The sequence below is a fragment of the Lutra lutra genome, chromosome 13 (genome assembly GCF_902655055.1).
Source record: "Lutra lutra chromosome 13, mLutLut1.2, whole genome shotgun sequence".
NCBI classification, from domain to species: domain Eukaryota; kingdom Metazoa; phylum Chordata; class Mammalia; order Carnivora; family Mustelidae; genus Lutra; species Lutra lutra.
Genome location: NC_062290.1, coordinates 88,644,223 through 88,782,229, shown reverse-complemented (window position 1 = coordinate 88,782,229; position 138,007 = coordinate 88,644,223). Strand labels below are relative to the sequence as shown.

Genomic DNA, 138,007 nt, shown 5'->3' with positions numbered 1-138,007 from the left:
CACATCAGCGTCACTGCTGACACTGGCTGCCAAATCCAGTGGCCTCCCCTGCCGGGAGGAGCCAACCTCACCTGACCCAAGGCCGCCCTTTGATGCTCTCTCCCGTGGTCTCCAGCAAGGTGATTGGGCACTGCAGTAACTTTAAAGAGGAGAACATGGACACATCCAGATAGAGGCCTCCGCCCCCACGGCCGCCACTGCTCTGGACCACAAGGCCAGGAGGAAGCTCTCAAGCAGCCCAGCGGGCGGACCGCCTCCGGGTAGCCTCCTGCTGGATGAAGGGACATGGGGACTTTTGCACAACCGATGCTTTTCCTTAACATTAGTGAGATATATATATATTATATATATATATATATATATATATTATTTTTTTTGGTTAGGAAGTGTGAAGTTTTGTGTGTATGATTTCTGTACAAAAACAAAAGAACACTCCTTGAGTCCCCGCAGCTTCCTCGGCCGCTCTCAAGCCCCAACTCCAAGCCTTCATCGCTGCCACTCACTCCCACCCCCTAAGACTCAATGCCTCAAACGTCGTGAGAGTCTGGTCCTTTCCCAGTGACCTCAGACCCTGGCCTCGCTTCCCATTAGGAGAGGCAGCAGCTTCTGAAAGCCCACTCCCGCACCCTAACGCAGCCGCCAAAGCCTGAGAACCCCATCTGGGCTCCTGGGTGTAGCTGATGGAGTTTGGGAGGAAAACTAGCCCCATTGGGTCTCCCGAATGCCTTGGTGCTCCCAGCCGTCGGCCATCCGGGGCAAGGAAGTGAGTGCTCAGGCGGCCCCAGCCCCCGGGGACCCTCAGGAGCGGGGCTCCTGTTGGCCCCCTGCCAGTTCTCTGGCCAGACCTGCCTGGGGCCACGCTGCTATAGAGGCTGCCTGCTGGTCTCCCACCGGGTCCCAGGCTACTGAAGGCCCCAGCCCAGGGCTGGTCAGAACTCAGGCAGATTCCACTGCCCCTTCTGCCAAACATATTCAGTCCCTGCCCCAGCCCTGGGAGCCAGCACCACTGGAGCCTGGGGCTTGCTCCTCACTCCCCAGCCCTTCCCCTGCCCACAGCACCCATGGTGCCCAGGCACCCCACCAGCAGAACTGAGCCGGCCTCTTTTACCCCTGACCACACACACACACACACACCTGCCCCGCTGCCCGGAGGACCCCACATGCCTCTCGGTGAGGCAGGAGGTCCCCACTCCAGCCGGACCCGCAGCCAACAGGTAGCTGCTTCCAGACCAGCACTGGGCACAGCCTGCAGTGGCCCCACGTGGCCCTTCTGAGCCCCTCCTCCCTGCCCCCAGGCTTTACCTTGGGAACCTCTGTGCTGTGTTTCAGAGAAGTGTGAGCTGCAAATGTATCTTGAAATATCTTGTGGTCCTCCCTTGATGTAACTCTGCATTGCTCTCTGGAGACAGGCGGCGGCGAGGAGGCCTTTCCAGAACAAGGCTCTGGGGGAGCAGGGCCAACTCTGCAGGCATCCCCCAGGGGATGACCTTTTTTCCTTCCTCCTTCCCTGGGCCTGTTTTTGGATTCTCCTAGCATTTCTGCCTCGAGGCAGAACAGGCTGGATGAGCAGCCCAGGGGAGAGGCACCAGGCCTTCTCCCCCCAGAGTCTGTCCCTGCCAGCCCCGGGAAGGGGGTGGCTGCCCTGCGCTTCCTGAATGTGGCGGACAAGCCACACCTGCCCCTCCCTTCCCTGCCCAGACCCCGGGCAGAGTTCACATCGCGTTGCTTTACCACCTGGGGCCTGGGTAAATGTCTGTACTTTGGGATGTCACAGAAATACATTTTTGTGCAAAGTGGAAAGAATAAGGTGTCTTTTTTTGCAGAAGGGATGGGGTCAGGAGAGGGGCTGGAAGCAGTTTGGGCACTGGGCCTTGAATGAGGGGACCTGCAGCAGGGAGGGTCCCTCGGGCCAATTTGTGTGCCCAGCCTGGAGGGCCAGTGAACTGCAGCCTGGACACAGGTGGCGGATTGGCCTGAAGTCTGTGCCGCCTCCCATTCTCTCCACACCCCATGCCCGGACACAGCTGGCAGCAGGCCCTCTGCCCAGGGTGGTCCAGTCTGATGGTAGAGACGATGTTCTGTGTGAGATTACGACCCCGTGTGCAGCGAGCAGGGAGCACAGAGAGGGCGCCTCCCGTGCGCTGGCAGGAGTGGGAGGGAGGGCCCCGGGGAGACAGGTTAGCTGGGCAGCCACGCTTCATCGAGGAAAAGAGCACCTTCAGCGTGGAGGTAAGAGACAACATGGTGTCCGCAAGCAGGCACAGAGGCTTCTTACGAGAGGAGACGTGTGAGCTGAATCCAGCCAAAGACAAGGTTGCCGCGGGGTGCCTGGGGGGCTCAGTCAGTTAAGTGTCCGACTCTTGATTTCAGCTCCGGTTATGATCTCAAGAGTCGTGGGATCGACTTGATCGACGTGATCGCCATCAAGTGGGATCCCCCCACTTGATGGGGATTCTCTCTCTCCCCCTCTCCCTCTGCCCCTCCCTCCTCTAAAATAAATGAATAAATCTTTTAAAAAGGGAGGGGGCCTGCCCGGCCTGGCTGTGACAGTCACAGAAAGAGCACCGCAGACAGAGGGGCCTGATACAGGGGCCTTACAGGGAGAGCCACGAAGCCGGCCCTGAAAGCCACAGCAGAGCGAAGGAACAAGGGCACAAGCAGGAGGACCTGGAGAAGCAGCTGGGCATCCGGCTTTGACCTGGCGGAACTGCTGACAGTGCCCTCCGTGCTCCTGAGGCACCAGCAAGGTTGCACCCAATTGAGGAGAGCTGTTCCCCAAAGAACAGTCTAGATGCTGGTGGCCAATTGAAGGGGATCATCCCCCCCACCCCCACCCCACATGCCAGGCACGTGTGTGGCCAGTGCCCAGAGACAAAGACCCGTTCCTTGACCAAACTCTAGTCAGGCTCCCCTGAGCCCTGTTCTCAACTATACCTCAACCTGGGCCTCGAAGAGCCCTGCTACGGGCTCTCACCACAAGTGATTTTGTCCTTCTCCCTCCCCTCCCTTAAAACACTAAACCACTAAGGTAGTTTCTCACAGCTCAAGGCCGCAGCCCTAGAATGACCCAGATGCCCTTAAAGGGCCTGCCTCCAAGCTGCCCAAACAACCTACTGTTTGTTTTAGCCACTGCCTGACCCAGGCCCCCACGATCACCACCACCACCACACACCACCCTGTCTTCGAGGATTTGCTAAAAAGGGCTTACAGTTGGGAATCCTTCCTCTCTCCCTTTGAAATGTATTTGCGTCTTCTACAACTCAGGAGACCTGAAAGCTATTCCTTCAAAGAGCAGTGCTCAGGGAGGATCAGGCCTCCATCTCCTAGTCCCTGTGGGAGGACAGGCACCCTTTAGCTATTGCCCGCTCACATACACAGCTGACCTCCTCAGCATTTACACTGACCAACCCTTTATAATTTTTCACTTCCCTGCGTCTGTACAAGCCACCGCTGTTCTCGCTTTCCACTCCCTCCTGGTTCCTTTAAAACACCCAGTCACCTCTGTGCAAATGAGAGTTGCATTCAATTTACACTGCAGTAGCATGTTACTGATGAAAATCTGTCCTTACCGCTTTAACTAGTGTTTGACTTTGTCTATCTTTCACACCAGCACAGGGCATGACTCATGGAAGCTTTGGCGTGATCTGTTTCCATTCAGCACACTAAGCCACCCATTGCAGTAACCAAGATTGAGTTGCAAGTGACAGTCACTCAACTCAAATACCCACCCAGGCTGGTCAAAGGTGGGAGGAAATTCATTAAGGGAACCTAGAGATTAATATCAGCTCTAGGAATACCTGGATCTAGGGGCCGAGACAACATTGCTAAGACTCTCTCACTCCCTCTTTCAGTGCTGCTTATCTCTGTGACTCTATAAGTTGGCTTCATACTCTCCTGGCACAGTCTCCCTCCTTGTAGTGTAAAGACAGCTGCCAGTTGCTCCTACATCCTAGTCCTTATGCTTGAGATCCGAGGGAACGCCCCTTTCTCTCTCAGCATTTATAGGGTACTCTTATAGACTGTTCTGATTGGCTCTGCTGAGTCACATGTCCAGCACCTAGGACCAATCACCGGAGACATTGATATAGAGACCCAGGTTTGGCCCTGTAGAGTCACATGACCACATCTTGTCTCCTGCCACCTGGTAGAGTGAGGGACAGAGTTCCTCCAGAGCCACACGGGATGGGGAAGAGTCAGTTCCCCAACAGAAAAGGGGATGCTGAGCTGACAAAACAACAGATGCCAGAAGAGTGTCCTGGAAGAGCCGATAGGGCCAATCTGTTGGAGAAAGAAGGTGGATGTTGGTATCAGTGGCAAGTGTGGGTGGAAAGGCAGAGCTGAATGGGGAGTGCCCTGGGGACACAGTTAAAGGAGTGTGAACAGTGAATGATGATGAGGTTTCATTTTAGAATATCCCGAAGCCTCGGGTTGGGCAAGTCCTTCGGGCAAGGTGAGGTATTGGCTTACAGCGGGGGAGATGACAGTCCCGTACTAGACACTGTCCTTGCATTATTTAATCCTCCCAACCACCCTGTCAGGGGGATGGTATCGTCGGTCTTCACTATATAGACAGAAAACAGAGCTCAGAGTGGTTCAGTAACTTGCCCGAGCTCACACAGATAGGAAGGGGCAGTGCTGGTATTTCCCACTCTGACTTCACTTGAGCCCCTCGTACCCAGGATCTGCACCCGGGACGACCACTTTGCTCTCATCCTGTTCGCAGTATCTAAAAATGAATAGCGAGGAGGTAAGGGTGTCACCACGGAGCATCCGAGGGCGAGTCCTGCCCCCCTAGAGACCTCAGGCATCACACCCTAGAAACCAGTACATGTCCACAACCTGGAGTCACACCGAACACCTTGAACATGGAAGCGCCCGGAGAACTGTACGCATGCGCGAGGTCGTGGGGTTGGGGAGGGCTGGGTGGGAGCCCAAGGGGGCGGGGTCGAGACTCGCGCCTGCTCCTCGGCTTTCGAAAGTTACCTGGCTGGTGGGGCTGGGGCTGGGGGAGTTACCAGCTGCGCGCGCGCCGGCCCTGCCCTCAGCCTCTTCAGGCACCTGTTGGCTCGAGGGCCTACGCGGCCGCAGCTGCTATCCAATAGACAGCCTCCCCGGCCCAATAAGGCCCCGCCTATCTCCAAGATCCACCAATCCCCGGGTGGCCGCGGGGGCCCTCGAAGGCCCGCCCCTCCGGGCGCTTCTTCCGGGTGGGGCCCCGGGCAGAGGAGATGGCGCCGTGGGCGCTCCTCAGCCCAGGGGTCCTGGTGCGGACCGGGCACACTGTGCTGACCTGGGGGATCACGCTGGTGCTCTTCCTGCACGATACCGGTGAGCCGGACCCCGCGCGACCCCGGACCCACCCAATCCCGCGTGGTTCCCCAGACGTTTGGGTCTCACTGGGTCTCCTGCTGAAGCCCCAGAAATCCTGGGATTCACCCCATTTCCGCTAGCTCCTGAGCCTCTTCCCCATCTATCATTCCAAGAGCCACCTGCCTTCTGCCTAATACCCAGTTGATCCCTAATTAATCCCAGCATCTTCCTGATCCCTGCCAGATGCCCTGTGCATCCCAGGACCCATCCGGTCCCCTCCAGATCTGACGTCCGACCTGAGCCCCCATCTCCCCTGATCCCGGGACCCACCCGGTCCTTCCCAGGAACTGACTCCCAACCGTCCCTCCGTAAGATTCCGAGGATCAAGTAGATCAAGGACTGGCACCCCACCCATTTCCGTGGCCACTAGCTGCCCAGGTCCGGGCTCCCCACGCTCTGGGGCAAGAAGACACCGAGGGGGGTGGCCCGCCCCTCACTTCGCCGCCCTCACTTCTTGCCCTGTGGTCCCTAAGCCGGCTAACATCCTTCCCCTCTACCTGCCAGGCTGCTTCCAACCCAAGTTCTCACCCTCCCTCCCTGCCAGCTAGGGTAGCCCCACTCCCCCTTCCTTGCTCCAGCCTCAGCCCCTGGACTGGGGCTGTTGTCACTTTCCTCCCAAGACTTTCTCAAGCCTCCTCCACGGTCCTCACCCTTAAGCCTAAAAACGTGCTCCGTCTCCCCATCAAAAAGGAGCCCCCCAACCCATCTTTCCTTCTCTGCTCCTTTTCACAACCAAGGGACCCCTGAGCTGTCCATACACTGTCACCTAACTGTCCCATGCGCCTCACTCCTCACCCCTGCTCCCCAAAAAATCCTCATTCACCCCCATGAATTGGATCGTCCCTGGCCAGCCCCTCCTCTGTCTTTATCTCATGGGCATATCAGACCTGCCTGGTCTCCCATAATGGAGCCAAAGGCAGGGACCCCTCCTCCCTCTCCCACACATCTAGTCAAGTCTGGCCCCTTCACCCCCTTCCCCCTTATCTGTCCATCCCCGTCTGCACTCTTCCTGCCAGTGCCCTTGTCTGGCTACCCTCCTCTCCCTCCTGGATAAGATCTCTGCCCCCAGGCTTCCTCCTGCTCCCCCATCCATCTTTTCTCCAGCAGGAGGGTTTTCAGAAACAGTTCTGACCCTATAAGCCTCCATGGCTCCCTACTACCTACCCTTCACCTTCCAGATAAAAGGCAGATGAACTGCCTTCCCGCCCCCGCTCCCGGGCCCAAACTTCTCCCTCCTGTACCCTATGCAGTGGCAACACTTGCAGACTTGACCGCTCATTAAACCCCATCTCCAGGCTTTTGTTCAGCCAGGGACAGACTCCCCACCTTCAACTACACCCCCCAACACACAGCCTTCTCCTGTTCAGCTCAGGCCTCAGCCTCACTCTCCTCCTCTGGCCTCTTCAGCTCTGCGGCAGTGGGAAGAGCAGGGGGAGCTGCTCCTGCCCCTTACCTTCCTGCTCCTCGTGCTGGGTTCCCTGCTGCTCTACCTGGCTGTGTCGCTCATGGACCCGGGATATGTGAATGTCCAGCCCCAGCCCCAGGTAACCCAGGGGCCCCTGGGGGCCTGAACCCTCTCTCCCCACAACAGGACACGCGAGGCCTCCGTAACGGTCTCATGCCAGGATCTGTGCAGAGCGCTCTGCTGGGGGTGCCTCAGTGAATCCTCTTAGCAGCCTAGAACCCCATCCTACAAAGAGGAAATCGCCAAGGCCCAGCGAGGGAAAACAACTGGTAGAGGTCACGCAGCTTCGCTTCACTCAGACCAGAGCATTCTGCCCCTTCAAACCCCCTCCAAGACACAGGGGATGGGCCCCCAACTGCGCAGACCCGGAGCTAAGCTAGTCCCCAAGGGAAATGTCCACTGGTACCATCTGCCTCCCAAGGGGACCCGCTCTTATACCCCTCTCCCACTTTCAGGAGGAGGTGAAGGAGGAGCAGACGGCCATGGTTCCTCAAGCCATCCCCCTTCGGCGCTGCAGATACTGCCTGGTGCTGGTGGGTGACCGGGACCTCCACGGGAGGGCGTGGGGGCAAGGTAGAGACTCCCTGACCTCCTGCCCCCTGTGCCTTGGCCTCCCCACTCCAGGAAGGCCTCCCTGATGGAGGCCCCAGCCTCCTGACCTCATCACTCCCCTCCGTCTTGGGCCCAGAGGGGAACTGGCCTTGAGCCTGCCTCCCTCCCTGCCCACAGCAGCCCCTGCGGGCCCGGCACTGCCGCGAGTGCCGGCGCTGCGTGCGCCGCTATGACCACCACTGCCCCTGGATGGAGAACTGCGTGGGGGAGCGCAACCACCCGCTCTTCGTGGCCTACTTGGCGCTGCAGCTGGTGGTGCTTCTGTGGAGCCTCTACCTGGCCTGGTGGGTTCCACTACTGCCCTGGCTACGGGGGGAGGGCCGCAGCATCCGTCCGCAAGGTGGGGGGAGAGCTGGACTCCCTCTCCGTGCCCTCGGACCTCCTCCCAAGCAGCCTGCCCACCGGGGCTCCCTGGGGTACCCCTGCCCTCCCCCAGCCTTACTCCCCATCTGTCTCCTGCCGTGCAGGTCTGGCCTCCATTTCTTCCAGCCTTGGGGGCTATGGCTGCACTCCAGCGGGCTGCTGTTTGCCACCTTCCTCCTGCTCTCCCTCTTCTCCTTGGTGGCCAGCCTGCTTCTCGCCTCGCACCTCTACCTGGTGGCCAGCAACACCACCACCTGGGAGTTCATCTCCTCGCACCGCATTGCCTATCTCCGCCAGCGCCCCAGCAACCCCTTCGACCGTGGCCTGACCCGCAACCTGGCCCACTTCTTCTGCGGATGGCCCTCAGGGTCCTGGGAGACCCTCTGGGCCGAGGGAGAGGATGAGGAGGGGGAAGGCAGAAGCCAGGCTGTTTAGGGTCACTGGAGGCAAGGCCACCATCTTGTGCCTAAAAACCAGAGGAGATGCAGCCTGCTGGGGTCGGCCCTCAGAGGGCCCTGAGGTCCTTTGCTCCTGCCCGCTCCTCCAAGGCCTCAGAGCAGAGCTGAACGACAGAACCCTGTGTCAGTGGGCAGTAAAGGAAGAATGGGAGGCAGAGGACAGGTGGGGGAGCTCAGGTACCAGAGACCTGGGCTTTGGAGACCTCCACCCCGCCCCCCCACGCCAGGATGCCTCCAGTGCACAGTTTTATAAGTTTAATAATCTATAAAGCAAGTCAAGTATTAAAAAAACCAACTGCTCTTTGCTGTGCTGCCCTTTCTGGTCCAGGTCTCCTGGGCAGAGGGAGGTGGTGGCGGCGGAGAGCCCCCCCACAACTGCCACTTCAAGGCCCAAGACCCACAAATAACCCAGGGAGGCCCAGGCCTCCAGGGCAGGGCACGCAGCTGGGGAGACAGGGCGGACGCACCCGAGAGGCCCTCAGGGCCCCAGGAATCTCTCAGACACAAAGTCGAAGTCTCGGAAGGCGGCCTGCTGGCGGGCGGTCAGGGGGCAGTGGGGGTCAGGCGGGGTCAGGGCTGGCGGCAGCCCCGTGAACTCGCCCTCGAAGTAGCGCAGGTCTGTAGGGCCACAGAGTGTGGGCAGGAACGGGGGTCGGACGGAGCGGGCGAGTAGGGCCTGCCAGTCGGTGGTCTGGGGGGCAAGGGGAGAGTTGCCTGAGACGATGAACATCGGCCCACGCGGCCACGCCATGCCTCCCCCTGGGCCAGGCACCCGGCACCTGGCACCACTCACCCTGAAGAAGGGCTGGGTTTTGATCTCCTCCGCATCCTGCTCACCTGCCCCCAGGCGCTGCTCCGGGCACTTCTGCAGGAGCTGGGCCAGAAGACAGGGGCTCACAGAGGCCACTTGGCCCCAGGCACTGCCCACCTGCCCACATTCCCCAAGTGAGCTGGGCCGCGGGGCCCCCAAGAGAATGGGTGGTGACGGGGCAGCCATGAGCCATGGCCACTGTCCAGCCCAGCCCTGCCCAGTCCCCTGTGGTGATCACCTTCTGAATGAGCTCGAGACCTTGCACTGACAGAAAGCGGGGATATGGGGCATCCGCATTGACAATGCAGTCAAACACCTCCTCTTCCGTGTCTCCGGGGAATGGGCACTAGGGGGAAAGGGGGGGTCACCAGGGTGCCTAAGCACACCCCCGCCCCCACCTAGCAGCCCCGGCAGCCCAGGTCCAGTGCTCACCTCACCCACCAGCATCTCATAGAGCAGCACACCCAACCCCCACCAGTCCACAGCCCGTGTGTAGGCCTCCTGGGTCAGCACCTCCGGGGCCAGGAACTCTGGGGTGCCACAGAACGTGCTCGTCCGGTCCCCAAAGCCGATCCCTGCAAACCAGCATCTGCACTGGTGCCAGCCCAGCATGTCTCATCCACACAGCCTCAGTGGGGGCGAGAATCAACAGCCAACCCTCGTGACCCCAGGTACCGAGACCCATGCCAAGCCCTGCCCCATACCCTAGAAGGGGGAGCAGTTTTTACGCCATCTGACAGGAGAAAGCAGAGCCTCAGTCAAGTTCATATGCCAAGGTCACGAAGGAAAAGGAGAACCTGGTGCCCTCTCCCTCTGGCTGAGGGCAGGCTGGGGCTCTTCAAGAGCCTCTCAGGCTGGGAAGCAAAAAGCGATGTGTCCAGCTGGTCCCTGGAATGAGGGCTGGGGTGGGGATGGGGGGCTACAACCATGCTGGCCTGGGCTGGGGAGCAGCGCTGGAGGACAGGGAATCCTGGGCAGCAGGGACCCACCTTCCTTACACAGCCCGAAGTCTGCGATCTTCAGGAAACCCTGGGCATCCAGCAGAAGGTTATCCAACTTCAGGTCCCTGAGGGTAAGGGGGCAGATCAGAGGGGCCCTGGAGCATCGCAGGAGGAGGGCAGTGGCTGCTCCTTCAGCCCCGCTCCCAGCACCCCTGAGGCAAGTTACCTGTGAATGATCTTCTTCTCATGTAACAACTGCAGCCCGAGGACCGCACAGGCCAGGTAGAACCTGTGAGCGGCATGGGGCGGGGGCGCGGGTGGCGGAGGGAGTTCAGGCCCAGGACTGTGGTGGGCAGGGCAGGGAGACACCAGGATGGCCCCAACCCGGGCAGCCCTGAATGTCCCAGCCAGAGTCAGATGCCAGGGGGAGGGGGCGGGGAGAGTGGGTGCTTCTCCAGACAGTGGCCCCAACGTTGCTGCCCGCTGACAGCCTACCCTTCCTGGGCTTTGACACTGTGCCAGGAATGATGCCACGTGTCTTCACGCCTTACTCTCCCACATCCTCCCAGCCATGCACCGCTGACACTCATCGCATCTGTTTTTCAAAGGAGGATCTGAGACTCAGATCACGGATGCCCCTGGGGTCACATAGCTAGTGGCAGACCCAAACTCCAGAACCAGCACTCTGCTTCTCAAGAAATAACTCCAGGGGCGCCTGGGTGGCTCAGTCGGTTAAGCGTCTGCCTTCAGCTCAGGTCATGATCTCGGGGTGTCCTGGGATCGAGCCCCACATCGGGCTCCCTGCTCAGCAGGGAGCCTGCCTCTCCCTCTCCCTCTGCCTGCTGCTTCCCCTACTTGTGCGCTCTCTCTCTCACTCTGACAAATAAATAAAATCTTTAAGAAAAAAAGAAAACAGAAATAACTCCAGTTGCCATTCCCTTACTAGTCACAGGTTCCAGTGCTCCACACTTTATAAACATTGGGTTCATCTACCCAATAAGCCCATGACCTAGTTCTCATGCGCCCCATTCACAGCTCCATAAACTGAGGCCCAAGGTCAGAGGTGCTGTGAGAGCTGACGAGAGCGACAACCAGGGTTTGAACCAAGGCTTCCCTGACTCCACACTGTTTTGCTGCTGGGCACCCTGGGGGAAGCAGGGTGAAGGGAGCGGGGCAGAGGGGACCGGGAAAGGCTTGCTGGGAGAGGCAGATAAGAGGGGTGGGCACCCACCTGGCCTGGGGCTCAGGGAAGACATCCTCGTGGATCTGCATCATGAGGTCGCCACCAGCTGCAAACTCGGTCACGAAGCAGGCATGGCTGGAGGTCTGGAAGCAGGCAAGGAGGGAGAGCAGGAAGGGGTGCCCCGTGCGGCCCACGGCCTCCAGGATGCGTTTCTCGCAATACAGGCTGTGATGGGGGGAGGGGGTGTTTGGAGGGAAGGAAGACCCCTGCTGACTGAGCCCTGGCCCTCTGGCACTTCCAAGTGTCAGGTGGTAGAATGATGGTTTCTACATATCAGGCCAAGAGAAAGCAGGACCTGCCCAAGGGCACCCACTTAACTGCTGTGGGTGCTAGAAAGAGAAGCCAGTGCCTTCTGGTGCCCCTGGCCCAGGCCGGCCATCCAGGATCCCCTCCAGGGCCAGACGCCCACGGGCCGGACTACACACCTCTCCGTCTCATCCCGGCTCAGCACCTCCTGCTTCTTGAGTGCTTTGATGGCGTAGTATTTCCCCGTGCCTTTGAACTGGACCAGGAGGACCTGGGGACCAGAGAGAGCTCAGGCTCCAGGTGGACAGCACAGGGCAGCCTTTGCTTCCCTCACCCACGGCCCCATGGATCACAGTGTCCTCTCAGCTCAGGTGCTGGGGCCTGCTCACCTCCTCCCACGGTCCCCTCCTCGGCCCACTACCTTCCCAAAGTGTCCCCGGCCCAGCACGGCCAAGCAGCGGAAGTCCTGAAGCCGGGGGGCTCTCCTGCAAGACAGAGGGCACAGGACAAGAGCTGGGACTCCATGAAGAGCTGCTCCAAACCCTCCATGTCCAGTCCTGGGCTGTCCCCACCAATGACACTGGACAGCTGGGGGTGGGGGTAGGGGGTTCCAGGCACAGCAGTCTCCTAGAGTCTGGAATGCAGCTGGAGCTCAGTAATACGGCTTTAGTGAGTAAGAACCTGACAGCAAGGAGCATCAGATGGTGTCTGAATGGACACCCCAAGTGAGTAGGTAAATGTCTGAAATATAAAAGTGAGCCCGATGTGGGTACCTGGTGACTGAGGCAGGAGGAGGCGGCCCAAGACGTGTCCTAGGCTCCATGTGGGGACGTTTGGTGCGCTGTGAGGGCAGAGGGGCTCAAACAGAGCCGGGCTTCCCACCCTCTTTCCCTCCAGCCCCGCCACCCCTAACCCAGCAGCCCCCTGGGGCCATCAGCAACCCCTCACCGGGATCTCCTCGGGGGTCGGCTCCCGGGGCAGGTAGAGGCGTGGGGGCTTGGGCGGGGGCCTTGTCTCTTCTCCCAAGGGGCTCTTCTTGGGTGGGAAATGACTACATGGAGAGAGCAGACAATGGCGGGGCACAGGCCGATGGAAGAGCAGTGGGGACAGATGCACAGCAAATGCCAGAGACAGACAGATGGAGGGTCGGAGGGGGAGTGACGGGAACAGAAAGACAGCAGTTGCACCTGGAGAGAGGTGGATGCGGCAGAGAAGCAGGCCCCCAAGGTAGGGCGGCTCCTCACCTGGGCGAGGCAGGGTCAGCCCGGGGTGTGGATGGGGTCTCGGGGCACGATTTGGGGGGGCTGATTGTGCTTGGGGAGCTGCAGGGAGGCAGCAGGCTCATGACCAAGCGTCCCCAGGCCGCCATGCTGAGGTTCATCTGCGAAGCCCTCAGGAAGTCCTGACCTGGGACAAAAGGGGGGCTCAGCCCGGGGCCCCCAACGGCCCCTGCCCTGCCCCTAAATGCACACCCCTCTCCCTGTCCACACCTCGGCGTTTGGAGAAAATGCGTTTCTGCCTCTGCAGCCGGGGCCTCCTCTCAATGACAGGGTCACAGAAAGTCACCTGCAGGGGCAGAGGGCAGGGCTGGAGACCAGTCTTCTCCCACCCCACCTGCCACCAGGGTACCTCCCTGATCTCTAGGATCCCAGCCTGAGCCCCCAACATCAATGATGCAAGAGCCAGAGGGGCCCAGAGAGAGGGATTCACTATCTGCATTGGTACCCGTGGGGAAACTGAGGTCCAGAGAAGAGAGGCACTTGTCCAGGGTCGCATGTGAGGCTAGGCAGTCAGGACCAAGATGCAGGCCTCTAGACTCCCCTGCAGTCCTCAGACAGGGGCTGGGAATCCTTAGTTCCTGGAGACCACCTCCCTCGGGGCCCCAATTTCCACTCTGATGGGTCACCTCATCTTGAAGGCCCTTCTAGTCAGGTCAGAGGGCAGGGTAGGGGGCACCTGGGCAAAGAGCAGGCCCTGGGGCACCAGACTGAGGGAGAGCTCGTGACAGGCATTGTCCAGGAAGTCCTCCAGCCGCAGGAAGGCCACGCCACACAGCTGCCGCCAGTCCCGCCAGCGCACCCCGATCTCCAGCTCCCGGGCCTACATCGGGGAGGCCAGGTTGAGGGGTGGGGCATGGCATGTGTCCCTACTTGGCTGGCCTTCTGCCCCATGGCCTGAGGTCACACCTGCCTGCCCCATGGCTCACCCGCTCCAGGGGGACAATAAAGGTCTGGTCCCAGGACTGCTTGGCCACCGGCCCCCAGCCAGTCTGGCCCACGACACGATTGTCCACCTTCAGCACGGCCAGCACCTCACCTGCAGGGCCAGACAGGGAGCTCAGGGCAGGCAAGGAGTGGAGGTTGTCTGCTGTCCCCAGCTCCCTGTGGCCCCCTACTCACTGGCCAGATCTCCTCCACCACGCTGCGGCTTGGCCCTGCCCCGGAGCCAGCCCTGGGAGGGGCTCCCAGCCACCGAGGCCGCTGGGGACCGTCCAGGCACAGCTGTCAGCAGCTGCACACAGCCCAGGAGGCGGACCTCCAGCGTCCCTGTGGGGAGAGTGCGGGGAACACCGTGAAGTGTCATTCTCCCTCTGCCACACCCAGGTCTCCCCAGGATGGCTGAACCCAGATCTTGCCCACCTTAAGCGGGGGGTGGAGGGGGACTAGACAGGAGACAGTATATAAGGTGGCCCCAAGCACCCAGATGAATTCTAGGCCTTTTAACAAGCCATGCCCTGCCCTGCCTTGCCCTCTTGTCTACTTGGCCAATTCCCAGAAGTCCTTCAAGGCTAAGTGTAGATATCACCTCCTCCAGGAAGCATTCCTTGAATTCCCAAAGCCAGATGAGGGAGCCTATGCAGCCCCTGTACTTCCCCTTCTCAGCTCTGTTCACAATGGGATGTGGCCTATCTAACCCTGAACCAGCTCTGAGCAGGGAAGGTACTGGGCTCTCTGGCTGGCCCTGTGTCCTGGGTAGGAAGTTCAGGGTTTCCAAAGTCAGCATGCTTAGATTATTTGTTGATTAGAATTCAACTACAATTCAGACAAATCCAGCTCAGGGATAAAAAACAACTTTCTAGTAGTCCAAACTGCCCAGGACTGGGTACCACTGCCGCCAGAGCTGTGAGCTCCCCAAACATGGGTGCTTTAACCACTGTCATGGTTACTCACGTAAATAACGGCTTCGCCAATTGTGTGCGGACAATGCCAACAGTGTGCCTAGCACTTCCCACGCCACAACTCGCTGACTTTCACAGCAACCCCATGAAGTAGGAGCTGTCATCCCCATTTGACAGGGAAGAATAAACTGAGGGTCCAGGGGCACCTGGGTGGCTCAGTGGATTAAAGCCTCTGCCTTCGGCTCAGGTCATGGTCTCAGGGTCTTGGGATCGAGCCCCACATCAGGCTCTCTGCTGAGCGGGGAGCCTGTTTCTCTCTCTCTGCCTGCCTCTCTGCCTACTTGTGATCTCTCTCTCTCTGTCAAATAAATAAATAAATAAATAAAATCTTAAAAAAAAAAAAACAAAAACAAAACCTAAGGGTCCAGAGAGCAGAAGTCCGTTGCCCAAGCTCACGCAGCTAGTGGCTGGTGGGGGACCTGGATTAAAACTCTTTCTCCAGAGTTCTACCCCTTCTGTGTTTCAGGGCCCTCGCTGGAAGAAAAGGGGAGCCCTGATGTGGGAGGAACTCCTGGCTACCTGTCACAGCGGTGGGCTTCACAAGCACTCCCGAGGGCTGGGGCTTCCCAGACACAGCGGTCCGCAGCTCCCGCGTCACTCGGCCACGCAGAGGATGAGCGGGAGGAAGTCCCTCCAGCAGCTGTTCCAAGGCCAGCCGCAGGAGGTCCAGCTTCTGGGAGGACTCCTGGAGCTGGGCCTGAGCCTGCGGAGCAGAAACAGGAAGGGCGGACAGGCCCATGAACGCGGCGGCCAGGGCCAGGGGCTCAGGCCACCTGCCTGCAACGAAAGCCAGGCAGTGTGTCCGGTTTCCTCACTGCTGCCCCGCACAGCCCGACCACGGGGCAGAGGGTGGCGTGGGGACAAGCAGACACTCAGAGAGGAGCGGTCATGAAGGGAGGGCACCGCGGTCTGACCTCGGCCAGCGCCTTCCGGTCGTGCGTTCGCCGGCCACCCAGCAGCTTCACCACATTCTTGGCTCCCTCAGCCACAGCGGCCTCAACGCGTAGCCGGTGTCTCAGCTCCTCTGCCAGCAGCTCGGGACCTGGGAGGAGGGGGTCAGCCCTCAGGCCCACGCCCCGCTCGGCCCTGCCCAGCCGCGTCTCTCCAAGCCTCACCTGGTTCCGGGGCCCCACTGGCCTCCAGGCTGCTGATCTTCATCCTCAGCAGGGCCACCTTCAGCTGGCTGTCCCGCAGCATCTGCTGGGCCGCTGCCAAGAGTTTCCTCTCCTGTAGGGTCATGACATATGGCCCCACTGATCCAAGGCCAGCCCGGGGCCTCCCCTGTCGGACCAAAGCTGAAGCCAAGCCTCCCTTGTTAGCCTCAGTCTGGGGCAGAGCCTCCTCCATCAGACAAGAGCTAGGCTCAAGCTTCCCCCATCACATCAGGACCGGGCTCCCCACTAGGAGTCGGGGCCAGGACTGAGCCTTCCCTCCTACACCGGGAACATGGCCTGGGGTTTCCCCATTAGACCGAGTTGGGCCCCCTCTGTTAGATTAGGACGTCAAGCTGCGCCTGCCCCACCGAGCTGAGATTTAAGGGCTATGCCTCCCCCATCAGACTAATGGCTAAGACTGTGTCTCCCTTAGAGGGTCACTGGCCCGGCTCCATTCCCTCTCAGAATAGGGGCTGGGGCAGCCCCTCCCCTAACAATCTGAGAGCCACAACTCTTCCCTCAGACCCCAGAAGCCTTACCTTGGGTGTGCCGGTGGCATACGTGCGGGTCATGTTCTCCGCCCCCTGCTTCACCTTCAGCTCCACCTGCAGCTGCCTCTGGAGAGCCTCTAGGTGCCGAGCCCTGGGCTGCTCCACGGGGGGCGGCGGGCCTGGGGCCACAGGCTCTGTGCACCAGCGCAGGGCCATTAAACCCTGACCCAGGCCCTGACCCAGACCCAGAGCCCCCTGCCCTGGGGCCTCACTCTCTCCACCCCTCACCACTCCTCCTAGCCAGAGCGACCCCTGAGGAGGCTCTGAGAGGGGTCAGGGCCGAGGTCAAGGAGCTGGGCGGGCGCAGCACCTCCCGCCCCCGAGGGTCCGACTTCCCACTCACCGGCCAGGCCCGGCCCGGGGTCCGGCAGCACGATGCGCGCGTGCAGCGCCCTCAGCTCTCCGTGTAGCTGCTCCAGGCGGCGGTTGGAGGAACGCGGGAGCTGCTGCACGTGGCCCAGGTGGCGGCGGTCCGTGGCTACCCTCCGCAGGTTCTCTACCCCCTCCTTGATTTTCAGCTCCTTCTGGATGGCCCGGCGGATCACCTCTTTCTCAGCCTCAGGGGGCCGCTGGTCGGCTCCAGGCTGTGGAATGGCAGAGCAGTAACGCCCCCTCCCATCCCAGCCACCAGGGCCGCGGGTCCCCCCAAACGGAGGTGTGCCTGGTGCCATCCGGCAGGCAGGATGGAGCCCCTGATCTTGGGAGGCATCTCCGACCTTCCAGATAGTATCCCCGGGCCAGATGCGAACCCCAAAGCTGTGTCCCCTACCCGTGCTCCCACCCTCTGCTACGAGAGAGGAGGGAAAGGGAAAAATTCGTCCTGCCTACCGTCAACTCTTGAACGACACAGGTTTGAACCGCATGGGTCCACTTACAAGCAAATTGTTTTCGATACATACAGCCCAGAGCTGTAAATGTATTTTCCCTTCCTTACGATTTTCTTAATAACATTTCCTCTTTTTCTAGCTTCCTTTATTGTAAGAATACCGTGCAGGGTACACGTGATGCACGTTACAGGTGTTAGTCAACTGTTGATGTTATGGGTAAGGCTTCCGGTCACCAGTAGGGCTATTAGGAGTTAAGTTCTGGGGGAGTCAAAAGATATACGTGCATTTTCAACTGCCCGGGGAGCGGGGGGCCGGTCAGTGCCCCGGACCCCTGGGTTGTTCAAGGGACAACAGTACATGGTGTCGGGGTCTGTTCCGAGATTTGCAGACATTAATTTGCGAATCCTCACAACAACCCCATGAGGTAGGTTTAGTTGTTATCCCCATTTTACAGATGGGGAAACTGAGACACAGAGGGGCTGAGTAACTTGCCCGAGGTCACACCACCAAGAAGGGGAGGCCACCCTCTGCCCACCAACCCGTTGGGCTGCCCTAAGGCTACAATTCCCGCTGAGATCTGGGGCCAGAAAGGAGGCTGGGGAACCGCCCAATGTCACACTCAGAGGGCAGCCGGAGGTCTGAGTAGGAATGTTCCAGCAGGTAGCAAAGCAGAGGCACAGAGAGGGGCAGAGGAGAGCTCCGGAGTCCATTCCCAGCTCAGCTACTAGGAGGAAGTAGAAGCTTTCTCACACTTCACCCCAGGTGGGAGCAAGGAAGAGGAAAGGCTCCTTCTCAGAAGCCAACATTTTGAACCAACCAGTGCCAAAGCTGACCTCAGCCCAGGGTGACCCACGATGCCCCCCACTCCCCATGGACTCCTTTGGGGCCTCCACCTTACCTCTTGGGTCTCCATCTCTTGCGCCCAGTGCTAGGGGTGCCAACCCAGCCTCAGGGACACCCCCATCCGACCCCAGGCCTGCACTGGCCTGCTGGCCTGGCTGTCAGAGGGCAGGGGCGGGACTCAGGAAATCCTTTGAGGGCCCTAGGCCAGAGGGCCAGAGCCAAAGGCCTGAGCAAACAAAGATCCCATGGAGCGGGGGGCCCGGCCACCAGGGTCCTGAGTCACCCAGCTGCCGCTGTTGGGCGGAGGTTCACAGGAAATAGGAAAATGTGTACAAGCCACGGCTGAAACAGGCTGAGGGACCTCCGGAGGAAGGGGGTGGGAGGGGGCAGAGGGAGTGCTTAAGGCTGCCTAAGACACTGGGTGGGGGTTCTCCAGGAGTCTTATGGGGGACACTTTACACTTTACCCTTGGCATTCCCCACGGTCCTAACTGCTCTGGCATCCTGCCAAGGACACAGGCCGCCTCTCAGCTCTATAGCTGGGACCCCACCCCATTTGCTCTGGGTGGACCTCCCCCCTCCCCGCCCACTGACAGACAAACACACAGCTTTGGCTGCTGTGTCCACCAGCCCCCACTAAGGGCGCCCCCACCCTGGGCTCCCCCCTCGCCACTTGGACTAGAACCCTCTGTGGACCCAAGGTTCCCTCCCAGGTGTTGGGCCAGAACCCCCCATTCTCGTGTCCAATCCCCACATGCCTTTGTGATCTGGGGAGGACCCCCACAAGTGCGCAGAGATTGGCCCCCTCCCCGGGCCTCTTCCCCCTGCGTGCACACACATTCCTCTCCCCCCAGGACTGGCCCAGTGTGCCCCCACGACCCCCCTTTGCTTTCCAGACAGATTCCCATGGTCTTACGGTCCCACGGGGAAGAACCGATTGTAGGAAACTTTGGGGCCCATCCCGGTGGCCCTGACTGCGGATTCGGACGTGCTCATGCGCTGGCCTGACTGGAGGCTCTGAGTCACTTGGGGGTGATTTAGGGACGTTCTCAGGGGACCTGAACGACTCACCCCCATGCTCAGCTCTGCCCTGCGAGGTGTAGCGAAGCTCGGGGCCGGGGCTGAGAATGGACCGGGCAGGGGCTGGGGGTCGGGTCTCGGGGCCGCGGCCGGAGCTCGGGGCGCCCGCGGCGTGCATGAGACTTCCCGAGCCCCTCGGCCCGCGCCCGCAGCCCGGCCTCTCCCGGCGCCGTTCACCTGCCGCGGCGCCCCCTCCTCCATGGCGCCGCTCCGGCCGCACCGCCCCTCCTCTCGACCACTGCCGTTCCGGAAGCCCCGGCCCCTCCGCCAGGACTTTCAAACTTGAAACTTCCCGGGAAGCGGAGCCGGAGCCGCGGGATCGGGCGCCCCCTCCCGAAGTCCGCTGGCCCTCGCGGGACCTGGGATCAGCGCCGCCTCTCGGCGCGAGAGGTCAGCGCCCGGGACCCTACTCCCCAACCCGCGGCCCCCGCGCCTCCCCGGCTCCCACGGTCCGCGGACTTTGGGGCCCAGTGTCCCTTTCCTGAGGCCGCGGTTCCCGCTCGGTGTGACGCGGACCCCGGCCCGGGACAGAAGGGCAGGAAGGGACATTTCCCGGGCCGGGTTCTCTAGCGCCCTGAGGGGGGTGGCCGGGCGGCGATAGCGCCGCCTGTCGGCCACGGGACCCTGCTGTGCGGCCCGCCCGGTCCCCGCAGGCTGCCCCGCCACCACCGACTTCCCGCCCCGAAAATTTCTCATCTCATCGTCTTAGGTCCCTGTGTCAAATGGGCTAATCCTAAACCTGTCGCCCCACGAAGTCTTGGCTCTGTGTAGAGTCACTACTCTAAGAATGTATGCGTCTCGAAAAAGTAAAGCTTCACCCAAATCACGCCAAATTACAAATGACAGGTGAAGATACCAAGCATGTCGTGGCACCCGGGTGGGTGGCTCAGATGGTTAAGCATTTGCCTTTGGCTCCCGTCATGACCGCAGGGCTCTGGGATCCAGCCCCACGCTGGGCTCCCTGCTCAGAGGGGAGTCTGCTTCTGCCTCTCCCCCTGCTTGTGCTCTCTCTCTCTCTCTCTGAAGAATTAAATAAAATCTTAAAAAATAAGTAAATAAAACCAAACATCTCTCAGGCCCCTGCCACTCAACCAAAGTGGAGCTTTCTGGGTCAACCAGAGCCACCATTCTTTCCTTGCCCTAAAGAACCCATCCAAACAGAAGACACATTTACATCTTAGGAAATACCCCCAATTTCAGGAAAGCCAACCGGTGGGCACGGACCAATCTGGCAGTGGCTTGCCTGTGTGGGAATTCTAGGATCCTGTGCTAACCAGCGCTATGACTAGGACTTCACTGGAAGGAACCTGGTCCAAGGGGCTGGGAGTAGGGGTCAAATATTGAATGGCTGATTTGCTGACTTGGAATAGGCGCCCTCCAGTGCTTTTACTGAAGAAAATGTGAGTTCCTCTTCATTCTCTCCACTTCCCCAAGAGTGGAGGAGATACTGACAAGCCATGGACAATCCTGGGTTGTCCTGCAATGGGAAATTAACCAAGGACACCAACATATGCAAAGGCAACTCGCTTTAGTGGGGGGGGGGGGGGGTGGCATGCCCACACTTCATAGAGGCAAGTCAGGACACTTTTACACATGGGCACATCAGTTACCGAGGGCTTAGACGACAGCACATAGTAGGCTCTTTTAAATGGGTTATTATTAAGTTGCACCAAGCTGAATGTTGATTAAGGATAATTTAGAACCAAAAAAAGACTATCAGTTCCTAACTGTATAGGGAAAACTAAGCTCCTCTTTTCTTTTTTTTCTAAGATTTTATCTGACAGAGAGAGAGAGGGAACACAAACAGGGGGAGCGGGAGAGGGAGAAGCAGGCTTCCCCTTGAGCAGAGAGCTCGATGCAGGGCTCAATCCCAGGAACCTGGGATCACCACCTGAGCGGAAGGCAGACGCCTAACAACTGAGCCACCCAGGCGCCCCAATCTCCTCTTTTCAGCGGGTATCTCTCTCCCATCATTTATCTTTTACAGCCAAGAAAGCTGAATTATGTGAACTCAAAATGATTTTCCAACGTTGCCGTGTGTTTCACTAACTGGTCAATAAAGGAAAGGCAGTCAGAAGTAGCAGCATCCATGAATCTCAGGCTGTCAAACCCACAAGGAAACCAAATCCTAGGCTGATGGAGGAGTCAGATCAGACAGCTTCATTCTGTCTGATGGCACTTCATGAAACTAATTCTTGAGAAAATTGAAGTTCACTTCACATTCAATATCCAGTGGATATTGAACTCTCTAGCTAATTGGCTATTAAAACTATATAAACATCAACCCAAAATACATGTAAAACTTCCTAGCAGGGTACTTTAAAAATGTTTTCCTTTCTATACTTTTTCATCCCTGGTATTGGAAACGTCAATCCATCTATGTTTAGATTTCCCTCCCTTGGGTAGTAGGAGTACGCAAAGTCACCAACTAATCAAGTTGTCAACACCCTCCACTCCTTATTCTTGCTCTAATCACACTTGTAGGTCTTCATGAACACAGATACATGTTCGAAAAGGAATGGTCACTGCTGGGGTTGGAGGGAGGTGTATTTTTCCAAGGGGTAAGATGTCCTCTTTAAACAACTGGAATGGCTATCCATTTATCTCCTAAAGAACTTGTCTTGATCTTCAGAAACCCCGAGAGTTTTCACCCTTTGCAACAGAATTCCATTCTTGAAATGGGCAGAGACGTCATACCAAAACCTAACAGAAAAGTCAGAAAAACTAAACCTATGTTTCTAGAACCAAGTGAAACCCTGAAACCAGTTGTTATAAAGCAATGATAAAAATTAACAAATTAGTTCAGAAACACAATTGGCTAGGAATCCTCTGAAGCCCAAAATGCCCCCCAAATCCGTCAAGTCAAAAATCTAACTTTTGGCAGCCTGGCAGCTAACACAAGTGAAACAGGCCAGATGTAAAACCAATGGCAACCTAAAGAGACAGGATTCTGCGGACATTTACGACTCTACATCCTAGAGCCAGAGCTGGGTCAAACTGCAGGGCCTGTCACAGAGGTCAGGGAACAGTTCAGTCTTTCGGAAATCAGAACATCCTTGGAGAAACCCCCTCAATTGCACGGATGGTCTAAAATAACATATTCCTTCAGGTTTGAAATGAAACCTAAGGATACATTATCAGATAGATACATTATCCTCTGTGTCCCAGTTCACAGAGTTTAGCAAAGTCTGGCACAACTTTGGAAGATGTCCTCTTCCCAAAGAAAGTACCTCAACAGCCAACACTTGCCCTTTTTTTGAAATGTCCTTGTACCAAAGGAGTTTTAAGCCATTCATTTGGCACTTTCCAATACACACCTAAGTGCCAGCCCGGGGAACCCCTCTTGCAATGGGGCACAAAGCACCCTTGCTACTGTGTAGCACTTTCTAGTACACTAACATTGCCACCTGCCTGCCTCACAGCCTAGGATCCTTCACAGATTTGCAGGGATGGGGCAGTCTCAAAGGTGGTCTCAATAGTTGGGAGGAAATTATCTTTTTTAAAAAAAGATTTTATTTATTTGACAGAGAAAGAGATCACAAGTAGGCAGAGAGGGGAAAGCAGGCTCTCTGCTGAGCAGAGAACCTTATGTGGGGCTCGATCCCAGGACCCTGAGATCGTGACCTGAGCCGAAGGCAAAGGTTTAACCCACTGAGCCACCCAAGTGCCCCAAGAGAGGAAATTATCTTTTAAGGGCTATTTTCTTAAATCACCTGCTCAAAAGTAAAGGAATATTTTAAGATTATATGTGACCTATAACCTGACAGCACTCTGAACTCACCATCTGTCAGTTTTAGTAAGCTCTAACTTTGAGAAACAAATATTACAGGCCTACTTAATGAGTAATTCAAGTGACTTGTTTTTTTTGGCTAGCCAAGAGTCCTTTAAATGTTGAGGCTTCAATAGGAAAATACTCAATCCCTTCAGGAACTAACTACATTCCAAAGAAGTTTCTTTTCCATGAACTTTGTATCTATCCTTTCGTACAGATGCTCTCTCTGCTATACTGTACAATTTGAAGAGCGGTTCCCCCCTTCCCGTCCCTATGAATGCAAGTCACACGGAAAAACTTCCTTATTATCTCAATCCAAGAGCAAGTTAACATGTCTCTACAAAACAAGGAGAATGACCCCAGTCAAAAAAAATCTTTATGTTCCTTTATTGGAGCAAGATTCCTGACCGGTATACAGTAATGTATTACTAAACATGACCTGTGCAGAAATTACATACTATCCATCTAGACAGGTTTTCATTACACTTTGCCTATCGATGGAATAGTTCCATTTATAAAGTTTTATACATCAAAAAGCTTTGAATTTGACCAGGCTGTCCATTAATTCATCTCTGAAAAAGTTAAGTGGCATTTAATTTTAGCTACTATAATTTACAGCATTAAAAAGCTTATGCATTAGGTAGCTTCCCAAAATGGTATCCTATGCACAACGGCATTTAGCAGAGCAGGGCCTGTCATCTCACCCGGATTCACACAGACAGGCCTCGCTTGAGAGCTATATGCTAAATAGCTAGTACTTTGAGACAAAAGTACTCCTGAGTTTCTTACCACCAATACGGACTTCTTACTCTGAGAGTCTGTCTTCTCGGCCACACTTCATAGTACCAACGAAGACGCGCCAGTAACTGCCCTGTGTGTAACTTGGCATTAGAGCACCAGGTCTGTCTGATGGTGGTGGCAGGCACTATTATTATATCCAGGTAAATAAAGGCCCATTTTTAAAAATGCCAATTTGAGACACAAATCAAGGGCACAACATAATCAGAATTGAGTTCTGAGCAATCTGGTATCCCGATTGATGTGGAAGATTTCAGAAACTGACGGCAAACTGTACCCACGATGGCTCCTGGCTTTGGAGACATTAATACATTGATTCAGATCCCTTTCCAGTCCACACAGCCCTGAGGTCACCCTGCAAAGTGTGTATCAAAAAATACGGAGTCAGGGTGACAAAGTTTGACAATACGTTATACAAGTCAAACTTGGAAAATCATATTAAATACACCTGTTCTGAGAGAAAAGCATCAAATCCTTTGTGTACACATTTAGTTTTATTGTAACAAAGCAACTTGTACACTTTTAACGTTTAAAACTGAGCATCATCTTTCCTTTCCAGTGAAACAAAAAGAAAATTTAAAAATAAACAGGAACAAAATTACAAGAGAGAATGTCAATTCCAAATAAGATCCTACAAGTTCTGCTGATTCTCCCATCGAGTGGCAGGGCTCGAGTCATCATTAGGAGAGAGTTTTATTTTAAAAGTGTCATCTTAAACTGCAAGGATGTCCGTTAAACATCACAATTAAACATGCCAAAGGAGAAGCCATGTTGTCAAAATGCCCACTTAACCCACCCAAACATCTCAAACCCACCCTTTGCTGACCTTCTATAACCCCATTTTTTTAAGTTTTTTTTTTTTTTTTAAACAAGAGAAAGTAGACAGGTACATGTTGGTAAATGCTAACTGTCCATATTCACATAGAGACACAGTGTAATCTCTGAGCCCAATATACAGAGAAAGGAGGAAAAAAGCTAGAATTCTATGCACTACTACACAGGGGCCTAGCACCCTCCAGCTTCCAGCAGAGCTAAGGGAGCAGAAGGTTTTTCTTTTTTCCCACAGAGCACGGTGGTGTTGATTCCATAAAGTTTTTGTTTTTGTTGAGACAGGAAGGGACAAAAATGAATTTGGAACAAAAAGGGGTAGAGATTCTTTTCCCACTGTATTCTGCTCAAGGTATTTCCCCCCAAAATAAGCTGAGAACCATGGTATAAAGGGAGAGAAAAAGGAGACTTCAAAAAACAGGGCGAATGAGCACGAGAGGAGAAAAGAAAAAGAAAAAGGAAAAAAAAAAAAAAGACGGCAACTTGCTCCCAGGGACTGAAGAAAATTAAAAAAGGAAGGTTGGAATCCATCAGTGTTCCATTAGTCATCTTCTCCTTCATCCTCCTATAAGAAAAAAAGTGGGCAGTCAACCTTCAGGGTTAATTCTAAAGTCATTCCTCAACATTCACACAAAACTTACGGACTTCCACAGAACCTACTGCCACATTACGGGTACTCATAATTTTACGAACCTACGAATTAGTCTTTATCAAATCTCAACTGAAAAACACAGTGATGTTGTTTCAGATAAATTAGTTAACTTTTCAGCACTCACTAAAATCACTCACCTCTTTCACACCAAATAATACAAACAAAAACCAATCTACTTAATTGCACTTTGAGAATTTTAATGTTTGCCCAAAACATGTGAATCTGTTACTTAGATTTCTCAGAATTTGACCAGCTGCACTATCCGTATCACCTTCATTAAGTACTGGCCAGGGAAGGACAGGATGGAGTACTAACCACAAAGGCAGAACTAGTTATAGTTATGTCACGAATACAAGGACCTTATTAAAATCTCCTTCCATCTCAGACAACAAAATAGCTTATCTCACCTACAAATCCTCCCACGATCAGTTGGCCAGTTCTATTATACAATACATTTAAACCCACAAAGTAACAAGGTAAATTCTCTGATGATCGTTTTTTGGACTTAACCAAACTTTCTTTTACCTCTCCTTCCTCCCCCTCATCATCATCTTCATCTTCTTCACCTTCATCCTCATCTCCTTCTTCATCAATATCTTCCAATCCTTCTTCTTCTTCATCATCATCATCATCCTCTTCTCCTTCCCCTTCTTCATCATCCATATCGGGAACCTTAAAAAAAACAAGAGTTACCTGAGGAACTAATTTTCAAACAAAGGAGACAAATACAACTTTGAAAAAAAGCGCATTCTCAACTCACCAAGTAGTACTGTAATGGATTTGGCCAAATATCATCTTTGATGACCTCTCCTAACTCATCTGCACCTGCATCAGAATGGTCAGTAAACCAGGTGAAGAAGCTCTCTGGTTCCTCATGCTGTCTCTTCCTGCTGGCTTTATTCTGTGTTTGACTTGAACGTTTCGTCAAATCCTAAATAAATGAAGATAGAAGAACTTTTGAGTCAGGTTCTCCACAACACCTAAATTCCCTATAAATTAAGATTTTAACCCAAAAGCGGGTTGGGGGTGCGGGTAATACTTGTATGTTATCTATACTTGTTATCTAAAACAAATCATAAAACATATAGCAGGTAAATAAAAGAAATCCTAGAATTCTAGGTCTGCAAAGACTTATTAAGTTTACATAAGCTTTTCCTGAAAAGGTACCATATACATTTGGCTTTTTAACAAAATTAGGTCCAGTTTGACAACCACTACCATAACACAGTACAATAACTTAACATGGGAGGGGGAGGCACACCTGGGAGGCTCAGCATCCTGGGACTGAACCCCGAATAGGGCTCTCAGCTCAGCAAGGAGTCTGCTTCTCCCTTTCCCCACTCTCCCTCTCTGATATAAACAAAATCTCTAAAAAATTTTTAAAATGGGTTCACCACTTAGATGCAGACATAAATGCAGCTTGGGAAGTAGCAAGCCATTTGAAAAAGCTCAACCACCAATATGAAAATCAAAACAATGTTTCTTTAAAGACTTGCACTAGAATTTGTAACAACAGCTCCAAGCCACAGTATTTGGCTTTAACATACTAGAGGTTTTTTCTTTCTTCCTTTTTTTTATATTAAGGATTTGTATCACACACATTACCAAAGCAGCAGTATTGGCTAAGTGGTTTAACTAAACCAAAATACATGAATTGATACCTTCACCCAACAATTCCTCAAATACCTTTCCAGATTTCCATTTGATTTCAGTGGACTTTGAAGATGGATCACCACTCTCATTCAGATGAAATTCTTTGGAGAGAACTTTATTTTCGAAGTAAGGGTTTTCATCAAAATACTATAATAAAAGATGGGAGAACTGGAAATCAATACAAACAAGTCTTCAAACCAAAGCTCCAATTCATTTCCACACTGGCAAATAAGAAGAGTCACTGATACTTACAAAATCTATTCTGTAACCTGATTTAATATCTTCAAATTCTGTCACTTCAACTCTTGTCAAATAATGCAGCGCCTCTTCATCCTCCTCCCCAAGCAGTGCAGACACTAAGTGACCAAATTATAGGTCAAATGAATATTAAACAAAAATTAACAATTCAAGTGATGCCTTTAAAAATTTTCCAAAGGAGAATCTTTGATTTCATAAATCCATTAAATGCAAACCAGACAGATCAGTGTCAGAGCCGTCACTATCTTTTACCAAGTAATTAAAGAGAATCTCAAATCAGCACACAGTCTCTTCTAAAATAGAGAAAGCATTAAAAGGAAGCCTCCCCTCTCAAGTGTTTTAATCTCTTTGTAAAACCAACATGTTCAACTAAGTTCTCCAGCCAAGTTCCTCCACTCTAACAAGCACAGGCATCCCATACCCTAGAATAAATGTTCTGATAACAACATACCTTGTGGATGGTTGACAAATGTTGTTACCCAAAAATTGGGGATTTTGGCGATCAATTCCGACCTCTTCTGAAAAAATGGTTGGCGGAGTTTGTTATATTTCTGTTCTACTTTCAAAATCTCCTCACTGGCTTGTTCATTAAGTCTGAAGCAAATGAAAAAACCATGTTGACAATGATGGTTACTGACAAACACAAAAGTGCTGAAACTCCAGAATATTTACTTATTAGCTTTAGAAGAATACAAAGTACTTATTTATAATAACTGAAACACCTATATTTTTGTAGTTAGAGTCACAAGTCAAAACTAAGATGGCCATTTGATGGGCTTCACCAACACACATTATCAGTAATTAAGAGTTCGCAAAGTGCCCAAACTGAGCATTTTGGTAACATTGTATATTTACATCACCAATTCTATCACCAAGCTAACTTCAACTGTTTCAACCTCAGGCAGACTGTTTACAAAAAAAAAAAAGTTGCCAGTGAAGTAACAAAGTTATAACCCAAGTGGGAGCACCACAGATGCCATAATGCTGAACTATCAGAAGTCCAGGCACTGCATTTCAGACAACTTGTAGCCTTTGAAAGCAAACCCAGGCTTTAGGAGGTCAATGTACTTTCTTCAAAAACTTTCTGGTCCAGGGGCACCTGGGTGGCTCAGTGGGTTAAAGCCTCTGCCTTCGGCTCAGGTCATGATCCCAGGGTCCTGGGATCGAGCCCCGCATCGGGCTCTCTGCTCAGCAGGGAGCCCGCTTCCTCCTCTCTCTCTCTCTGCCTGCCTCTCTGCCTACTTGTGATCTGTCAAATAAAAAAATAAAATCTTAAAAAAAAAAAAAAAAAAACTTTCTGGTCCACATACAAGTATTTCACAGGAAATTAACACTGAACTTTCAAAATATTTCCAAGTTATAACCATCTCCACTTAGGCAGTGGATACAGATTTATTTGACCATAGTTTCAATGATTACCAGACTGTAAGTGGCATATCTCAGAAAACTTCTGCGAAGTAAACTACAAAAAACTTTACCTGTCTATTTCATTTTGTACTTCATCAATATGTTCAATTGCTTCTTGCTGTTCTTTTTCTGCAAAAAAAAAGATATACAGGACTCAATACCAGTTAAAATATAAAATTAGTTTTCCTGAGGTCAACAGAGTCTGTGATGTGACGCATCAATAAAGCAGTTTTGCAAAAACAAACTGCCTACTACACGGCATGCTCTCCACGTGTTCATGCCTGTAGTTGACAAATTGCTTTTTAATTAAAAGACTATTCACAAATGCAATCTGCTAGGCTACTCAAAATATCTGCAGCACTTTTTCAAGACTTCCCTTCCAAGAACGAGACCAGTTACCCAAGTTTCTATTATGAAAGATAAGGAATAAGCCTTATTCAAAAATTCTTACTGTTACTTATCACATCATATACTAGCTAACAGAAATGATGCCAGCTGTTAACGCCAATACGGAAACTAACCCAAGACCATAACGAAAATGGGGACACCACCTATCTTACTGGTAGAATCACTTCTTACAGAAAGTTGAAAATACCGCTCCGCATCGATTACAATTATCAGACACGCCTGACAGGTAAGGCCCTTCAATCTACCCGACCATCATAAACACTGGACTTTACCTTCTTAGATTAGGAACCTTGGGATTCCACCCTGACCTTTCTCTCCCCTCCCCAACCCAATTTCAGGCGGGCTTATCTCAGATGCGGCCCCACACGATTCTGGAGCACACTCAGAGGGAGCAAGCATGAAGGCTGAGAACTATGAGCCACAGAAGGCAGAGGAGGAAAAGGGGTGTGCTATGGAAGAGGTGCCCTTTTGTCCGGCGAAGACTGCAGAACCTACAAAGCTAAGTGGGCGTGAAGGGGCCCGATCGCGCGGTTCATTTCCGGTAACCATCCCGGGTTTTGCAGCCCCCCTGCCGAGAAAGCCTTTACGGCCAAGGCTGGGAGGTTTGCTGAGAGCCATTGTAAAGCCCCTCCGACACGCAGGCCGCCGGGCCAGGTTTCACAGCGCTCTGCCGCGACGGGGTGGCTGCCCCACGTGGGAAGTGTGCCCGGGGCCGGCGAGAGCATCCTCCCCGGCGGACCAGGCCCAGTGCGCGGCCGGCCGCGTGCTCCCCCGCGCCCCCACCCCGCCCCAGCTCCAGGCGGAGGGCCGCGCCGGGGCCGGCCTCCGGGTGCGGGTGCGGGGGCGCCGCCCGCAGGCCGGGCGCGAAGGGGGAGCCGCGCGGAGGCCCGGCCGCGGGGCCGCGTCCGGCCGCACCATGTGGCGGCGGCGGCGGCTGATGGGAGCGAGGCATCATGGCGGAGCACAATAAAGAGAGGCTTCTCGGGAGGGAGGGAGGGGGAGGAGAGCGAGGGAGGGGGGAGAGGAAGGGGGGGGTCTCCTCCGCCCGCGCCGAGCAGGCCGCAGCGCCCCCGCCTCGCAGCGCCGTCCGCCGCCGCGGCGCCACCCTGGCCCCGGCCCCGCGCGCACAAAAAAGGGCGCCGAGGCGCGCGCCGGCCCGTCCGCCCAGCGCCCCCCGCGCGCCCCGGGCCCCGCCGGCGGCCTCCGGGCCGGGCGGGCGGCGAAGATGGCGGCGCGGGCCGGCCCCCGCCTCGCCTGCTCCTCACCTGAGGTCTCGTCGGCCCCGTCGTGGTTGGAGTTGAGCTCCTTTTTACTGACTTTGGCCGCCGGCGCCGACATGGTGCTGCTCCGCGGTCGGGGGGGGAGCGGGGAGGGGGAGAGAAGGGAAGGCGAAGGGGGCGGGCAGCGGCTTCCCCTCACGCCACACGCGCGGGCGCTCGCTCGGTCCGGCCGCCTCCTCCCGGCGCTCGCTCGCTCTCCCTCCCCCTGGCTCGCGCGCGCTGCCCTCGCGGCCTGACGGCGAGGGAGGGGCTGGGGCGGCGTGCCGGGCCCCGGCCCGGGCTCCTGCTTACGGAGGGGAGGCGGCGGCGGGCGGGCAGGCGGCTCGGCTCCCTCACTCACGCTCCGCGGTCCAGCTCGCTGCTCGCTCTCCCCGAGCCGCCTCCTCCACCACCTCCTCCTCACGGCGAGGGGCGGGCGGCAGGACGCAGGCGCGCCAGGCCCCGCGCGCACGCCCCGCCCCCGGCCGGAGAGGCTCGCGCCGCCCCGCCATTGGCTGGAGCTCCGGGACGAGGGGGCGGAGCCGCGGCGAGGAGACACAGGGCCCGGCCGAGAGGCGGGAGGAAGGAACGCCGCGACGTACGGGGCTGGCCCCCCGCGCCGCGCTCCCCTCCCCCGCTTTCCCCTTCTCCAGCCAGACCCGGGACATTTGCGCGCTACGGGCGCGCGGCGGCCCGAGAGGCGGGGCCTCGCCGGGCTGCGCGCAGGCCCCCCGGCGGGCGTATCACGTGGTGGCGGAGCGGCTTCCCTTCTCCGCCGGGTGGCGCGGAGCGCGGGGGAGTGGGGTGTTACAGCCCCCCAGAAGTGTAGGCCTTGTTGTAGCCTAGCTTCACACCGGGGCCCAGAAATACACGCACCCCGGGCTCGGCGCCCTGGGACACTGCTGGGGCATCACTCTTGGTGGGTGAAGGAAGACGGCATCTCCATCCTATTTTCCAGATGGGGAAGCTGCCCTTGGGATTCACTCAAGCTTGTCTGCAAACCCCGAAGCTGTCCAGTCCACTTACAAGGCCTTTTCCTGGCTTCTAGTCCAAGCTCTGCCCCGACGGCTGTGTGCACTTGGGCAGGTCACCTTCCCTCTCTGTGCCTATTTCTGTTGTGAAATTATGTAATTCAAAAAAAAAAAAAAAAAAAAAAGGCTGCCAAGGGGGAACGTTGTGTGATTGGTGCCAAACTGGAAGTTCTCTGAAGGCAGGGAGATACCACACTTATCCGCGCCTTTTCTGCCCAACTCCTTGCCTAACGCTTAGGAGAAACAGTACCGAAGGCTAGGAGACAGCAATAGGAGTGGATCTCATTGAGGCGCACAACTGTCCGACGGCGTAGACGGTGTTAAATTCATTTCACCACGTCAGAGATGGGACCTACAAGACCTGCTTCAGCCGCCAAGACTTGAACCATTAAGTAAGGCCAAGACATGTCTGTTTAAATAATGTTTTTCAGGGCGCCTGAGTGGCTCAGTGGGAACAGCGTCTGCCTTTGGCTCAGGTTATGATTTCGAAGTTCTGGGATGGAGTCCTGCACCTGGCTCCCAGCTCCTCCCATCAGTCTGCTTCTCCCTCTAACCTTTTCCCCTCTCTTGCTTTCTCTCGCTCTCATAAATAATGTTTTTCAGATAATGCAAATACACCACTGTTCTACTCCCTCTTCCATAGCCCCAAGAGGTGGACCACAAAAAGCCTGAACTCGCTCCCTGGGACTGAGCCCACCTCAATCCCGCACCTGTCACAGTTGGATGGGTGTCTTAAAGGAAGAATTATTAGTACCAGTGATAAGTTGGTCAATGTTTAACAACCGTTTCCCAGAAGGGAAAAAACACATACACACACCAAAACCCCTGATTTGTAGCATTTGCTGATTTCCGTGGTGTATCAGTACTCTCCTAGCCAATTTCCTGCCACCACTGTGATGTCACTGAACAATGCTGAGTTAAAACATAAGGCTCTAGTGCACTGTTGAAGAATGCACCGTGGGCCACAGGCTGTGATAAACTATAGGTGTTTTCTCATTTAATCCTCATAAAATACAAAGCAAGTATTAATATCCTCATCTCGCAGCTAAATCCAACTTTTTCTGATGTGAGTGGCAGACCAGCAGATAATAAGGCCCCTGCCCAAAGATCGTTTTTCCATTTTTTGACATGACATTTGACATCAGGACTCAGTAGACACCTAGACACAAAATAATACCCTTACTAAGTGTGATGTGCCTCTTAATTTTCTACTCTATTTTATTTTCTTTAAATGCAGGTTGCACTCCACTAAATTGATTTTGTGACCCATTAATGAGATGAAATGGTCTGAAAAACACTGTGCTGAGGGCTGCTGTTTTCAGACAAAGCCTGCTCACAGGTTGTGAGTACCAGTGACCCAGAGCATCTCCTAAGTGCCTGATCTACCTGAATACCCCACACATCCGCCAGGGCTCCAAGTCTCTTCTCCAACCATCCCAGCCCTTAGAAGCATTCCGCTCCTCTTCCTGACCTTTCCCACAACATTTCTCAAGATGAATGCAGGGAGCCCACACTAGGAAGTGGAAGAGAAAGAGAAAGCAAAAGGGCAAGATTTTCAGTAAACAAGGGAGTGGCATGGACACTCCAAGAGATAATTCACCCATGCTGAATTAGTCACTGTGGTCTCCCCGAATCTAACACCATGAGCTCTGCTTTCTCTCCTTGACCTCTCTCCTCTCCTCCGCAGCTTTCTTTGAGGGAGGAGAGCCCCGCAACTTAAAGATTGGAAGAAAGATGTGGGAATTCTCTACAACACCGCAGTGTCTCAAGATGACCAGGAAATGTTAGCAAGGATGGCCTTCAAAACCTATCCCATCTACCTCTCTGAGTCTCCTTTTCCTGATCTGTCAAATGGGATTATTCACAACTTCTGTTTTGAGAGCTGATGTGCCTGCCTGATGGGTGCCCTGGGAGGGGCATGAGCTGTCATCTGGATTTAGATGAACCACCCTGGAGGAGCTATGGTTGTATCTTCTAATCCATCCCGGTCCTGTCGATTCTCCCAAGGAGCTAAACAGAAGGTGACCAGGAGGTCTCATCCATATTTTACTGCTCACAAGTGGGAAGAAATTTACAAGCTATCAAGAGCACTGATTATGAGCCGTTTGATGTCTTGAGTGTTTCACATCTATTTAAGCCATGCAGCAAGCCTAACAGAGGGATCCTGTTGAGCCCATCTTACAGAAGAAGGAAGCACAAGTTATGTCACTTGCCCAACAAGATCACACAGTCAGCCAGAGCCAGGTTTAGAACCCTGGCTGTCCAGCTTTACCACAGGGAGGCATCAGCTGGGCACGTCTTTCACATCTCATTTGGAAGGGGGTGGACTGGGACCCATTCAAGTCAAACTTGCCAGGTCACCCAGCAGACCCACGGGAGCACCAAGATGTGGACTCTTCATCCAGTGCTCCTTCCACAAGCACGACTGGATCTTAGCCATGTCAGCAAATTAGGAAGATTTATGGGCTCCGAGCTGCTCCCCTCTGCACTTAGGCAGCCTGCTGTCACAATTTCCTAGGGCAACGCTTTCCTGTCTTCCGCGTATCGGGACCCAGCTCCCTCAAAGGCCCCACATATCCCCACTCTATTGGGAGAGGCCTAATCTCACAAACAGACCACGTTGTGACTGGCTCCAAGCAGTGTGTCTGGAAAACACAGACCTTACCTCCAAGTTAACAGTTAATGTGGGGAAAGGGGCAGACGTGAAACAGGCAATTACAATGTAATGAGGTAAGGGGGAGGCTGGGGGGACTCTGGGTGCTTCGCTACAAGGGCAGAAGGGGGCTCCTAACACCCAGCAGCTGTGGCTCAAAGAACACCTGCAAGTGACTTATGAGCAGAAAGGGCAGGAGAGGAGCACAGGTACGGAGACAAGAGTGATCCAGGCAGAGGAAAAGTGGGCTTCCGGCCCCTGAGGTGAGAGAGAGAGAGAAGAGCAGTGAAAGGTGCCAGAAGGAGAAGGAACCTGGAGAGGTGGGCAGGGGCCAGATGTACAAGGGAAGTCTCTTAGTCGGCTCCTTGAGGGCGATGGGGAGGTGAGGGTTTTTAACCAGGGAGTCACGTGATTGGCTTTGCTGGGGCTGGATGGGTGGGTGGGGGGCGGGAGGAGGAGGAAGCTGGAAGCCAGAGGAGTGGCAGTAATCCGGCCAGAGCTGTGGCCAGGCAGCAGCCGCAGGAAGGAAGTGGACGGATCTGAGAGGTATTCAGGAGGTAGAACCACCGGGACTGGGGGATTTGTCTGGATGTGGGGGGGGGGGGTGAAAGAGAGGAAAGGGTCATGCATCACCCAGCCTCAGGCTGGCTGGGGGTGCCCCTTACCAAGACCCGGAACCCAAGAGGAGTGAGTTTGGGGGCTGGGAGACAGGCCAGCTTAAGTGTTGGGTTGGGGGCAGGGATGAAGTACCACGTGCTCCAGGTCTCTCAGTTTTGCCTTCTAGTTTTTTCTTCACATCACCCTAAGCCACTCACCCACCCTGTGCTGAAAGCCTTCAAGGTGTTTGGGGTCATATCTCAACAGGCATTGGGAAGGTAAAAAAAAAATCCTGTAAGTCTTCCATAAAGCGTAGTGTAGGAACTTACCTCCCTTATGCAAGTGCTGAGATGTTGACGTCTGCCCTGACTTGGGGGCAGGAGGCAGTCTCGGTTTCTTCGTTTGAGGCGGGAGCGAAGACTGGCGTTTGGGGGCCATGCTGCAAGGAAACTCCAGGAAACCGGGAGAGAGGCACGTCTGGAAGCTCTGATTGCTGGAGCTGCCCCAGGTGGCGAGGTTTAAATCTACCGGAGCCGCCGCCAGCAGGAAGGGATATTTACATGACAGTGGGACACCCACCCCATCCCCTCCCCCAGTCTCATCCCTTCTCTCCCACCCTCCAATCAAGATCAACTTCTTTTAGTTGCTCTCTGCAATTCCCTATGGGGCATTCTCGGCCCTCGGTGGGCGGGAGGAGGTATTTCCTGTGGGAGAAGTTCTGTGCTGTCTTAGACCCTCTCCGTAGTGAGCATTTCCTACATCTTCTAGATAGGCAGACCTGCCCCCATTGAGAACTTGTCCTCTTCTTCTTTATTTATTTCTTTTGGCTTCTAGATTTAAACATACCCTTGCTTCACCTCAGCCTGGATCATTCCTCAGAGCCATAACCTTCACTCCCATCCATGTCTGGCTAACTCCCACCCAAACTCCAGGTCTCAGCTTGGAGACAGAAATGAACACTGAGGGTGCCTGGGTGGCTCAGTGGGTTAAAGCCTCTGCCTTCAGCTCGGATCATGATCTCAGGGTCCTGGGATCGAGCCCCCCATAGGGCTCTCTGCTCAGCAGGGAGTCTGCTCCCCCCCCCCACCTGCCTCTGCCTACTTGTGATCTCTGTCTGTCAAATAAACAAATAAAATCTTAAAAAAAGAAAGAAATGAACACTGAAATACAGGATTCCCAGTCAAGAATTACAAAGGAAGAGGGAAAAGAAGGTGCTCTTGAGAAGACTTGGAGCATCTCATACTATGCTCACTTTGAAAAAAGAAGGTTGAGTTTGAAGAATCTTTAGAAGGCATCTTGTCTGGGGAGTTGGGGGGGTGGTCACAAACTTCAGAGCTAGTAGCCTGTCAGATAATAACTATGAATAAGCATAAAACTTAAAAAAAAAAAGGGGGGGGTGCCGCCTGGGTGGCTCAGTGGGTTAAAGCCTCTGCCTTCTGCTCAGGTCATGATCCCACAGCCCTAGGATTGAGCCCCATATCGGGCTCTCTGCTCAGCAGGGAACCTGCTTTCCCCTCTTTCTCTGCCTGCCTCTCTGCCTACTTGTGATCTCTGTCTATCAAATAAATAAATAAAACTTTAAAAAATAATAACTATGAATAAGCAAGCAACTGGATTTCACCAGAGCCAGTGGAAGGTGGAGTGGTACAACCACTCTGGAAAACGGCTAACTCCATCAAAACTGAACTCATGTTCAGCATTTCTGCTCCTGGTTATGTTCCCAACAGAAATGCTTACCGGTGTATTCTAATATGTGTGGTAGACATGTACAAGAATGTTCATACCAAGATTCACAATAGTAAAAAAAAATTTTTTTTTAAGATTTTATTTATTGATTTGACAGACACAGCGAGAGAGAGAATACAAGCAGGGGGAGTGGGGAGAGGGAGAAGCAGGCAGCCCAATGTGGGGCTCCATCCCTGAGCCCTGGGATCATGACCTGAGCTGTAAGGCAGATGCTTAATGACTGAGCCACTCAGGGGCCCCAGTAGTAAAAATCTGAAAATGAAACGATCAATACTTGAATGCATACACTGTGAAATATTCACACAATGGAATATGATAAAGCAATGAAAATAACCGAACCACAACTACATGCCATCATGTGTCTGTAGCCTACAATGTGTAGTGTTGAACGAAAGACACAAGCCACAAAATAGGATAAGCTGTGTGATTTCATTTATATAAAGTACAGAAACAGGCAAAACTGGTCAATGCTTAGGAGAAGTCTGGAGAGTAGCTAAACTAGCCTTGAGGAGAGATGTCATCGAAAGAGGGCACCAGGGGCCTCTGGAGTCCTCCGGGTGCCTGTTTCTCGATCTCGGACTTGCTACATCACTGTGTCTGATTCGTGAAATCTCTGTTGCCAGGTTTCTGGTCTTTCTAAAGAGAAGCCAGGGGTACATTTCTTTTTTTTTTTTAATGTGAACTCTCTGGATTTTTGAAAATTTGCAACGAATTAAATATTTTATTTATTTTTAAATCAGAGGGAGAGTGAGCTCAACAGGGGGAGTGACAGGCAGAGGGAGAAGCATGATGTGGGACTGGATCCCAGGACCCTAGGATCATGACCTGACCCAAAAGAAGCTGCTTAACTGGCTGAGCCACAACTTAATTAGTTTATTTATTTATTTTTATTATTATTTTTAAAGATTTTATTCATTTATTTGACAGACAGAGATCACTAGTAGGCAGAGAGAGAGGCAGAGAAAGAGGGGGAAGCAGGCTCCCTGCTGAGCAGAGACCCCGATGTGCGGCTCCATCCCAGGACCCTGAGATCATGACCCGAGCCGAAGGCAGAGGCTTTAACCCACTGAGCCACCCAGGTGCCCCACAACTTAAATATTTTAAAACATACTTTGTGGACCATACCAAACATGTTGGCCAGGCTACTTTCATTCTATAAACCATGATTTGTAACCTGTGAGATGGTGCAATGATTTTCCTTTTTTTTTTTTTTTAAAAAAAAGGTTGTTTTTCCCCTATCAATTAATCTCTTAACAAAATAAATCTTAGGCATAAGTCTATGATGTTAATATCGATAAAAAGCTTAGCTCTTTCTGGAAGAAGACTCTCCTCCCCACTACCACCTCTCATTCTCCTCCATCCCTCCATACTTTGTTAGTTTCTGAGGGACCTTGGGCTCCTTCTAAAACATTTTGAAAACCACAAGTATGTTGATTTACAGATAAGCAAGCTAAGACCTGAAAGATGTGATTTGCCTAAGGTCTTGAGGAGAATAACTAAGTTATAGCTAGAACCAGGGTCTTGGGTCACTTGATCACAGGGATGCATCTTTTAACCAACCTCAGTCTTGCTGTTTACACCTGTAAACTGGGTGATATTAATGCTGGCCTCTTGATTTTGGATCTTTAAAAATTTTTTTTTAATTTTTTAAAGATTTATTTATTTGACAGAGAGAGAAATCACAAGTAGGGAGAGAGGCAGGCAGAGAGACTGGGGGGGGAGGGGAGCAGGCTCCCTGCTGAGCAGAGAGCCCTCTGCAGGGCTGGATCCCAGAACCCTGAGACCATGACCTGGGCTGAAGGCAGAGGCTTAACCCACTGAGCCACCCAGGAGCCCTGGATTTTTTAAAAAATATTTATTTGTCAGAAAGAGAGAAAAAGCGAAGAGAGGGACCACAAGCAAAGGGAGTGGGAGAAGGAGAAGGAGAAGCAGCCTTCCCACTTGATCCCAGGACCCTGGGATCATGACCTGAGCGGAAGGCAGACACTTAACGACTGAACCACCCAGATGCCCCTGATTTTAGAATTTTCAATTTGTGGACAAAGAGTCATCTTTTCACTGTTTTGTTTTTTTTTTTTTTTTAACCTCTGAAACTGTCCAAAAACTGTATGGGAAAACACATGAAAACTCTCTTTTGATGAAACTGGGAGTCTGCTAAACCCCAAACCGCAGAATGGGTGACTGGCTGGCCAAAGCAGTGGAAAAGAAACAGGTTGTGTGCAGGAAGAAAGGACAAGGCGCCTTGGCTACATGTTTCTGGGAGTATCAGTAAGGGACACCTCTGGGAGCTGAGGGGCAAACTCAAAATTCCTTTACTTACAGCCACACAATGGGGTGTGCTGACAGGATGGAGCACTGGATGGGTCCCTAGAACAAAGGAGAGGCTAAATGAAGAGTAGCCCAGAGGTGTCTTATAAGACAAACTGGAATTTCCTTGAGGTTTTTTTTTTTTTTAAACTTACCAACCTGAGATCCGGAAGTTGGAAACACCTGGGAGAGGGTGTGAAGAGAGGTGCTCTCCTTATTAGCAGCAGCTTAAAGAGAGAAAACTCCTTTGGAGGGCAGTTTAGCCATCAGGATATCTATGATCGTGCAAAAGTACCTACCCTTGACCCAGAGTTTCTCCTTCCAGGAATTTGTCCTACAGAGTCATGGTATTGCAGGGAGATGCCACCTGTATGAAACAATTCGTTTGCAACATTGTTTATTTATTTATTTTTAGAGAGAGAGTTGGGGAGGTGCGAGAGCCTCACTCACCTTTGCTAGCAGGGGGCATCCGAGGGGGGCACGGACGGACGGAGAGAGAGAGAAAGATGCTGAAGCACAGATTCGGAATGGATCTCAAGACCCTGAGATCCTGGCCTGACCCTAAATCATGAGTCCCTGCTTCACGGAGGGCTCCAGAGCCACCCAGACGCCCCTCGTTTGCAACATTGTAAAAGCAGAATATTGGAAACAACCCAACAGCTTCTTTAGGCTCCTGGGGACCAAATGGTATATCCAAACCATGGAATGCCTTACAACCATCAAACCAAATAGGGAAGCAGAGCCATGGCTAAGTGGAATGAGCAAAATCCTATACCAAGTGGTTAGTATGTTACCATTTGTGTTAAGAAAAAAATACAGGGGGACGCCTGGGTGGCTCAGTGGGTTAAAGCCTCTGCCTCTGCTCAGGTCATGATCCAAGGGTCCTGGGATCGAGCCCCTATCGGGGGGGGGGGGTCTCTGCTCAGCAGGGAGCCTGCTTCCCATCCTTCTCTCTCTGCCTACTTGTGATTTCTGTCAAATAAATAAATAAAATCTTTAAAAAAAAATACATATTCACTGAGCACCTGGGTGGCTCAGTGGGTTAAGCCTCTGCCTTCAGCTCAGGTCATGATCTCAGGGTCCTGGGATCGAGCCCCACATCAGGCTCTCTGCTCAACGGGGAGCCGGCTCCCCCCACCCCCGGCCTGCCTCTCTGCCTACTTGTGATCTCCGTTTGTCAAATAAATAAATAAAATCTTTTTTAAAAAATTAAAAATATACATATTCACTTGTTTGCCTGTATGCCTATAATACAGCTCTTGAAGGACTCCCATGAAGGCCATAACCCACCAGCCTTGAGGAGGGGACTGGGTGGTGACAAAAGAGAAGACAGAAATAAAAGGGAAATGCTTCACTTTGTTTTTTGTGGTAAGCAGCTGACTTCAGCTTGGGTCATGATCTCAGGGTCCTGGGATCAAGTCCTGAGTTAAGCTCCAAGCTCAGCAGGAGTCTGCTTGGCTCTCTCCCACTCTGTTCCTCCCCGCACCCCCCGCCACCGCCATTTGTGTGCATCCTCTCTCTCTCAAATAAATAAAACTAAAACAGAACAAAACAAAACAAAACAGGGGTGCCTGACTAGCTAGTTCGGTGGAGCAGGTGACTCTCGATCTTGGGGTCTTGAGTTCAAGCCCCATGTTCAATGTAGAGATTAGTTAAAAGATAAATTGTTTTAAATTACAATAATAGGAACCAAGGATTACCTGAGCTCCAATACTTAGAGTCATTCAGATCACCTAAATACAGCACCCACTTGGTACGTGTCAGCTTACATTCAAACATGCCCGACCCCACCTTTCCTTTCCTCTGTGGCTTCCAAAATTTTAATTTCCTGGATTTCCAGAGGTGTTACTAGGCAACCGTGCAACTCTGCTTCGTTCCAGGACAGCTGCAGGCAAGGTGGGGGACAGGCAAATGGCCTCCCTCCAACCCAACCAAAGGTTGACAGGCTCATGATGTTCTGTAACCCTGAGGCGAGGCTCCTTCTGGGAACCAGGGGTTTCCAAAATATCCAGAACTCCCTATTGTTTAGTTATCTGTGTGCACCAGAGGGTAGCTATAAATAGCTACTGTTTATTGAGCATTAGAGGTATGAGAGGTATTCACTAAGCATTATCCTTTTGAACCCTCCATCATCCTTGCCAGGACAGTATCATGTCATTTTGCAGATGGGAGAATCCAACCAAAATGAAGAGTCAATAATCAAAGAATCAGGTCCCAGAATGAAAGGGATAGAAGAGTCAGGATTCAAACCTCTGCCTTCCTGACTTGGTGTATGACTTTGGCATTAGTGTGATGCAAACAAATGGCTACCCAGAGCCTCATTGCTGGGTAAGCCCAGAACACACCAAAACTTGTCTCTGAGACTCCTAGAACCTCAGGAGATCATCTCTGGCCATCTCCTGGTAGATTTTCCTTCATACTTCTCAGCACAGAGGGGGCACTTGTATTAAGACAATCTTTTTTCTTAACTGGGTGCCAGGGCCTGAAAGTCACTTGGTTCCTCTTTCATTGCCCCCCAGGCTGTGCTTTGGCTCCTTAATACTCATTAAAAAGTTATCGTAATAGTATTTTTTTAAAGATTTTATTTCTTTATTTGACAGACAGAGATCACAAGTAAGCAGAGAGGCAGGTAGAGAGACGGAGGACGCAGGCTCCCCGCTTGGTAGAGAGCCCGATGTGGAGCTCCATTCTAGGACCCTGAGATCATGACCCGAGCTGAAGGCAGAGGCTTAACCCAACGACCCAGCCAGGTGCCCCTAAATATGCTAAGATTTATTTAAATGTCAGCAATGGAAATTTAAGCTGTGTTTACTCTCTTTTTTTTTAATTTTTAAAGATTTTACTTATTTATTTGACACACAGAGGGAGACAGCAAGAGAGGGAATACAAGCAGGGGAGTGGGAGAGGGAGAAGCAGACTCCCCGCTGAGCAGGGAGCCCGAGCTGGGGCTCTATGCCAGGATCCTGGGATCATGACCCTAGCCAAAGGCAGATGCTTGACCGACTGAGCTACCCAGGCACTTCTCTTATGCTTTTCTGATGACATTTCTCCTCCTCCTCCTCCTTCTTCTTCTTTTTAAGATTTTATTTATTTATTTGACAGATGAGATCACAAGTAGGAAGAGAGGCAGGGAGGGAGAGAGAGGAGGAAGCAGGCTCCCCGCTGAGCAGAGAGCCCAATGTGGGGCTCGATCCCAGGACCCTGGGATCATGACCTGAGCCGAAGGCTGAGGCTTTAACCCACTGGGCACCCAGGCGCCCCTTTTTCTTCTTCTTTAAAGATTTTATTTATTTATTTGACAGAGAGGGAGAGACCACAAGTAAGCAGAGAGGCAGGCAGAGAGAAAGAGGAAGCAGGCTCCCCGCTGAACAGAGAACCTGATGTGGGGCTCGAACTCAGGACTGTGAGATCATGACCTGATCAAAGGCAGAGGCTTAACCCACTGAGCTACCCAGATGCCTCGATATTTCTTCTTTTGTAAATAGTCTGTTCATATAAATTTTCCCCATTTCTTATTGGGATGTTTCTTTGTTAATTTATAAGTGTATTTTATGTATTAAGCATATAAACCTTCTCTCTTATATATAGCAAAATATTTTTCCCTAGGTTATTTGCTACTCACTGTATTTTTAGTGACCTTTTAATTCTGGGGAAGACTCAGTAAAGTATTATGTGTTTATGTAATCAAGGCTCTCAAATTTTTCTTTCCTTCTTGTCCTTCTCTCTTTTCCCTCCTCTTCCTCCTTCCCCTCTGCTTCTCCCTCCTCCCCTCCCCCTCCCCATCCCCTTATCCCTCCTTCTCCTTCCTCTCCTTCCTCCTCCTCCTTCTCCTTCTCTTCCCCAGTGCCCTTCTTCTTCATCATCTTCTTTTTCTTCTTGTTTCAATGGTTTCTGCCTTTGGAGACACTGAGAGAGACTCCTCCATCCCAGGCTATTGCAAATAATCACCTGTGTTTTCTTCTTGTATTGGTATATCTTCCTTTTTAATGCTATAAGTTATAACCTATCTGAATTCATTCTGAAATATGATGTGAAGCAAAGATATAATTAGGCTTTCCCCCCCAAATTGATCAAATTGATCAGTTGATCCAACACATTTTTCTTTCTATTTAATACATATCAAGTATCTATTTTTTATGAGAAATCTCTGGTTAAAAGCAATGGCGCAGGGGCCCCTGGCTGGCTCAGTCCATAGAGCACACAACTCTTGATCTTGGGATTATAAATTTAAGCCCCGGTTGGGCATACAGCATTCTTAATTTTTTTTTTTTTAAATTTTTAAAAAGTGATGGCAAACATTAAGATGGATATAACACATACCATCCCTCCCCAAATAACTTTGAGGTTCATAGAGTTTAACTTTACTCAAGTAACTGTTTACATGACACATTTCTTTCAATAGAATTTGTGCTACAGGGGCGCCTGGGTGGCTCAGTGGGTTAAGCCTCTGCCTTCGGCCCGGGTTATGATCTCAGAGTCCTGGGATGGAGCCCCGCATCAGGTTCTCTGTTCTCTGCATCGGGCTTTCTGCTCAGTGGGGAGCCTGCTTCCCCCCGCCCCGCCTGCCTCTCTGCCTACTTGTGATATCTCTCTCTCTGTGTCAAGTGAATGAATAAAATCTTAAAAAAAAAAAAAAGAATTTGTGCTACACATCATAATGTTGACAAACGAAATGCTGGAATTACCATATTAGAAGAAAATTTGCTTATATGGAATCACACTTATCCATGCACTCGGTCAATATTTGTTGTCTAATACATGCCAGGTAGCAATGACTACAAGTTCTATGAACAAAATACAAATAATAAGGTAAGACCTTCTTGGGGCGCCTGAGTGGCTCAGTCAGTTAAGCATCTGACTTTGGCTCAAGTCATGATCTCAGGGTCCTAGGACTGAGCCCCACATTGAACTCCCTATTCAGCGAGGGGTCTGCTTGTCCATCTCCCCCTATTTCAAATAAATAAATAAAATCTTTTCTTTTTAAGATTTTATTTATTTGATGGAGAGAGAGATGGAGCACAAGCAGGCACAGTGGCAGGCAGAAGCAGAGGGAGAAGCAGGCTCCCCACTGAGCAGGGAGAATCTCAGGTTGGCTTGGTGCTAAATGCAGAACCCAACACAGGGCTTGATCCTTTCCCCCTGAGATCATGACCTGAGCTGAAATCAAGAGTGGGAGGCTTAACTGACTGAGCCACCCTGGTGTACCAAAGTTGTTAGAGTTTTTAAAAAAATGAGTTCAAGGGGTGACTGGGTGGCTCAGTTGGTTAAACAACTGCCTTCGGCTCAGGTCATGATCTCAGGGTCCTGGGATCAAGCCCCATTTTGTGCTCCCTGTTCAGCTGGGGTGGGTAGTTGGGGGGATATCTGCTTTTCTTTCCCCCTCTGCCCCTCCCCCAGCTCATGCTCTCTCTCTCGTTCTTTCTTTCAAATAAATATTTTTTTTAAATGAGAATTCTTGTTCTGAGCCTTTGAAAATTGCAAGGAATTGACAACTCAGCCTTTTACAGAATGGATGTTTTATTTTTTAAAGATTTTATTTATTTATTTGTCAAAGAGGGAGAGAGTGTGGGAGAGCACAAGCAGGGGGAGAGGTAGGCAGAGGGAGAAGCAGGATCCTGACTGAGCAAGGAGCTCAACTTGGGGCTCCTTCCCAGGACCCTGGGATCATGACCTGAGCTGAAGGCAGACTCTTCACTGACTGAGCCACCCAGGGGTCCCTAGAATGGATATTACATGTTTCTAGTACTGAGCTAGACCTTAGGTTTGCAAAGATTAAAACAATGTAGCCCATCATTCACATCTCGTAGATGAGTGGAGTGTGTGAGCTTGCAGTGTTAGGAAGGTAACATCATTTACTGAACAATGTAAGTATTGCCTCTGACATGCATTAAATGTATTTTTACCCATAGCTGGTTCTGGGCTTGCTATTCCATTGAACAGATATCTGTGATTCCAATTCAATTCCATGTTCTTTATATTATTTTTCTTGGACTATTCCTCTCTCTGACTTAATAGCTTTATTTAAGTATAATTTACATGCCACATGTTTCATTCATTTTAACCATACAATTCAGTGATTGTTAGTAAGTTTACAAAACTGTAGAACCATCACCACAATCTGATTTTAGAATATTTCCATTACCCCTAAAAGAAACCTCATGCCCATCCCCACCCCCAGCCCCAGGCAACCACTAAAACTACTTTCTGTCTCTATAAATTTGCCTTTCCTGGACATTTCACATAAATTAAATCTTACAATATGTTGTCTTTTACATCTGGCTTTATTTTTGTCTACTTCTTACTGTGTAGTAGGGCCTGGCTTCTTTCATTATTCTATAATTTTAGCTAATTTATTGGGCATTCTTATGGGTTTATTCTTCCCAATGAACTAGAACAGAAGTCATGTTCACAATCCATTTTATAGATCAAAAGAGATCACTTTGCTGGGTCCCATATAATCATTCATTTTGTCTCTGGCTAAATCCTGACTCTAAAAATCAGGTCCATCTTTGTGGCCCCTGGCTGGTTCCTTTGGTAGAGCCTGTGACTCTTGATCTTGGGGTTGTGAGTTTGAGCCCCACATTGGGTGTAGAGATTGCTTAAAAAATAAAATCTTTTTTTTTTTTAAAGATTATTTATTTACTTATTTGACAGAGAGAGAGAGATCACAAGTAGGCAGAGAGGCAGGCAGAGAGAGAGGAAGGGAAGCAGGCTCTCCACTGAGCAGAGAGCCCGATGCGGGGCTTGATCCCAGGACCCTGAGATCATGACCCGAGCCGAAGGCAGTGGCTTAACCCACTGAGCCACCCAGGCGCCCCTAAAAAATAAAATCTTATAGAAAAATCAAATCTATCTTCAAAGGATAGAGGATAGTTTGATTTTTTTTTAAAGATTGATTGATTGATTGGTTGATTTTAAGAAGAGCAAGTATGAGCCAGAGGAAGGGCAGAGCGAGAGGGAGAGAGAATCCTCAAGCAAACTCTGCTGAGCACAGAGTCTGATATGGAGCCCGACATGGTACCTGTCGTGGAGCTCAATCCCAGGACCCCAGGATCATGAGCTGAAATCAAGAGTTGCATGCTTAACCCACTGAGCCACCAAGGAACCCCAAGTATAGTTTGATTTTTATGGGCTACGACACTGAAAAGATAGTTTCCAAAATTATCATATGGAGTTAAACTGTGGCCCAGAATAAATACATCATGAATTTTACAAGGTAACCAATGGAAGGTCACTTTGTGTTTGAGTTCTGGTTTGCTTCCTAAAAAACAAAACAAATCCGTATCCTCAGCTGTGTGGCCAATCACTCCTTCTTTCTGAACATCAGCTGTTGGCTTGTTTGTAATCTGTATAACGGGGACTGTACCACATACATCTTATTTTTTTTTTTAAGATTTTATTTATTTATTTGAGAGAGAGCATGAGCGAGGAGAAGGTCAGAGAGAGAAGCAGACTCCCCGTGGAGCCGGGAGTCCGATGCGGGACTCGATCCTGGGACTCCAGGATCATGACCTGAGCCGAAGGCAGTTGTCCAACCAACTGAGCCACCCAGGTGTCCCTACCACATACATCTTAGAACCGTGAATACCCACTTGCTTTACTGTCACTCTATCTTGACCTGAGGCTAGGTCAAAGTGGCCTTCCATTTCAAATGGCACCTCCTCCAGGAGGCCATCCTTGTCTGCTCTGGATAAAGTGTTCATTCCCAGATGTACCCCTGTCCTTCTTTAAGTCCCTTCCCCTGCTTTATTCCACGCCCGGCACTTGGCTCATTGTAGGCATCCAATTAACTTTTGTCGAATAAAACCATTATTTGTGGGCACCTGGGTGGCTCAGTTGGTTAAGCAACTGCCTTCAGCTCAGGTTATGAACCTGGAGTTCTGAGATCAAGCCCTGCATCGGGCTCCCTGCTCAGCAGGGTGTCTGCTTCTCCCTCTGACCCTCCCTCTCTTGTGCTCTCTCCCTCAAAAATAAATAAAATCTAAAACAAAAACAGTTATTTGTGTTCTTCCATGTGAGAGGAATGGGGTGTGGCTTTTTCTCACCACTTTCTTTCCCCCCCTACTCTCCATCTCACTAGTGGCCACCACCTCCTCACCATAATGACCTGGTGCCTCTTGCAAGCACTTTTTTTTTTTTTTTTAAGATTTTATTTATTCATTTGATAGAGATCACAAGTAGGCAGAGAGGCAGGCAGAGAGAGGGAGAAGCAAGCTCCCCGCTGAGCAGAGAGCCTGGCTGCGGGGCTTGATCCCAGGACCCTGAGATCATGACCTGAGCCAAAGGCAGTGGCTTAACCCACTGAGCCACCCAGATGCCCCTTGCAAGCACTTTTTACCCTCATGTGTACGTTGTCAATGCACAAAGTGTAAATTCCAAGAAAACAGGACTCTTTGGTGATGTTTCGTGCTTTCAAGCACAGTGTTCAATGCACAGGAGGTGCTGGACAATCATTTGCTAAGTGAGTGAACGAATGAAGGGATGAATGCCTGGGAAGGCCTGAGCTGGGAAGCCTGCTGGCCAGGACTTTGCAGTAATGCCCACTGGGCTTTTTCCTCTTCTGAGCAGCCCATGGGCTTTTTCCTCTTCTGAGCAGCCCCTACCTCACTGATTCCACCTTTACTCTGAATGGTTCTGGAATTCCTCTTGAATAATTAGGTCTTAAACTTCAGAGCACTTGGAGAATGACCAAGGGAAATCCCAGAACCCACCTTAAAGATAATGAATTAGTGGGGCCGTCCTGGGCTAATGGAATGTAGGTGTTCACAATCTGTTCTGCATTCTGCAGCCAGACTTCTTCTTAAAATATGTAAATCCAATTAAGTCACGCTCTTCCTGAAACCCATCAGTGGTTTTCTGGTGTTCAAACTCCTTGTACCTGTAATATCCGGGTGATCCAGCCTGGGTCCACCTGCCACATCAAGGCCCCAAGTTCTCTCTTGCCTTGGGGACTTCCTTCGAAAAATGATTCCTTCTACCTGGAAAACTCTCTCCCTGCTCCCACTCCTATTTTCACCTTCAAGTTGTTCTTCCCTGGATGACTTCTTTTTCTTTAGAGCTCAGCCTAGAAGCCCTCTCCTTGCAGAAGCCCTTCCTGATCCCCTATTCCATGAGGCTCCTTTGCTGGTTACACATTCCTGGCCATCACCAGAGTTGACTCACAGAGTATCGACACTGTCTGTCTTATACAACTGTAAACTTGTTGAAGGCAGAAACATGGTCCCCAGAACCTAGGGCAGTGCCTGGCACATAATTGGCGGCAACTTGGGGAAGACGACCCTTATTTGGAAGGCCAACCCAAATGTGTGTGTGCACACATATGCTGAGAACCTATCCGGTGCCCAGTGTTACTCAGGACTAATCTTGCCCATCTTTTAAGACACAGCCTCCCTTTGTGTGGCCTCCCTGATCTCATACGGCTTGGTGGTAATAATAATGTTAGTCATTAAGGGGCTCCTGGGTGGCTCAGTCTGTTGAGTGTCAGACTCTTGGTTTTGGCTCAGGTCATGATCTTGGGGTCATGAGATGGAGCTCCTTGTGGGGCTTCATGCTCAGCATAGAATCTGCTGAGGATTTTCTCTCTCTCTCTCCCCTTTACCATTCCCCCCTGCTCCTGCTCTCTCTCTCTCTCTCTAAAATAAATACATGAAATCTTAAAAAAGATAATGTTAAGGGGCCCCTGGGTGGCTTAGTCGGTTAAGCATCTGCCTTCGGCTCGGGTCATGATCCCAGGGTCCTGGGATCGAGCCCCACATCAGTCTCCCTGCTCAGGGGGGGAGCCTGCTTCTCCCTCTCCCTTGGCCCCTCTCAGCTCATTCTCTCTTTCTCAAATGAGTAAATAAAAGTCTTTACAAAAATAATAATGCTAATAGTTAAGAAGTAGTGCCGTGCCTGGCTGGCTCAGTGAGAGGAGCATGTGGCTCTTGACTTTGGGATCGTGAGTTGGAGCCTCATATTGGGTGTAGAGATCACTTAAATAAATACACTTTAAAAATAATCAAGAAGTATTGGGGAACCTGGGTGGCTCAGTTGGTTAAGTGACTGCCTTTAGCTCAGGTCATGATCCCAGAGTCCTGGGATCGATCAAGTCCCACATGGGGCTCCCAGCTCCATGGGAAGTCTGCTTCTCCCTCTGACCTCTCCTCTCATGCTGTCTCACTGTATCTCTCTCTCTCTCTCAAATAAAAAAATAAAATCTTTTAAAAATAATCTAGAAGTATTAAGAACTGATAACATCCTAGGCACTGCTTTGTGTGCTAGCTCTCCAAGTGTTAACTCATTCAATCTTATTTCAACTCCAAAGAGACAGACCCTAGTGCCTCAGTTTTAGGGACAAGATAGTTGAGACACAGAGTGATTTATTTATTTATAAAGATTTACTGGGGCGTCTGTGTGTGGCTCAGTTGTTAAGCATCTGCCTTCGGCTCAGGACATGACCCCAGGGTCCTGGGATTGAGACCTGCATCTGGCCCCCTGCTCAGCAGGAAGCCTGCTTTTCCCTGCTTTCTCTCCCCTGGCTTGTGTAAATAAAATCTTAAAAAACAAAAAACAAAACTTAAAAAAAAAGACAATAATTGAATTTTTAAAAAATTATTTTTTAAAAAGATTTTATTTATTTATTTGACAGAAAGATCACAAGTAGGCAGAGGGGCAGGCAGAGAAAGAGGGGGAAGCAGGCTCCCCGCCAAGCAGAGAGCCCTATGCAGGGCTTGATCCCAGGACCCTGGGATCATAACCTGAGCCGAAGACAGAAGCTTTAACCCACTGAGCCACCCAGGTGCCCCAAGATTTATTTATTTTTGAAGATTTATTTATTGGAGAGAGAAAGAGAGCACAAATGGGAGGGGCAAAGGGAGAGGGAGAGAATCTCAAGCAGACTGCACACTGAGCATGGCGTCTGATATGGGGCTTGATCTTACAACAGTGAGAAGTGAGAACAGTGAGAAGACAACCTGAGATGAAACCAAGAGTTGGATGCTTAACTGACTGTGCCACCTAGGTGCCCCTATTTATTTATATTAGAGAGAGAGAGAAAGAGAGAGAGAGAGACAGAGAGAGCACCAGGCAGGGGCGAAGGACAGGGGAAGAGAGAATTTCAAGCAGACTCTCCACCAAACAGAGTCTGATATGGGGCTCGATCTCATGACCCTGAGATTATGACCAGAACTGAAATCAAGAGTCAGATGCTTAACTCACTGAGCTCCCTCTCCCTCTGCCCATCTGAGATTTAAGAGGGGCTCCATCCTCCTATAAGGCTGAAACTGTACTTACCAATAGTGAGGCATTCAATTAGTCTTTGCTGTATTCCAGGCACAGGGCTGGGCTCTGGGGACACCTGTGGTTCCTGTGTTGGTGAAAATGATCCACTGGGGCAAAGAAAGGCATTAGTACCTTGTTACCTAATTACAAGTTGGAGGGGTGCTCCAGAGGAGAGAAATTCAGTCCCTTGATAGACAATAACAGGGTTTTGGGACCTGGTCCCTTTAGCAAGTAACACTTCATGGGAGGCCTGAAGGTTAATAGAGCAGGGAGGAGCATTCCAAAGGCTGAGCAGAAGAGTTTGAATTGCTGTCAGGGGAACAGAGGATGCCCCAGAGTGCCTGCTGCTTCAGGATGAGGCCTGGAGAAGCACCACAGGCCACTGGCTGCCCAACTGTTCTTGTCCTTGTCCCCTCCACTCCTCATCCAGTGCTCTCCCTTCCAGATTCCTCCTTCTTGGCACATGTCCCTGCTCAAGACTCTCCCACCCTGGATACATTACCCCAACAGCCCTGCTTGTCCAAGGTATAATACTTAATACTCTCTCCAGCATAACTAAGCATATTCTGATCATTCATTCATTCGTTCATGGCTTTTTTTTTTTTTAACAAATAAGCCACATAAAACTTGAATGCCACAAAGAGGCAACTGCTATCAGTATGTGGATCTATCTTCCTAGGTTTTGTCAGAAATATGTATTATAATGATATATATTATAATGATACATAATATCATAAAAGAGGATACACTGTGCATAAATTGAGTCATAAAAACTTTAATATGCTGCACATTTGCCACAGTAAATATCTCTATAACAACACTGTTAATGGCCACCTGAGATTCTATACCATGTATCAGAAATACTCAATTAAAAGCCTACTATACAGGGCGCCTGGGTGGCTCAGTGGATTAAGCCGCTGCCTTCAGCTCAGGTCATGATCTCAGAGTCCCGCATCGGGCTCTCTGCTCAGCAGGGAGCCTGCTTCCTCCTGTCTCTCTGCCTGTCTCTCTGCCTGCCTCTCTGCCTGCTTGTGATCTCTCTCTGTCAAATTAAAAAAAAAAAAAAAGCCTACTATACATTCTTTCTTAAATATTTATTTATTTTTAAATATTTTATTTATTTATTTGACAGAGATCACAAGTAGGCAGAGAGGCAGACAGAGAGAGGGAGGGGGAAGCAGTCTCCCTGCGGAACAGAGCGCCAGATGTGGGGCTTGATCCCAGGACCCTGAGATCATGACCTGAGCCAAAAGCAGAGGCTTAACCCACTGAGCCACCCAGGCGCCCCTATTTATTTATATTTGAGATTTTATTTATTTATTTGAGAGAGAGTGAGTGAAAGAGAAAATGAGCAGGGGGAGCAGGAGAGCAAAGGGAAAAGAAGGCTCCCCACTGAGTAGGGAGCCCAATGTGAGGCTCGATCCCAGGACCCCAGGATCATGAACTGAGCTGATGGCAGATGCTTAACCCACTGAGCTACCCAGGCACCCTTTTTTCTCAAATATTCAGTGAGCACCTGTTGTGTGGCACGACTTTGCTTAGAAATTTAGGTTGACTGCAAGATCCTACTATTACCATAGTAAAGTTAGTATAAACGAGGCGCTAGTGAATTTCCTTGGGGCTCAACATCTGGGCATGTCTGTAATTGCTGACACAGGAAAAATTCCCAGAAGTAGGATTTCTAGATTCAAGAGGAGACTTTAAGGTCAAATTACCCTCCAATTAGGTTTTCCCAATTTACACTCACACCCACTTCCTGTCTTTAACTGCTTTGATAACTTTCTCTACTTCCTTCTTTTATTCTGAAACTCTTTTCAGGCTGAGTTTTGTTTCTCCTACTCCACTGAAATTATTCTCACTGAGGTCATCAGATATCATCGAGTGTCAGTTTCAGTGATTCATCTGTTTTCGGTCCTTATCTTCATTGACCTGTTTGGGCCATTTAATACCTCTGGCCACTCTTCTCTTCCTGAAATATTTACCATCCTTGGTCAGGTAAAGCAGATCCAATCTTACTAGCTTCATTTGACACCTAGGAAACCAAGGCCTGAAGAGGTCTCCATTTTATCAAGGAGGACATAGCATTGTGCAGGGTTCAAATCTAGACCTCTTGACTCCCATGGTCTTGAGCTTCTTTTTGAGCTCGATTTTTGGAATCTTTGGTGATGTTTGCACATTGTTAAAGAGGGCCTCACTAGGACAATTTTATCTGATTCTTCTTTGTTTCGTAAGAAATTTCTTTTGGATTTCATTTCCCCCCCCTCCCAGTGCTGTTAATCTAATCAGTCTTCAAGGCCTTGGCTGCACCAGGGTCCTAATGAGGACTCATTTGTGCTGTGGTGCAGAGGGGCCCCTAACTGGGCAGGTTTTCATCCCTGAGAGTTCAGGGATAGAATGAAAGCAGCCCAGAGGACCTGCGGGGAGGATACCTGCCAAGAAGCCGGGAACCGACCTTTGGGGCTAAGCAGCAATCTGCAGGGCCTTGGGCAAATTTCTTATGGGCTTTTCTGGGTGACCTGGGCAGTTACTTCTCAGACCAGGTACCCTCATGTGACATTGAGCAATTGCTTCTTCCTAGAGTTGTTTTGAGGATTTAGTAAGTTCTACATACATAACATCTCTGAGCTCTGCCTGACACAAGATAGACAATAAGTGGTAGTTATTTGAGCCTTTCATTTCGATTTAACAAGCATTTTTCTATATTCGACCTCATTTGGCCTTTCAGTTATCCAATCAAACTCTACCTCCGCAGATGCATATTTTAAATAATCATTTTATCGCGGTAGAGACTTGAGGATCAGAGGGCAAGCACTTGGATTCGAGGTGGCCGCCAAGTGGAGCCCGCTCCCCTGGGGAGCACCCAACTTCTCAGTGGGCCCTGCAACCCCCAAGCCCCACAACTCGTCAGCCCGCCGCTGTCGCAGCCTCGCGTCCTCACAGCCTCCCGTCCTCGCTTCTGCATCTGGCCATTCAGCGCCATCTTTGAGCCTGGCACGGAGCCGTACTTCCGCACTTTCCTTCCCAAACCAGGGGTAGCCACTCATGCCCAAGTGTGCCCCTACTGGGATGAAGTATCCATAGCTGGCCAGGCTTGTCTCATGCTGGCCCCAAATAATAATTTATCGCGTACTCCCAGGTCTTGGAGGATGCGGTCTGACCAATTCAAAAATGGTGGGGATACCCTCACCTTCCCTGTCTTCCGCTTTAGACGCGCATGGGCGAGGTCACGTCGGAGTGCGCAGGCGCGACAGGGCGGGGCTATTTCCATGGCAACCCGCGCGCAGCTCGGGCAGCTCGGCCCCGCGGGAAGTGCGGGAGCTGAGGCACTGGCGACAGGCGGGGCTCTGAGCGCCGAGGGGCCCGGGCTCCCGGCGCCCCTGCAGGACGAGACCCTGGGCGTGGCGTCTGTGCCCTCGCAGTGGAGGGGCGTCCAGGGCATCCGCCGGGAGACGGTGAGAGCGCCGGCCCGGCTCCGGGCGACGGGGGCCGGAGGGCGAGGGTCCGCGCCCGGTCTCCGGGCCGAGTTCTGGCGTGCCGCCGGTTTGTTTTGTATTTTCACTCACAGACGCTAACCCTGGCGGGATTCTCGAGCGTTTCCTCAGACTCTCTGTGCAACCACAGAAGGGGTTTTTCCTTAAGACTCTTGAAGACCCCGTGTTTTGCAGGATTTTGTGTGAAGCGCCGTTTCGGGGCATTTCAAACTAACTTTTCTTAGAAAAAAAAAAAGAGCGAGCACATTGCATTTCAAGGTCGAGATACGCCAGTTTTTCTAGGAGCGTCATCAAAAGCGCACACAGCGAGGTTTTGTGAGGAGTGAGGGGCAGGGCTCCTGGGCGTCGGGTCTTCTCCTCAGGGAACTTTGCGCAGACTTTGAGGGCCTGCTGCGTGCCCAGCAGAGCTCTTCCCTCCTGGAGCCGACGTGGGGTCGTTTGCAGGGCACGGGCAATAAGTAAATTCTGCGGTGTGTTGTTAGGAGGTGAGGAGTGCCACGGACGAACGCAAAAGAAGGGTGAGGGCTTGGAGGGTCTGGGTTGGAGAGGGAGGGGGTGGGCGGGCCTCACTGAGAAGGTGACATCAGAGGAGTGGTAGAGCAGCCCCGCAGGGCAGACTGCCAGTGCAAAGGCCCAGTGGTTGGAGCAGATCTTGCGTGTTTGAGGAGGCAGCCCGGCTGGCGTGGAATGAGAGAAGGGGAAATGGTCCCAATTGAAGTCAGAGTGGGTAAGCAGAGGCAGGTCAGGTAGGGTCTTGCAGATCATTTTAAGGACTTTGGCTTTTCCTTGGTGAAAATGGAGGTAAGGTGCTATGCATTTACCAGAAAAGAAAACTTAGTTTGCCACCAGAGTGGCCAGACCTGCAGAGCTTAGCTCCTCACCAACACCGATGAGCTTTCCATGAAGTCTTACTCTGGAAGATAGGTTGCAGGTCTCAAGCCAGGATTTGATGTGGCTTCAAAGCTCTCCCCACTTACATCCTGCCTAGAAATGGTTCTGGTACAAAGCCAAGTGGATGTTTTAGTTAAATCTGCCCATTCTTATCACAGGTAAAAGTGTACTTCACAGTTCCTGGCTTTGAAATAGCTCTTGTTTGCCAAAGGCCCGGATTCTAGAAGACTTTAGATTTGGAAACCACTGATTCAGTCTAACTTTTTTTCTTCTTACAGAGAATGAAATGGAGGCAGGTTCATTTTCTTGTGACTATAGTTTTTACCTGTAGGATTCTAAGAACAAATTCCAAGTAAACAGCTTTCATCTGTGAGGGTGGTTTCCCTGGACTAGCATCTCCTGTCTTATTGAAGGAGATGTTTGATTAAGTTATAAGAATGTTGCAGGGGTTGGAAGAAGGAGGTAAATTGCCTTTTCTTTTTTTAAATATAATTTTTAAAAAAATTTTATTTATTTATTTGACAGAGAGAGATCACAAGTAGGCAGAGAGGCAGGCAGAGAGAGGGGAGGAAGCAGGCTCCCCACTGAGCAGAGAGCCCAATGTGGGGCTCGATCCCAGACCCCGGGATCATGACCTGAGCCGAAGGCAGAGGCCTAACCCACTGAGCCACCCAGGTGCCCCTAAAAAAAATTTTTTTTAAAGACTGTTTATTCTAGAGAGAGTGCATTGGGGAGGGAGGGGTAGAGGGAGAGAGAATCCCCAGCAGATTCCCCACTGAGTGCAGGGCCTGACCCCACAACCCGGAGATCATGACCTGAGTGGAAACCAAGAGTCAGGCACCGAACCAACTAAGCCACCCAAAGTCCCCTTTTTAATATATTTTTTTAAGATTTTACTCTTTAAGTAATCTCTACACTAGCGTGGGGCTCGAACTCATGAGCCAGGTGCCCCTTTTCTGTTTTAATACTAATGGTCTTTGGCCTTCCTTGAGTTTTCCTGTCATATTCCAATATGTTCACAGAGGGATAGTGTCCCGAGCTTTGGTTCGAGACCGGAGTGCACACACTCTTTACAGCTTTGGGCCAGTCACATGATCTCTTCTTCTTCAAAGTGGGTCCTTATGAGAATACTTCCTGAGGGGTTAAATGAGACTTTGAGTAAGAAAGCAGTTTGAAAGCCTGGAGCTGCTCCGGTGAATGGTCTGGAGGTGTCAGGCGCCTGGGCAGCTGCCTGAGATGACGGAGGGTGCGTAATTATCCCTCCTTTCTCATCCGCTGTTTCTCAAACTTGGCTGACACTGGAATGTCCTGGGACCCTTGAAAAATATGGATGTCTGGGTCCTACCTTCAGCGATTCTGGCTTAATTGGTAAGTGTTGTGATGTGGGAATCTCCTTTTATTAAAGCTTCCCAGGTCATTCTAATAGGTAGCAAAATTTGAGACCATCCATCGAATGCATCCTACTTTCCAGCAGCATTACCCCTCTGAAGCCCAATTCTGATCCTAGGAAAATGTGGGGTGTGTTTTTTTTTCCTTTTTTGAAAAATTGTGGAGGGGCGCCTGTCTGGGTCAGCGTAGAGCATGTGACTCCTGATCTCAAGGGTCTTGAGTTCGAGCTCCGTGTTGGGCATAGAGATTACTTAAAAATAAATAAAATTGTGGCAAGAGACACATAATAGAAATTTTACTGTTTTTAAGTGTGCAGTTGAGCGGCGTCAAGTTCATTCACATGGTGCCACCACTCACCACTATCTAGTTTCAGAACTTTCTCATCTGTGGGATGCATTTTGGACATTCAGGTCTGTCTTGCTTGGACTGTGGGCTCCCGGAGGACAGGGGGGTTAGTCTTATGTACTTCTGCACCCCCTGAAGGCAACCAGGAGATACTGGATTGAATAATTTTCCCGTGTGCTGTCATCCCACACAGGGTACATCTCTCCTCTCCTGCTTTGAATTAAATTCGCTGCCTTCCTGCGGGCTCTTCCTCCTTTCCTGACGGGCTGCTGCTTCGTGGCCTTGGTGGCTTCTGTAGCGTATGTCACCCCCTGCTGGAAGGTGTTTGTTTTTAACTGGGGTCTGGCCTCTTACGGATTTTCGAGGAGAATTCAGTCTGTGGTTCTCTGCCTTTGAGTTTGCTAGACAGTGTTGATACTAGATTTATTCATTTTTTTTTTTAAAGAGCACGAGAAGAGATCGAGAGGCTAAAATGACACCAAAATGGTCTGCAGTAACTGCAGCTCAAAGGGGTCTAGCACCTCGGCGGCTCCCAGCTTCTGTGGAAATGTCTGCTGTTGTCCTCCGCACGTGGCCGAGCCCCGGCTCCACGTTGTCGTTTGAAAAGCTGTTTGTTGCCCTGATAGACTCAAGAGGCAAGTTCACCTGAACAGGAGGTTGTGCCTTGACACAGGTTCCTGGTGCAGTTACTCCGCCCTTGCAGAGGCCGCTTGGGACGGTTGTCCATGCTGCATCGTGAAACCCACTCAGCATCACACCCAAGACATTCCCGCCCCACTTTGTCTGCTCATTGCCGGATTGTGCCTCGCATCGGGGTCAGATCGAGGCGAGGCTGCTGCATGGGCTTTGCAGCATGTGTACAGGGAGCTGCTGACCTAGGCGGGGGTCCTCTCTGCTGTCATCACACCTGTCTTCTCCTCAGGTGTGTGGGCCCCGATGAGGAGGAAGAAAGGAGGCCTTTGGGGTGACGGCAGCCTGAGGAAAAGGTAGCTCTGGGGAGGACAAGTGGAAGCGGGCCTGCTGGAAGTGGCGAGGTGATAGTGACAAGCCACTCCCCCCCACAGGTGCACAGCAGCGCCCCTCAGGTGGGCTTAGCAGCATTCCTCTGCCTCTGGGGATGAGCCATGACCCCAGGTGAAGCCCAGGACACGGAGTAGTGGAGATAGAAAGGGGGGGGAATGTGAGCATGGTGTGTACGGGGTAGGGGGAGGTGATGGGCCTTGGGCTGTGGCCCTCGGAAGCATACAAAGGGGTGAGGCCCACATGTGGGGTCTCAGTTACCGCCCCCACCCCCAGCATCCACATCACCTGGGGGCTTGTTAGCACAGCACACTCAGCCCTGACCCAGGAGGTCGCAGCTTGTGTTTTCGCAAGCTTCCAGGTGATTCTGGGGCCTGCCCATTGAGAATGCAGGTCTAGAATGGTCTTTGAGGTTCTTTTCCACTCTGGAGTCAGATGTGCTGGCTCAGGCTGACTGGGAGAATGAAGCGAGAAGTGGTATGCTTCTGGTATTAGCTGGTGGTGATTACTACCCAGGGGAGTAATGGGGGCTCGTCTCTCATGGCATTTCCCCAGACCTTCAAAGACACATTCTTTCTATGGTGATGTATTTCCTCGATTAGAGGACACACGCCCACCCCCAGCCTTTGTAACAGATCTTAAAATTCGGTGTGTCTCACAAATGACCTGTGTATGTAATATAGTTTCCCCTGAAGAACTATTAAATAATTGGAATGTTTTATAATCAATACATCCTAGAGTCAAGGAGATGTATATATTTTATTTGTCTCTTTTTTTCTTGAGAGGGAGAGAGGAGGGGGAGGGGTAGAGGGAGCGAGAGAATCTGAAGCAGCCTCCATGTCTGGGATGGAGCTAGATGGGGGGGCTTGATTTCACGGCCCTGAGATCATGACCTGAACTGAAATCAAGAGTCAGATGCTTCGCCGACTGAGCCACTCAGGTGCCCCTATCTATCTATCTCTACACCCAATGGGGGGCTTGAACTCATGACCCTGAGATCAAGAGTCACATGCTCTACTGACTGAGGCAGCCAGGTGCCCCTAGAATGTATGTTTTGTTTTGTTTTTTTTTAAAGATTTTATTTATTTATTTGACAGAGAGATCACAAGCAGGCAGAGAGAGAGAGGAGGAAGCAGGCTCCCTGCTGAGCAGAGAGCCCAATGCGGGGCTCGATCCCAGGACTCCGAGACCATGACCTGAGCCGAAGGCAGCGGCTTAACCCACTGAGCCACCCAGGCGCCCCTAGAATGTATGGTTTTTTTTTTTTTTTTTTTTTTTAAATATTTTATTTATTTGTCAGAGAGAGAGGAGAGCGAGCGAGCACAGGCAGACAGAATGGCAGGCAGAGGGAGAAGCAGGCTCCCCGCCAAACAAGGAGCCCGATGTGGGACTCGATCCCAGGACGCTGGGATCATGACCTGAGCCGAAGGCAGCTGCTTAACCAACTGAGCCACCCAGGCGTCCCTAGAATGTATGTTTTTAATAAGAAAATGACTATTCTACTTATGACTTTGAAGTTGGCCTGCCCCATATTGATATCCCCTGGATGGATTTCTCTAGCTGGCCAGTTTCTGAATGACTGAGTCACACATCGGCGCAGTTACACTGGCACTGGTCAGTCTTTGACCCTGAAGGCAGGGCAAAGCCCAGTATTCTGTCAACACACCTCTCGGAGCCTGGGGTGGGGGCCGGTCACCAGACCTAGTGGGGCCAGTTCCTCTGTCATGGGGAGTGTTCCTGAAATTGATCGATCCATCCTAAATGCCAGCCAGAGACCCATTCTTTCAGAAATGAGGCCTTGAGGGGTGGTGGTCTGGGGGTCAGGGAGCCTTCCTAGGGGTTAGTGGGATAGCAAGTGACAGAAACTGGCCCAGACCAGGCACTTCTGTTCAGGATGCAGGGGTCTCCTGGGTCCCTCATGGAGGTACGGCTGGTCCCGAGGAATCCAGGAGGCTTTGGGGGCTCTGCTGTTGCCATGCATTCCCTGAGGCCTGTCTCTACTTGGCTCCTGGTCACATGGTGGCACTGGCTGAGTGTCAGGGCCCAGAGTTTCCAGGTTTCAGTTCCGGGCCTGTGCTGTCTAACTTGTGAAATCTTTGTCTCTGTCATGAGTTTCCCTGAGAGAGCTCAGGTGGCCCAGCAGAGTAGTGTTCACTTCCCATCTAGTCGGAAGCTGCAGTCCTGGTGTTGGGGGCACATTTTGTGGCTTGGGTAGGAGTCCTGGCCTTCTGGATGTCTGCGGGCTCTCTTGGGGCAGGATTGTTAGGCACTCATCCTAGGCTCTGCTCCCTGAGTCTCATTGCCTTCTTCTCTGCTGGAGGTTGCCGGGGCTTCGGACTCCAGAGCACGGAGCCTGGTAGTCTTGATTTGGGAATTGTTTCCCTGGTCCATACCTCCTAGTGCGATTAAAGTTTGGCCCCAGCTTCCCCCACCTCCGCATTTCCCCTGCAACACCTGTGCCTCCGAGGTGTGGGAGGCAGGTGTGGGAGGCAGGCTGCAGCCCAGCATCCTGAACACTCTCCTTCCGGGCCTTGCTGGGGCCTAAGAAGCAAGGACCCCACTGGGCCCTGACCTCTTCCCTGACATCTCAGACGGGAGCCTCCGCACAGCCACACACTGCCTGGCACGGGAGGCACCAGTATATACTGGGTAGCCTTGAGCGAGCCCTTCCTTTCTGGAGGTTTGGGGCTCCAACCCCAGATGATCTGGGTCTGGTCAGGATCAGACCAGATACTTGGATCATGAACTATGGAAACCTACGTTGGAGTCCCCGAGGGAAAAGAGAGTCATGGTGGTTTCCTGCCAGTTCTCAGGAAAAAAAAAAAAATTGCAGGTGCATTATCATTGGTTTTTTAAGTTTTTTTTTTCTCCCTAAATTTTCCCTAGTGTTTTTTTGACATTGGTCGTTTGCCTGAATAAGCGCAGCAAGGAAATATTAATAGAGATAGCTGGAAAGGTGACTGCTATGTGTCTCTTGTGGCCATTTTTGTCTTATGTTAGGACACTGGGGTAATATTCTTTTAGAAGCATTTTTCTGCATTCATCTGATGTGATCAGTGGCCAGGACGCTGGACTGTTTGGGAGAGAACACCATGGTTGAGACAGGCTGGTGTCACAGGTCAGACTACCTGGATTCAAGTTCCACTGCACTCACCTCTGTGCTGTGTGACCTTGGGTGAGTTACTTCTCTGTGCCTCGGCGCCAACAGCAGTAATGCAGAAATAGGATTTTCTCTATAGGGTGGTTGCGAGCGTGGATAAGATGTGGCTAGAGCTTTGGGGAGACTGCGTGAGTGAGCACTTAGTCACCGACACTCTTACCATCATTGTGGCTTCTGGAACTTTGATTTTCTCCCACCGTCTTAGAATTTGGCTCAGTCTGTATTCTTTCTGGTCCCCGAGCCCATCCACGAATTCCTCAGTGTGCACACTCCACTGGCACTGGGGCAGCCCTCCAGTGCTATGGTTTCAGGTCAAGTCTCTGCTGGATGCTCTCCGAGCTTCCTGCCTTGTGGCCGCTTCCATGCAGACGGCAGGGAGGCATCTCAGTCTAGAGGGGGCCCCACAGAACCGCTTCTGCGCTCTCTTCTCCCAGAACCTGCCATCGCATTCACTGGTTGTCACACCTGCTCTCTGCTCCTCACATCTCCCTGAGATGCCAGAGAGGCATGGCCCTGCTTACGGCCACCCTGGGGCTCACATCTAGAGGGAAAGTCCTACTTGTCCTGGCTCTCAGACACCTCTGGGCCTTGCCCTTGCTCGCGTGCCGCCACGCTCCCCAGTTTCTGAATGTGGGGCCTCCTCTACCAGCGGGTTTTGGTCTCGCCTCCCGGCTGGTCCCCATCCCTGTTCCAGGCCCCTCTCCTGCTGCTCTCCGCCTGTCCTTCACACCTCAGTGCAAGTGCTATGTGCCCAGAGGCCTCCCCAGCTGTTCCCTTCTCTCCCACACCTCTGCTGCACTTAGCGTCATTGGTAGTTGATGGCTTTTCTTGTTTGTGTAGCCCCGACCCCCGTAGAACCTCCTTAGGCACAGGAATCTTGCACATTTTGTTTGCTGCTGTATCAGTAGTACCCGGACAGTGCCTGGCAAGTGGATGCTCAGTAAATAGTGTGTGTGTAGCAAAATGGAGATACATATAAATAACATGTAATATATGTTACATATGGTATATATGTATATATGTATATGTAATACAGTGTTATGGGTGTGTGTGTGTATATACATGTAGTATATAGCATAAACGGGCTTATGCCGTGTGCCAAATACCATGCAAAGAGCCAGGGATATAAAGAGACATCAGAAGGGTTCTGAAGCTGGAGGCACTTACAGTTTAATTGGTGGTAGAAAAAGAGAATTTTGTGGAATGTGAAAGGGAATGTGGGGATGGGTATTTCATGTTCTAGCAAGGGCTGCCCCTAGGTAGGGCCAGCTCCCTTCCTTCGGGCTTGCTAGTGCTAGCCTGCTGCCCAGCTCTGTCCCCCAGGCCTGAGTGCGGGGCACAGGGGTCTGGGCCTCATCATTGCCCTTTGTGTTCAGGTGCTTGGTGAGGGGCCGCGTGAACAGAGCCTCTTGCGAGACCACGACGTATGATAGATGGCCCCTCACTTGGTAAATGATGGGTCATGTCCATGTAAGAAAGAGGCTGATCTGCTGTCTGTCCCTGTGCCCAGCTAAACAGGGGATGAGGGATTGGAGGCAGATGGCGGGGTGGGGAAAAGGGGCAGCTGGGGAGAAGCCTGCCTTCCACCAACTAGCTCATCACAGACACACTCACTTTCTTTGATGACGGGGGGCATCTTGGACAGTGCCTGCTAAGGGAGGGAGAAGCTTTGGGCCATTCTGCTGGTGGCCAGGTTTGACATGCTTCCATGTGCTGGCTTAGGCGACCACTGCTGGCTCTAATATGACATGACTACTGTCAGGTTCTTCAAAAGGGCACTCCTAAAAAAAAAAAAAAAAAAAAAAGATATTCCTGCATCTGCTCCAAATAGTGTCATAATGTCACCAGAGGTTCTGGGTCAGGCTCTTACTGGGTCATGTTGGCTGCCCCTGGACCTCTCAGTGTGACCCAGGGCACATAGGAAGGTTGAAGGGTCATCTCTATCCTTGGCACACAGATTGGGCTCATCCTTTGGAAGATGGGCCAAGAGGAAAGGGACATGCTGGGGCGGACAGGGTGACCAGAGGCCCGAGGGTCAGCAGCAGCATGGGAGGGGAGTGTGTGGGCCGGTGAGGCTGTGTGTTGACTGCTGGGTTGTGATCTTCTGCAGAAAAGTTGCCAGACAACGAGCATTGCCACCGCCGAGAAGGCGGCCCAGACCCGGAAGCATGTGGATGCCGAGGTGCAGACGGAGGCCCCCGTGCCAGTCAGCGCGCCGTCCGTGTCCCCGCATGATGACCCCCGGCTCGCAGCCTTTCTTCGGAGGGTGGAGGCCATGGTTATTCGGGAGCTGAACAAGAACTGGCAGAGCCATGCTTTTGATGGCTTCGAGGTGAACTGGACTGAACAGCAGCCAACGGTAGGGAACGGGCTGGCGCGGCCTGGGATGCGCCCCTCCTCTGCTCCAGCTCGCGCCTTGGCTCTGTTTTCAGTCCTTTTACGCCACCCAGATACTGATAATAGTAGTAATACTAACAGTTCACTGGGCTCTAACATTCTGCCAGGTGGATAATTTTATAAGAGTAAGTCCTCAGGGGCCCCTGGGTGGCTCAGTCGGTTAAGTGCCTGCCTTTGGCTCAGGTCATGATCTTGGGGTCCTGGGACTGAGCCCTGCATCAGGCTCCCGGCTCAGCGGGGAGCCTACTTCTCCCTCTTCCTCTGCCCCTCCCCCCTACTTGTGGGTGCTCTTTCTCTCTCTTACACTCTCTCAATAAACAAAGTATTAAAAAAAAAAAAAAAAAAGAGAGGGACCTGTGTGTTGTTTAGTCGGTTTAGCATCTGCCTTCAGCTCCAGTCATGATGCCAGAGTCCTGGGATCGAGTCCCACGTCAGGCTCCTTTCTCAGTGAGGAGCTTGCTTCTCCCTCTGCCTGCCATTCCCCCTGCTGCGCGCGCTCTCTCTCTCTCTCTGACAGATAATTAAAATCTTAAAAAAAAAAAAAAAAAAAAAAAAGGGACTTCCCTGCTGTCAAGAAGTAGGTGTGGTTGGGGCGCCTGGGTGGCTCAGTGGGTTAGGGCCTCTGCCTTCGGCTCAGGTCATGATCCCAGGGTCCTGGGGTTGAGCCCCGCATCGGGCTCTCTGCTCCGCAGGGAGTCTGCTTCCTCCTGCCTCTCTGCCTAGTTGTGATTTCTCTCTGTCAAATAAATAAAATATTTAAAAGAAAAAAAGAAGAAGAAGTAGGTGTGGTTATCTCCATTTACAGCTGGGAGGTACTGAGAGGTACAGGTGGGACACTTCGAGCTGAAGTGACTTTTCCAGGGTCAAACGGAGCTAGTTAGCAATAGAGGGAGGGTTTGAACCCGGGGAGTCGGACTCTGGACTGAATTCTCCCCACTGCTTGGCTGTGTCTCCCCAGGCAGCACACACTGAGGGCTCTCTGTGCCATCTCATTCAGCATGACTGCATGAGGCAGTGCTAGGATGATCGCCATTTTATACAGGGGGCCCAGAGAGGCTAAGTGACTTGTCTGTGGTCACACAGCTTCACGGGCTAAGCTGGGATATGAGCCTGGTCTGGTTTCACTACCGTGCTCTAGTGACTTCCGTGTCTCCAGGGCTCAGTTCAGAGCTGTCACCCTGTATACTCAGGTGGCCAACCGACAGACAGCCCAGCCTTTGAGATGAGGAAGACTCTGAATGAATGGGAGGGGCTCTTGGCTTTGGCTCCGTGCTGGGCCTCAGCCTACCCTGTGGACAGGGCAACTTTGCTCGGTGCTGCATGCCCTCGACGGACCGGCTGCAGAGCCTTGGAGCGCCGAGCCAAACTTTTTATACAATACTTTCTTCCTTGGGAAACAGAGATGAGTAACTATGTATTCAGAGGTCATAAGCCCTGCTCTAGCCGCTTCTCCTCCTCTGCCCACTTACCCCCAAGTCAGTGGAAGGCAAGGGAGAGTCGGTTTGTTCCAGGGAAATCCTCAAAATCCCTCTGAAGAGCAGGTGTGGAGGCCATACCCAAGTGGGCGGTCCCTGAGGCTCAGGAAAGCTGCTTGATGGAAGGGCCTGGTGATCATTCAGAGCCCAGCCCACTCTTCTCCTGCCGATGCCCATGCGCGCACCACCCCCCAACTTTACAGTTGCATTTAGAGAGGTTAAACTTTTTTTTATTATTAGAGGTGCTTTTACTCATTTCTATGAATTAATTTGGTCCCAGTGTATATTGCTCTCTCCCCTTTACAAAATATCTGTTTTCTGACTGCAGAAACAATATGTGTTCATTGTAACAAATCCGGGCAGTACAGAAACAACAAGCGTGTACCATGTGGACAGCCGTAGGGAACTCCTGTTCCTGGGCCTTTAACTCCTCCCTGTGCTACAATAACACACACCATTGTTACTAGTGTCATTAAGAACTTTTTTTTTTTAAGGATTTTATTTATTATTTGACAGAGCACAAGCAGGGGGAATGGCAGAGGGAGAGGGAGAAGCAGGCTCCCCGCCGAGCAGGGAGCCGGACTCGTGGCTCGATCCCAGGACCCCGGGATCATGACCTGAGCTGAAGGCAGAGGCTTAATGACTGAGCCACCCAGGCGCCCATCCCTAGGACATTTTAAACAAAAAATGGAAAGCACTGTACATTTTCTTTATGACTTTTCTCAGTTGCCAGGGCTCTCCACGTCAGTTCCTATAAAGGTGCCCCAGGGTGCATCCCACTGCATAGAGGTGCCATCCTTTATCGGACGCTCCTGTGGGACTCGGTCTCTTCCGGAAACGTGTGGACAGGCGGGAGATCGGTCCCCTCTCAGTGGCAGTGGGGCACGTTGCCCCGATGGCCTCGTGTCTTAGCGGTTCCCGGAATGCCGGGCAGAGAACTCTCCAAGTTTGCTGTTAGATTAACAACGTCAGCAAATCTCTCTCTCTCACTTCTTCTTTTGTATTAGCTTTTTGTTGATTTCCTCATAGTGGAATTATGATTTTGGCTGATATGGGGTTTTTCTGTCTTCTGCTGTCAAGGTGTTGGCCTTGACATTTCATCGCTCTCCTTGGCACTGTTGCAGCCACTCCGGAAAGGCTGGGATGCCGTGCTCAGAGAGAAACCCTGATTTCCAATTTCCAAAAACAATCTGACGACCTTGGGGAATGCTTAGAAATCAGAGATAAGAGACAGGGGCTCCCACGGGACTTCTGATCTCCTGGCTCTGTTGTTTCCTTCCTCTGGCTTTGCACATGTGTGTGGACAGCTGTGCGTCACTGTGACCGATCTCGGGGTCTTTTCTGGTCGGGAGCAAAGCCTGTTTTGTGTTGTCAGGTGGCTACAGAGACTTCATGCTTGTCCTTTTAAAACCTCTGAATGTTTTGTCTGCACACTGTATTTTTTTGTGCCAGGTTTCTTTCTTTCTTTTTTTTAAAAGATTTTATTTATTTATTTGACAGAGATCACAAGTAGGCAGAGAGGGAGAGGGAACCAGGCTCCCTGCTGAGCAGAGAGCCCGATGTGGGGCTCGATCCCAGGACCCTGGGATCATGACCGGAGCCAAAGGCAGATGCTTTAACCCACTGAGCCACCCAGGCGCCCCTGTGCCAGGTTTCCTAAGGTGTGTTCTCCACACATGTCTGTTTACCCTTTGTGCTGTTCTGTGTCCATCACGGTGACAGTGTGGGGTGGTCCCATCGTCTCCAGTTTCTCCCACTTTGTAGTCTCATCTTCAGATCTCAGTTGTACTGGTTGTTACAGTTATAAGTAGTGTCATGACAAATAATATATATGGTTTATTTCTAATGTAAACTTTGGTTGAACATGACATAAAAAGGCACACATCTTGCCACTTCAGGCCTGTGGCTTTTCAAAGTGAAAACCCTTGTGGAACCAGAACCCAGATCAGGAAACTGAATGCAGTGCGACCCTGGAGGTTTTCTTGAGTTCCCTCCACCTCCTACCCCACCACACAGCTTTTCTTTTTCTCTTCCTTCTTTCTTTTTTTTTTTTTTAGTTTATTTATTTTTAAGTAATCTCTACCCCAGATGTGGGGCTCAAACTCATAAGCATGAAACCAAGAGTTGCATGCTCTGCTGTCTGAGCCAGCCAGGCACCCCTATATGGCTTGGTTTTAAATAACAGATTTATTGAAATACCATTCACATCCCATATAATTCACCCATTTAAAGTGTACAGTTCAAGGGCACCTGGGTGGCTCAGATGGTTAAACCTCTGCCTTCAGCTCAGGTCATGATCTCCAGGTCCTGGGATGAGCTCCACACTGGGCTCCCTGGTCAGTGGGGAGTCCCCCCTCCCTCTCCCTCTCTACCTACCCCTTGATTGTGTGCATGCTCTTTCTCTCTCAAATATAAATACAACAATCTTTAAAAAAAAAAAAAAAAAGTGAAGTGTAGGGGCACCCGGGCAGCTCAGTCAGTTAAGCGTCTGCCTTTTAGCTCAGGTCATGATCCCAGGGTCCTGGGATCGAGTCCTGCATCAGACTCCCTGCTCAGTGGGGAGCCAGCTTCGCTCTCTGCCTCTGCTGCTCCCCCTGCTCGTACTCTCTCACTCTGTCATATAAATAAATAAAATCTTAAAAAAACATAGCGTACAGTTCAGTAAGATTTTATGTTCCTAGAGTTGTACAACACTGGCACAACTTTATTTTTATTTTTTAAAGATTTTACTTATTTGTTTGAGATAGAGGGAGAGAGAGAGATAGTGAAAGAGAGCACAAGCAGGGAGAGCAGCAGCAGGCGGAGAAGCAGGCTTCCTGCTGAGCAGGGAGCCCGGGATCATGACCTGAGCCAAAGAAGCCCACCAGGCGCCCCACTGGCACAATTTTAGAACACTTTCATTGCCGTCAAGAAGAAAGTCCATACCCACTCGCAGTCACTCCCCATTTCCCCCCAAATCCCTGGCAGCTACTCGTCTTCCTGTCTGTGCGGTGTCTGTGGCAGACATTTCCCGAGGATGGGATCCTGCGCGAAGCCGTCTCGGTGACTGGCTCCTTCCACGTGTGGAATGTCGGCGAGCCTGGCTGTGGCGTGTGCCAGCAGCCCTCTCCTCCCCGTGGCTCGGTGCTCCTTCCTGCGTGGGGGGGTGCGCCCCATCTGTCGGCTGGTGGGCATCTCGGTTGTGACACCTGCGTACAAGTTTTTGGATAAACGTGTTTTCAGTCCTCTGGGTGTGGACCTCGGAGCACAATTGCTGGGTCATAGGGTGCCTCTCTGACCATTTGAAGGTCCGCCACGCTGTTTCCCGCGGCGGCCGCGCCGTTCTGCACTCGTGCCCGTGGCGCGTGAGGGCTCCCGCCGTACAGCTTTTTACACGTATTAAGTTCTTTCCGTTGGATAGTTTCCTTCTGTGGAGTCACGAGGTCGGGAGTGTGCAGCTTTTCACAGAAGTTTGGTCTGTGCTGTAGGTCCCATCCCAGAAACCTTGGGCTGATGGCTCATGGTGGCCCGCATGGCCGGCCTTCTCATTTGCTGTGCCAGCCTGCCCTGGGCTGAGAAAGAACATGCCAGGCCTTTACATGTAAAGCCCTGTGGCACTGAGTGTAGTCACACTGTGCAGCTGTCACCACCATCCAGTTCCAGAAGCCAAAGCTCGCTTTCTTGCTTTCTTTTTTTTTTTAGGGGCTGGAGGGGCAGAGGGAGAGGGAGAATCTTTTTTTTTTTTTTTTAAGATTTTATTTATTTATTTGACAGACAGAGATCACAAGTAGGCAGAGAGGCAGGCAGAGAGAGAGGAGGAAGCAGGCTCCCCCTGAGCAGAGAGCCTGATGTGGGGCTCGATCCCAGGACCCTGGGATCATGACCCAAGCCAAAGGCAGAGGCTTTAACCCACTGAGCCACCCAGGCGCCCCTCGGGAGGGAGAATCTTAAACAGGCTGCACTCAGCACTGAGCCTGACATGGGGCTCAGGCTCACAACCCTCAGGCTCACAGCCTGAGCCGAAACCAACAGTAGGACACTTAACTGACTGCACCATTCAGGCACCCCAGAAGCCAAACCTGTTGAAATGGTGTGTAGAACAGGGTCTGACTCTGATCCAGAACCTGGCATTTGTCTCGGTTTGGAAGATCCTTTCTTCTGGGTTTTTGGAAGTATCCTTTGAGGGGTATGTTTGGGTGAAGCCTCCAGATTTCCCTCCAGGACTGGGCAGTGGACCTGGGTGGCTTGGGTGGTCCAAGCCTGTGTATAGTTTTTTTTTAGGTGGCTATGAGACCACCTGTTGGGTGGCTCTGGGCTCAGGGTTGGGGATGGTCTGTCTCTTGCAGGTGACCTGTTTACATACCCTGGGCTACCCCCCAGCCCAAGGGGAGGGTCTGCACGTGACCAGTGTCTCCTGGAATACCACTGGGTCTGTGGTGGCCTGTGCCTATGGCCGGTGAGTGGCTGCCGTGGTGGCTGCATCGGGCACTGGGAGGCCCTCAGACCCTGGTCTAAGAGGTCTAAGACCTCTTTTTTCCTGTCCGTGTGGTGAAGGGTTGGCCAGAGCCTGGCCATTCTGGGAGTATTTTTATTCTCAAGGCTGCCTGGGCACCAGGTTGTCTGGTAAGAGCAGAGGAGGGAAGGGCTTCAGGTGCAGGAGTCCTGGTGCCCACCTGTCAGCACAGGGCAGTGAGCCTGGGCCTGCCGCCTCTGCTCCATGAGCTGTCTCCTGATGGGCCATGGTTCCCCGACCCTGCCACTGGGTGCACCCATCCTTGGTTTCCGGGAACCCTTTTCTAGAGGTTGTGCCCTTGGGGTGCCATGGAGATGCCTGTGCCACTTCAGTACCCAGTACAGTCTGCGCGTGATGGGGGAAACTGCGGCTCATCTGTTTGGGTTTGGTTGGGGAGGACGGGGGCTCAGGTGATAGGAACAAGGTGGGGAGGAGGCCCCGGCCTTGAGGCAGAGCCAGCTCAGGCTTGTCCCTGCGCAGGTTGGATGACGGGGACTGGAGCACACTCAAGTCCTTCGTGTGTGCCTGGAACCTGGACAGGCGAGGCTTAAACCCCCGGCAGCCGTCGGCGGTGGTGGAGGTGCCCAGCGCTGTCATGTGCCTGGCTTTCCACCCAACACAGCCATCCCACATCGCAGGTAAGCCTTCAGCCTGCTTCGCTTCTGCCCCCGTGGAGGGTGGCCGGCGGTGAGCTCTCCACTGGGCTGTCAGCCCCTGGGCATGGCCAAGGTAGGTCTGCTGAGGGGGCGAGGAGAGACTGGGGGGCTCTGATCCCTGAGCTCAGGTGAGGATGCCGAGGATGGCTGGTGTGGAGCTGGGAGGCGGAGGAGGCAGGTCATTGCGGAGTCTGGCGGGCCATGGGGTGTGGGCCGTGGGATGTGGGCCATGGAAGGGCACAGTCAGGTCAGGCCAGAGGCGGGGCGACATGAGCACCCTTGGGGAGCTGTCAGCGATGATAGGAGCCTCATGTGTTGGGAAAGGGGGTTGTGCTGGAGGGAATGGCAGGATGCTGGGGCGGGGAGGTCAGCCTGGCAGCGGGAGAAGCATCCTGGGTGTGTGGGGGGTGTGCGGAGGACCAGGACTTTCCCTCCTCGAGGTGGTTTTGGGGAAGTGGCTCCACGTCCTGGCTCCGTGGCTGTGAAGGGCTGGTACTTGGCCAGGAAGCCGGAGGGGGCTGGGTGTGGGTCACTTCCTGCCTGGGCCTGCTTGGTCCCACAGGTGGGCTGTACAGCGGTGAGGTGCTGGTATGGGACATGAGCCATCCCGAGGACCCGCTGCTCTGGAGAACGGGCCTGACAGATGACACACACACAGACCCCGTGTACCAGGTCAGAGCAGTGGGCTGCTGTGGGGGTCCGGGAGGCACCATCCCCTGCTTGGCTAGGCTGGGCTGGGCTGTCACAGGCCTGCTCCTGGAGGCCAGGCAGGAGAGAGGGTGTCCGCTCGGCACAGGCATGGCAGAAGGTCACTGGGGAATTGGCAGTTGGACAGCTGCCTTCAGCATTCTCAGAGCTCCCAGGGCATGAGTCACATCCCGCCCCCGGCAGGAGCCACCCCCAGGGCCCTGGGCCATTCCCAGCTGCACCCCCCGACCCCACCCCCCAAGCTGCCACTAGAGGTTCCCAGCTGTCCCGGCCTGCCTGGGCTCAGCGACAGAGCTCAGAACCCTCGGGACTGCCCCCTGGTGTGTGAGGTGGCTCCTGGCCTCCCCCAGAATTCTCCTTATTTTCCTAGAAGGGGTGGGTGGGAATGGGGGATGACCGTTGGTCTGGCTGGGAGGTAGGGGCAGGCTGGGGAGCAAGCAGCGCTTTCCTGACCTCGGTCCTGCATCCCGTGGCCCCAGGTGGTTTGGCTGCCTGAGCCCCGGCACAGCCACCGCTTCCAGGTGCTGAGCGTGGCCACGGACGGGAAGGTGCTGCTCTGGCAGGGGGTCGGGGCGGGCCGGCTGCAGCTTACGGAGGGCTTCGCCCTGGTTGTGCAGCAGCTCCCGAGGAACACCAAGCTAAAGAAGGTACTTGGGGCCCAGTTGCCCCTGGACCCTGCAGGGCCTCCGTGAGGAGCCCTGGGTGGGAGGGGGCAGGTGACACGGGCTCCTGCACTACCAGTGGAGGACCTGCCGGTTGACCTCCTTGGGCCCTGGTGCCCACTCGAGGGACTGGGCTCTTGTGGGACACTGTGGGATTCTCTTGACTCTGCCCTGGCATTCATTTCTCCACAGCCTCCCCGGGGAGAGACTGAGATCGGTGCCACGGCGGTGGCCTTCTCCAGCTTTGACCCTAGCCTTTTTGTCCTGGGCACGGAAGGCGGCTTCCCACTCCAGTGTTCACTGGCAGCGGAAGAGGCCGCCCTCACCCGGATGCCTAGTTCTGTGCCCCTGCGGGCCCCCGCACAGCTGACCTTCTCTCCCCACGGTGGTCCCATCTACTCCGTGAGCTGTAGCCCCTTCCACAGGTAGAGAAGGCCCCAGTGTCCCCGGCATAGGGAGGGCGAGGGGGTCCCGCAGAACTGTGGGAAGGGCCTGTAGTCTGTTCCCAGCCCAGGTCTTCCCCATGGGAGCTCTCATGCCCAGAGTGCTGGTGGTTGGCTCCAGGGCATCAGCCCCTTGCTCCCTAAGGGGATCCCTGGTTTGGGGAGGTCCAGGGAGGCCCAGTGGACCAGGACATTCAGCACTCCTCCCCTGCTTCCTGTCTAGGAATCTCTTCCTGAGCGCGGGGACCGATGGCCATATCCACCTGTACTCCATGTTGCGGGCTCAGCCCCTGGCCTCCCTGCAGCTGTCCCACAAGTATCTGTTTGCCGTGCGCTGGTCGCCGGTGCGCCCCCTGGTGTTTGCAGCTGCTTCTGGGGAAGGTAGGAAGGACACCAGACTCCGATCCACAAAAGCCGCAGGGGCCCGGCCCAGATCTGGAATTCTGAGCTGGGGAGAGACAGCACGTGGGGGGGTTGCCATACCAGCCGGTAGCTTTATTTCGTGCTTCGGCCTGTCGAGTTTCTCTTAACTGGGTACGCAGGGGACTTGGAGGAGGGGCAGACGCTTGCCCCCACGCCTCTCTCTCTGCGCAGGTGACGTGCAGCTATTTGATCTCCAGAAAAGCTCCCAGAAACCCACGGTTTCAATCAAGCAAACCCAGGATGAAAGCCCGGTCTACTGTCTGGAATTTAATCGCCAGCAGACTCAGCTCCTGGCCGCAGGCGACGCCAAGGGCATGGTAAAGGTGTGGCAGCTGAGCACCGAGTTCACAGAACAAGGGCCCCGGGAGACCGAGGACTTGGAGCAGCTGGCAGCCGAGGTGGCCACCTGAGGACAGCGAAAGGACAGCAGGGCCCCGCAGGTGGGGGCAGGTCTGGTGAGGCCACACCTGTGCCGCGCTGTGGGGAGCTCTCATGGAAGCTGAATGAAGACCTCACAAATCTCTGGGGAGAGTCATTTATTTGTCTTTTACATGAAAACAAAATGAAGGGGGAGAACAAGAAGGGAGCGAGCCAGCTGCGTAGACTGCTCGAGTCGGAATGGGCAGCTGGCTTCCTGGCGGGAGTCTGGGTCCCCATGGCAAAGGGCGAGTGCCTCTGGACCAGAAGCGGCTTAGTGAAGCACCCGTTCTAAGTCTTAGCCCCAAGCTAAGCGGACGTGAGCTTACAGTGGAGAGTGACACTGGAAATACTTGAGCACAGAGAGGAGGTGACATGCAGCGAGGCAACGGCAGGGCAAGCAGCGCGGGCCAGGCAGGGTGGGGGGCGGGATCAGTTCACGAAGAGCGAGCGGGTAAACTCCACGTAGTCGAAGGCGGTGGGGAGTTCGCGGCCCTTGCCGTCCACGTAGGGCTTCATGTGGGAGACGCAGTAGTCGGCTTGTTCCCGAGTCAGGTTCTGGAGGGAGGAGGCTACCCGTCAGCACAGCCCTGCTGCCCCCCGGGGGGGTTGGGGCATGGGGGACAGCAGGAACCCCGGGCCCCAGTGTCAGGGAGAGCCGTGCTCAGAGGCCACAGCGCGTTTGTGGATGCGATGGGCTGGGCTGGGGGCTCAGCGGTGAAGAGGGATGAAAGGCCTGTGCTCCACAGGGAGGTCTGTTAATTTAGATGGTTCTGGCCTGGGGGCAACCTTGGGCTTTACTCTCAGAGGAAACCTCCACCCCCGGGGCAGGGAAGCAGAGCCCCAGACCTGGTACAGCTCCTCCTTGGTCACATAGGGCTTCCCCTCGGAGCTCAGGGCCCGGAAGGCGCTCTCGATCTCCTCGCTGGATTTGACATTCTCGGTTTCACGGCTGATCATGAAGGCCATGTACTCTTGCAGGGAGACGTGGCCGTCCCTGGAGAGGGGCAAATGCAGTGAGCCAGGAAGAGCCACAGGCACAGCCACCTCTGCTACCTTCCCTCCAGCTCACCTGTTTGGATCCACGGTGTCTAGGATTGCCTCGAACTCGGGGTCAGGCTCCCCTTCCTCCACCATGGGCAGGTCATAACCCAGGGAGCGCAGGCAGGACTTGAACTCCTGGTGGTTCAGCCTGCCCGACTTGTCCTTGTCGAAGTGTCTGCCGGACAGAGGGCTGCTCAGCATGGGCCCCAGGGCCGAGCCTGCCACCCCACCCCCAGGGAGGCCATACTCACTTAAACATCATGCTGAATTCTTTGAGGGCCTCCTCGGTCACTCCGGTTGTGTTCCTAGAAGAACAGGACGGAGTGAGCAGGTGGCAAAGTCTGTTGGATCCCAGCGGAGTGAGTGCTGGACGCTGGGGGTGGGTGGGCCTGGGGGCGCGTACCTGGCCTGGATCTGCTGCTCCAGGTTGTGCTGCATGCGCATGCCCAGCTGGTCAAGTTGGTCCCACTGCTGGGCCAGGCCCACGGTGCTGTGCTCCGTGTACTTGTTGTCCAGGATCAGGGCCTCCTCCATGGCTGCCCCGAGGTCCTCAATCTTCTTGAGCTGACTCCTCATGGCTCGAATCTCCTGGTGCTTGCGCTACGGGCAGGGGAGGGAGGGTGTAGGTGACAGGGGCTCTCACCTCAGTCACCGGGCTTAAGAGCCTATTCAAGAGTGCTTCCAGCCCAAGGTCTGCGGGGCTGCATGGGGTGGTGTGGGGCGGTACAAGAGGAAATTCAGCAGCCGTGGTCCACGGAGGGACAAGCAGGGGCAGACTGCAGAGGAAACTACACTAAGAACCAAACGGCCCTCTTTCTTTTCGGGTAAAACACCACGTGGCAACTGTCAGAAGCAAAGGACTTTCTCTAAACGATGGGGTTCTGCGCTGCTTTATGCAAAGAGAGAAAGCGCACCCACCTAGCCTCCTTCCTGCCGGACTTTAAACAAAGGGGGTACTTACTTTGGTAGCTTCGAGCTGGGATTCCAGAGTCCCAGATTCTTCCACCATGCAGGACCTGAACACAGAAGCACAGTGAGGCGGGAGGGCCGGATTGTGAGTTCAAACCTAACTATCCCCAGGTTACAGTGCCTGCTGTTTTGGAACTTTTTTTTTTTAAATCTTTTTCAAGGAAATGAAACCTATCTGCTATTGGTCATCCTTTCCTAAGTGGCCCTGGGAGCCGGGGAGGGGAGGCAGTCTTTCTCCTGCTTCAGAGACATGATGCTGCCACCCCAGGTGGGGTGCCACCTGCCCCAGGCCAACTGGGGGGCCAGGGGCGAGCCCCACCCAGCCTGCTCCCAGGCTAGGACCCTTTCTCGTGTGGCTCCTCCGGCCCAATCAGGCTAGGACCTGGTCCCTCACTCAAACTAGGCCCTCAGCCCTCAAGGGGGTACCTGAGGAACCGAGCTGAAGTTGCTCTGTGGGACGTCAGAGGGCCCACGGGCCTGACAGCATGCCCCCGCCGCAGCCACTGGGGAGAAGGCTGCTCTGTACACCCCTGGGGAGACCTTAGCAGGGAGGGGCTGACAAATAGAGCGCCGCCCCCCCAGAAATCCCTGGAAGTCTCCTGCAGGTTCCTGAGGAGGGGAGCCACATTCTGGGGCGTGACAGCCATGGAAGAGATGCAGTCAGGTGCCCCCTCAGACACGAAGCTGGGATGCTGAGAGATCATGACCAGATTTGGGTTTTGAAAGCGATTCTTATTCTGCCCAAAGGAGGGAGGTGGCTGTGATTAAGCCCCAGATTCAGGCTCCATGAGACTGTCTGGGCCAGAGGCTCCCAGGGCCAAGTTTCAAGAACAGGGTGCCCCAGGGAGCTTCCATCTTCCCGACGCTATACAGTGTGAGGTCACAGAAGGCCACCAGCGAACGAAGACAACAAACGAGTTGGGGTTACGTGCAGGGATGAGTCACACTGTGCGGGTCCGTGGTGGGATTTTAGCCCAGCCTCCCCTGCACCCACGTGTGCCCCAACCTACCCTTTCAACACCCAGCGAGCCCGGGTTAGCTCTGAAATTTCCCCAAGTTCAAAGTGCTCGAGCAAGGCAAGGCACCAGGCTTCCTCCTACCCCAGCAGTTCAGACTCACAGTCACGCCATGTCCCCCAGGGAAAAGCAACACCCCCCGGCCCCGGGGGCAGGAGGCTGGGTGCCGGTGCAGTGGGAGGAGGACAGATCCCTCCTTCCCAAGCGGCCGAGGGCGGTGGGTTAGTCAGAAAGCGGAGCCGCCTGGGGAAGTCAAGAGTGCATTGGTAAAACCACAGTGAGGGAAGAAGAGAAATAAGAGGAGAAAAACCTTCCAGACAGATCATCCCCAACTTCATACTGATAGACACGAATGACCCGACGATACGCTATGCTAGTCAAAGAAAAGAAACCAAATGAATACACCGAAGGCACGGGCAGGCAAGAGCAGACCGAGACAGACACGCGCCACAAGGCCCAAGCTGGCAGTGCACAGGCGGGGCAACCTGGCGCCCAGGCAGGGACCTGGTGGGGCTGGGCCACCGGCCGCAGGGAGGACAGGCGGCCTTGGGGCAGCTCACACTGGGACCAAGCAAGACGGGACAGGGCTAGGGAGGAGCCACATGGGAAGGGGAGCATGGCACCCACGGAGACAGGACCAGCTTGGCAGACACAGCCACAGGGCTGGGGAGGGGAGTGGAGGCCAGGGGGCTAATGAACTCAAGCTAGAAACTGTGACCCCTAAATCCCACCCCCCCTTCAGCACAGGTGGTAGCGTCAACGTGCACCTCTTTCTCCTGGTGCCCTGCTGAGCTGCCCCAGCTACCCAGCTGCTGAGGTCCGCCCCCCAACCCCTGGCCCCCGCGCTACCCTGGCTTTACGTGGGCCTGGCAGAGGCCAAAGTCTAGAGGAGAGGCCACTCCCAGGACTGGACTGGGCAGGGCCGCCCTGCTCCTCCCGGGGGGGCTCCTCCCGAGCCTCATCTCTCCATCGCACGAAACCCCGGGCACTTTTGCCTTCTATTAGGGGCAACAATGCTCTTCCCCTTCCCCTGGGAACACTGGGGGGTGGGGCCCTGGGGGAGGGGTCAGTACACAGCTGGGGACTCACTGCACCCGCTGAATCTCCTCCTCCATGCATGACCATGACCTCCTAGGAAGCTAAGTATGTTCCCACCGGACACACGGGGAGAAGCAGAAGAGAAGGCCAGTGAAATCCCAATGGTTAAACAAGCATGGGGTTTCTCAGAGGCTTTGGACTCCAGCTCTGGCCCTCTGGCTTGGTCACGTTCCCTGAGAACCCCTGGAATCTGAACAGGAAGGTGCGAGTGGCTCCCCTCCCCAGACCGCAGGCCGTCAGGACAGTGTGGGGCAAGGCACAAACTCCTTGTAGGGTGACGGGGACGGGGGTGGGGCAAGGGTGGGATGGGGGAAGTGCAGCCCTCCTGGGGCAGAAAGGCCCATCCTGGGATCCTCTGCAAGCCAGGCCATGGGGGGACAGAGGGCAGGGGGACAAGCACACGAGACACCACCACACCACGAGCCCGGAGAAACAAGAAGACAATATTAACCCATCGAGGAGATACGTTCTGTGCAGATGGGATCCAAGCAGCCGCAAGACAAAGTGGCGTCCGGACAGCAGCGGTCGGGAGGTGGGGGACAGAGAGAGACACAGCAAAGAAAAGAAAAACAAAACCGAGAACATCAGTACCCACGTTGCATTCGATTCTGTTCTGTGTATCACCGCGGTGCTGCCTAGGACTGACCACTGGCCACGCAGGGTTCCACCCAATCCAGGACACCTAGCAACCTGACCTTCAGAAAAAGTACCTTCGAGACTCTGCCCGCCCCTCCGGTTCGAGCCAGACCAGGGTGCGCCCCTAACTGTCCTTCCTTACTGCGAGCCGCCTTCCGGTTTCCCAGAGCTCCCCTCCCACTAGAGCCGGGGGCCCAGGAGCAGAGCGCTGGGGGCCTGTGCACCGGGGGTGGGGGGGGCACCTGGTCTCCTGGATCCACTGGTGGAACGCGTTGGCGTGCTGGGCGAACTCCTGGCGCAGCTTGTCATTCTCCTCCTGCCGGCGCTGCTCCTTCTGCAGTTCCAGCTCCCGTTCCTAGGGCCCAGAGGGAGGAGAGGCCGTGTCACCAGAGCCTGTCCTTCCTGCTGGTCTGCCCTCGGGGTGGACGAGTGGCCTAATGATTTCAGTTTCTGGACGCTGAACGTGACCAGAAATCACGGTTTTGTGGGGCAGGGAGAACCAGATGTTGACATCAACCCAAAGGAGGAGCCTGGGAGACACTTGGGGAACGCTGAGCCCTCCATTCCCCGCCGCTCACAACTGGCCCCCCAAGAACTCTGGCAAGAGGTAAGGGGAAGTGGCTGATTGACAGCCTGGCGGCGGGGGCTGCTGGCTGGTGGCCCCGGGCGGGGGCGGTGGGCACCTTGATGATCTTCTGCAGGTTCCTCCACGTCTCCTCTAGGGCCTCCATGGTGAACCAGGTGTAGGGGTTGGAGGCCACACGGAAGCTCTTGATCTGGCGGTCCAGCTCGGCCAGCTGGCTGAAGTCGGCCTGGGCAGAGCTGAGGGACGAGCGGAAGGCGTCGTGGGCCTCGCGCAAAGCTCTGATCTCCTCCAGGGAGTTGCAACGCACGGGATCGGTCAGATCCTCTTCGGCATTTTCAAACCAGCTGTTGAAGGCAGAGGCCTTTTTGGCGAACGTCAGGAAGAGGTCTTCCACCTGGAAGCGGAGCAGCTCGCGTCAGGACCCCCGGGGCCGCACGCGCCAGGAGGCAGGATAGGAAGGCAGTGGTTGTTCTGGGGGCGGCCAGGGCAAGCCGGGGTGCCCCACTTCCATGTCTCAAAAGGCCTCTGACTTTTCCCTCGCTACCCTTTCCCCTCAGTCTGTCTCGGGTACTTCGGAGGCAAAGGGCCCTCTGCTGGGTTCTGGCGGACTCCCCGCCGGGGGCAGATGTCCCCACTGCCCGGCTGGGAGAGCTCTGCAGGGGCCCACTCCTACCTTGCGGAAGTGACTCTGTGCCTCCAGCAACTTCTTCTTCCGGGTGGCCGAGTTGGCCAGAAGCTGGCTCCATCGCTTCATGAGGGCAGCGTGCCGGGCCTCGATGGCCTTTGACTGAATGTGTTTGGCAGCCAGCAGCTGGTCTTTGAGCGCGGTGATGTTGGCGATACCCTCCTGCTGGAAGGCCTGCAGGCCAGCGTCAAACGTTTCCTGGAACAAAGAGCGGTGGGCCCGATCTGCAGGGTCGCCTGGGATGCTAGAAGCCACCCTTCCGCAGTGGCTCAGCTCGATGGCACCAGTCTGCTCAGCCAGCCGCCCAGGCCACATGGTCAGCCCCGAGTCCCCACCTTGTCCTGAGATCCTCCTGCCCCCTGGGCAGACTGAGGTTCAGGGTCCCCTAAGTGTGCCATGCTCTCCCCACAGTCTCTCCCCAGAATGAACTGCTGCCTCCCCCCGACAGCTGTGGTCTGCCCTTCGTGAGCGAGCTGAGACGCCTCTCCTCGGGCAAGACCTTCCCCATCAACCCTGGCTCGCGGCAAAGCGAGTCAGACCGTTCTGGGGGTTAAGTCCCCAGCACATCCCACCGCTCTGCACCCCGGGAGTGCCGTGCGGCTCTAGCACCGAAGCCTTGTCCGAAAGCTCCCCGAGAACCAGAATGATCTTGCTCCCCGCCGGGTCCTTAGGGCCTTTCTCAATGGAAGACGCCGACCACCACTCATGCACCAGGAAGCGCTAACCGCAAACATCCCAGTCTTGTCGACAGGGACTACGACTGACCTGTTTGGTGAGGAGAGTCTGAACGGAAGACAGGTCTCGGCCATAATCATCTGTCTTCAGGCTGTTCTCCTTTTCACCTAGGAAACCAAGCATGGGAAACAGGCCAGCCTTCTTGGTACAGTGAATTACAAAGGGAGAAAAGCAAACCAAGGCACACCTATCACCCTGTTGATGGTTAAATTCCAGGATTCCTAACCCCACGCTGGCTGCCCCTTCCTCCTCGCAGCCCGGGCCCCACTGGCCAGCTGTAGGGAGAGATCCTTCCAGCTCATCCTGGATGTGTTTCCACTGCCACTTATGTGACAGCAATCCCTAGGGTCACAGGGGTCCTGAAATCCGAGCCTAGCTGCCCCGCGCTCAGGACCGGACTGTGCCCGGACAGCGAGGGGACAGAGGAGCTGGGGACCCATTGCTGCGCCATCTTGCTTAGCTGTGACGCTTACTGCTTCTCCCAGGGTTTAAAGATTCTTGTTTTGTTAACCCTGGTGCTGGCCCAGTGCCGGGCACCACGGGGTCCCCCACTCTCGGCCGTCGGACATGACTGAAATGCCCGCATTAGATCATTTCTTCTCTGGAGAAGACCAGCTGCTTAGATAATAAATGAGCTACAGCTCTGGAACAATCTTCCTGGCCGGGCGTGGAGAAGAGACTGGGAGTGGGCCGGGCGGGACAGTGCTCACCGATCCAGGACTCTACCACGTCTGCCTTCCAGTTGAACTGAAGGAAGGCCGAGTTCTCCTCAAGCTTGGCCTTCCTCTGGGCGGCAGCTTTCTCCAAGTCTGACACCTTCCCATTCAAGCCCTTCATCTTTGAAGAGATGTTCTCCTCGTGGTGATTGTTCTAGGCCATAAAGAGAAGGCACACTCTGGTCAGCCTCACGCCCTGCCTTGGCTGGGTGATCCACGGCCTCCCTGCCATGGCAGGTCCTCCAGGGCTGCAAGGCGGGCCCTGCACCTCCGGCCCAGCACCAGCCGCCAGGGGAGAACAGGTTAAAGCTTTTCTAAAGGCAACATGAGTAAAAGCCTTGAGAGGATGACTGCTGGCAATTTCACCGATAAGAACGAGTCCTGAAGAAACGAGGACTGAGCTGAAACATCACAGTGACGTACTCATTAGTGTGTCTGGTAACAAAAATTAGTAAAAGAGCAAATACTTAGACATAAAATGGGAGACATCCAAACAGCGGCTCCTAACACAAGCAACAAACACAATGGCTCAGAGGAAGCAGACACTGGAAATTCTTAGCCCCCAAACACTCAGATTTGGTTTTGGAATAACTGAGTCTGAGAACACACACAAGTCAGCATAAAATTTAGAGAGAAACTCGAGGAGGAAACAGACTGCTGTGGACAGCACCGGGCTCCTTTGCTGGCCGCAGACAGTCACAGGCTGGTCCCCGCACAGGCGGAAAGAGCAGAGACGGAGACGCAGGGCTGAGTGTGGGTGACGGTCGGACACAGACCTCCTCCCTCTGTACACGGTCTGGACCGGACATGAGCTTCATGGTAGCTCATTTGCCCATAAGGGTAAAGAAAAAAAAAGCTCAAATCCAAACATGGATTTGAACATGCTGTTACCTATGAACCGAATCTCCATGCTGACCGCAGCAAATGCCGGGACGAGAAATCTTCTCTACTAGTTACATTTGCAACAGGAGATTATAGTTGTGAAAAGTTCTTGTCTTCCGGTACCAAACACCTGTCACCGCACCTAAGTGATCGGTGGTGACTAACTGGGGACCTGGAATTCCAATGCGCCACGGACCGGACTTCAGCGCCGGGGAGAAAGCCCCAGGACCCCTCCCATCTGCTCTCTCGCTTGGGGGCTGTTTGAGTGACACCCAAGTCTTGTGACTTAAACACACTCATTTCTAAGCCAGCGTGGACAGCAGCCAGGCTTTGTAGAGCAACGAACGTCGAGGAACGGGCTCTGTCCTGGGTAGGCTCTCGTGATGCTTCCTGCATCTCCAACCAGTTCTGTCGAGAGCCTGTGCTACCAGAGAAGCGAACTAAGGGAAGAGCCCTGTGGGGGGCCCGGGCGGCTGAAGGGAGGCTTCTTTGCTTAGTTCGTCGCGCACAGAACGTACGTGCCCCACAGTAACGTCACTGACTGGCTTCGGAAAGGGGGAAAACGTCCACCCAATCGCAGACTTTCTTTTGTGATGAAATACGGCAGTGGGATTGCTCCCGGTCTCCATGCAAACCTTTCCGGGGTGGATATTCCGGGCAGATGGGCGTTGTGGGGCCCCGGCCCCGGCATGGGGGTGTCGGGTGTGGGAAGTGAGCGTCTCCCCAGCTCACCTTCTTGATGAGGTCCTGTCCGTTGCTGCAGACGTCATTCACACGGTCCTTGTGCACCGTGAAGTCTGTCTCAAAAGCTTCGTGTTTCTTCAACAAGCCCTGCAGTGGAAGCAGAAAGGCCGGTGGCTGAGAGCTGGGCACGGGCTGGTGGGCGGGCCCGGCTGCGGGTCAGAGGGAACCAGAGCTGGAAGGCGCCTGCCCTCTGGGGCAGCCCAGTCCAGCTGGGGACTGACGTCAGTGGGTAATCACAAGGGTGGCAAAACCCGGAGGCAGCAAGGGTAACTGGCGGTGAGCTCAGCTGGAGCAGGGACATCCAGGAAGGCCCTTCCGAAGGGGTTAAGCTCTTGCTGAGCAACCACTACAGTGTCCCTCTGTCCCCTCTGGAAGGCCACATAGGAAACAACCCCGTGGAGCTTAAGACAGAACCCAACAGACGTCTTCCCTGAATACAGCTTCTAAGGGACCTTCCAAGTGTCCCCGTCCTCGGTAGGCCTGAAAAACTGGAGACGATGGCTCTATGCGGGCTTCCTGGGGACAGGAAATCCCTCCCTCTAAGCCACCGGAAGCACCCGGACCAGCCAACCAGGACAGCCACTCTGAGAATGCGGCTCAGGGACCACCCAGACTCTAGGGAAGGCAACTTCTGCCTCCACGGCCGGTGGCCCACATCTGGGAACATCTGACCATAAAGTGGGGCTTTATGGGGTGGGGGTCCCCCCAGCAAGAGAGGAGGCCGTTCAACTAGCCCATTGCTCTGGGCTGCTTACGACCAGTCGGACCAACGGAACATAGCACGGCTAAGGTCATGTAACATCTGAAGCTAAAACTGGAAGCTTCGGTCTCTGCCATTCTGAGAGCTACCCATGGACACAGGGCAGGGCCGCTGGAGGAAGGGAGGTGTGGGGGGTCAGGGGACACAGAGTCGTGCCAGCCGTTGGTGACATAATGGCGGCTCTCTCGGCCTGCTGCCGCACCTTGGTGCTGGTGAGGGACCCCCCTCAGGGAACAAGCCACTGCAACCTGTCGGGCTGTCACACAGCGTACTGAAGGCAGAGGCGGAGATGCTTCCCCCAGAAAGAACGATGTCCTGACCCCTGGCACCTAGGGATGTGGAAGACGCAGACAAAACCAACTGAAGACTCTCAGAAGCCACTGGGGCAGGGCCCAGTCCGGGATGAACTGGGTTCTTCTGAGCGGGAATTCCGGACGCAGTGGCCCGGAGGGAGAGCCACGGGCAGATAGATGCGGAGGGGAGAGCCGTGAAGGGCAGAGGCTGTGGTTACGTGGCCACAAGACAAAGCGCGCCGGTGAGAAGCTGGAAGACCGGAACGGGCCTCCCCTAGAAGTTTTGGGGAGCAAGGCCCTGTCTACACCTTGGTCTCAGACCTCCAGCCTCCAGGACAACGCCTGCTGTACGGCCCCCCAGCCAAGGGCATGCCGGGGTGGCAGCTGCTGGACCCCCATGGACATCAGGAGCCTGTGGGCTCCGGGCCGTCGGCTGTGGTGCATTTGGACAGAGGAGCAGCATCTCTAGCGTGAGGTCTGGAGGGCCGTGACCAAGCGGGGAGGCTGAGGCTGCCGGCCGGGGGCTCTCCCGGCACCAACGCAGCCACTGGACAAAGCGAGGGGCGGCGCGCCAGCTTCTCTGACCTGGATAGCAGCAAGCGTGTCTCCGTAGTCCTCGCTGGCTACCAGGGTCATCTTCTCGTTGATCCACGCTTCTTCCTCTTCCACGTTGGCCACAAACTGCTGATACTCCAAGGACTCCTCCAGCCGCTGGCCCCTGATGACAGGACATACCACAGGACAGGAGCCACTGATGTCATCCGACTTTAACCCTCACAGCTAATGTGTGTTTAAAAACATTCCTGGGGCTCCTGGTGGCTCAGTTAAGTGTCTGCCTTCGGCTCAGGTCATGATCCCAGCGGCCTGGGATCGAGCCACACACTGGACTCCCTGCTTGGCGGGAAGCCTGCTCCTCCCTCTCCCGCGCCCTCTGCTCGTGTTCCCTTTCTTGCAATGTCTGTCAAATAAATTAAAAAAGGTCAAAAAAACCTCTACAAAAAAAGTTGTTTGTTTTTTTTTTCTTCAAACATGGGCTGTGACTGGTTCCATCAACCCTTCTGTGTCACACGAAGCAGACACAGGGCTGTTCGCATGTGAAGCTCCGGAACCGTATGCGGGTTCAGATCCACGCAAGGGAACCCGCTCAGCAGGGCCAGTCCAGGCAGCTCCGAAACAGGACACGCCCGGGACAAGGGTCCGGGAGGTGGCAGAGGCCCGGCAGCCCGAGCCTGGCCTCCCACGCGCAGCGCCCGCGCCCCTTCCCTGGCGCTCACCGCGCAGCCGCCAGCTGCTTCAGCTCGTTCCAGTGCTCCACGAACTGGCTCAGACGCTGCTGGATCTCCTCCTTGCCAATGGTGTTGTCATCAGACAGCTTCTTCCCAGTGTCCAGGACACCCTGACAGGCGAGAAATGACAATAACAGCTATCACCTGCCCCTAGGTGTGTCCACAAAAGGCCTCAGCATCGGACCCAGGAGTCCTCTCTTCCGGGTGCGGAACGCGGGCTCGCAGACACCGCAGACGGCAGAATGCGCGAGGGCAAGGGTCCCCTGCCCGTCGCCCGCCCCTCACCTGAATCGCGGGCTCGTGGGCCGCCAGTTCTGCCTCCAGCCGCTTGTGCTTCTTCCTCAGGTTCTGCACGCCCGTTAGGTCTCGGCCGTAGTCCTCAGAGCTCACCAGCAGCTTCTTCTCCCTGCACAACACGGGCAGGCACTCTGCACCCCGAGTTCTCAACTGGACAGGTTTGGTCAAGAGCTGGGACGTCTCCGGACCCCATGTCCTTCACCTACACCTGCCGATCTCGCCACAAAAACCCTTGCCAGTCTTCGGGAAAATAAAAGCCTCTATTTCCCAAACAAAGGGCACCGGCGCGGGCATGTAGGAGCCCCACCAGGGTCAGGGTGCACAGGAGAACAAGGAGGCGCCAGCGGGGTCGCCTCACCAGCCCCACTTTTCCAAACATGCAGATACCACACGTGGAAATATAGAAAAAAACCTGGACAACATTCTCTAAGGAAGAGAGGAAGAGGAGACAGGATTTTTGTCCTTAAAATATGGCGTGTTTACAAAATGCTAATCCCCTCTGACTGCAACGGGAAAGGAATTAAAAACAACTCTCCCTCCTTCGGGGACTGACCCCGCCCAGGATATTGGGCTGTCTTTTCTAGAACGAAAAAGACTGGCTCATCTCCCTGGGGACCCCCGGGCAGGGTCTACACAAAGTCTGGTTCCATCATCACATACTGTTCCCACCTGAGGCCATCGACGGCCCTGTCACTGCACAGCTGGGCAACAGAAGCCGCCAAGGTGTCCCCGTGGGCCAGGTGCTGCTACACTCTGGGAGAGAGCCAGACCTCACGGCCAGGCGGCCCAGAGCTCCAGACCCCCCTGGTACAGTGGCTCCCAGCACCTGCCAGCAGAGGCTCAACAGACATCCCAGAGGACCTGACTGCGAAGGCCCGAGGACACGTACTTGATCCAGGACTCCTCGTCATCCATGTCCCGGAAGAACTGGTGCAGGCGATGTGACTCATTCAGCTTGGCTCGCCGCGAGGCTGCCATGCTCTTGATCTTCTGGAAACGACCGTTAATGGTGTCCCGCTTGTCCTTCACTTGGGAGGTGTCAAAGGCACTGCTGGTCATCAGGCTGTCTGCTTGGCTGTTCAGGTCCTTCAGGCGATCCTGGGGCGAGGGACACAACGGGAGGGGTGAGGAACCCGGCTCTCCCATGACTGTCTGCTTGAAAAGCAGAAGTCTCGAACTCTTCACCGACAGCCTGGCTTTGTGGCATGCTGGATGTTCTCTCGACGTGGCCTATGTGGATCCCTGGGGTTCTAACACGTCAAAATTATTTTCTTAATGACACAAAGACCCCATCTGGCTTCCTCACTGAATGGACGCTCGCATGTGGTACGACAGCCGTGCGGTACGAGAGCCGTGCTGGGGGTGCCGATGCCTCCAGACTCCGAGCCGTGGGAGAAACCCCTCACTTGAGGGCATCCCTATGAAGGCAGAAGCTGTGGATTTTATCAAATCTCCATCTCAGGGTACGTGTCGGTGTCAGTGTCCTGCGTGACACCATGGGAAGCGCACACAAGCAACTCAGCAGCACACTCAAGTTCAAGGACGGTCCTGAGGAGAAGCCCGTGTCCTGAGCTGAGCTGGCCGCTTGTTCACGGGCTGTCCTCACAGACAGAATGATGACCAGACTACGGCCATCCAGACTTTAACGTCTGACAGAGCCTTCTTCAGAAAGATGGAAGTGAACTTGTCACTTTCAGGAAGGCAGAGTCTGCTGCTTCTGATAAAACCTGAACTTTCAGGTGAAAGTGGGAATTCTGGAAGAAGTGCACTGGCCTCCATGAGGGGGACCAGCCACTCAACCAGTGAAGGTTGTCCTATTGAGACTGGCTGTGAAGTCAGCGACTGTGGCGTGGGAGCTCATGGAACAAGAGGTGATTCTGCTTCAGTCAGAAGGTTTTCCAAATGATTCTGTGACATCATGCACTTAGACGTGCAATGAGAAAAACAGTCCATGTCCATGATAGACCAGTGGCTTTTTAATATTAAATGGTACGAAACACTGATGGATAGGGTTTCAGAGTCCACTTTGCAACTAACAGTTAAGCACCTACCATGTACTGACTTTGGTGTCAGAGGACCCACAATCATGTGACTGAAAACACCGCTCCCTTCTCGAACCCCCTGTGCGAGGCTGGGTTTCCATCGGCTCTGACCGACCCCACACACTGAATTTGGAAGCAGCTACGAGAATCTGGCTGTGTTCTACTAAACCGGACTGAAGAGATTTGAGAAACACCGCCAATGCCAGTCTTCTTACTGTATCTTGTTTTGGTTTTGGACATGGTTATCGTTCATAAAAAGTGCTACTCTTTTTCTCAGACTTACTCTTGATTTTTCATCTTGAGATAATTACGGACTCACAAGAAGCTGCAAAACCAGGATAGCTTCAAAAACAAAAGACCAGGACCGCGCCTGTGTGCCCTTCCCCCAAGCCCTCCCCACAGCAGTTGCTTCTGCGGTGCCCCAGCAAGACCAGGCCACGGACCCCGGTGCAATCCATGGTGCAAAACCACAGATTTCACCAACTGTACGTGCATCCACCCATGTCCGTGAGGGTGTCCGTGAGGGTGTGCGTCCATAGTGCCACATGACTCCCCCACGCCTAGAGTCCTGTAACCCAAACCAAGCTACGTTGTTCTGTGAGCACAAGGGAAACCCCTGTCCCTTCCTTGCTGTACCGCACCTGTGTCTAACTCCCGGGGACCACTGCTCCGCTTTCCAGCTCTCATTTTGTCATTCTCAGAATGACAAAAATCCCTTAAGACTGTCTTTTTAAAATTTAACTTTTAAAATTAATTTTTTAATATAAACGGCGACTACCGACAGACAAACCCACATAAACAAACTCTGGCTGGGGCCTTCGGTAACAGCACAGGGTATAAAACAGCCTCAAGGCCACACTGGGAACGTGGCTCGAGGTGCCGGCCGTTACGTTCCTCCCCCACACGCGCTGGGTCTCCCTGGGTCAGGCCCCGCTGCGCCCCAGACGGGCCCAGCCCCCCTCTGATCACCTCATGGGCAGATATATCCGCCTCCAGCAGCTGGTGTTTCTTCAGCAAGTTGTTCACGGAAGCCAGGTCTTTGCCGTAATCCTCAGATGCCAGCAGGGCCTCCACCTGGCAGGGAAACAGGAAAGGGGAGATGTGACCGTGTGGTGCCCCGTGTGTATGAGGCACAGCGGGTGTTCTGGAAAATCCAGGGTGCCCCGTTGTCTGGCTAGGTCTTTGGCCAGCTGTAAACTTGTCAACCCCAAGTTATGTTGTCACAGTGACTCAGCCTATATCAGCCCCTGCGGCCTGAGTCCTTCTCCCTTCCTGTCAATCAAATTCAGACTTGAGAGCCTAGAACTTGTGATATCACAGCTCAAGGCAGGGTCCCGGTGCCCTTGCGGAGGTTCAGGGGCAAACTGCGGGGTGATCGCACTTCAGGGGGCCCCCGCCAAGGAACAGAATCAGCAGCAGCAGCTGAGATTAACGCATAAGGCTGTCCGTGCAGACGTCCCACCGGAATGCTGCGAACACGTCAACGTCCACCAACATGGGAATGGTTCAGTTATGGCAGGACTAGGATGGACCCAACGCAGCTCCTCAAATGCTTAGGAAGAATTTTCTTTTTTTTTTTTTTTAAGATTGTATTTGTATATTTGACAGGCAGAGATCACAAGTAGGCAGAGAGGGAGGCAGACAGGCAGGCCGAGAGAGAGGGGGAAGCAGGCTCCCTGCTGAGCAGAGAGCCCAATGCGGGGCTCGATCCCAGGACCCTGAGATCATGACCTGAGCTGAAGGCAGAGGCTTAACCCACTGAGCCACCCAGGTGCCCCCTTAGGAAGAATTCTTAATGACTCAGGATAATACTCCCAAAACACACTCATGAAAAATTATATTCTGAGATCAACTCCGTATACAAACAGAACTACGCTACTGTTGATGGAAATATGCATAGACTGGAGAGAAATATTCACGGTAGGCTCCAAAAATTTCTTTTCCCAAATTTTTTCTACTAACTCTGCCTTCCTGACTTAGCTGCTACTTTGGTTTCCACCCAGGCAGAGTCTCTAGAGCTGCGGCCGCCCAGACTCTACCCCGGCTCCCCGTTCGCAGTCCCATGGAGACAAGCGAGCCACTGCCTAATTCCTATCTATCAGCGCTCTCTTCTCGAAACGTTCGTTCCCTCTGACCCCTTAGAGCACAAGACTCTGTGATGATAAGGAAGATTCTGTGGAAAGGGGTGCCCTTTTTCATGGTTTGGAGCTTACTGACTGTCCTGTTATCCCAAATGACCAGAAACCGCCTGCTGGTGGGAGGGGAACCTGCCATTACCTCAGAGAGCCAGAAGTCGAAGTCCTTGATGCCGGTGTTGAAGTTCTGCTGTTTGTTGGCTTCTTTCAGCTTCTGGCTCTTCTCTGCTGACTTCTGCACCAGGAACTGCCACTGGTCAGCTAAGGCAGCCAGTCGGGCCTGGGGAAGAGAAGGGGCCATCGGAGATGGGGAAGTCCAGAAAGAGCCCCTTCTCCTAAAGCTGAGCGATTCGTGGGGAGAACAGACAGCCTCACGGGAGCCTTTCTTACCAACACTCCCCATCGGTCATGTAGGCAAAAATCTTCAATCTGCTTTTGTAATTTTTTTTTTTTTTAGGATTTTATTTAATTATTTAACAGAAAGAGCGAGCGAGTGCACAAGCAGGAGGAAGGGCAGAGAGAGAGGGAGAAGCAGGCTCCTCACTCAGCAGGGAGCCCAATGTGGGGCTCGATCCCAGGACCCCGGGATCATGACCTGAGCCAAAGGCAGACGCTTAACGACTGAGCCACCCAGGCACCCCCATCTGCTTAGTTCTTAAAGCCACATTTCAAAGTTGTCACCACGCGGCCCATACCTTGACAGCATCCTCACTGCCCGCACAGGCCCCGCGCTCGATGAGGGAGTTGCCCGTGTCGATGACCCCGCGGATGCGGTCGGCGTTGGCATGTAGTTCTGCTTCGAAGGCCTGGTGCTTCTGGTGCTTGCTCTAAAATTCCAGAAAGATGACCTTTCAAAACCAGGTCCTGTGAGGTTACCTCCGTTTAGGGAAGAGGGAGTCTCAGAAACTTAAAACAACTGGGGGCAAGTGTCAACATTTCTTATAGAAGGCAGTCATGGCATTTGTCAAACAGTGTGGGGTTCAACCTTCTGGGAGCTGGGCAGAAGGACCCGGCTGGGAGAAAGGATATGGACCAGCTCAGGAGCAGGGGAATGGAGTCAATTCTTCAATCAGCTGGGAGGGAAGTCCGAGAATTGGGTACTTTCTACCATTCTGCAGAAAACACCAGCAGCCAAAGGCAGTGTTTAAACTACTCGGACATCAGTTTCCATCCACAACCTTCTCCGTGGACAGACGATCTAACAGGTGACACACACCTGGCTCGCCTGTCATACTCATGAGGCCGTGATCACTTCGGCTGGCAGGCGGAGCAACTACGGCTGCTCCAGACCTTGACTTTGCTGCCTTTTGTAGCTGTCATTAACCAAAACTCCTGAACACTGTTAAAATCCAAGTTCGACTGGAAGTAGGAAATGATTTTTGCTAAGAAAAGAGAGGGCTGGGAGAATGCCAGGCTCCTGATGCTAGGTCTCAAGGGGATTTTCAGAGTCTGCAAAGCAACAGAAGGCACGGGAAACACTACAAGACAACGCAAGGACACAGCTGTGACACAATTCTGGGTGAGAAAGGCAGGGTCTCAGGGGATGTTATTTGGGGGAAAAGAACTTAAAGAAAATTAAAAAAGTACGGTCGGGGAAGGATTCTGCATCAAATGTTTCATTTCAGGGGCAGCAACTGTCGAAGGACGGAGCAGCCCGGCTGGCGGAGCGCAGTGCTCACATCAGGCGGCCTCCTTCTGCGTTCCGCTGCCCGAGTCCGAGCAGGGTCTCAAATACCCACAAACCCTGACCCGAGTCCAGTTCCCACTTCTCTTTCTTGCTCTGATCACTCTTTGGTTCGAACCCCACCTATCTCGTTTCTTCATTTCTTCGATCCGTTTAAAGCACCATCTGGACTACATTTTCACCGAAAAGTCCCCTATGCTGCCCCCCTGCATAACAACGACCCTCTTTTTCCTTAATCTCTCACCCCTGGCTCCGGTGAGCTTTGGAAGCAGATCATCTGCTTCCCTGAGGCAACTTAACTGTCTGTCTCCAGGGACCAGCACCTCTGACGGCAGCCTGGCTGTGTCATCAGACTCGCACCATGCCAGACGCCTTGTCCTCGGCCACCGAGAACCGGGAGCACAACTCCATACAGAAAAAACTGATTACTCCTTTTTTTTTTTTTTTTTAAAAGAAGCGCCTCTGAAAAGACAGCAGTTAACTACTGCCCCCAAATCAAACATCGTACAGAACTTGCCTAAGTAACACATGGGTACAAGGGAGGGGGTGCAGGGGTGCAGGCTAATTACGACAGAGAAAGCCACATCCCACAGGGACACTTGAATGGAGTGTGATGGGTCATTAGAAATGAGAAGCACGCGTGAGGAGACGCCAGCCGACCACGCGAGGCCACGACAAGGATCTACGCAGAGGGACACAAACACTGGAGCGCATTTAACTAAAAAACTCTTGAAGATTAGAAACTTACCAGCAGCTTGGAAAGCTACAAAAACAGATTAAAATAACAAGAGTTCAGTACACGGAGGTGAAAGCACATATCCGCTACTAAACAGAGGCTCACTCTGTTGTCCTCCTTCCCCTGGGAAGCTCGGCATGGGGCAGAGCTGCTAGAGGGGATGCCACACATTTCTCTAGCGGACATGGCCTCCACGGGGACAAGTGAGGAAGGTACTGTCTCACATCGGGTCATTTAGTGACACCTCTCCGTGGGCTGAGCTTCTTGGAATAATCTTGGCTGGCTTCCGCACGGACACAGGACATGGTTCTCTAGGTGGAGCCCCCCAGCTGAAGCTGCCTTCTTTACAGAACCTGTCCCGAAACCGAGGCTGCCCCGGGGATGAGCGGCCACTCGGCTCGACTCACCTGGATGTTGGTGGGGTCCTTGTAGGACTCATCGCTTGCGGTCTGTAGTTTCTCACTGATCCAGGCCTCGATCTCATCCACGTCCCGGCTGAACTGCTGGAGGGTCTGCGATTCTCCCAGCTTCGACCTCTTCTCAATCATCTGGGCTTTCAGGCGGCGCCACCTGGGAAAGTGAAACGGAACCCAAGCGTGAAGCTCCCGGAGAACAAGACGGGCCGGAGGCTCCCCCGGGGCCCGTGAGCGCGCAGCACCACCGGCACCCACCTGTCCAAAACCTCGTTGCGTCGGCTGCAGATGTCACCCTTGGCATAGTGGCCAGCAGCGACGAGCTGCTCAGCGAAGGACTGCAGGGCGGCGATCTTCTCCTCCTGTGGGCAAACAGAGGCGTGAGGCCAAGGCGGGCGGGCCCAGCCTTGCACGGGCCGCAGGTCTTGTGAAGAGAGTGGTTGTTCTGGGTGGCGGGGCCTGAGCTGGTGCTGGGATCAGACTACGCTGACACTTTAGAAGCCGGAGAGCAGAGGCCAGGAGAAGCTTGATTTCGACCACTAGCAGAGTTTAACTCAAGACGACTCCAGGTCACACTGGGGACAGGGGCTAGGACACCAGGAGTTGTCACACACAAAATCAAGCTGATTGTCAGATGGGGGCCAGATTTTCAACAACACGGGCTACAAATCAAAGAGGTGCCCATCTTCCCGAGCTGTTAGCGCTCAGGCGTTCTCTCTCCTCACCAGCACATTTGTGATTCTGCTTTGACGATACGTTTTTTCCGTGGGGCATCCCTGTTACTAAAACCTCACACGTATCAGAACTTAGAAGTTTTAAAAAGCATCCAGGTCTGTATGCGCTTTCCCACAAGGGGTGCCACTCTTCTTTCGTGTGGCCAACAGCAAGTCTCCTTGCTTCAGGGAGCGGCCAAGGCTGAGTTGGGCACATCAGGGATGAGTTTTTATTCTAGTCATTGAGAGGGGAAGCGGCAGCAGCCCCCGAAGAGAGCTGCCCATCTGGACAAACATACACCGAGACCTGACGGGAGAAAGGCCTCACTTGGACGTTGATGGCTTTGTCGAAGTCCTCATGTTTTTTGATCAGAGCCTCCACGCTGTCCAGCGAGTCTCCTTTGTCCTCGGTATTCAAGAAGGCCTCGCGGGCAGCCATCCAGTTCTCAGCTTGCTCGCAGTCCCGATGAAAGAGCTGAAGAAAAGGAGGCAGGTGGGCAGATGGGGCCGTCGGCCATGAAACTCCCGGTCCGAAAGCCCATGGCAAACGGGAAGCGACGTCCTGTGCGCACCTGCAGCTCGAGGCACTGATCCAACATCATCCTGCGCTGAGCCCAGGCCTTCTCCAGCCCCGCACGCTCCCGATCTAGAATATCTAGTTTCTCCTTGACCTCTGGGCTGGCGTAGTGCCCATGAGCCAGCAGCTGCTGCCCAAACTGCTCAAAGGCCTGGAAAGTGCCAGCCCTGGCATCGATTTCTGTCCGGTGCTCCTGCCAAGAGAAGGGAAGGGGTTAGGTAACCGGCACGGGATGCCCACTGCCGCGTCAACCACCGACTCGTGGCTAGGGTGCTGCTGGCAGCAGGGGGGCGGGGAGGGGGCATAGTCTTCCTAGCCCAGCAGCACGACACCCCCCCACCACCACTCAGCGGGCAGAGCCCCCTACCTGGTGCCGTTCCAGCAAAGCTTCAGCTCCGGTGACGTCCCTGGCGAGCTCGTCTGATGACACCAACCCTCGTATTCCATTGATCCAAGACATGAGGTCCCTGGCAAGCAGACACAGAGGAACAGCGATTACGTTACCTGGCAAGCAGGCTTTCTGCCCAGGAAAAGAGAACCACACAATTCCGGTCTCAGAAGATTATTTGGGGTCAAGTAATTAGTCTACTAAATGATTATTCAGGGTCAACTAGTTAATCTACTAACCAGTTAATCTACTGAATGGTTAACTAGTTATAATCCACATCTCTGGGCAAAATATTTCAAAGCCTCTTGTTCATCCTATTGAGATGCTAAAAAAAATTAAAAACGACAACAAAAGAATGAGTATTCCTCAGAAATCGATGCACTAAACTTGTGACTGAGATCTTCTAGCCGTAAAGTAGCTTCTAACACAAGCAACAACTATGGTGCAGTTTTCCACAGCTTCGGAGGAATCACTTTTCTCTGAGCTTGCAGCAGTCCTGGGCCCACGCAGGCGCTGAACCCAGCTTCTGACCGATGTCTGCAGGTGAGGGCACAGAAATCAACGTGTGGGGTCACAGGTCCTATCCTAGACTTCCTTTGATCAGATACACCTGGGATCGGCAATTCCAGAGACGGAAAACAGACTTGATGGGGGGGCGGTGACTCCTCATGGGGGTCGGGGTGCTCTTCTGAGGCGGTGGAAAGTGTCAAAACTTCAGAGAGGTACTACTCGTATAACACAGTAAGTACCACTGTATAACACAGTAAGATTACCGGTAAATGACATCCTTTAAGACATGTAACTGTTCTGTTACTTGATTTTTACCTTAAAAAAAAGAAACCGAAAACTGAAAACCAAAAACCCAACTGGGACCTCCTACTAGAGGCCTGGGAAGGGGAAACGCATCACCTGCCCAGCCCCGCCCCGCAGAGCAAGTGCCCAGATAAAACAAATGTACGTGTATACCCCCGTGCGCACACACCCATGTGAAACCCTTGTTAGCACAGAAGCATGCCACAGAGAAACACCTGTCCCGAATGGGTGCCAGTGACCAAGTTCTACCTCACCTGCCGGTGGGGCACTACGTAGCCTTAAAAAAGCCTGAGGCCCAGGTCATGGGACATCCCGCTAGACACCCAGCCTCGACCCTTCAAAACCGTCAGTGTCGTGAAAGACAACACGCAGAGGGCAGCGGGGTCAGGCGACCACTGCCACTGCAACAGGAACTCTCCGCTGGACCCTGGACCCAAACACAAACCTGGACTCGTGAAGACACCTTTGAGACAACCGGGAGAACCTGAGCTGGGACTAGGTTAAGAGGTTGCTGTACTGGCCTTGGACGTGAGGGTGGAGGATGGAAACGCGGGGCACGCGGGAGGCAGAGGCCCACGTATTTAGAGGGAAAGGGCCATGTTATCTGCAAAGCACCGACAGCGGGGTCAGCAACGCGGAAGCATGTGTCTGGCGGCAAAGCCAACTGGTGGCTACACGCGAAAGGTGCCGGCCGGGTTCACTGTTTCATCCTTTCTATTTCTCAAAGACTCGGAAGTTTCTCTCACTAAAACAGGTTTGCGAAAGAGCCTACAGTACATCTGTAGTAAGTGAGAGAGACGTCGAAGGCAGAAACCGAATGCCATCGGCGGGAAACGGTGCGCATGTGGACAGGGAAGCGGAGACTTCTTCCCGACTCGCGGGCATGGGGGAGCCGGACGACTCTGCCTGGCCCAGGGGGACCTGCCCGACGCGAATGACCGCCCAAAGGCTTCCGGGCCTCGTACCGGAAGTCACTGAGGAAGCGCTGCAGGTCGTGGGAGTCGCCCAGCTTGGCCTTGCGCTGGTCCGCGCGCTTCCCCAGGCTGCTCCACGCCTGGTCCAGCTCCGTGCACTTTTCCTGCAGGTCCTCGGCCGACTCGGGGTGGGACTGGATCAGGCGCTCGGCTGTCTCCCCCAAGGAGTTGACCTGCCGGAGCAAGGTGGCGAGACGGCACGTGAGGGAGCCGCGCTCTGCCGAGTGGAAGAGTCACGCTGCCCGGGCCCAAAACGTCCGCGGCCCTGCCACCTCTCACCTTGTCGCCGAGAGCTGCGAGGTCCCGCTCAAAGCCCTCATGCTTGCGCTGCAAGGCTTGGACACTGGCCAGATCGTGGCCGTAGTTGTCGGTGTTTAGAGCCTGATTCTTCTCTTCAATCCACTCTTTGGTTTCGTCCGCATCTCTACGGGGAGACACACGGACGGTGAAGGACTGTTGGACACAGCGGCGACCACCAAAAGCTCCACGAAGCAAAGAACCCACATTCGCTCCCTCCGTCTTTACTGAGCAGTGCATCCCGTGACAGGTGTGGTCCGGGACACCAGAGCACGGAGCTCAACTGGAGCGGAGGCAGCACGTGCAGGGACCGCCAAGGTCAACCCCGCCGCGGCCCCGAGCTGCCCCTCACCTGTGGAACCTCTGCACCTCGTGGGCACTGCCCAAGAGCTGGCTCCGCTCCTCGGCCAGCTGCTGCAGGGACCGCCAGCGCTCGTTCAGCTCCTGCAGGACAAGAGCACTCAGCGTGGCCGCGCCCAGGCCAGCCTCCGACACGTGGCCCAGAACCAGAGGACCAGCGCTCGGCTGGCCAGGAACGGCCGGAGTACAGATGATCTCCTGTCTCCACCCTTCCCAGTGAAATAATTAGTACAGATGCAACAGCACAAGTCCAGAAGCTGAGGACCGCGGCAAAGTTAGCCACGTCTGACGGCCTCAACGCTCCGTGAGCGTCTGACCTGGAATCACCTTGAAGGCTGCAGAGATGTGCAGCTGACTCAGCCTCCCTGTCTGCTCCGAGCCGCCGCCCGGAGCTGCTGCTTCGTCAACAACTACCCTGCGGGGGGCGTCTCACTTCACCCCTGTCCTGATCTCAGGGTTCTGGGACTGGCCAGGGTCCGGCTCCCTGCTCAGTGGGGAGTCTGCTGCCGCCTCACCCTCTCACCCTCCCATACGTGAGCTCTCTTTTTCTCAAATAAATGGATAAAAATCCTTAAAACAAACAAACAAAGGAACTAGCGTGTGGATGAGTCCCCAAGCCCCAAGCCCAGCCGCACCCCAGGCCATGGCAGGCCACGTGGGGCCCGGTGCTTGAAGAGACAAACACTGGGGGGACCTACCAGAAGGGAAGGGAAGGGAAGGCTAACTTCACCAGTAAGAGCGGGCAAGTTCTTGAGCAGGGAAGGCCACCTGGCCACGCTGCTGCGGGCAGAGGGCGGATAATTCCCCAGGAAAACCTCGCAGCCGGGACGGCGACAAGTGCAACAGCTCGCGTGATGACTTAGGACAAAAGCTCTGCCATAGTCAGGAGAAGAAGAACAGGGAGGGAGACTGGGAGACGAGGGGGCTGGCCAGTTTCTTACCTTGATGGAATTAAAGGTGGCCACGGTGTGAACCATCAGACGAGCAGACTATGGAGGGAGGAAAGCAAAAGAGCAATGCTAATCCCGAGTCTGCCAATTAAGACACAATTCCGAGGAGCAGGTGCCATTCATTAGGTTTCAATCATCAACCAAAATTCTTAAGGGGACACGGTCAAAATGCTGAGCAGAGCCACAAATAAAGGACTAACCAGTGGAAAGGCACAAAGCACCCAAGTGCACAATTTAATTAAGTTCACTCGATGAAGAGTCATGAGAGAGTGGTGACAACCACAATTAAAACAGCTGGGGCGGGGTGGGGCGCCTGGCTGGCTCCATCGGGGGAGCACACGACTCTTGATTTCAGGGTTCTGAGTTCAAGCCCCGCGCTGGGTGTAGAGATTGCTTAAAAATAAAATCTTAAATATAAACACACGAAACCCCCCAGCTGGCTGACAGGAAACAGAGCTCAATGACTAAGTTTTAGTGTTCTTCATACTACAGAATAGTCCAGAAAACACCCAGTTTAACAAATGCTGGGAGCTGAGACTGTTTATGCCTAAATATGCCAAGAACCTCATATCTCTTCTTGGCTATCGGGCTGCTCGTCTTTTTAACAGTGTCCCCCTCGAACATGAGGCAACAGCCTTACCAGACAGGGGCAAAACAACCCAAAACAAAACACAAAGACCGGTGAATTAGCTTTCTTCTCACCAAGGTATAAATCAGACATTCCTTGGGATCACAGAACCCACCCAGTTTTATGTGAAAAAAAAAAAAAAAAAACAAAACAAAACCCATATTACAATACTGGTGATCTTCAAATATGTTAAGAAAATCAGGGGCCAAAAGCTGGGATGTGGGGGGAGTCGGGCCCATCGGTGCTGCCGTGACACGCCCAGGGGACATTTTCAACCAGTGTGGGTGTGTACGGGGTTCAAAAAGGACACACCTTTGTCTCCAATCCGTTTTAGAAATAAAAGTTAAAAAGAAAACTTGTATGTATTTATTTGGTGGCGTTGGTATTCACAAAGCCACCTGAAACACACTTCCGAAAACACGCCCGTTACCAGAAAAACCAGGAGGGGAGACGGGTGAGGATGTTGCCCACTCACATCACCAGTGATCACACCCCGCAACCTAAGAATAATTACGATTGAAAACAAGGAGAAAAAGCTGAATCGAAGGGAAAAGGCATGCTCCCCCCCAAGTGTGAAACTCTTTAATGACAGAACCATCCGGGCCAGGAGGGGTGAGGAAGCCAGAAGCAGGGGGCCCTAGCCAAGCACCCTGTGTCTGTCTGGAATCGTGTCTGTCGTGGAAAGTACATCTCTTTCTACTCCTCCTTCTACATCTCTCTGCAGGATCTGGTATCTTTGAAGAAGCATTTCGTAGGCCCCTGGGGAAAGTGGCTAGGCAGAGGTCATTTTCTTGTCCCTGTTCTGTCCTCCGGGACTGCAATCCCATGGGCGCGACCACGCCTAACCACGCAGGGCCTCGCTGCACGCTTTCCCCTGGCAGCGACGTGGGTATACAAGGCCATCTAACCGAACTCGTCCTGAGCGCCCGCACGGAACACCTGCTTCTTTTTACTAAGGGCTGCATTTTAAGACATGACAGAGTCAAAGGACAGAATGCCAGGGTCAAAAAGTAACCAGCCAACAACGCCAGAAATGACCAGAGACTCCCAACAAGCCCAAATCCTCAGAAACAGACACACCAGAAAAACCCATAAAATATGTCTATTCCTGAAAACCTTTGGAAACATAACTGGCAAGGGAGTTCCTACCTTCCACGGGGATGCGGTCTTGGAATCCGTTTCATCCTGCTCAGGGGAGAGGCAGACGTTAGGAAGCCACGCAGTGCAGACCGACGCAGCCCCCCCACCTCCCATCCGTGGTGGGGGGTCCCCAGAGCCATCAGCCAGAGTGGCATTTCCCTGAGATCAGAAACTGCTGGCTCAGAGCACACCACAAGGCAGCTTGAGGAAAGGGAAGCCAACAAACAGGAGAGGAAAATTCTAGTCTTTTATGAAGTGGACAAAAATGAAGAGAATGAAGAAATTTAGTAAGAAAACCACCAACTCTTGTCTCTGTCCTACTCACTGGATTCTTGGAAAAAGGATAATAAATAAACATAAAATAATTGCTGTGGAAAAAACTTTAGAAAACTGAAGAGAATTTCTTTTCTATGGTCTTCTGGAGAATGGCAAATCAAAACCGGTTTCTGCTCTTCTTTCTCTTCCACAGATTTTTACCAACAAAAGGCCCCTCTCCTCTGAGGTTTGGGGACAGAAATCCATAAGAGGTTCATGAGTTTCTATTCTTCCCCAAAACCTACCCCTCCTCACGTTCCAGGTTCCACACAGACTTACCCTGGGCATCATGCCACACACCTCCTACAAGGAAAGAGGGAAACCAGTTTCATTATTCGAGAAAACACACAGCTTTCTGTGACACTTGTTACTGTCAAACCCGGACACGGGGACAGAATCACAAGACAGACAAATTGCCCCGAAGAACTTCTTTTTTTTAAAGATTTTATTTATTTGACAGAGATCACAAGTAGGCAGACAGGCAGGTAGAGAGAGAGAGGTGGAGGCAGGCTCCCTGCAGAGCAGAGAGCCCGATGTGGGGCTCGATCCCAGGACCCTGGGATCATGACCTGAGCTGAAGGCAGAGGCTTAACCCACTGAGCCACCCAGGCGCCCCGCCCCGAAGAACTTCTTAAGAGTCTGACAGACTGAGTGTTTACATGCAAAACCTTCTATTTATTTAAGAAATGGGTAAGTTTACTACTAACTAAGGGCCGTATACACAGTAAACTGTGTGACCCAGTTGGTTAAGTGTCTGCCTTCAGCTCAGGTCATGATCCCGGAGTCCTGGGATCGAGCCCCACATCCGGCTTCCTGCTCAGCAGGAAGCCTGCTGGTCCCTCTCCCACTTCCCTTGTTTGTGTTCCCTCTCTGCCGGTGTCTCTTTCTCTCAAATAATACAATCTTTAAAAAATAATAAAGAAAAATAAACAGTAAACAACTTTCATGACACGAAATGGGCACATGGAGAAGACAGGAGGTTAACAAAATGGGGCCAGAGAGGACCTGACACCCGGGCCGGCACAGTGCGCTATGGGACGCCGCGTGCTGGGCCCGAAAGGACACAGGAAGGAGCCACGTTGCTTCCCGCCGGGCACACGGGCCCCATGCGAGCCCGGGGTACTCGCCTGCTGCTGGACGGCCTGCACCTCCTCGGCCATCAGACCTTCGGACTCCAGGTCTTCAGCCACCTTGTTGATGTCCTTCAGCCGCGACTCATTGGCCTTCAGATCCTGTGAAGCAAAAGCCGTAACAGCTAAGACGCCAAGAGTAACACAGAGGAGGAGGCGGGCAAAAGAGGTTCACGAGCTACAGTTTGAACCTACAGGATTCTGTTCACTAGGTATCCTGTGAACCAGTTTCTCTATTCCACAGGAGTCACCTAAATCGGGAAATCCTGACTGTGGCGATTGAGGAAGCAAGGAAACAACAGCGCACTGACTGACAACGGCTCGTCTCCCATCTGCCTCATCAACTGTGGTTCATGCGCCGTTATTCTGCCGGGACGGAAAGCTGCGTTCCGCTTTCTTTGGAGGATCATGTTTTTAAAATGTGCTGAAATTCTAACGACAGCCCCTGGGGGGGAAAGCCCCTCACCCACACCAACTGGTTATGAAACTCTCCAAGTGGGAACGAGAAACAAGATGTGGTTTAGGCACACAGTGGAGTCCCATCCAGCCATAAAAAGTTGTGGAGTCCCGACGCCGGGGAGGCAAGAGTGAACCAGGAAAACACGCTGCTCCGTGACAGCCGCTGGCAGTGAAAAGTCACGTCATACACGATTCCACGTGTACGCAATGTCCAAAATATGTCAATCTGGGGACAAAGGGCCAGGGACCCCGGGAAGGACGCTGTGCCGAGGGTGCGGCTCCCCCGTGACACGGGAAACGGCCCGGGGCCAGAGAGGTCAGTGGCTGCGCCGCGCCGCGCTAAGTGCTTCGAACCGCCTGCTTGAAAGATGCGTAACTGTGTATTGTGCCCACTTTACCCCAATTACAAAAAATACTTTAACATGTTTTTGTCTTTTAAGTACAAAAGCTCTTAAGAGAAATAGAGAAAAGCACCTTGACTTCCATGAGGCTAACCCGGCCGAAGAAAAATTCCAGTTCACATCCCCGTGACGCGGCTCCCCGGGGGGCCGTCGCCACCCGTGCCCGGTCGGTTCCCGTGAACTTCAGTCACGAGGCCGGACCACCGCGCCCTCGGGCCGCTCGTCAGCTCAGATGCCAGACCGCCCGTACCTTCTGGAAGTCATCGAACTTCTTCTGCAGCACCTCGACCTGCTCCAGGTCGGCGCCGACCTCCTCACTGGTCAGGGCCGCCTCCTTCTCGTTGATCCACTGCTGCAGCTCGTTCGCCTCCCGGAACAGCATGAAGCGCTTGCAGCTCTTCTCCAGCATGGCCTTGCGCTTCTCGCCCAGCTCCAGCAGAGAGTGGTACCTGCGGGAGGCCGGGAGGGTGACAGAGGGGGCGGGCAGGCCGTTAGCTTCCCACGGACGCTCGCCTACAGCCAAACCACCAGTGTCTCTGAGATGCGGGTCCAAGGCCATGAGTGTGTCGCAATGGTGCCCGGGGGGCAAGGTGTCAGAACACAGATGAGGAGGAGGCTCCTACGGGCCGCACCACAGCCTCAGGAATGAGTGCACACAGTGCTGGTCGCCACTGGGTGGCTGGGACAGCCCGGCACACTCATCCCTGGGCCCACGTTGCCCCGAGAACATCACGACCACAAATGACTGGAACCAAGCGTCCAGCACAGGAACACAGGGGGCATGCGAGCACCGTGGAGACGACAGGAGTGTGCGGGCACGATGCAGAGAGAGGTGCCGCTCCGCTCTCCTGACTCCCTGAGCCGCCCTGGGCCGGGGGCTGGGGTGGCGGGGGGAAGGCATGCCCAGCTTTACAACAGCCTCGTACAGGCCGTTAGCCTCTCTGAAGGGTGGGTGAGTGATATGCTGATTTCTCAGTGGTTTAGCAACTAGACGGAAAATCAGGTCAAGTACAGAGTATAAGCACCGTTTTGGTGTTGGAAAACTTCAGAGGAATCCAAGAGTATTTGAGCTCTTAGGAGCTAAAATACAAAAGGCTGAGCTACTTACTAGCTTTGGAGATATGAATGTGACAAACTTAGTAAAACGAAGTTAGAGGCTAAAGGAAATCCACCATCACCTTCAAATCTAAGCTTCTCTGAGTGAGATTTAAAAAAAAAAAAAAAAAAAAAAGCAACGAGGTACCCAGACTCAGAGCACTTTAAAGGGAGGAATGGCGTCTGCTTCCTACTAAGAAACACTACGGGCCCGGCCTTCAGGTTCGCTGCCGAGCACGGCTGGCCCACCACCAAAGCCAACGGGGGCGCGGGGGACCAACGACACGGAGCGCACAGCTGCACACGGAAGCGACCCAGAAGACAAGCGAGCGGCCATCAACTGACACGGTGCCACCGAAACCTCGTCCCTGGTGAGTGAAGCTGTCGCAGGGCGGCGCAGTCCCCCCCACCTCGTCCTTCCGGATGAACAAGAGCCTTGGAGAGAAGCGGCAGAGGGAGAATGGACACGGGCGCCGGCAGGGCCGCCGCCTACTCACAGTTCCTCCACCTGTTTCATACGCAGAGACACGCTGCCGGCCTCCTTAGTTACGCGCGTCCTGCACGGGGGGCACAGCAAAAGCATGCACAGATTAGTGCGATTAATCCACGGGAAAGGACAGTGGCCGCTCCGACGGGCGCCAGGAGACCGGATGCTTCGAGAGCGGGCAAGTGAGGAGCCATTCAAAAGCTCTTAGGAAGGAGGCCAGGCCACGAAGGAAATCAGGAAAGAAACAGCCAGCAAAGTAAATTAGAGGGTTAGTTCACTTTCCTTTTCCGCAACAGTCTGCCATGTTTAAGGCGGACAATTTTCCTTATATTGGCCGCACTGGGCACTTTACAAAGCAAGGCCTGGGGAGGGAAGGGCTGCTCCAAGAAAGGGACCGGAGAGAGCGAATACGCCCCTCCAGTCATGTGTCAGGCCGGCAGCTTTACTCCCGCGGTTCGACCCCGGCCCCAACCGCGCTTCTGTCTCAGCAGGAATGGAAAAGATCTGGAAGCGGACACATAACTGATCTTCTCAGGGATCATCAGACTCACAGAATTTCTATTGTAATAGAGTCTAGTGAGAACATAACTTCTGGATATTTTTCTAGTGTCTGAAATTTCCGAGCTCATTAGTAGAACGAGACACCCTACAGGAGGGACGCAGGTCACTACGGGAGCTTAGCTAGAGGACAGAGGACAGAACTATTTCGTAAAAAACCACCTCTGTCCCAGAGCAGAGAGCAGGAGACAGCCACTCTCCCAACAGCCTTTTAAAAGGAGAACCTCGGGCGCCTGGGTGGCTCAGTGGGTTAAGCCGCTGCCTTCGGCTCAGGTCATGATCTCAGGGTCCTGGGATCGAGGCCCGCATCGGGCTCTCTGCTCAGCGGGGAGCCTGCTTCCCTCTCTCTCTCTCTCTCTGCCTGCCTCTCCATCTACTTGTGATCTCTCTCTGTCAAATAAATAAATAAAAATCTTAAAAAAAAAATAAATAAATAAATAAATAAAAATAAAAGGAGAACCTCTAGATCTCAGTCCCAGAACATCTCCCCAACTGAAGGACAAAGGTTCAGAGGCTGAGGTCTAGAAAATGCTGTGGAGGAAGAGAAACTCACTTTAGGGGAAGAAACAAAATATGGAAAATAAAGGGGTCAAGGGTTTTAGGTCCAAACAGAACACTGTGGGTTAAAAGGGACTTGGCGGGAAGTGGAAAGCGGGTGTCCTGAGTGCACACAGGCACAGGAACAGTTGCTCCAAAGCTTCTGGACACTGCCTCAACCATGGCCTACGTGGGACGTGAAGGAAGCCCCGAGGGACACCAGGGCCGTGTTAGTCGCCCGTGGGGCCCTTACTGGTGGTCAATCTGTTCTTGCCGCGCGGCTATGCTGCCCTGTTCCTCCAGGAGGTTCTCGCGGGAGGCCGACTGCGCGGGGTCTAGCTTCTTCACGTACGCCGCCGGCACGAAGCCCTGCCGGTCGTTCACTTCCACCTTCCACCAGTCCTAAGGAGACAGACGGACAACCAGAAGCATGAATTCCCCAGAACGGAGAGACCGAGGAGGCCTGCGCACACGCACGTGCGCACACACACACGCACAGGCACAGCTCTGACCACGTCAGGAGGAGCCCATGACAGTGTCAAAGTCACTTTCCTCAAAGACTATCACCTGCCAAGCACAGAGAGCGTCACAAGAAAGCTGTGACAACACCCAGCATGAAAGGCAGTCCTGTCACTCCCCGGAACTGCACTAATCGTGTGGCCACTAGCCACACGTGGCTGCATAAATTTAAATAAATTAGAGTAAAACTAAATTTAAGAGCTCCATTAACCACATTTCTAGTGCTTAATCAACACTTGTGGGAACAGCCACAGCAGAGCCGGCACACACAATGTCCACCATCACGGTAAGTTTCTTGGAACAATGAGACCAGACGGTGGCTGGAGAGTCAAAAGAAATACAAATCACAGATTTCCTCAAACGCTCACGGTCAGGGTAAACGGGGGGTATAAGGGTCGTTGATGACGATGGCAACCATCTCTCCAGCCTCGACTAGAAGCTTTTGTGATTCATCAGACAAAACTTGTGGCGTGCCACGCACCTCACCTCCAAGTCACTATCAAACCAGCACAGGTCAAGGAAGGGAGGCTGAGGACCCGGGAAGCATTTAACATCGAGGGCCTACGGGGTGACATCACAGCTGCCGTCAGCTCTGCTGGAGCCACACGGTCTAGGTTAAGAACCCGCAGCTACGAGTTCCAGAAAAGCAAACTCTGGTCTATGGAGAAGGAGTTCCACCTAGATGTGTGTAATCAGGAAAAGCAGCCACCCTCGAGAGTGGGAGCCAGCGTACTGCCCCCAGGTGTTGGGCAGACGCACAGATTACCTTCTTGATCTCCCACGAGATGGACCCGCCGTATCAACGGCGAGACTGACGGGGTGATTCTGGTCTCTCCTCAGATTCTAACCTGGGCTTGTTCCAGACACAACGACCCACAGAAACCCCATCGAGCAAAACCGGCGGCACTAATGGAAACAGACACACGACCACTTCCGATGCCTTGCCTTGTTGGTGCTATTGAGCAAGGTGAGAATATCCCCTTTCTTCATGGTGACCTCTCGAGGGCTCTTCTCCTGATAGTCGTAGAGAGCCAAGACCAGCTCCTTCCCAGTCTCGTCATCCATGGGGGCCACTTGTTGCTAAAAATCCCAAGGAAGGGCAAACCCGATTAAAGGATGTTCATGGTGTGTCACCGAGCACAAGACAGACTCCGATTTCAACTCAAACTGGACCAAATGTCCCAAACATACGTTCATGAGAGTTCTCCTCTAAGCTACCAGAGAAATCTGATTCCAGAACTTTAGCTATTCTGAATCTTAAAAAAAAAACAAAACAACAACAAAAATCTCATTTTAAACCATAAATACATCTTTGTGTCCCAGGACGTCGCAGTGAGGCCACCAGAACGTAGCCTATGACCGTCACACATGCTGGAAGGGCCGGGGCCCTGTAGCTTCCTGTGCCCCAGAAGTGCCCCAGCTCACCCGGCATGACTGAGCCTGGTCCCGCAGAGCCTGGATGCTGCTGCCGTAGGCGCTGAGATCTGACATCAGAGCTTCGTGTTTCTTCAGTAGAGCCTGAAACCAAAGTCACAGTGAGCCCAGCGCAAGGAGCTGGGGCACCCTGGCCACGCTGCCCGAGTGACCCGCCAGCATCCCAAGACACGCTTGGTTACACGCTGATTTCATCACCTCCTACTCCACACTCTCCCCCCGTTTCTAATGAATGTCAAACGTGGAGGGCGTATTCTATGTGATCCACAACACTCTCTTTTCTCCCTGCCCGTACGTGCCTCTGCAGGGCTGGGAACAGACAAGGAGACACAAGGCACAGTGTCGCACACATGGGGAACCCACCACCTATCATGAGAACTCAACAGCATCAGCAAACTGAAGCGTGCTGGAAACGTGCCCTCCCCGTGGCTGCTACTCTCCCTCGCCACCATCACCTTCCACCGCCGCTGCCCAGGCTCTTCAGTCCCCCCGCCCCGTCTCTTGGCAGAATCCTGTTTGGTACATCAACATTCAGCTACTCTGGTCACACGGACTCGCAAGCTAAGAGGTCAGTACAGGGCCACCAGCCCTTCATGAACAAGATGTCAGAGTTTGACTCAAAAATGCAAAACACAGGCTCATGGACATGTGTGCACACGCACGAGGAGAGAACAGAGGGACAAGAAGAGAAAGACGCTCGTGGTAGGAGGCAGTCTCCGCTCTCTCACGGCCAGGCTGAGTTTCCACAGTGGAAAGTAAACAGGTTCTAAACTGCCCTGAACACGGACAACGCAGAGGCCGCACCTGCCGCACACGGGCACCTTCCCAGCAGGGCCCCGCCTCGAGCCCCGGCAGGCTCCTCGCGCTCACTCACCTCCGCGGAGTCCTCGTCCTTCCCGTAGTCGGTGCTGCCCACGATGGGCTCCTTCTCCCGCATCCAAGACTCGGCCTCGTTGGCATCGGCGAAGTACTGCTGGGCCTGCAGGGAGTCTTCCAGGTCCTGCCGCCGCTGGGAGGCCTTGGACTTGAGGGACTCCCACTTCTGGTTCAGTTCACTGAGCTTGGCCTTCACGTCCTCAGCAGCAAAGTGGCCTGGAAGGGAGCACAGTGCAAAGGAGGCTGCCAGGGCGCCAGACAGACAGGCCTTCTAGGCATCCATGGCCCCGCGCTGACGCCGCCGTGGCGAGCCCGGCCCCTTAGTCCCGTTTTAGGAGGTTCAGGTCCCAAACTTCTAAGTGATCTGCTCTATTTTTGCCTCCTCGAGCCATGATCTCCATCCAGACCCTACGAAGCAGATACCCCAACTGACACCAGGGACTGGAGCGCAGACACATAACGAAAGCTTAACAGCGCCACCCCCTGGTCCTCACGAGACACGCACCAGGCTGTTCCACTCTGTCCCCTACTTGACCTCATCCGACCCTCACAGCAACGTCAGGAGGAAGCCTTATTACCTGCATCTCACAGGTAAGACGTTCAGATCGAGAGGACAGGGTCTAGTCAAGGGCACACAGTGAGAGGATGGAGAAGATCCTCAACCCCAGAGTTCAATCTGACTCGAGTCCACACACTTAACCACAGAAAGGACGTAAAGACAAGGGCACAGCCGCTCCCCGGGTGGCACCCTCTCACCTTCCTCCACCATGGCGTCCCCCTTCTGCGTGACGGCTTTGATGCGGGGCTCGTGGCCAGCAATTTCTGCTTGGAGGGCCTGGTGCTTCTTCAGCAGATTCTGGACGCCAATCAAATCTTTGCCTGAAAGTAGAAACCGCTCCCTGGTCACCCAAACCATCAAGGGCAAAGTCAGCCCTGTCGTTCTTCAAGTTCCACCAGGGTTCCAGTTTAACTTAAACTTGACATTCCTTGTTCTGACATGCACCTCCTTATGCTAGGAGAGTAGAGCCCCTTCTCAGACTTGATTCTCATCTGGCGGAAGCAGACTGACCTCTGTTGGTGGATGCGGCGATGGGCTCTTTCTCCCGAATCCACGTCTCCTCGTCCTCCACATCACGGAAGAGCTGCTGCAAACGCAGCGAGTCAGCCAGCTTCTGCTTTCGGGCGATCATGGGTTCCTTGAGCGCCTCATAGCGAGCGACGAGGGCTTCCTGCTTCTTCTTGATGTTTTCGGCGTCAAAATGGCCAGCATCCTGGAACTGGCGGGCCTGAATGGTGATGCCATCAATTCGATCCTGGGGACAGAAGAGGACAGATGCTTGAAAGCGTGGCAACTAGGTTCTGGACTGATCCGATCCGACTTCAAGGGTTGTTTGATCACATACAAAAATCCTCTTCCCAGCCCGGGGAGCTTTTTTTTGCTATCTCCTTCCCCCATTTGGGGCTCCCAGAAAGCTCTGTGGGAGGAGGTTTTTTTTTTTTTTTAAAATATTTATTTATTTATTTATTTGACAGAGAGAGAGAGAGAGATCACAAGCAGGCAGAGAGGCAGTCAGAGAGAGAGGAGGAAGCAGGCTCCCTGCTGAGCAGAGAGCCCGATGCGGGGCTCGATCCCAGGACCCTGAGATCATGACCTGAGCCGAAGGCAGCGGCTTAACCCACTGAGCCACCCAGGCGCCCCTCTGTGGGAGGAGTTTAATCGGAGAAGAGGGAATGCGTAAGGCCACCTAGGCAAACCCACACCTTTCATCCTTCCAAAAACAAGTGTGGTCTGACGTCGCTTGTCGTTCTTCACTCCTGTTTTCATACCACTGGCCTGGCGACAGCCCCCAAGTCCCCCTCTACCTGGTGAGCGGCCACGTCAGCCTCTAGCAGGGCGTGCTTCTTCTGGAGGTTCTGGACGTTGGTAAGATCTTTGCCGTAATCGTCTGAAGCCAGGTGACCCTCCACTTCATACAGCCACAGCTCGATATCCTCGACGTTGCGGTTGAACTGCTGCTGCTGGTTCGCCTCGCGGAGCTTTATCCCTGGTCAAAGGAGCACGTCTGATTACCTATCTGTTCACGCAATCCGTTTGCCAACAGCGCTCACCTCGACGGCATCTTACTGAGGGACTCGGGGTCATGACCGCAGCTAACACTTCGTGTCCTTCACAAAGGACAGACAATGAGATACGGACTTGGAATTTCCAGGGGAGAAGAACGTCTGAGAATTACTAAGTGCCCTCGGCTCTCAGCTGAGCCTTGATTTTCAGTGACGGGGCCCAGTCCAGTCATGGCCGGGTGACCAGATCTCCCCCTTCTGACTCAGGCTCCCCCACTCACCAGCAATGTCAACCGCATGTGCCCCATCACAAAGCATCGAAAATGCACGGCAAGTAACTCTCACCTGGGACATGAGCCTGCGTACGTCTCCGGGCCCCCCCTTCCCTGGGTGCTCTAAGTCCCTGCACTTAACCGGGAAGGGACGTGGAAACCCCCAGCATTCCTGTCACAACCCAGGGAGACACCTCCTCTCACCTTTCAGTTCAGTGGCTTCCAGCAACTTCTTCCACAAACTGATGACCTCATTCATCCGAGCCGCTACCTCATCCTTGGCATAGTGGTTGACATCAATGAGCTTTTGCCCCGCTTTCTCCAGGGCGTCAATGCGGCTCTGGTTGGCCGAGAGCTCGGCCTCAAAAGCCTGATGCTTCTGTACTTTTCCTTGTAGGTTGGATGGGTCCTGCCAATAAAAGGAAAAGGGGGTTCTATCTTGAACCTGAGCATGGTCAAGCTACCCTGTGTTACCTTCATACTTCTCTTATTGGCAGGGCGTGGAGGTAGAAAACCGCCTCGTTAAATAGTGCAGTTTTGGGGATTCCCTATTTCTTTCTTTAGCTATAATTTATCTGAGAGCTGCCTTTAGCCTCCTAGCCTCATGCTACACGGCAACGCTGCAAGACGTTACTTTATAAGCTTCATCTGTGGCAGTTTTCATCTTCTCGTTGACCCAGCTCTTGAGCTCATCCGAGTCTCGGAAAAACTGCTGCAGGTGGAAAGAGTCCGCCAGCTGGGCCCGGCGACACATGGCTCTCTCGTGAAGGGCGTTGCGGCGGCTCAGCAGCTGAAAGACAAGGAGCCACGTGAATCTCTGCTTCCTACTCCCCAGGGATTTCTGGCTCAAGAGGCTACATGGCAACACGCGTCCCAGAAGGGAGAACTGGGGACTGAAGGGAAGGCACGTGGGGAGCACCGGAACGCACCGCATCTCGGCGGGTGGCCACATCGTCCATGGCGTAGTGGTTATTCTGAATCAGCTTGGTTGCAAACTCATCCAGAGCCTATGAGGGAAGAATCGGGGTTCCTCGCTGGTAACCACATGGTGGCACAGCGTGGCCTCGTAATTACTGACCAGTCACAAAACACTAAACCCTAACACAGGTCGTTTCTCCTTCACTTCTGAGCGTCTGCTTGACGGTATCAGTCAGAGACAACACTATCACGCTAGCTCCCTTCTGGACGGGAGATGTTTGCTGTAGCTGATGTCAGGACACGTCTGACAGGATCAGACAAGGGGCACAACAGGTCAACGGCCTTCCAGTTCCTGCATCTAAGAACTGTTTTCAAGAGGAAAACCTCTCCCATGAGCTCCAGTTACTTCTACTCTTTAATTTTATTTTTTGAAGATTTTAAGTAATCTCTACACTCAACATGGGACTTGAACTCATGACCCCAAGATCAAGAGTCGCACGGTCTGCTGACTGAGCCAGCCAGGTGCCCTGAACTCTAACTACTCGCAGCGGAAGTGAAACGTCGGTGTGGAGGTTGACATCACGAGAAGATCACGTCCCGTGAGCTACGGCAGGCCTCCTGCGAGGCCAAGCTCTGCCACCACGGTGAGGGCTGCAGCTGAACCCTGTCTCGCTGGTCCTCTGACTCATCTGCCCAGAAACCCTCGAGAAGAGAATGGACTCTGGGTGGAACCTGAGGATCACCCAAAGCTGCGACGACGAGAAGGGTCTTACTGTGATCTTTTCCTCCTGGGCGCTGAGGGACTTCTCGAAGTCCTCGTGTTTCTTAAGGAGCGCCTCCACACTGTCCAAGGAGTCCCCCAAGTCTTCGTTCAGCAGGAAGGCCTGGAGAGAGAGACCGAAGTGCTCAGAGGGACGCCCCCATCCTTTCACCCCTTAAGGCTTGGGAAGCAAAGGAGAGGGTGCCTGGAACACGCAAACAGGAGATTCTATAGCTTTTAAACTCCCAAGATCTCTTCCAGAAACCCTAACACCCTTTAGATTCCCTCAACACTAATCTAATAAGAGGGTGACCCCCGAGCCCGGCGGCGGGAGGCAGGCCGGCAGCGGCGCTGGGGGTCCCTCGGCGAAGCCTCCTCTCCCGATTCACAGCCGCAGCGCCGGTGACTTCCTGCCCGAACCAGACCGGCCGCCCCAGCAGCAGACTCGAGGGGAGGCCGGCGCGGCACGCGGGCCATACCTCCTGCTTGCTCATCCAGTTGTCCACCTGCTCGGTGTCGCGGTAGAAGAGCTGCAGGTCCATGCACTGCTCGTACTGCTGTCGCCGCAGCTCCCACAGCTCCAGCAGCGCGGCCCGCTCCTCGGCCAAGACGCTCAGCTGCGGGGGGGGGGGGGGGGACGGGACACGAGGGCCGTGAGGACAGGGCAGGCGGCCGCCCACCCCCACGCAGAGATGTCTAACCCTCACGCTCATCTTCAGGCCTGTTTTTGGGCTGGCAAAAGGGGGCGAGTCACAGGCACTTGTGTCAGCCGCGGCGCGGGAAAACACGCAGACCCTGAGCGGCGCGCGTGCGCACGCGAAGCAGGACAGGGAACTCCAGCTCGTCTAGAATTAGTTTACTGCCACGTTATCAAATGACGTTAGGTCAAAATGCTGCGGCAACTTCAGGAGGCAGAGGAAGGGCATCTTTCTAAAGGGCGGGCAGTAGAAACGGAGTCAGGGGTCTCCGCGGACAAACGTCAACTGGGTGGGTGTCCCATAAAATACGGGAAGCGCGCAAATGCCCCGGACGGCATTTTTAGGCCCCACGGTTGACAACAAGTGTCTTTGGAACGTCTCTTCCTAGTCTGCACAATCTTAAAACATCACTCTCCGTGTTCCTCAGCTATCTTTATACTCGGATCCCATGGAGCGTGGGAGCTGCGCGCTTACACGTGTCAACTAAAGAAAGTGGATTCCTCTGGCTCCACCACTAACGTGGGACTCCACTCCCTGCAAAGTCTCCTTTCAGTAGGCAATGGGTCACAATCGCCCCAGACGGATGGGACTTTCTGCCCCCGATCGCAAGGTCTTCTCTCTCAGTCCCTCAAGGAGCTGCCCCTGCACTTCCTGGCACAAGCTCTGGCGAAGCTTCCCGCACGCACAGCACGGCCGCGCCGCCTGGGGGCTCCAGGATGGGTAAGAGCTCTCAGGCCGCTCCGCTGAGGAACCTCTCCTCGCTTACCTTCTCTCTCACTTCGTCCGAGGCATAATGCCCAGCGGCCAGCAGGGCCTGTCCGGACTCATCTGCAGATTTAAAGCTGTCCTCGTGAGCGTCGATCTCACCCTGCAGCGAGAAAAGGCACGATGTATGCCAGCAGCACAGAAAACAGAGATGCTGACTTTCACACAGACGTTACAAATCAGGATATCCCATCTCCACTGAGGAGCGGGATCAGCAAGGAGGCCACGCTCCCTAACATCAGTCTGGGAGACCAGTCACAAGGGCACCATTTGCTGGGAAGTCTTTCTGCCATTGACTTCTCAGGCCACCTCCGTCCAAGCTTGTCACGCTGCCATACGCTCAAGGGGTCTGAGCCCCGTCTTCTGTTCCACTGGGGTCTCTTTGCCCTCCTTGTGCCAGATGGGTGGGTTTAGGATTTTACAGTACCTGGTAGGTAGCTGCTTCCCCTGGTCCCACCCTGTTCTTCAAATTGCCTCAGCTGTTTTTGAGTTTTTTTCATCTAAATCAAGTTTAGAATCAGCTTGTCTCACTCCAGAAACAAAGAGCTACCAGGTTTCTGTGTGGAACGGCACTGGGCATAAAGGTCCTAGGGAGAATTCTTCTACCTTTACAAAAGATTGTTCCAGCCACGTGAGAGAAGACGTTCCCCTTTTCTCTTTCTTTCTTCAGTCTTTCAACAAAGCCTAACTGCCTTCTCCACAAATGTCTTCCAAAACTTTTGTTAGACATATTCCCAAGTATATTATACTTTCTGGTACAATTATAAGTAGCATTTTTTAAAAGTTATGTTTCTGTTGCCAGTATATTTGACATTCATATATTGACTTTTTTGTATCTACCACATTAAAGCTTCTCAGAAGGCTTAAGGTAATAATAATTTTTACAATCCTGTTTCATAGTGTTTTACAAAACTACTCAGCCATTCAAAACCTTTCTAGGTAAACCTATTAAGAGCTCATAAAACCAGTTTTCTGTGGAACATAGCTTAGGAAAAAACCAGAATAAGAAATTTAATTACACCAAATATGAGACTCAGCATTTAAACGAAGACACCTTTGAAGACAGTACGTGACTGATGCACAAAATGGTTACACCTCCATCCTGCCAGGACAAAGCCCTCACTTTTCCAGACCAGCTTAATCTCCTGACATTTAGCCCGCTTCGCCATCTGTGAGAAGCAGGCAGAGCCAGTCTCCAAAGGCAAAACCAACAACAATCCCGTGGTGAGAGCCACCTGTGAACAAATTTTCAGCCACCTGGCTGTGAGAGTCCCATCCTGATGCCTTACAAGCTAAGGCCTTTCCTTCCAGAAGATGTTGGAGACACTACCTTATGCTCCTGATGCCTGTCCAGCAGGGCTTCCGCCCCGGCCACGTCATTGGCGAGCTCATCTGCATTGATGAGGGCTTTCATCTCAGTCACCCAGCTGGTGAGGTCTCGGAAGTCAGCAAGGAATCGCTGAAGCCTAGAGAAAACCCAGGTAAGTCGTCAGATGTTCCTAGTGGAGAGCCTGGATGAGAAATGCCTTTCTTAAAGCTCTGAATTCTGTCCTCAGACAACCCTAGTCCTGGGATACAGAGGATTCTTCAGTCTGACCATAAAGGGAAGCAAGAGAAGTTATGAAATCAATCCTTTAAAATCTAGGTTGTGGGGGCACCTGGGTGGCTCAGTGGGTTAAAGCCTCTGCCTTCAGCTCAGGTCATGATCCCAGGGTCCTGGGATCGAGCCCCACATCGGGCTCTCTGCTCAGCAGGGAGCCTGCTTCCTCCTCTCTCTGACTGTCTCTCTGCCTGCTTGTAATCTCTGTCTGTCAAATAAATAAATAAAATCTTTAAAAAAAAAATAAAATAAAATAAAATAAAATCTAGGTTGTGTCCATTACTGTGCTTCCCCAGTCTGGTCCCTTCTCGCCAACTTCCTGGTCATTCCCCAGTTCCAGCTCTGGTTAGGAATTAGCAGCCTTTCATATCCTAGTCATTGATTTACTCAATTTTAATGGTATATTCCACTGGTGCCCTGATCACTAAGGAGAGATTCCCACTTCTACTGGTCATAATGCAGCAATATGAAATGGAAGGATATTCACAAAGTCATAAATACAACACACACACACACTCTCTCTCTCTCTCTCTCTCTCTCTAGAGTGGCCAGTCTCTAAACAAATAGGTCATAGGTAGGAAAAGGCCCGTTGCTGAGCCTGGGGAGAGGATTCCCACCTGTAGGAGTCGTTGAGGCGGGCGTGTCTCTCCGCGGCCAGAGTCCGGATCTGCTCCCAGTTGGCAATCAGCTCCTCTCGCTTCACTTGAATCTGCGCGGCGCTCAGAGGGTGGGACTGCTGTAGGCGGTCGGCCTCGGCACACAGGGCTTTGACCTGGAAATGCCCCCCATCAGACTGTGCTCATAGCCCGCCCCCCGCCACGCTAACTCAGGCATGGCTGTTTTCCGAACCTACCTTGTCCTCCAAAGCAGCAAGATCTCTCTCCAAACCCTCGTGCTTCCGCAGCAGAGCCTGAACGCTTGCCAGGTCGCGGCCAAAATCATCAGAGGCCATTAGCTGCTCCTTTTCCTTAATCCAGCTGATCGTCTCATCCACATCCCTGTGGAAGGGAGACACCAGGGCAGCCACTTACGGCGACCGTCTCGAGCTGGGGATGCCGCAGCGGGCCAGACCCCGGGCGACTCCAGCATCTTCTTGGCATGTGCCATATCCTGGACCTGGCCCCCCAGGTGCGTGCCCGCGCCCCGCAGCCCTCCCCGGCTTAGTACCTGTTAAATCGCTGAACCTCAGCCGCCCCGAAGAGCTTCCCCTGTCTCTGCAGGGCCAGTCCCTTCAGCCGCTGCCAGGCCGCGTTCACTTCGTCCTGCTTGGTCTTGATGGTTTCCTCCTCGGGGTGCTGCTCCTACATGAGGGAGAGCAGAGGCCGGGCTGGGTCCTGAGCCCCCAGCTCCTCCCAGTCTCTGCCTCGGCAAACCTTCATCTTTCCGAAGAAATACTGGTATTTTGTGTGAAATGAAGCCAAGCTTGTATAAAACTAGCTTCCTGGGGCACCTGGGCGTCTCAGTTGGTTAAGTGTCTGACTCTTGATTTTGGCTCAGGTTATGACCTGGGGGGCTTGAGTTCGAGCCCCATGTCAGGCTCCACACAGCCTGTTTAAGATTCTCTCTCTTCCTCTCCCCCACCCTCCCCTGCTGGCTCTCACGCTCTCTTGCAAGTAAATAAATAAATAAATAAGTAAACACAACTGGTTTCCATTTCGTCTTACCTGAAAAGGGGAGAGACACTATCTATCCCTTGGAGTAGATGGTGAGGCCATAAAGCAGCAGAGGTCATCAGTACCAAAAACCTTTACATTGTAACAACACTTCGGCCGCTGTGGGGTGGCCTCACCAATATACCCATGCCTGTCCCAAGTGCTGGGAAATCTGTTATTTTGAATGTTTAGGAGCCCATCGCGCGTTCCTGCCCACAGACGTGATCTTCAGGGTCTGCTCCCCGCTTCAGACTGGAGCTCTCTTTTAAAAGCATCCTTCCCCACCAACCACATTTTTAAAATAAATGTGGTTTAATAAATAATTAATTTAATAAATAAAAATGTTTTTGTTTTAGTAAAACTAACACGTAAAGTAACAAATGAAGGCTTTCAGGGTCTGGGATCCATCTGTGTGATCTCGGGCTTGGCCTGACCGTTCTTCTCAGCACAATCTGAGGGTGCCCCGAGGTTCTGGGGCAGGGGGTGGGGGCTCACCGTGGAAGGTGAGGTATTTCTGAGGAATGCTGGCTCTTCATCACTGGCCAGAGAGGGAACAAGTACCAGCCCTGAAGCAGATCCATACATTAGAGATTTAGAGCCCAAATCAAGTTTCCCTGAAAGCAAAAACTCTAGTTCCTGCCGCTGGCCATCTGTGGAGCGCTCTGACCCCCGCTGCGGACACAGAGGAGACGACGGCAGCTTAAGGAGCCGGTGCACAGGCAATGGGGAAAGGTTACATTATCCCCTCTTAATGGCTCAGAGCCGCCAGGGGAGAGCCCATTCCTTACAGGGTTCCCCAGGCTCCCAGGAGAGCAGGCCGGCGTCCGTGGATGTCCGCCAACCCCCAGAAGCTTTCACCACCACACCCTCATCTGGGAATCCTTGACACCAGCTGCAGCGACCCAATACAAGCCGCGCCAAGCCCTACCCGAAAGTGGGTGGAGGCAGCACATGAACTCTGCCCTTCCTGCCCGTGGCCACAAGCTAGAAAGCAGTTTCTACCTTAGGAGTAACCAGCACTGCTGCCTTACTTAGACCCGAGCAAAACGCTCAGGCAGGCTTACCGGACCTCGCTCGCTCAGAAACCAGGGAAGTGCTCGTCGAAATTTTCTTCTGGGGCCCCCTGGCGGGCTCAGTGGGCGAAGCTCAGGTCATGATCCCGGGGTCCCGGGATCGAGCCCCACATCGGCCGCCTTGCTCAGCAGCGAGTCTGCTCCTCCCTCTCCCACGGCCCCTGCTTGTGCTTCTTCCCCCCGCAAATAAATAAATAAAATCTTAAAAAAAAAGTTACTGAAAAAAAAAAAAACAAAAAAAAAAAACCCCATAACATTTTCTTCTGAAAGCATCGGAGAGTTATATTAGGACGTGGAAGCAGCACGGAGCCCGCTACCTACCTGAATGAGCTTGGCGGCAAACTGGTTCACCTCATTAACTCTTTCTTCATGGGCGGCCATATCTGTTTGAAACTCTTCAAATTTCTTCTGTAAAACCTCCACGTGCTCCAGGTCCTGGCCCAGCTCCTCAGAGGTCACGATCGCTTCCTATTCGGGGACCAGGACAGAGCCAGAGTCACCGACCGACGCTTGGAAGCAACGGCGCCCAGAAACGCAGCTCGCACTCTGCAAAGCTTCGCCCGGGACACGTACCTTGTCATTGATCCAGTCCATCACGTCCTCACACTCGCGCAAATACTGCACGAGCTTCTGGGCCTGCAGCAGTTTGACTCCCTTCTCCCGCATCTTCTCCAAAAGCAGCTCCCACTGGCGGTGCAGCTCCATCAAACGAGTCTGCGGGTTAGAAATCAGCCCCAGAGATCACAACCGTTTCTACGGGATCTGGCTCCTCCACAGACTTCCCACAGGTCAGAAACCCCACAAGTCAGAGCTCAGAACAAGTCTTTCTAAAGATAATCCCCCCACCAAAAAGATACTCCGCAAAAGGAGAGGAAACCAGAAGTCTGAGAACAGGAAACAGCAGACGGCGCACAGTGGTTCGGGAGGTCTGAAAGAACAAAAGAACTGACCTCGCAGGTGGATTTTGATTGTGGTTTACTTCAGGGGATTATATTCAACTATTATCGATATTCTATTGTTTATAATTAATGTTCTTAGTAATGAGTCATTAAGTGGGATTCCTGGGTCAGAAGGCTACTGTGGAAGGAGAGAGGAGGAAATGAGGTGGAAACTGAGCAGAAATCCCTGAAGTGTGTGCTCGGAATCTGTGGAGGGAAACAATGAAACGAGATCCTATGGGCACCATGAATGCAAAGAAGTAATGACAAGGCTCAAGTCAATAGGAACACCTTCATAAAAAGAAGAGGGCGCCTGCGTGGCTCAGGTGGTTAAGCGTCTGCCCTCAGCTCAGGTTATGGTCTCAGGGTCCTGGGATCGAGTCCCGCATGGGGCTCCTTGTTCAGGGGGGATCCTGCTTCTGCTTCCACCTCTCTCTCTCTCTCTCTCTGTCACTCATGAATAAATAAATAAGATCTTCAAATAAAAAATAATAATAAAAGTAGAAGAGACGGGGTCCTGAAATGTAATCAGCAACTGAGCTGGATTTTTGGCAGAAAAGGTTTTGGAACGTCTATGAAAAGAGAGTTTATGGTCCAATACTATCTCGGGTTGGGTTTATTTTCAACTTCGCCTGAGTGGCAGCCCCAGGCCCAAACATACTCACTTCCCAGCATCTTTGGGTTCCCATGGCACAGTCCTAGTAAGGACCCATCCACAACTGGGGGCACGTGATCACCAATTCCAGTTTCCGGGATGCTTTCCGGTATCTAATCCAATCTCAGTGTGTTGCCTCTGCCTACCCAAGATACTGGGAGTTTCCACCTAACACCGGCAGGCCAAAGGGCAAACACACGGCAAGGCTGAAACACTCACAGAAGAGAAATCCGGGATCCACTCATGGTTGAGACGCCCCTCCCAGCCGCCTAAAAACTTGAAAGCCGAGGGACAGCCAACATGGGTGGATCCTCTTAGAAACAAGGGTGTGCAGTTTCTCATGAAAGGAGAAACAGCAGTGGGAAATAAACGCTCACACAATTCACTTCCACCACGGCAGGATGCAAAGCCGCCCGCCAATGGGAAGAAAGTGAAAGGCACTCCAAGGTGGGGGGGGGGGGGGGACACAGGCAAGCAGCAGCCACTCAATGCTCCACCTACTCGGATGTGGGACCCGATGTGGGTGGCGGTGACTATGGGGCGCCACGCGGTCCGGTACGGTGTGAAAGTCTAAACCGGCGACAGACAGGTTATCCAGGACACAGAAGCAATCTTCACCCTCCACTCCCCGCCCCCATGAACCAGCCCGCCAACCGCTCTTACTGAGTTATAGGGCCAGGTGAAATGCCAAGCCAGGATCACCAGGGGAACTGTGAATGAAAGCCCTTTGCTCCAATTAAAAACAAGACCACTGAAGGCTCCCCCCAAAACCTCACCCTCAAGTCCATGGTCAGTCTCCCACAAAGTTCCCTTTCACACCCTCAGGTAAAGAACTAGGGCAAAGCCTGCTCCAGTACTGGAACCACCTCGCATCCCTCGTGCGTCTGATCTCCGAAACATTGCAGGTCAGGGAGTCCAACTTCCCCAGCGCCCTGCTGCCCGGGAGCGGGAGGGGGCGGGCAGGCAGGTGCACCTGGGGACCGCATGGAAAGCGGCCGGGGCGGCCCGGTTCTGGGGCATGAGCAAACAGCGGGAGCTTTCAGAGAAGCAGCTGGCCAAGAAAATAAGGAAAGGGGACAGAAATGACATATAGCTTGGGAAAATACAGGAAATAATTGTCAGTAGACAAAGGCGTGGACTGGAATTCCAATGGCCATCTACTAGCTGTGGGATTTGTTGAAGTTACTCAAACTTCTCAGAGCTTCCGTGTCTTCCCTTCCATACTGTGGGGATGGGGGTACCTAGCGAGCTTCTACTGGAGATCAAAGACGACCTGTGTCAAAATGGCCAAGTGTTTGCACATAAATAGCTACTCAACAAATAGTGGCTAATAGTCTTTTAAATACTACTTTAATAAGATCTCCAGGAGGAGGGTCATCACTAACAGCTGAATGGAGTGAGTGTTGAGGTCTCCTCCTCTCCAGATTAATCACTAAAGTCAAACACCTGACCTGTCTCCCTTGTTTCCCTTCTGCCACCTGGTAATATACTACATCACCACGCACTCTGGAAAACAACTTCTATCAAGCAAATAATACAGCAGGCTGCTTTCATTTACTTCAAGATGGTGGACAAAACAGTGGGAAAACGAGCAGAAAGATACTTATATTTAATCGCAGAGACACATGGTACATATTTAATCGTGGGGATACATGTTAATTACCCAAATGGGTTGAATGTAATTAAATAGTTGGTCACGTGGCATTCAGAATTTACTCTTCTACTCACGTCATAACTAGTAATAGTTAATTATTAATAATAAGCCCAGGGCTGATTGCGAGTCTTCAATATGAGACTGTAGAGTGCATTAGTGCAAAAGAGAGACAATAGGTATTTATTGTTGAAAACCACTAGACCGGATCCTACAGGAATGAAAGCTCCACAAGGGTGTTGGGGAGGAGGGGGTGGGGTGTCTCTACTGGGGCTTATGAATGTAGCTTTCATCGAACTCTCCACAATTGCCTTGACTGGTAAGGGACTGCAAAGGCCAGTCCCTCAAGAGACCGGGCCTTTGGATGACAAAGAACAAGACACACAGACAGGAAGGAGATAAATCAGAAACAGGAAAGAGTATCCGGTTGTGAGAAACCAAGTGTGCAAACTTCATCCTAAAGAGGTCTGCTTTCCCTTAGTACCTTGGTACTGGAAATGTTAGGGCCCAGACAGATCAATTATCTGTGAACTGGAACCAAACGGGCCCAATCACACAATGTAAGGACATTTGCTTCACAGCTGGCTGTGTCAGTCACTAGGTCACCGACCAACAGGTGCCATAAGTCACTGCTCACAGCTGGGCCCTTAACTGGCTTGGGGACTAGACCTCGGCAAACCACCTCCTAGGGCAAGTCACCAAGATCCAGACCTCGAGTTTTCAACAGAGAACTTTATGGTGTCTGTGATTAATCCTACTGATCTTTGCGTCCTGATCCCCAAATTCACCAATTTCACTAACATGCTCTCCCCTCTAATTACCATTTATACATTTAGGTTTCATTTATGTAATCTTCTTTAAAGTATAATCACATTCTGTTTTATAAAAAGAATATTAATTCCCCTCTGAGCAGACACATTCTTATTTACATTCATACTGAATCATCATATTACAAAGGCAAAACTTCACAAAGTCTCTTAAAAGGCTAGAAAAGGCTAGTGACTTTGGCTCAGGTCACGATCTCATAGTTCGTGGGATCAAGCCCTGTGTCGGGCTCCACACTCAGTGGGGAATCTGCTTGAGGGTCCCTCTCTCCCTCTGCCCCCACCTCCCTCTCTTGCTCTAAAAAAAAAAAAAAAAAAAAAAAAAAATCACCAAAAAAGCTAGAAAAGTCTTTTTTAGAATCCCTAATTGGCACTTAATCCACATTCCTCCCCCAACCAGACCAGATGGCCTCCCATAGCAGGCACGACTCCTACTTACCCTTATGGTTTCAGATGCAAAGTGCCCTTCTGAGATCATCAGGTTACCAGTTTCATCCAGTTTAACAATGGCTCCTGAGTTGGCCTGGACTTCAGCTTCAAAGGCCTGGTGCTTCTGAAGCTTGCCCTGTTGGTGGACACATGAGACACAGCTGCAACCACACGCCAGCCACCATTCTGCCCCACCCCGCCTCAGGTCCCCTTAGTTCTCCCCTCTTGAATCCCATTCCCTCTAATTAGGGACACTCAGCATCCCCCACCCCTTCCCCACAATTACTCAAATACTCTGACATCATCTATACGGCTTTTGGAAGCTTGGCCACTGAGGGCCACCAACTTTGTGCTATCTTTACTACCAGGAAATTAGCCTTTATATGGACATCCAATCCCTCTAGAAATACAGAATCACACCAACAATTAGCATGTACGATTTACTCCTGGATAATAATCCATCCACATTCACTCAGTATATGACACTTTCTTCTCTTCTTGGAGGACTCTGGGGGTAGTAAGAGAACCATGTGTTCCACTTGCTAAAAAAAAAAAAAAAGTCCTTCACCAAAATCAATGAGAAGAAAGGCTCTGTCCTTTTTTTTAAAAACAGCTTTACTGAGGCACAATTTATATCACAAAATTAACTTCAGTTACAATTCAATGATTTTTAAAGGCTTGCTTCTGATAAGACTTATCAGTGAGTTGCTTAAAGAGATGCCTAACTATAAAATTTCCATCAGCAACACTGTTAGTATGTCTTTCTCGAAAACTCATATTCTAAGAGCTCAAACCGGGCCACCTAGATGGCTCAGCTGGGCTTGGGTCATGATCCCAGAGTCCCGGGATTGAGTCCTGCTTCAGGCTCCCGGCTCCACGGGGAGTCTGCTTCTCCCTCTGACCTTCACCCCTCTCATGCTCTCTCTCACTGTCTCTCAAATAAATAAAATCTAAAAATAAAATAAAATAAAAATTCCAAGAGCTCAACCCAGACCCTCCCCCTGAAACCACCAACAGTTGCAAAGCAGTGCTTTGAGAACCATCAGCTTGAAGCATCCAGAAAAGAACGCCCCCAAGATTCCACATACATCTTCGTATTTATGTGGGCTTTTCAGAATAATGAGTTAGTCCTGCCTTATGTTTGATCTACCTTCTTCTTGTTCGAGGTCATAATTAAATGACTTTTGTGTGACTTTGGGGCAAAAACATTTGAGCTCCTGAGTCCTGGCAGGAAACTCAGGGAGATGAGACACACCTGCAAGTTGGTTGGGTCTTTGTAATTCTCATCGGATGCGATTTGTAGTTTCTCCTGAATCCATTTCTCCAGCTCCTCAGCATCTCTCTGGAAAAACTGGAATCGATAGGAGTCTTCGAGCTTCTGGCGCCGGAGGGTTGAGAGCTCCTTGAAGCGGTGGTATCTGTCTAGGACCTGCTGCCGCCTCTCCTGGATGTCCTCTGCTGTTTCCAGCACTTTGACCCCACTTGGGTCCATTTTCTGAAAAGACAGAATGCCCTGAAATAAGCACCACACAACCAAAGTGGCTTTTACAGAGTCAGCCTCTCTGAAGGAAAAGAATTACCAGAGAGCCCTGGCAGATGAATGAAAGGAGAAGGTAGTCCCTTCTCAGGACAGAACAACGAGCATTAATTCTAGTCCTTTGTGAAAAACAGCCATCCACTCGCTGTGACGGTCCCTCAGAGGACGCCTCACCAACACCACAGACAAACCCAGAGAAACTGGGAGAACTAGAGTTTCCCAGCAATTCTACACAGGCTTGAAGGATTCAAAGGAAATGCCAAAGTGGTACTCAAAGAATTACTGAGAAATCCATTCGAAGGTCCTGAAACCTGGTCTCTGCATTCCACTGTGTGGAGATTAAAAAGAATTTACTCTTACTTAAATCAGTTTTTCTATCTCTCCAGAATTCAGCCTGTTGTCCAATGAAGAAAAGGGGAGGATTACAAAGTAACACGGTCCTTAACATCAACGAGACTTCACCTAGTCAGAGCCCCTGAGCTCCCAGTTATCGGGAACCATAATCCCACGAGTCTTCTTCAGGCCACCAGAGCGCCTGCGCCAGGAACAGGCTGTGTCCCGTGAATGTGCACAAATGGAAAATCAAAGTGCAACTTAAAAAAAGAAAGCATGGTGAGTTGCACACCGGAAACTAATAAAAATGGTAGGTCAACTACACTTCAGTTAAAAAAAAAAAAAATCCAGGTTTATGTCACAAATACTTGCACTACATAAATTTTAAAGCAATGGATGCTTTACATAAAAAAGAGTCATGGTGATTACTAATAAACAGGAGGCTGTGCCTCTAAATCTGGATCTGATGTGATACTCAAAACCAGAAATCTAAACACAAGAACAAGAAAGTGTGGTGCCAGGTTTACCCTGCCCTCCGCCCGCCTACACTGGAGTTCAGCATCAGTTTCAAGTTTGCTACAAGGACAGGCTGATGGAGGCGGCAGCACTCCCCACAGCACTCAGTCAGCCCCAACTTTAAATCCCCAGATTTCTGGACACTTTCACCAAATTCTCACATTAAAAAGAAAACCTCACCTATAGGTGGGCAAAACCCAGAAGATGCAACCCACGCTCTTCAGGAGTAAGCCTGATTCCTCTAACCACAGCGGGACAGAGGTACAGACTGCTGACGAAGAGCTTCTAAATCGGCTGCCTGGGTGGCTCAGTCGGTTAAGCGACCGCCTTCGGCTCAGGTCATGATCCAAGGGCCGGGGATGGAGCCCCACATCGGGCTTCCCTGCTCCTTGGGGAGCCTGCTTCCCCCTCTCTCTCTCTGTGTCAAATAAATAAACTCTTAAAAAAAAAAAAAAGAAAAAGAAAAAAGAGCTTCTAAATGTGTCAGTACCACATGACCTTGTGCGAGGCACTTCCCTGTGCCTCGGTTCCCTACGATGACTAAAAATGGCAGGTGAAAATGGGGCATCGCAGGACCTGTCCGAGGTCAAATTACATTCTACAGAAGATTCAGAGATTTGGTGGGAAAGCAGAGCATATAAACTTCCTAGCCCCTCCGGCTACTGCCCCGTGATTTATATACGGTATAAAAACCGTGCTGGCCAGGAGACCTTTGAGAGCTCTTCTAGCTCACCGGGCTGGGCTAACAGGAGACAGTAAGCAGGCTAGGGACGAGCAGGGAAGAGGGCTCCCAGCATCCAGCTGGGACGGAAACAGCACGGGTGGGATCCGGGTGAGGTCACTGGTTTTAACTCTTTAGGGATTAAAGCAGCTTCAAGAGGTGGCAACAAAGCATCCTTCGGACCTGATCCACTCTGAGGACTACGTTCCTAGAAAGTCACCAGATTCCTTACCAAGAGGACATGAGGGGATTCTGGCCGACCACCATCGTTTCCAAATTATTTTCCACATACTGACCCTTATTTTGGTTGTATTATTGTTTCTCCACAAAGTCTGATTGATTGGGGCGCCTGGGTGGCTCAGTGGGTTAAGCCTCTGCCTTCAGCTTCAGTCATGATCCCAGGGTCCTGGGATCGAGTCCCGCATCAGGCTCTCTGCTCAGCGGGGAGCCTGCTTCCCCCTCCCTCTCTCTGCCTGCCTCTCTGCCTACTTGTGATCTCTGCCAAATAAATAAAATCTAAAAAAAAAAAGAAAAAGAAAGAAAGAAAAAAGAAACATGTTCTTGGCCACATCGCTCCCATGCTTTAAGGTCTTTCACGGCTCTGTTCTGAGGGAGGAAAGGATCCAGCTCTTTAGCAGGGCGTGGTGATCTGGCCCGACACACGAGGCTGGTATCCTCTCTCTTCCACGTTCCCTACCCTCTAGGCATGCTGAAATATACTTTCTTCTCCAAATACAGGATTCCCTTGAAAGACTCCACGCTGGGGGGGGGGGGGGTGCCTGAGTGGCTCAGTCATTAAGCGTCCCCCTTTGGCTCAGGCCATGATCCCACTGTCCCGGGATTGAGCCCTGAATTGGGCTCCCTGCTCAGGGAGTCTGCTTCTCCCTCTCCCACTCCCTATGCTCAGGTTCTCTCTCAAATAAATAAATAAAACCTGAAAAAAAGAAGAAAAAAGACCTTAAGCTAGAGACGCTGTGTGGCTTTGTCAGTTAAGCATCTGCCTTCAGCTCAGGTCACAATCCTGGGGTCCTGGGATCAAGTCCCATGTCAGGCTCCTTGCTCAGCCGGAAGCCTGCTTCTCCCCCTGCCTGCCGCTCCCCTGACTTGTGTATGAGCTCGCTCTTTCTCCCCCTCGACAAATAAATAAGTAAAATCTTAAAAAGAAAAAAAAAAAAAAAAAGGCAGACTCCCAGCTATTTGCCTAGGCCTCCTCTGTGTAGAATGCTCGGCCTCTCCTCTGCCTGGATAACTCCTATTTATACCTTAATGCCCAGCCGAGAGGAGTAAGCTGTACGATCTTGCCTCCTCCCCAAGCTGGGCTCCACGCTCCCTTCTTCCCTCCTCCTCAGATTTAATCACACTTTTGCACAGATTTATGAAGCACTTGTTTATACTTCCCACGGTATAATTAGACTGAGCACCCTAATCTTTGTATCTGCAATTTCTGGCATATACGGGCCATTAAGAAAAGTGTTGACAAATAATCAAGGATATGCTGCGTGCTGATGCTGCTATGCAGGACACGGGAATTCACTTGTAAAAGGTGGGGCCAGAGCCCCCATCGTCCACCCGAGTCACCTTCTCCATATTGTCAAACTGGAATCCCACCCGGGGAAAAGCCAGATTTGTGACAAGAACAGCAAATGGAGAACGAGTTTCTGCAACCAGGTGTCAGCCTACTGAGCAGATGGGAATTACTAATCTGGGCCTCAGCACGTGGCAGTACGTTTTGAGAAATGAGGTGGCCTCTTCACTTGGGTGGGGGGGGGAGCTTGGTGAAACAGAGCTCAAGAAGGCCATTCCGTCATCAACAGACCACTGTGTCTGGAAAAAATATCTTCTATCCTTGAAACCAAAATCTGAAGGTGCCATTAAATGTCTGGGGGTGCCTGGGTGGCTCCGTCGGTTAAGCGTCCAACTCCTGGTCGGTCAGTGATCTCAGGGTCCTGGGATCGAGTCCCCGAGTCGGGCTCCATCCCTGGCACGGAATCTGCTTGAGATTTTCTCTCCACCCACCCTCTGCCCCTCCCCCTGCTCCCTCCCTCAGGTAAATAAATAAATTGATAAATATATTATTTTTCTAGAAAAGTAAACATCTGTTTGCAGTGGAGCGGAATTTCTGTTAACAATACTTCATCACAACGGGGCAGAATCTGAGCGTGGGTGTGAGCTGACTGCCGGCAGGGCTCTTGACGACGATCACGAGCACCAGCAGCCACACGGTCTAGAATGTAAACGTGACTTCACTCACTCGCCTACACCGTCTGCTCCGGCCGGATCTCTTATCGAACTCCCATGCCAACTCCAAGTTACAGGCCCTAGCAGGGCCCATTTCCCAGCTCAGGAAGTCCCCTTGGGCAGGACTGTTCTCTCCCACTCGCAGCTCCAGCGCCGAATACCACACAAAGCCCTCCAAGTCTAGAGCAACTACCTTGTCCTTGTCCTCTCTACAGTCCTCAATCAGAAGTCTTCACTGTCCCCATGCTCTTCAGAGGACCGTCACACTCTGCCAGGTTTTCTCCCTGCCGTCTTTGTGGTTCTTTAGTAAATTTAGAGTTCCTAAGGGACTATGTAAAAAAGACCTTATCTTCCTCTTTCTCTCTGACCACAGAACTCGGCACACATTAGAGTCAGTTACATTCGGAACTTGGAAACAGAGAAACTGCTGCCACTTCATTATTAAGTAGGCAGGGGACACAAGGTCATCCAATAACCAAGTCACAGAGTCTACCTGGGGTGAGCCGGGACCCTCTGGTTCCCAGAAGCAACGATTCTGCCCATGACTGCAGCTGCCATACTCTATTTTTATTTTTTAGAGATTGTATTTATTTATTTGATAGAGAGAGACACAGCGAGAGAGGGAACACAAGCAGGGGGAGTGGGAGAGGGAGAAGCAGGCTTCCCGCCCCAGAGCAGGGAGCCCAACGTAGGACTCGAACCCAGGACCCCGGGGTCATGACCCGAGCCGAAGGCAGACGCCCAGGTGCCCCAGCATACCCTTTATTGGTGGCTGTTTGCTTATTCCTTCCTTTCACTGTTATTTTTCCCATCACCACTTTGGATGGAAGAAAGGGGAAGGCAGATATATTAATTATTCAAAAAAATAAAAATTGGGCACCTGGCTGGCTCAGCCGGTGCAGCATGTGACTCTCAGGATTGTGAGTTCGAGTCCCACACTGGGTATAGAGATGACGTGAATAAAAACTTAAAAAAAAAAAATTATTTTTTTAATCAAGAAATAAAAATTGATTTTGCTTTTGTAAGAATGAGTCTTAAGTTAGCAAACAATCAGGGTTAAGAAATTACATACTTCCTTTGTTCTAATCTCTTGGGAAACGGTTTCAGATGAAAAAACAGCAGGAAATTGTGCCTAATTTGCTCCCTCACAGAATTTTCCGGCAACGAAATGGCCATGGAAGGTGCAGGTATGTATGAAACCACCACAGTGCACATGAGTTCCTGCAAGATGTCTGAGTCCTGGGGCGCCTGGGTGGCTCAGTGAGTTAAAGCCTCTGCCTCTGGCTCAGGTCATGATCCCAGGGTTCTGGGAGCCTGCTTCCCTTCCTCTCTCTCTGCCTGCCTCTCTGCCTACGTGTGACCTCTGTCAAATAAATAAATAAAATCTTAAAAAAAAAAAAAAAGTCTGCATCCTTAGATTAACGCTTAGGGCATCTGTCCTGCTTCTTCGCACACAGGATTCACTGCATTTCTAAAATCCTTTAGCTGCCACGGAAATTTTGAAGAAATCACATTGGGGAGCAGGCCCTTTGTGATGAAGCCAAGAATCTCTAACATAATGTGGCAAGGGCACCGCCTTAGCAAGTCCCCCGGCGTGGGTCCTGCTTGCGGATTTGACTCTACCAATCCAGGGAGACAGTCCAGCGAGGCCCTGCTGAAATTAACCAACCTAAAAGGCCCTCTTTGTCACCCCAGTGAAGTAGAACGAGTCAATTCTATACCAAGTGCTTTGGTCAGGCAATAATGGACTTTTCTTTCCTGCAGATCAGCTGACGTCAGTAGGTGGGAGCTCTGCCAAGCCACCACTGGCTGTCCCTGGGGAGCTGGGCATCTGAAAGTCATCAAAGCTCTCCCACTGCTGTGGGCCTGCAGGATCCTCATTTGCATGGTTACAGGAGCCTGAAATGATGCATTAATAAGAGCTCCCCACCCCTTAACCTGAGAGGGAGTTGTCTCTAAGTTCATCTTTAGACACTCCAGTTTCCTTGCTCCGAAATGGGTCATTTCCATTGATTATATTAAAAATAGGAAAAATATTCCTATCACCAAGAAATGCTGCCACCGGAAGATGTGTTAGCCTCTCACCCAAAACCCCGTGAGGGAGTTAGTGGAATTTCTTGGCCTCCGCTCGCGTGTGCAACACCTCCCCCCCCAGGACGAGGCCGCAGGCTGCAAGATCTCCACCCCTGGCCTGAAGTATGTGGCTGTTGATGAGCGGGCTCCAATGAGAATGTTCCAGGCTGTTCCCAACCTTAATGGGATTAACACCTTTTGAGAGCTAGAAAGGAAGACTTTGGGAAATGTGCCATTAAAAAAACAATCTCCAGGGGTGCCAGGTGGCTCAGTGGGTTAAAGCCTCTGCCTTCAGCTCGATCCCCATGTTGGGCTCTCTGCTCGGCAGGGAGCCTGCTTCCCCCTCTCTCTCTGCCTGCCTCTCTGCCTACTTGTGATCTGTCAAAGAAATAAATAAAATCTTAAAAAAAAAAAAAAAATCTCCAACCACACTGGCCTATCTATTTTACTAACTGCCTAAAAACCCACAGAGGGACCAACTTCCTAGGATGGCAGATGACTGCTTATCTCGAAGGAGTCCCTCAACTCTGATCTTGCCAATCAGGTCCCTGTCCACGGAAAATAGAGGGCAAATGAAGCGCTAAATATATTCTCTGTATGTTCAAGGGCAGCTTCCCATGGAAGATACCCGAAGAAAAAAGTCGTATTTTTGCTAATATTTTTCACGAAGACCGACGACGCAGGCTTATTTATAAATGCTGCAGTGCAGCAGTCGGAATGTTAGCCGCGTCACTCAGCAAGGAGTATGAATTGATCTCGGGGGATAAAACAGGAATTACAACTATGTCCTCTATTGTAATAAATAAAAAGACCTTGTCAGCATTCTTACGATACTGCCAGATCTCTGGGAAGAAAGAGAGGGGTCTAAAGATATGAACCTTGGGTAGAAAGTTCTAGTTTAATCCAAAGATGTAACACGCCCGAGAAGGACTCCTCATATCTGACACAAATTCACACGTATTATCAACTGAAAATGGATTCCTACAGAAAAGCCTAGGCACTAATTAAAAACTGTCTTCTTGTCAATGCCAAGAGACAGCTGTCTGAGCTAGTTCTTGGTACTGAGGGAATTTTTAAATGCTTCGGCTTCACCTACAGAAGCTATCCGCCCGACTATGCACGGGCATCAGTCCATCCGTGGAGGGCGGGCGAGACCCGGACAGACAGACTCCGAGTTAGGCAAGAGAAAAGACTGCTGATGGAAGTTGTTCTCAGACCAAAGGTCAGATGCCTCCCACACAGCGAACCTGGCACCTGCAGTGAGTAGTTGAGGGCACCGTCCCGCATATCTTGGGAGGACGGAGGAATTCAGCTCAACTTCCCCGTGGAACCCCAGCAGAGAAGCCACTGGTGGTGAGCATGAAGGAGCCACGGAGACAAAGCCCCGGTTCTGCCACGGAACGTGCTGGATGTAAGAGGCATCTGGAAAACTACACCATGAACTCCAATTTCACCAGATACACTCTTCTGCAAGCAAAGGGATTTGGGGGGACTAAGGCGGTGGACAGATGACTGGGCTCTATGGGAAAATTCATACACATCGCCCAAAGCAAAAGGTCAGAAAAACCATCCCTCGGATTTACTGTGGTTGCTTAGTCAGAGCTCCAAGGTGCAGGACTGACAACGCAGGTTTTCCCCCCTGGCTCCGAAAGCCAACCCATGACGGAATTTTACATGTGCCAAGCGGAACTACAGCCACCCATGTGGACGGGCTTCTCCGGAGAACAAACCACGGAAGAACCCTTCGGCGCCCATTAACATGCTCGGGCAGCGGAGTCCCATGTCAAGCTAATGAGCCCCTAACCAGCCTAGCTACAGATTTCAGCCGCACAGCGGATGGGAAGTAGCGAGGTAAATAGTACAAAAATGAAGAGTTTCAACCATGAATTAAAAACTAGTTTTGCTTCTGTGGATCTGCATGTCAGCCTTCAGACTGATTAACTCACTTCACCACACGGGCCCGTTTCCGCAGAGGTGAGCAGGGACTTAGCTTTAAGAACGCAAAAGGTTCATACTGCATTGCATCAAAATCCAGAAACGCAGAGCAACGCTGAGAAAACTTTCTTCTGAAGGCTTCCCAAATGCTATCTTGCTGCGACTTACCTCTTAACCTGCAGAATTTAGATGAGAGGTATTAAAGTGCAAAATACTGTTTCTGACAATCACAAAACAGGGAAAGGTTAAAATGTGGCCCATTTTTATAAACCTCATTTCAGGCAACTCACCACTCTGATTTATAAAAGGGCTTGCCTTGGATTTATCACCCATAATCACTAGAAATTCGCAAAGTTTGTATTTCTCCTTATGGGATATTGAGACATTAACTTTAAGCATTTTTCTTTTTCAAAAAGGCCCAATTCAGCAAACACTCAAAAACTGTACAAAATGAAATATATACAGTGAGCTTTTTTTTTAGCCAAGAAAACGCAAGCTCCATTTCATTACAAGGCCTGTGGCAGAAAAAAATAAGTCGGTGGGAACAGGAAACAAACCCAAGTTTGTGGTATTTGTCAAATTTAAAAATACTACTTTTACGACACATTTTCAGATTATTTTTTTCCAAATAGCTAAGATAATCTGTTTAGTCCCTTGGTTCTTAAGAACCAAGTAACCATCAATTAAAAAGTCAGCAAACATTACATGCAAACACCAGTAGGGTGAGAAGAAATTAATGTATTCATGCCTGAAAGAGAGGAAGGCAAACAGCAGGAGGCTTTGGAAATTTTACAGTCAATGTACTAAGACTTCTGTTCACGGAACACCAAAAAAAAACAATGGAGGAAAAAACCCCAACCCAAACCAATTGGCTTAACAGAAAGGTCATGCAGGCAGAGATTTCCCCCCTCTCTTTAGATCATTCAACCTCTGCCACAAATGTGTCTTCACGGCAAGCCAGGCAAAACCAAAAAGGCAACCCGCTTCCTGCATGCTGGTCAAATACCTGGACTCTGCGTTTACGAAACGATGACAACATGACGGAGGAATGTGGAGTCTAAAGGGGGAGGGGGAAGAGCGAGATAACAAGCTTCTAAGGGCAAACTGAACAAAATAATGTCAAAATGAAGAAAACAGACCATTAGGAATATACGAAATACAAATAAAAAACCACATTCCTGGTGTTCTCCCCGTGCCTTTCTTGTTCTGTAGAGCTTCTGAACCCCACCAGGGAATTAAAATGTGGAAAGAGAACCCAATTTCTCTGTCTGGTCCCTTAGCAGTTCCTGTTGATCTAGATGTGCTGCCTCAGCCAAGTTACACCCCCTCTGGGCCTCCGTTTCCCCACTTTCCAGATGAAGAATACTGAATATGCTTTCTAACACTAAATATGCCCGCCCCAGAGCCACCGCCCAATAAATTGAGACTCCCAGGACTAGCCAATTCCTAAATCCCCTTCCATTCAGTCATAAAATAACATAGAGAGAAGCAAGAACTCAAGCTATAGAGATCTGACTTGGGCCTCCTTTACTGGTACGGGTCCTTACTAAAATACTACTTCTTATTCAAAACCCATACAAGAGGAATATGCAAAAAAGGTGGAAGGGGGGGCGCCTGGGTGGCTCAGTGGGTTAAAGCCTCTGCCTTCAGCTCAGGTCATGATCCCAGGGTCCTGGGATCGAGCCCCACATCCTCTGCTCAGCAGGGAGCCTGTTTCCTCCTCTCTCTCTCTCTGCCTACTTGTGATCTCTGTCTGTCAAATAAATAAATAAAACCTTAAAAAAAAAAAGAAGGGAATTAATAACACAGCTGCTCCCCCGCCAGGGCCTCGGCCCCAAAAGCGATCAGCTCTGCACTCCTCCTCTGCATTCCCTTCTCGGCATTCCAGCATTCCGGCATTCCCGGAGTCAGCACTAGCTAGCCACAAGGGCAGTGCCGTCCGCTACCTAGTCTGACCACAGCTGCGGCAGCCCAGACCGCATAGCTAGCGGAGTCCTTGCATAGCCCATGGAGGATTGATTACGAGGCCGGCCTCCTGCCCACTAGCCTTTGTGCAGCTTCAGCAGTGACAGGGCTGTGGACCGCACCGGACATGCTGCTCAGGATCTGCTGTCGGCCCCTCCCTTTGGGATGAGGGCAGGTAAGGAAAAATAGAGCAAATACTGACCCAGGGAACCAAAAGAAAGATGGGATTTAAAAACCTGCTCTCTCGGGGCGCCTGGGTGGCTCAGTGGGTTAAAGCCTCTGCCTTCAGCTCAGGTCATGATCCCAGGGTCCTGGGATCGAGCCCCACATCCTCTGCTCAGCAGGGAGCCTGTTTCCTCCTCTCTCTCTCTCTGCCTGCCTCTCTGCCTGCTTGTGATCTCTGTCAAATAAATAAATAAAATCTTAAAAAAAAAAATAAAAATAAAATAAAAATAAAAACCTGCTCTCGGGTCGCCTGGGTGGCTCAGGTGGTTGAGCGACTGCCTTGGGCTCAGGTCATGATCCTGGAGTCCCCAGGGATCAGATGAGTCCCACATAGGCTCCCTGCTCGGAGGGGAGTCTGCTTCTCCCGCTGACTTCACTCCTTTCATGCTCTTTCTCTCTCTCAAATAAATAAATAAATAAATAAATAAATAAATAAAATCTTAAAACCTGCTCTCGTTGCCTAAACCCATCCATCAGATTATTTGACAAGCTCATATTAGAACCAGAGACATACCCGATTTCTCCAAATGCTAGTTTGCTACAAAACCCACGGCCAAGACCAAAAGCACACCCCAAGACGTCACCAATTGATGGATTACTCTAAGAACTGCTTCACACCTGTCCGGCACAGGGCAAATCCTCTTTTCGAGTCTTGTCTCTCCGTGGAGGTCCCTAGATAACAGCTAACACACTTTGAGGGTCCCAGTGAGTCATTATTGGCCCAGTTACTAAAAAAGGCTTTCTGTTAATTTCCTGCAGAGGCCCTTACTGCAGCACATTTTTTTTCCCCCTACAGAGCATTTTTAAACTTTTGACTTCAATCCGACCTTTGAAAATCTAAGACATTAGCTGCAACAAAAGGGAAAAGACAGTTTAGGAGGTGGAACCTTGGCTCAATAGCTTCAGACAGCTCAGTATTCCCACCGCTTTTCTTAAGATTTTCTGTTTCCTGGCTGCAAGACACCCCCACCCTTCCATCTTTGATACATTCCGTTTTACTTAGGTCCAATTGCTATGACTCCGCAATTTCTCCACATATTATTAAAATACTTCAGATGGTCTCTCTTCTATTCTTCCCTAACAGCCATGATGGTTAAGTTTTTCTAAAATGCCATGATGAAGACAGAACAAAGGGCTTACGTATTTTAGAATCTATTATATAAAAGAGATTTGACAAAAGTGTTGGGGCAATTCAATCATCTCAAGCCAGCATTCTGGGCTATTCAGGCTTTTAATTTAAAACATATGCAACCCTTAACCTTAACAAGCCCCTTATTTAGAATATTCTGTCCCAATGCATCAGAGACTCTTAAAGGCAATTTTCTTTAGGAAGCATCTTGTCCAATTTGCAGGACTAGCTTACAAACAAAAGGCTGCTCTATCATTCAACACTGGCGTGGCTGTAGAATTTTTGACAAATAATATAATGTCCTCGAATCGAAAGACCCCCGTCTCGGGTGGGGTGGGGGGAGGGGGGAGGGGAATAACTCGTAAGCTATTAAGTTATTGGATTTGAGTCTCAATATAAAGAAACGCCGCATCTACCTGTTATTTACAAGCAAATCACAACTGGGTAGGAAAGAAATGTTTATTACGAGGAAGGAAAAGGAGATGGCCAGTCTCAGACCTTTCTGCATCTAGAGAGAAGGCCAAGAATCGCCACAGTGGATGAAATTAAGGTCAAAGAGCCCTTTTCCTCTATGCTCTCGGCTCTCCTCCCTCAAGGGTTGGGGCGGCACTGCTGTGGGGACTGGAGAAGAGGAGCTGCAGAAGTCGCTCCCTGCCGAGGCAGGCGATCAGGGGCGCTGGGGGAGCGCTCCGCAGGAAGGGGGATGGTGAGGATCCCGCCAGGGGCCCCCGCCCCACCTGCCGCAGCCGGATGGGGCAGGGCGGGGTCGCAGCCAGGCTTGGGGGTGGGGGAGAGGGACCGACCCGCTGGCCTCGCCTCCCCCCACCACCTCCGCCCAGTCAATGACATTCCAGCGGCCGGCGCCCAGGCTGGGCCGGGCGGCTCCTCGGCAGCCCACGCTCCCCCCGGCCGGTTGCGGCCCGCCTGCCAGGTCCCCGCCCGTCGGAGGCAGCTGCGAGGTCGGCCGGGCTCACCTGTCCGCGCGCTCGCCCCGCCCCGCCCCAGGGGCTGCCCCGCTCCCCGCCCAGGGGTCGGCGGCCCTCGGGCCCTGCTCCCTCCCCCCAGCTCCATGTCTCACCGGCTCCTGCGGGGTGAAAGCGGTGGGTGCGCCGGGATGGGGGTTGCTGAGGGACCGACGCGCCTCCGCGACCTCCCGCCTCGCCGTTCGCTCCGCAGCGGGTAAGTGGCGGCGACGCGCGCGGCTCGCCTCTTTTATAGGCGGCCACGCGCGTTCCGGCGGCGGGCGGGCGCGAGCGCGGGGGAAGCGCCGAGGCGCGGCGCGAGGGGCGGGGGCGAGCGCCGGCAGAGCTAAGGGGGCGGAGCTCCCGCCGGCTCGCTTCCCGATCTCACGACGGAAAGGGCCGAGGGCTTCCGGAAGGAGCCGAAGTTCCGCTGCAGGGGAAAAGCCGAGTCCCGGGAGCGCGGCGGAAGGATGGGAAAGGAGGGCGCGCTCCAGGGGCGGGGGGCGATGGTGCAGTGGAGTCACTGCCTCCGCCCGGGCGGCGGGAGATGCGGCAGCTGCCCCGCCCTTCCCGCACCTCGGATCCTCCAATCCTGCCCCACCCCGCCCTGCAGAGAATCTTCTGCACCCCACCCCGCCCCTCCACCCCTCCGCCCCTGGGAGTCCTGCCAGGACTGCAGCGAAGGGCGGGGCAGGGGCCGCCGCCGCAGTCTGGCCGGGGATGCTACGCACCCTTGTCTGTAAAACGCCCAGTCCCAAAGGGTGAGATCACCCTCAGACTTTTCTTCCTCCTGCCTCTTTTCCTAGGAGATGGCTGCGGCCGGGACCCAAAGTCAGCCTACTCTGGTGGGGGCTGAGGTCTAGAAACCGAGAATGATTTGGAGCTCCGGGTTTGAGGTGGTGGTAAGAAAAGGCCAAATCCGATCCCCGAAAATAAAGACTAATTTGGAGCTGAAGTCTGTCATTTGGGATTTGGGGAGTTAATAATTTCTTACATTCTTATAGCAAAAGCTTTCTGACAGGTCGCCGGTAGAATAGGATGCATTAATCTTATTTTATAAACAAGACATGAAAGTTCTTCAGCCCACAATTAATTGAACTTTCCTCATGTACCAGGCGCTGTGCTAAGCATTTCATGTGTTACTTTTTCTTTTTCTTTTCTTTTTTTTAAATCTGGGTAATCATTTTACAGGGTAGGTATTAGTTCCCCATTTTAGAAATGAGCACTCTGACATGGAAGATAGGTCTCTCGCCCTAGGTTAGGCAGTTAGCAAGAAGAAAAGCTAGGATTAAAAAAGAAGAAGAAGAAGAAAAGCTAGGATTTAGATCCAAACAGTCAGAACCTTCTCTTAAACAGTCATGTTGCGCTGCCTTCCCCTAGGAAAGGGAGGCACTGCAATGGTGGCTGATGGGGGGGGTTGGTGAGGATTTCTGGAGTTTCTGTTCCTTACAGTCTTAGCAGTTTAAGGGTCTGGCTCTGAACTCTGTAGTGTAGCCCAAAGCCCTCCGTTGGGAAGCCCTTTCTCCCCACCCCCACTTCTGCGACAGCTGGGCCGCAGCCATTGGGAGTAACACCCAAATCATTCCTGTGCAGTCAGGCAAACGAGGATCTCTGCAGCTCGGAAGGCCTCAGCCTCCTGGTTACCAAGCAGCCCTGGGCACTGCACCAGAATTTGGGCCTAGGCCCAGCCCTGAGCTTCCTGATCCTCTGCAGTTTGGCCTTCTTTCCCTGTGCCTGGGATCTGCAATCTGGTTTCTAAGCTGCCCTTTCCAAGGAAAAATTCTCCTATTCCCTCAACCCATCACAGTGCAGAGAAAAGAAAAGGAATGGCCACACCCCAGAAGCAGCGTTGTAGAATCTGGAGGAAAAACGTAGCAGCTAAGAGGCATTTCCTGCAATCTTCTATACAGAGAAAACAGGACTGAGTAACTCCTCCCTGGGGTGTGCGTTTCTCGAACAGTTGATGGCATCGACAGCCTCTGCCTCTTCTGCACCGGAGAGCAGCAAAATGTTTAATCATATATTCAGCTCTGTGTACAAAATGGCTTACACAGTCCTAGCTCTCCAAAATTTCCAAGACCTTCTGCTCCAGCAAGGAATGGGTCTCAAGGGCCTGGGCAGGGGCTGTAAAAAGGGAAGATCTTTCTTTTAAATCACTACGGCCGGCCTCCTGGTGAAATGGAGGTTTTGTCACTTTTACCAGAAGCAAAACAGATGTGAGAGCTTTGGTATTGGTACAGAAACTGAGTCTTACCCATCCATCCTTTGTCTGATCTGAGACAAGGCCAAAACCCATTACCTCTGGCCCTATACACCTCCCACTCACCCACCCCATCCAGCACTTGGCACTAGAAATGAGACACTGAGAAAGCCCTTCTTCACGTGTTCTGTTGTGTGCCTACCTCACCTCTCACCAATTTCACTGTATGCTGAACAAACAAACGCTCTGCTAGGTGTAGGGAGAGATGACAAAGCAGATAATGGCCCTCTTTGTTTTGGAGAAAAACTCAGGGGAAAAAAAAAAGCACAGGACAGTATAGCAATCAGCTCCCGGTTCCTAATATCCTCCTGAACAGCAGGGGGTAGGACTGCTGTTCTATTCTGCCCCCCTTTATCTGAAGGTTTGATAAGTACCCCAAACTTAGGCATCCAGGTAGTCCCAATGCCTTTTCAAGTCCAAGAGTCAACTGATTGGAAATACACAAAATGTAATGATGTTTTCACCTGTTCCAGCCACGGAAAATTAATCGCTGGCTCTCCCCGGAGAAACTCCCACTTCCTCCCGCTTCCCTTCCTCTCTCCCTCCTCCACCCCACGTGCACAGCAGTGAGCAAGCAGCAAGCTCTTGTACTTTTCCTCCCCACAAAGGAGCTGATTGAGAAGTTACCCTGGCAAGTGGGCTGTACTTCTTCCCAGATGACATTTTGCAGTGTCACAGCTGGCAAGGAACACAGCGACTGGATGCCCCCCGAGGCTGTGATGCTAGGTGAAGTACGCCAGACACAAAACTACAAAGACTGCACGGTGAGATCCCCAGAAGAGTCAAGTTTACAGACACAGAAAGTAGAGCAGAGCTTGCCAGGGGCCGGGCCGAGAGGAGGATGGGCAGTGAGTGTTTAACGGGGACAGGGTTTCAGTTGTGCAAGAGGAAACTGTTCTGGACACGGACGGTGATGGCTGCACAGTGGGCATGCAGTTAATGCCACAGGGCCATACACTTACAAATGGCTGAAATGGTAACTTTTGAGTGATGTATATTTTACCACAGTTAGTAACAAAGCAGGGGTGCCTGGCTGGCTCAGTCGGCGAAGCAGGCATCAGGGTCATGAGTTTGAGCCCCATGTTGGGTGCAGAGATTACTTTGAAAAATTAAATAAATAAACATTTCCTCCTTTAAAAAAAATGCTGGGGCACCTGGTGGCTCAGGCGGTTAAGTGGTTAAGCAACCAACTCTCGATTTCCCTTCAGGTGGCAATCTCAGGGTCTGTGAGAGCAGAGCCTGCTTGGGATTCTCTCTTCCTCTGTGCCTTCTCCCTTACCCTCTCTCCAAAAAAAAAAAAAAGCAAAAAAGGGGCGCTTGGGTGGCTCAGTGGGTTAAAGTCTCTGCCTTTGGCTCAGGTCATGATCTCAGGGTCCTGGAATCGAGTCCTGCATCAGGCTCTCTGCTCAGTGGGAAGCCTGTTTCCTTCTGTCTCTCTCTCTGCCTGCCTCTCTGCCTACTTGTGGTCTATATTTATTTATAAATAAATAAAATCTTTTAAAAAATACTATTATCTAACTTATAGATATTATTCAAATTTTACCAATTGTCCCAATGTTCTTTATAAGACAAACATATAAAAAGATTTTTTTTCTGGTATAGGTTCCAATTCAGTCATGTACTACATTTAGTGTAAACATTCTGAAGAAGCTAAAAGAAAAATGTTTCGGGGCGCCTGGGTGGCTCAGTGGGTTAAAGCCTCTGCCTTCGGCTCGGGTCATGATCTCGGGGTCCTGGGATCGAGCCCCGCATCGGGCTCTCTGCTCAGTGGGGAGCCTGCTTCCTCCTCTCTCTCTCTCTCTGCCTGCCTCTCTGCCTACTTGTGATCTCTCTCTGTCAAATAAATAAATGAAATCTTTAAAAAAAAAAGAAAAATGTTTCCTGAATGCATCATCTGTTTAAATTTGTATTTTTTTCTTTTAAATGAAGCCCAGCTATAAGCTAGAGAATAAGTTTTTCTTTCTTAAGTAGGCTCCACACTGAATGTGGGGCTTGAACTCATGACCCTGAGATCAAATGATATACCTTACTGACTGAGCCAGTCAGGCGCCCCTAAATTTCTTTATCATATGTGTTATTGTAAATTCACCACTGCTCTCACCTGCTTTCTGTAGTCCACAGGAAATCGAGTGTCAGGAACTCATTTGGTGGGACAGAGAAAGGGGAAGTGAGAGGCCAGGCCTGATTAAGGGATCTGTGTGAGGCACTGCGGCTCCCCTGCCTGTCCTGGCACTGAGACAGATGACAGCCAAACCTAGTTATGTCACTGCTTTCATCACAGGAAGCTTGAGGAGTAGGGGAAGGAACTCTCCAGAACCATTCTTCTATCCAAGGGATGTGCTGAGTTTCTCTCCTGTTGGAATTTTCAACTCATCATATCAGATTTGCTTTAAAATGATGGAGGACAATGACAGGACAAAAATATGGGTACTCAGCCTGAGAAATGAGGTCAAGCTTGAAAGGAAACAAGTAGGCAAGTGAGTGCTTGAATTTAAAAACCGGATGCCGGCCTCAGTATTCCACTTTAAGCAATCTGATGCTGCTAGCCATCAGGGTGAATCTATCGGCCAGCAATCGTTCCCTTTCAAGGTGACACTATCAGGGAGTATCAAAAACTTGGCTTCCCCAATGCTCTCCTTTCTTGGTTTACCATCGAGAACCTATTAGGAAT

General features: G+C 52.4%; 6 protein-coding genes across 28 annotated transcripts in view; 3 read left to right on the top strand and 3 right to left on the bottom strand.

The window, feature by feature from the left end:
• ZER1 (zyg-11 related cell cycle regulator) overlaps positions 1-1,800 on the top strand; it is a 30,361-nt gene extending 28,561 nt beyond the window's left edge. For all 3 annotated transcript variants that reach the window (XM_047698658.1, XM_047698656.1, XM_047698657.1), the window contains exon 16: positions 116-1,800. In XM_047698658.1, the coding sequence (XP_047554614.1) occupies positions 116-173 (58 nt within the window). In that variant the 3' untranslated portion in view covers positions 174-1,800. The remainder of the gene's footprint in view (positions 1-115) is intronic.
• A 3,370-nt stretch (positions 1,801-5,170) lies between these two features.
• Positions 5,171-8,568, top strand: ZDHHC12 (zinc finger DHHC-type palmitoyltransferase 12). Of its 2 annotated transcripts, none has more exons than XM_047700535.1 (5): positions 5,171-5,328; positions 6,778-6,914; positions 7,291-7,368; positions 7,565-7,731; positions 7,915-8,568. In XM_047700535.1, the coding sequence occupies exons 1-5, from the start codon at positions 5,229-5,231 to the stop codon at positions 8,243-8,245; spliced, it is 813 nt and encodes a 270-aa protein (XP_047556491.1). In that variant the 5' UTR covers positions 5,171-5,228; the 3' UTR covers positions 8,246-8,568. The 2 variants fall into 2 exon arrangements, with proteins under 2 accessions (XP_047556491.1, XP_047556492.1); XM_047700536.1 differs by having other exon boundaries at positions 7,937-8,138.
• PKN3 (protein kinase N3) lies at positions 8,507-19,668 on the bottom strand. Of its 3 annotated transcripts, none has more exons than XM_047700532.1 (22): positions 19,133-19,668; positions 16,736-16,976; positions 16,381-16,526; positions 15,803-15,914; positions 15,602-15,729; positions 15,207-15,390; positions 13,909-14,055; positions 13,716-13,825; positions 13,466-13,609; positions 13,000-13,075; positions 12,754-12,916; positions 12,458-12,560; positions 12,283-12,350; positions 11,931-11,994; positions 11,689-11,780; positions 11,252-11,428; positions 10,247-10,363; positions 10,069-10,145; positions 9,512-9,654; positions 9,318-9,425; positions 9,062-9,196; positions 8,507-8,959 (listed from the first exon to the last, which is right to left on the bottom strand). In XM_047700532.1, exons 1-22 carry the CDS (start codon positions 19,340-19,342, stop codon positions 8,747-8,749), a joined length of 2,958 nt encoding a protein of 985 aa, XP_047556488.1. In that variant the 5' UTR covers positions 19,343-19,668; the 3' UTR covers positions 8,507-8,746. The 3 variants fall into 3 exon arrangements, with proteins under 3 accessions (XP_047556488.1, XP_047556489.1, XP_047556490.1); XM_047700533.1 differs by having other exon boundaries at positions 9,062-9,142; positions 10,247-10,309; positions 19,133-19,659; XM_047700534.1 differs by lacking the exon at positions 19,133-19,668 and adding an exon at positions 18,118-19,099.
• A 3,615-nt stretch (positions 19,669-23,283) lies between these two features.
• On the bottom strand, positions 23,284-30,621 carry SET (SET nuclear proto-oncogene). Of its 2 annotated transcripts, none has more exons than XM_047701300.1 (8): positions 30,183-30,621; positions 28,581-28,638; positions 27,554-27,696; positions 27,097-27,200; positions 26,878-26,991; positions 25,952-26,122; positions 25,717-25,863; positions 23,284-25,104 (listed from the first exon to the last, which is right to left on the bottom strand). In XM_047701300.1, exons 1-8 carry the CDS (start codon positions 30,253-30,255, stop codon positions 25,081-25,083), a joined length of 834 nt encoding a protein of 277 aa, XP_047557256.1. In that variant the 5' UTR covers positions 30,256-30,621; the 3' UTR covers positions 23,284-25,080. The 2 variants fall into 2 exon arrangements, with proteins under 2 accessions (XP_047557256.1, XP_047557257.1); XM_047701301.1 differs by having other exon boundaries at positions 25,758-25,863; positions 30,183-30,620.
• Positions 30,622-53,035: 22,414 nt separating this feature from the next.
• DYNC2I2 (dynein 2 intermediate chain 2) lies at positions 53,036-71,844 on the top strand. The gene is made up of 9 exons (XM_047701299.1): positions 53,036-53,221; positions 62,176-62,424; positions 68,263-68,372; positions 68,910-69,067; positions 69,648-69,757; positions 70,273-70,440; positions 70,648-70,880; positions 71,122-71,279; positions 71,493-71,844. The coding sequence occupies exons 1-9, from the start codon at positions 53,036-53,038 to the stop codon at positions 71,729-71,731; spliced, it is 1,611 nt and encodes a 536-aa protein (XP_047557255.1). The 3' UTR covers positions 71,732-71,844.
• SPTAN1 (spectrin alpha, non-erythrocytic 1) lies at positions 71,843-133,350 on the bottom strand. Of its 17 annotated transcripts, none has more exons than XM_047701278.1 (59): positions 133,193-133,337; positions 129,802-129,852; positions 120,698-120,937; positions 119,453-119,578; positions 115,519-115,659; positions 115,267-115,413; positions 113,388-113,521; positions 113,074-113,218; positions 112,838-112,992; positions 111,951-112,086; positions 110,622-110,723; positions 109,637-109,774; positions 109,171-109,281; positions 108,409-108,486; positions 108,114-108,269; positions 107,684-107,888; positions 107,010-107,191; positions 106,216-106,459; positions 105,903-106,025; positions 105,145-105,362; positions 104,262-104,354; positions 103,782-103,916; positions 102,571-102,719; positions 101,233-101,292; positions 99,891-100,089; positions 98,778-98,882; positions 97,930-97,953; positions 97,345-97,383; positions 95,559-95,606; positions 94,610-94,701; positions 94,240-94,384; positions 93,952-94,133; positions 92,153-92,252; positions 91,781-91,978; positions 91,537-91,683; positions 90,754-90,857; positions 90,490-90,652; positions 90,095-90,109; positions 88,358-88,489; positions 87,805-87,942; positions 86,497-86,601; positions 84,375-84,583; positions 83,474-83,594; positions 83,177-83,298; positions 82,488-82,620; positions 80,838-80,936; positions 79,218-79,377; positions 78,538-78,614; positions 77,761-77,970; positions 77,185-77,481; positions 76,744-76,856; positions 76,317-76,334; positions 75,078-75,140; positions 73,744-73,798; positions 73,186-73,382; positions 73,034-73,087; positions 72,811-72,957; positions 72,588-72,735; positions 71,843-72,296 (listed from the first exon to the last, which is right to left on the bottom strand). In XM_047701278.1, exons 2-59 carry the CDS (start codon positions 129,832-129,834, stop codon positions 72,171-72,173), a joined length of 7,536 nt encoding a protein of 2,511 aa, XP_047557234.1. In that variant the 5' UTR covers positions 129,835-129,852; positions 133,193-133,337; the 3' UTR covers positions 71,843-72,170. The 17 variants fall into 17 exon arrangements, with proteins under 17 accessions (XP_047557234.1, XP_047557235.1, XP_047557238.1 ...); XM_047701279.1 differs by having other exon boundaries at positions 97,345-97,380; positions 133,193-133,336; XM_047701282.1 differs by lacking the exon at positions 129,802-129,852 and having other exon boundaries at positions 133,193-133,350.
• Between the last annotated feature and the right edge of the window lie 4,657 nt (positions 133,351-138,007).

Bases quoted from the DNA above. Each gene is read 5' to 3' on its own strand.
- ZDHHC12 (XM_047700535.1), top strand. From the start codon at position 5,229: ATGGCGCCGTGGGCGCTCCTCAGCCCAGGGGTCCTGGTGCGGACCGGG. The intron at 6,915-7,290 runs GTAACCCAGGGG...TCCCACTTTCAG, and splicing joins ATGTCCAGCCCCAGCCCCAG to GAGGAGGTGAAGGAGGAGCA. The intron at 7,369-7,564 runs GTGGGTGACCGG...CCCTGCCCACAG, and splicing joins GCAGATACTGCCTGGTGCTG to CAGCCCCTGCGGGCCCGGCA.
- PKN3 (XM_047700532.1), bottom strand. From the start codon at position 19,342: ATGGAGGAGGGGGCGCCGCGGCAGGTGAACGGCGCCGGGAGAGGCCGG. The intron at 16,527-16,735 runs GTGAGTGGGAAG...GCTGGTGCACAG, and splicing joins CCCCGGGCCGGGCCTGGCCG to AGCCTGTGGCCCCAGGCCCG. The intron at 8,960-9,061 runs GTGAGTGGTGCC...CTTGCCCCCCAG, and splicing joins AAACCCAGCCCTTCTTCAGG to ACCACCGACTGGCAGGCCCT.
- SET (XM_047701300.1), bottom strand. From the start codon at position 30,255: ATGTCGGCGCCGGCGGCCAAAGTCAGTAAAAAGGAGCTCAACTCCAAC. The intron at 27,201-27,553 runs GTATGTTGTTAT...TTGGTCACTTAG, and splicing joins ATTTGTCAACCATCCACAAG to TGTCTGCACTGCTTGGGGAG. The intron at 26,123-26,877 runs GTATTTGAGGAA...TCATTTATTTAG, and splicing joins TCAAATGGAAATCTGGAAAG to GATTTGACGAAACGTTCAAG.
- DYNC2I2 (XM_047701299.1), top strand. From the start codon at position 53,036: ATGGCAACCCGCGCGCAGCTCGGGCAGCTCGGCCCCGCGGGAAGTGCG. The intron at 69,068-69,647 runs GTAAGCCTTCAG...TTGGTCCCACAG, and splicing joins ACAGCCATCCCACATCGCAG to GTGGGCTGTACAGCGGTGAG. The intron at 70,441-70,647 runs GTACTTGGGGCC...ATTTCTCCACAG, and splicing joins GGAACACCAAGCTAAAGAAG to CCTCCCCGGGGAGAGACTGA.
- SPTAN1 (XM_047701278.1), bottom strand. From the start codon at position 129,834: ATGTTGTCATCGTTTCGTAAACGCAGAGTCCAG. The intron at 107,192-107,683 runs GTGAGAGGAGGT...TCCTTTGACCAG, and splicing joins GGAAGCCACTGAACTGAAAG to GGATAAAGCTCCGCGAGGCG. The intron at 78,615-79,217 runs GTGAGCACTGTC...TTGGTTTCCTAG, and splicing joins CGTGGTAGAGTCCTGGATCG to GTGAAAAGGAGAACAGCCTG.